The sequence below is a fragment of the Ptychodera flava genome, chromosome 7 (assembly GCF_041260155.1).
Source record: "Ptychodera flava strain L36383 chromosome 7, AS_Pfla_20210202, whole genome shotgun sequence".
Taxonomy (NCBI): domain Eukaryota; kingdom Metazoa; phylum Hemichordata; class Enteropneusta; family Ptychoderidae; genus Ptychodera; species Ptychodera flava.
In genome coordinates this window covers 9,255,695-9,399,873 of record NC_091934.1, presented here as the reverse complement: position 1 = coordinate 9,399,873, position 144,179 = coordinate 9,255,695, and the positions used below count along the sequence as shown (strand labels likewise).

Genomic DNA, 144,179 nt, shown 5'->3' with positions numbered 1-144,179 from the left:
TGTACGAGAAAACAACTCATTCTGCTGACCATGGTATGTGTCCCTTTAGAAATGCCATCACTATATCCTCGGCATATATGACGCTCTTTCCGAGAAATTTCATGAAAGAGGATACAATACGTCTCTTTCTCGGTAAGGGGTACATTAACCCTGTCAAGTCACCCAGAAAAAAGCGAGCGCTGGTTAAATCACAAATCCCATAAACTCTGTCAACAAATTAAACATGCAGGGAATAGCGGTGAGTTTCAAATCGGTATTTTACGGTTTGATACATCAAATTCTTAAAGCTAGAATCAGAGTTTCACGGGTGTTTTATCACGGATGCCAAAAGTTCTATAAACTGTGAATGTGAAAGAACGCAGAACAGACTCACAGCAGGGTATAATCCGGAGATTTGGTAATGCAAGTATGACAGACAAATTAAAAGTGACAGAGAGACGAGGGATATTAATCTACAGGTATACAAGATCGACTAAAGCCTTGCGATGGGTTTTATGGTGGTCGCAGAAATGCGGTTAAATTGTATTACAAAGTTAAATCGGGAGAAAGGGTGAAATATGTTAACATTTGTAGTCTCTACCCTATAGGGTAAATTTGTCACAGGTCATCTAGATATAATTACAGAAGGGTTCCCTGCCGAGAATTATATCAAAGTGTTCGAGGGTTTAATCAAGTGTAAAGTTCTCCCACCACACAAATTATTCTTACCGTAAATGCCATTTACATAGTTTAACAATAAACTTCACTTTGTGTCGAACTTGCGCTAACAATGTGCTTCTACACCCATTTGTACCCACTCGGTTGATGATCGGGCCGTAACTGAAGTTTGTACCTCTCCTGAGTGAAAGAAAGCAGTTTCTATTGGTTACCAGATACTTCAGCTTCACGAAGTATGGCTTAATTAACAAACAGCGACTTACAACAAAGAAAATGCTCATGGAAGTGGCTACCCTGACTGGTGTAAGACGGAGAGTGACAAGACGAAACGTACCGATGACTATTATGAACAGGAATTTAAGGTATTCTCCTCAACAGAGAGAGTATTTCAGCAAATACAGAGATGGCTGAGTCTCTCTGCAAACTTCTCCTGAACTCATTCTGGGGAAAATTTGGTCAGGGAGATAATTTACACAATTTGCCAACATGTCTGACCTGCAGAGTTTCTACGATGTATTAAATGATGATAAGGAGGTAGCAACGTTTACTTGGTCAACGAGGAATACCGAAAGAGGGGAGTTTGCGCTTTCAAAGCCAAGATTGAGTGTTGTACTGGCCTGTTACACCACATCTCAAGCTCGCCTAAAGCTGTATAAGACATTTGAGAATTTAAAAAGGATCAGATCTTCTACTAAATGATACAGACTTACAGTGTATGCGTCTAGGTCGACAGTAGACCTCGACAATACGATCCAAAACTTGGCTCTTGTTTAGGAGAATTTACTTGCGAGCTTGTATGTATCACCACTTTTGAAAGCGCTGGTTTTAAGGGATAATCCTACCAATTAGCACTTGATTGTCATGGCAGGGTGGCTATGAATGTAAAGTGAAGGGTGTAAAATATTTCCAATATGAAGGAAATACATTTTTATAAGGATGATACATTTAACTGAATCCCGGTATGCAATCCCTTGCCAAGTTGCTTTATTTTGGGGTGGGGGAAGTTGGACAGGGCAACTAGCTTTCACAGTCACATCTCCAATCTTCAGACTTACTATGACATACTGAATGATGACAAGACGATGGTTCAGGATGTTGTTCTGGAGAATGACGAACTCATTCATGTGACCTACAAGGAAGCCGACAAATTTGTGCGGTCGAACCCGATGTCAAACGCAGTGCTTGCTTGATACAACATAGATCAAGCAAGATCAAAATCGTACGAGATACTGGAAAAGTTCGACGATGACCGGCAGATATTGTATTTGATACGGACTCGTGCATCTACGTAAGTAGGCCTGGACAATACGAACCAAAGTTGGGTTGTATTTTAGTGACATCATCTGTGAACTTGGGGGATCGCATTACAACTATATTGTAAGTGCAGCACCCATGCGTTGTGCGTACCAACTAGCCCTGATGATGATGGAAGGGTAGTTGTCCAATGTAAAATTAAAGGCATAAACCTCCAACTTCAGAACAACCGAACCATACAAGATAAAACGCGATAAGAAGAATATGGATATGCTTACGGAGGTGCAGGAAAAGAAATTCTGTCTAGTCTACGATAAACAGGTAAATTGCGAGATCATTTTCATGCTACCACATGGATTTTATAATGCAATTTAGGATGGCCAGGATGACGACGATGTGGTGTTACTTGGCCTCTATACGATGATAAAGATTTGTACCCTGACTTAGTGTGCGTACCCTTAAGCTTCACTACTTAACTTAACATGCACTGCTCTGTGGAGCAGACTGTATGCTGCTTGGTGAGTACAATCTGTGGTTAAGGGTGTACACGCCAATTAAGTCACAGTAAAACAAAATTGTTGGAGAGGGTTATGTTGAACCTTTCGTGCCCACACGGTCCTGGTTGCACTCACTAACCCACTAATGCTGCACTATTAGCTAGATGGAAAAAGAATGTTGTTGTAAAAGAATCCTTAAGCACACATGCACTGCTCTGTGGACCAGACATTGCTTCTCGATGAGTACAAAGTTCTGTGGTTTAGGGTGTACACGCCAAGTCACAGTACAGTAAAATTGTTGGAGAGGGTTATGTTGAACCTTTCGTGCCCACATGGTCCTGGTTGCACTCACTAACCCACTGCACTATTAGCTAGATGAAAAAAGAATGTTGTTGTAAAAGAATCCTTAAGCACACATGCACTGCTCTGTGGACCAGACATTGCTGCTTGGTGAGTACAAAGTTCTGTGGTTAAGGGTGTACATGCCAAGTCACAGTAAAATAAAATTGTTGGAGAAGGTTATGTTGAACCTTTTGTGCCTGCACAATCCTGGTTGCACTCACTAACCCACTAATGCTGCACTATTAGCTAGATAAAAAAGGAAAAAAGAATGTTGTTTAACTCACTTTGAAAACAGTTACTCTTTTCACCAAATGAGATGTTTTCTTCAGCACCAAAAAATATCATATGGCACTGCAAAATGGGGGCTCTTCAACCGAAATTCGGGTAAAATATCATTTGCATATACTATGAGAAGCCAACTATGTCAGTTAGTCAACCAAATTATCCATCGAACCTTGCAAGGGTTGTAAAATAGACCATCCATCACAAAGGAATCTGAATTATGCTGCAAATTGCAGACTCAAAGATATTTCAATCAGGCTGTTGCGAGAATAGCCTTTGCAGACATTATTCTGATTTTGAAGCGTAGTACTGTTGGACACACTAAAGAATTATAAATGGATGTATCGTGCAACCAAGAAGGCATTAAGAATCAAGTCCAATTTCATAACGAATTTATTCACTTGATATGAATAATATACTAGGCAATTGACACTAGACACGACAATTGGATGCTTTTCATTTTTAGCTTCTCGTCTATTTATAGACAGAGGAACGTATTTTCGTACATCATGGGTTTTACGTGTTTTTGTTAAATTTAGTTTTATAAACTTGCACAGTCTTGATTACACTTGTTAGAGAAACATATTTGAAGGTGGAGCTGCATGTTGCCAATATAGTTTTTTTCAAAGCAATATTTCTCATCAAAGATGACAAGAAAACCCCCTCATTCTATGTATTTTCAGAAAGAAGAAACTCTCAAGTTTAATATGGTAACAGTAATTTACTTGAAGGATGAAGTTGGTGTATATTTGGGGTAAAAACCTCAATTTTGGTATAAATGATAAAAATTAATTTAAGTCAAAAACTTGACAATATTTTCTGAAATGTAATATTTCACTTGAAAGAAGAGTAATGTAGAAAAAAACGACTATTTTGTTTTGCATTATCTATGCTCATTCTAAAATGACAAGGGTTGAAAGACTGGCACTAAAAAAGTGATTAAAAAAGTGATTAAAAAAGTGATTAAAAACATGATAAGCAAACTTAAAATGCCTCTCATTTCAAAATGTAAGAATTTATTGCTGAACCAAATAGTAATTTTTTATATAGCATTTAAAGAACGTAATGTGAAAATTTCAGAAAATCTGACCCAGTGCACAGTTGCAAGTTGGTTCATATGTCGAGTGCCATCAGTGGTTTTATTTTAAGTGTCACTAATTGGTAGATCCCTTACCGAAAATTATTTCTACTGCAAATTTGCCGTAAGTTTGCTGCAAATATGCAGCAAGCATATAGCTTGCAGGAAGGAGTTGCAGAAGTTTGCAGGTAGATGTGACCCTCCTGCAAACCCTTAAGTCAGTTTGCAGCAAATTTGCGGTAAACGACTAAGTTGCTGCAAATTTGCGGCAAACCAGATTATTGCTGCAAATATGCAGCAACACATGATTGACATATTTCCCACTATTTCATTACCAGGGAGTACACACTACACACTGAGTACTGTTGCACTTCGTGACCAGTCGTGTGTAAGCAACATAAAATTGATCTTTCATTTATATTTTATGTTCATTTATTTCATAACAGACAATCCACTTTTTAAATTATAATAACTGGTAATGCTAGATAATGAACAGCTTCTGTTATGCTTGTGAAAGCATTGCATGGATATAGAGTGCATCTATAGTATATACTGTAGTGACATGATGTAATAAAAGTGCCCTTTGACAATCTGGTTGGGTAAATTATGGTTGGATCGAAAACTGAATTTTTAGGGAAACAAATTTTTGAAACAGGGACTTGTCTGTCTTGCAAGTTACACCCTGTATTTTCTGCGAATGATACCAAAATGCAAACAGTTTCGAACGAAATGTGCGTTTGATGATGGTCTGTAAGGACACGTCGTAGACTTTTGTTACTGCAAATCTGTACAGTAATATTTCCGCTACTACCTCCAAGCAGAGTAGTGGCTGTGCTCCAAGCTATTCATCCCATCAATATAGTACATGTATACGGTACGTACAATGCATGCTTACAGTCTGTCCCATCGATGCCGCTGACAAAATCTCGCCTTCTGATAACATGGGTCGAGGTAAAAGGCTTTTGTCCATGTTTTCAGCGTTAGAGTTATATTTCCGAGCACAAATTTGAGGTTTAGGATTACACTCCATCCCCAGTCGCTGTACGAAAATTCAAAGCGCCGCTTCACCAACGTCCAACACGTACTGTGTATCAGGTGTGAGCAGCCGACATGTTTACACTCTCCGGTCACGGTTCATCAGTCCGGGTCAGCTCCAAAATTGGAGCGCTATACCATAATATTTCCCCACTCTCATTAGCCAATCAGCGGCCAGCGCGCCATCAGTAAAAATTGTATTTCCTGGCAACCTCCACATGCGTCCTTCGTTACGTACCCATACTGTGTCCAACTCCCGCGCCGTATTCTGTCATAATGTCGAACAGTTGTGTGGCCACTCTGTCAAAACACAATTTCAAAAGCGCGTACCAGTTTTATTCTGGCTAAGACAACCAAACCCCATATATCGCTGTGATTCCTAGACTCTGGCTTGAAGTCCTGCGAAATATAAATCGTGTACCTACACAGATCGTTCTGAATACCCCATTTGTATCGGTGATGGCAGCGATACAAATTCTACCGTATGGGGAACAGTTGTGTGGCCACTCTGTCAACACATTTTCAAAATCGCGTACCATTTTTAGTCTGCGTTTGACAACTACAAAACAGGTATCGTTTTAAAGCTCTGACATTGCTCTTCTTCCTTGCAAAATGTTATACGCGTACCTACACAAATAACCTTATTTCTAATAGAGATGACGAACATCCACAAAATGATTCTCGGTACTTGAGCGAAATCGATAAACTGGGGGTAGAAATGAATCGTCAATATTTCGAATATTTGTTCACTAATCGGACTCCTTGTTGGACATGACCTTCTGCAGAACACGTGGATTATGTTGACTGTCGAAATTCGTCGAAATTCACAAGACAGGGGCTTAATAAGCGGCCCAAAACTGCCGATCACACTTGGTGGGTAATTTGTGACCCAGCGTGACCTGTACTTTATTAATGATGTAATCTGGTCGACGATTGGCTGAATGCCGGAATACATTATCATAATGAGTCTCCAATTTTGGAGCTGACCCGGACTGTTCATCAAGGTCAGTTCGCGCATTGATATTGATTCTTCGTGCTGAAAGAATTTTTACTCTCTTTTTAGTCTTTCTATGATAAAAATAACCATTTTCATTAAACTAATGAATTAAATGCTATATTAAGTATAAAATATAACGGATTGGTGCAGATGTAGAGTCAATTCCAGCATTTAAAAACGGGACTACATTATCAATCGCGTAATGATTTATAGATCGCACTTCCGTTATCGTCAAGAGGCTTGATCGGCGCGAAGTTAGATTTTAGTACCATCGGCCAGTGTCGGCTGCGTACTTGTGAGCAGGGAGTTTTCTAGTGGACAATTTCGTGATCTTTCTATGGAATCGCCAGCCAAATGATATCACATAGTTGCAAAAACGTGTATACAGTACCAGGGACAGGTGGAGTTCTAAATTTGTGAATGCGAGCGGCAGTAAAGATGCCGACTATATTTTCTGAGTACGGTATTTACACACAGCACGGTGAGACCTGCAACCGGACCGGGAATCGTCCAGCGTCTGCGAGCCGTTCAGAAATGTAAGTCAATGTACCATTCGTCTGTACATCGATCGCTATAATTATGTTCTGTAATCGTTGTATTGCAATCTTTACCTAAAGATAAATTTTCGTTGAGTGCTGATTCATACTGAATTCACTTTCGTTTCACAACAGTTACTTACAGTAAGTGCTTAGATTTTTGCAGATTGTCGCCGTCGTGTATGTAAACAACATACGGCGAGTTGTCCGCTGTCGGACATTTTAATCATTATTAATTTAATTTCGATCATGAATATAAGCATTTTCTGCTTCAATTTTTCAACTTGATTTTGTCTCATTTTCAAATAATTATCGATTTCTTTCATGAAATTTACAATGTTTGGTCAAACGGTAAAGACTTACACTCTTCCCTGAACGATTTATATTTTTCAGAATCCATTGCTGGTACACTAAAGGGGACAAGAAATTCAGAGAACAGAAAGCCTAATCACAGCCTTTGACAGTAATGTAAATGTTACATGAAACTTCTCAAGTCAAAAGAAAATCTTGACATGATCATGACACTTATGTGGCATGAAATGAACATGGCATATAAAATAAATTGTACCACAATTGAATTTAACCTTTTTTTCTCTGTCTTCTTTTTGTTTATAATAACTTTATTTGCGCTGACCGTTGTTTCTCGTGAAACTGGTATTTCAGAGTTTAGTTGGATAAAAAATATTTATATATTGGCGGACTGTGGACAGCAATAGATGTGTTTTATCCAACTAAACTCTGAAATACCAGTTTCACGAGAAACAATGGTCAGCACAAATAAAATAATTTGCTGTATGGAGTTTGCGGCAAATTTTCAGTAACATTCAAATTAATTTGCCGCAAGTTTGCTGCAAGGATTGTGCCGCAAATTTGCTGCAAAGAGTTTGCAGCAACGTTGCGGCAGGGAGTTTGCTGCATATTTGCAGCAAGTTCACAAGAAACCTAATTTGCATCTGAAAAATGAACCACCCGCATATTTGCGGCAAATAGTCTGCTGCAAATTTACTGCAAAGCTTGCGGCAAATTTGCAGTAACAGTTTGCGGGAGGCCTAAAATTTCGGTAAGGGATTTTATGTGAACACCCCTTTATTCACTGTCTTTAAACAGTTTGGCCACTTGACTTTTCCGATGTACACATGAGTTGGAAATGTCACCCAAGTACCTGTCTGCTATCAGCTGAGCATATCTAACTGAACACTGCTGCCATTGGGACTAGCTATAGTTATGCGTACCTTGTTGATAATTGAACAATGTGCCAATTGCTGTTCCTGGTGAGTCCAAGTTTTAAAGCTTGGGTTGTCAGAATGGTTACTGCCAGCACTGTTCGAGACATATGTTTGTTTTTGGGGGATATATGGTAATAATCGTTACGAAATAAGAATTGAGTAGACAATGTTTTTAGCACATCTAGAAGTATCCATGATAACAAAATGCATATACCGGGCATGCATTTAAAAAAAAACAATGACTGTCATTGTGTTAACAACACCCTGTAAATTGACCCATCTATGACAAGTGGGAGGGTTAAATAATATTAGCAAATGTTTCCATGTGTCAGTTGGCTTGTCAAGGTCAATCAGGGAACTCTGTCCTGGTCACTAAATAATCACACCACAATATTCACACAACTGGCTACAAATGCTTTACTTTTGAAAAAAAAAAACACACATTGAGATAAAAGAAAATTTGGTGTGGATGGTTATTTGACACTTTTTCCTTCTTCCTATTTTACATATAAATGTAAAGTTATGTATTTATCAATTTTATGTCATTTTTATTTTTTTACACAGAATCCAACACCAATTGGAAGGCTGGAAATGGCTGCACACCTTCAGGTGTACAGTCTGAATGGCTGTCTTTATTTATGTTCTTCAAGTGCTCTGACACCCTTTAAGCTGTATCCTGACAAAGTAAAAGTACACTGCAAGGCATGGGAACCAATTCGCATGCACTTGGCACACGGTTTCCCATATTAGACATCTTTCACGAGCATACAGCTAGAAAATTCTGTTCAAAATACATAACAATACCTGCATTTACCTTTTTAGTGCTGACAAGGTTAATGCATCAACAGTAGAGAAACTCACTGGCAGACAGAGAACTGTACAAGAAGATTGTTACAAATGCTGTTAAACACATCCAAACAACTGCTTGGTACAGCATATGCTGGAAATGTAATGTTACGACTAGTGCATTACTTTCACCACTGATTTGTAATGATACTGCATTACAACCAAAAACACAATGTCAACTCAGCTAACAACAGCCTTGCCAACTCAGCCAACAACAGCCGTGCCAACAACAGTCGCGCCAACTCAGCCAACTCCAGCCTTGCCAACTCAGCCAACAACAGCCGTGCCAACTCAGCTAAACACATTTCACACTTCCAAAAGAACCAGAATGCTGAGACTCCCGGGTTGTGCCTGTCGTCGTGCATTTGAATATCAATAAAGACACACATTTGTAAAGCTTTTGCTGTTTTCTATTGCGTTCGATCTCAGAATATATAAAACGAGATCTATCTGTGGCTGCAGCATACATACTTCTCTAAGTGTGAGTTGTAGCATCTCTACAAAGATGAACTTGTCTATTTCACCACCAGAGGGCCAGAAATCAGGATCACCAGAAACTTTTCACCATGCACTGCAATTGGCCGGGATCAAGGAAACTAGAGAGACTCACCCGGCGTTAGAAGATTTTATCACGGGGGACTGTTTTCCAATGACGTACTGGGAATGGGTGGTGCTTCTGGCCCAATCCGTGCCAAAATATAACCACATCATGTATGATTTTTTTAAAAACCGAGAACGACTGCGATGCCGAAACCTTGCCGGGCATTGGCATACAATGGTGGGAGGAGGATGACTCTGTCTTTTCAGAAGGATCTGGATCTGTATTTACAACATACCCAGAGGGAAATCTGGACACTAAATGTGGCAATTCAAGTTTTGCAGCAATGCAACTATCTCTTTTTGAAAAAAAGAGTCCTTTCTTATACATCATCTACTGGTATATGTAAAGAGTTTATCTTGAGTTGTCTGTGATGACATTGCGGGGTTTGTTTATATGTATTATGTTATCAAAATCAACAAAGACAATACAATTGATAGTGTTACGTGCAGAGAAAACGAACAAAAGGGTGAACTCAGCAGTAACGTTTAAACAAAATTTATTACAAAATAAAAACTAATTGCTAAGTCAGGGATAGAGTACAAGCTTTAAAAGTGTACAGACTACTTATCTCAGCTGGGACGGCAAAGCTCCAGTCTCAGAGTTGTAACAGTCAGTCGGATGAATGAACAGTCCTTGGCTTGCAGGCTTGAAGCTGCACAAAGTCCACAGTATAAATCCAGCGTTGACAGTGAAGGTCTTGAAAAGTCTTGAGAATGACTAACTGCTGGAGTTTAGTAACACACAAGAGACACGATCCCCAAAAGTCTGACTGGAAGCTGAGCGCGTCCCTTTTATAAAGGCTGTTACGTGCAGAGAAAACGAACAAAAGGGTGAACTCAGCAGTTTCCGTTTAAACAAAATTTATTACGAAAACAAAACTAATTGCTAAGTTAGGGACAGAGTACAAGCTTTAAAAGTGTACAGACTACTTATCTCAGCTGGGACGGCAAAGCTCCAGTCTCAGAGTTGTAACAGTCAGTTGGATGAATGAACAGTCCTTGCAGGCTTGAAGCTGCACAAAGTCCACAGTATAAATCCAGCGTTGGCAGTGAAGGTCTTGAAAAGTCTTGAGAATGACTACTGCTGGAGTTTAGTAACACACAAGAGACACGATCCCAAAAGTCTGACTGGAAGCTGTGCACGTCCCTTTTATAAAGGCATATAAGAACAATCTAGAACTTTTATTGACATGCTAATTACTGTTCTAAAATTATCTCTCTTACACAACTAATCAACTTTCCAGAACATTCCAAACATGACTAATTGAATTCAAGGTTGTGAGGTCATTAAGGGCAGTGACCTTGAGAATGTTCTAGACTAATTGAACTCTGGTCATGATGAGTGTGGGGTAAATGACCTACATAACACACCCCCTCTTCAAAAAGAAAATTTTTCAAAGAAAAATCTTTCTTTTACAAATGTAATCTTGAAAAGGATTTAAGTACTCAAATTTTGTTTTACTCTAAAGTAAAATTCCTTGAAAGTGAACAACAATAAAATTTCTTGAAGTGAACAACAATAAACTCTAAATACGAGAGAGACAGTCTGCAATTAAATTGTCTCTGCCTTTGATATGTGTAATGTCAAGATTAAACTCCTGTAACATTAAACTCCACCTTAGCAATCTCTGATTTTTGCCTTTAAATTTCTGCAGAAAAACAAGAGGGTTGTGATCAATATAAACCACTATTGGCTGATTTGAAGAAGTAACATAAACTTCAAAATGCTGTAAAGCTAATATCAAAGATAAACACTCTTTTTCAATTGTAGAGTAGTTTCTCTGGATTTGTTAAATTTGCGTGAAAAATAGCAAACAGGATGATCTATACCATGACTATCCTCTTGCAATAAAACAGCACCAGCAGCCGTATCACTAGCATCTACAGCTAATTTGAATGGCAAAGTGAAATCTGGTGCAGACAACACTGGGGCACTTTGCAGTATGGCTTTAAGTGTATCAAATGCCTGTTGGCATTGCTCTGACCAAACAAACTTTACTTTCTTTTTAAGTAAGTTAGTCAAAGGCTCAGTAATTGTGGAGAAATTTGGACAGAATTTTCTGTAGTAACCAGCCATACCGAGAAAGCGCATCAGTTGTCGTTTGCAGTTTGGTATGGGAAAACTTGAAATGGCACTGATTTTGGCATCAACAGGTTTTTACCTCACCCTGTCCTACAGTATGTCCGAGGTAAGTTACCCTAGCCCAACCAAACTCAGATTTGGCAAGGTTGACAGTCAACATTGCTTTGCTCAGTCTCTCAAAGAACTTCCGCATGAGCTTGATGTGTTCCTCCCAGGTGTCACTATACAGGACAACGTCGTCAACGTAGGCTGCACACCCGTCTAGCCCGGATATGACGTCGTTGATCATCCGTTGGAACGTTGCCGGAGAGTTCTTCATTCCGAATGGCATCACCTTGTACTGGAACAATCCGTCTGGTGTAACAAAGGCGGATATTTCACGAGCACGATCCGTCAGAGGGACTTGCCAAAATCCCTTCAGTAGGTCAATTTCGTCACATACTTGGCTTTTCCCACTCGGTCGATGCAGTCATCAATCCTCGGGATTGGGAAAGTGTCTGTCTTTGTTAAAGTGTTGACCTTCCTAAAGTCCGTGCACATACGATAACTGTGGTCTGATTTGGGAACAAGTATGCACGGCGAACTCCAGTTACTTTTACTGGGTTCAATAAAGTCATTGTCCAGCAGGTATTTGACTTCTTCCTGGAGATATTTCGCTTTTGTTGGATTCAGTCTGTATGGATGTTGTTTTACAGGCTTACTGTCCCCAACATCAACGTCGTGATAGATGACGTTTCGTCCTCGTTGGAACATCTTGAAACAGGTGTTTATATTCGTGGAGCAGTTCTTTCACCTGTTGTTGTTGTTCTGGCTGGAGGTGTGCCAACTTTGTAGACTCCAGCTTCTCCAGGATTTCTGAGTTCTGAAGCTTGACCGAGCCCAGCTTTGAGTTTAGAGTATTTTCACTCAAGTCAGTTTCAGTATCACTATCTTCATAATGGTTTGAACTGACTGCACTGACAGGCTGAGTTATAGTAGGATTATCCCTATCCAAATATGGCTTAAGCATATTTACGTGACATAGCTGTTTTTGTTTACGCCTGTCAGGTGTTATTATGATGTAATTTAAATCACTCAATTTCTTATCAATTAGATATGGCCCAAAGTAACGAGCATGGAGTGGTTTTCCAGGAATTGGAAGTAGAACAAGAACCTTTTGACCGGGTTCAAACTTCCGTTTTGAGGTGCTTTTATCATTTTTGGTTTTCATTGACTGCTGAGATGACTCAAGATTTTCTCTGGCTAATTCACATGCTTTAGAGAGTTTTGTACGAAAATCTGACACATATTGCAAAATATTCAGACAATCATCATCGTCTGATAGGAATTTCTCTTTAAACGAGCTTAAGTGGGCCACGGACTGTATGTCCAAATACAAGCTCAAATGGGCTAAAACCAAGAGACTCCTGAATTGACTCTCTAACAGCAAAGAGCAGAAAATGAATTCCTTCATCCCACTGCTTCTCTGTGTCAAAACAGTAGGTCCTAATCATGTTTTTCAAAGTTTGATGAAATCGCTCAAGAGCACCCTGACTTTCTGGATGATAGGCGGACTGACCTATACTGTTTAATGCCTAGCTGATCCATTACTTGTTGAAAAATACCAGACATAAAGTTGGAGCCTTGATCGGACTGGACACATTTAGGGAGGCCAAATAAAGTGAAAAATTTGACTAAAGCTTTCACTATAGTCTTTGTCTTTATATTTCTCAGTGGTATGGCTTCGGGAACCGAGTAGATGTACACATTATTGTCAACATGTACTCATTTCCTGATCTTGTTTTTGGTAGGGGCCCAACACAGTCTATGAGTATCCTACTAAATGGTTCTTGAAATGCAGGAATTGGCTGTAAAGGGGCCTTTGGAATGGTCTGATTTGGCTTTCCTACCATTTGACATGTGTGACAAGTTTTACAGAAATGTGCTACATCCTGCCTGAGATTAGGCCAATAAAAATGACTGAGAATTTTATGATAAGTCTTCCTGACTCCTAAATGACCAGCCCAGGGGGTTTCATGGGGCGCAATATTTCAGCACGGTAGGGCTTTGGAACCACAATTTGATGTTTTATAGCCCAATCGTCATCAACCAAAACATCTGGAGGTCTCCATTTACGCATGAGAATACCAGACTTTGTATAATAGGAAACAGAGCTATCTGAAGTTTTACCTTCATCATCTACCCTGTCAAACAAAGACAAAATATCTGGGTCTTTGTGTTGTTCTGCAATGAGATTTGATCTAGAAAATGTCTGACTTTGGTCAGCAGTTTTACTGGAAGTTTCAAATCCACGAGGGATAACGGAATGCTCCGTGTCAAACACCTGACTGAGAAAGGTGTCATTTAAGTCAACATCTGTGACATTATTTTTGAGAGTATTTTGATTCTCGGAAGTTTTCTTTGACATGGCTCGAGTAATGGCACATGAAGGAAATAAATCGGGTATCTCTTGTTCAATTGGCTCTGGATCCTGATCTAAACTAGGATTATCAGTCACAAGTGGATTAGTGATGACCTTGTCCCCAGCAAGGTCGTTTCCAAGAAGAAGGTGAATCCCTTCGAAAGGCAAAAAAGGCCTAATACCTAAAGCCACAGGTCCAGAAACAAAGTCCGAAGACAAATAGACATTATGGAGAGGAACAGGAATGTAGTCATTGCAATCTACCCCCTTAATAAGAACTTTAGAACCTGAAAATGACTTTTCAGAAACGGCAGGGTATCTGCCAACAAAAGAGACTGGGAAGCCCCGGTATCTCTTAGAATTTTGACAGGGGTAGCTGAAGAAAAATCACTAGAAAGTGATATAAAACCATCATGAATAAATGGTTCGAAAATACCCATAATGCTATCTTGAGAAGAATTGACCTTGACCTCATTAATTGGGGATAAGAGGGGTTTAACCTCAGACAATGTGTTACACACATTATTAGACTCTAATTGAGTTGATGAAGAAATAAAGCCGGTGGCTTAGATCCACTTTGACCACTTTGACCTTCACGTTTTCTTTTCAATTTGAAACACTCTGACATTAAATGGCCGTCTTTCTTACAATAATTACAAGAAAGTGTACCAAACTGTTTGTCAGAAGGAGATTGAGACTTGGGATCTGATGATGTGGGAGTGTTACTTGAATTTTGTGAACTGTTGTCATTTGATTTCCTACTCTCCTTTGAAAAATTCTTGGATGAAAAGGAGGAGTTAAATTTACCTGCATTGTTTTTGTATGAAAAGGACTGGGATGGTTTGCTGAGAAATGAAGATTTGTGGGTCAATGAATAATCATCGGCCAAACGTGCAGCAACCTCTAATGTATCTGCCTTTTGTTCATTGATAAACGTCTTGATGTCACTCCGGATGCACCTTTTAAATTCTCAATCAAAACAAGTTGTCGTAATTTGTCATAATTCTGACTGACCTTTTCAGAAGAACACCAACGATCAAACAGTTGTTCTTTTGTTTCGAGCAAATTCAACATAAGTTTGATCCTTCACCTTCTCAGAATCCCTAAATTTCTGACGGTAAGCTTCAGGCACCAACTCATAACCCTTGAGAATTAATTCCTTCACAGAATCATAATCTGAAGCCTGCTCTACTGACAACTGAATGTAAATTTCTCTGGCTTTACCCACCAAAGCACTCTGCAAAAGCATAGACCAGGACTCCTTAGGCCAATTCAGACTCTGAGCAATTTTCTCAAAATGAAGGAAATATTTATCAACATCCTTTTCTTGGAAAGGGGGAACTAACCTGAAATGCTTAGTGATGTCAAACTTGTCTGAAGGGAAGAATTTTCCTGACTGTCCAAGCTCTAAAACGTTTTTATTTCTACCTGTAATCGCTGTTCTTCTAATCGCAATTCTTTTTCTCTCTGTCTTTCTTCCATTTCTAATCTTCCTGCCTTTCTTTTTCTTTCTGTCTTTCTTCCATTTCTAACTGCATTCGTATTTTTTCTTTTTCTAATGCCTGTCTCTCTTTTTCCATTTGTAATTCTTTTTCTTTCTGTCTTTCTTCCATTTGTAATTCTAGTTTCTTAATCTCCAAATTTGTCTGCAATTCTAATTCTAATTTTCTGAGTTCAGAGGAAGACTCAGGCTCATAATCTTTTAAGGCAGACTCCTCAAAATGGCCAGAATTAACTAAATGTTTTGCAATCTTGAACTGTATTTCTCGCTTGCGCATAGATCTTTTGACATCTACTTTAAGGAAATTTGCCAGTGCTATGAGGTTGTCTTTTCTGAGGGAATTAAATGTGTCCTGATCAAGGTCATCCATAAATTCGTCTGGCTTGAATTCCGCCATGATTGAATTTCGCTGAGTTCACAGTATACAGTAGTTTTGAAAAGCTGTCAAAATGTTGTCAAACGGCTCAAAATATTCGTATCCCGGACAAGCCCCCAATTTGTTACGTGCAGAGAAAACGAACAAAAGGGTGAACTCAGCAGTTTCCGTTTAAACAAAATTTATTACGAAAACAAAACTAATTGCTAAGTTAGGGACAGAGTACAAGCTTTAAAAGTGTACAGACTACTTATCTCAGCTGGGACGGCAAAGCTCCAGTCTCAGAGTTGTAACAGTCAGTTGGATGAATGAACAGTCCTTGCAGGCTTGAAGCTGCACAAAGTCCACAGTATAAATCCAGCGTTGGCAGTGAAGGTCTTGAAAAGTCTTGAGAATGACTACTGCTGGAGTTTAGTAACACACAAGAGACACGATCCCAAAAGTCTGACTGGAAGCTGTGCACGTCCCTTTTATAAAGGCATATAAGAACAATCTAGAACTTTTATTGACATGCTAATTACTGTTCTAAAATTATCTCTCTTACACAACTAATCAACTTTCCAGAACATTCCAAACATGACTAATTGAATTCAGGTTGTGAGGTCATTAAGGGCAGTGACCTTGAGAATGTTCTAGACTAATTGAACTCTGGTCATGATGAGTGTGGGGTAAATGACCTACATAACAAGGCATATAAGAACAATCTAGAACTTTTATTGACATGCTAATTACTGTTCTAAAATTATCTCCCTTACACAACTAATCAACTTTCCAGAACATTCCAAACATGACTAATTGAATTCAAGGTTGTGAGGTCATTAAGGGCAGTGACCTTGAGAATGTTCTAGACTAATTGAACTCAGGTCATGATGAGTGTGGGGTAAATGACCTACATAACACACCCCCTCTTCAAAAAGAAAATTTTTCAAAGAAAAATCTTTCTTTACAAATGTAATCTTGAAAAGGATTTAAGTACTCAAAATTTTTTTTTTTTTTTTTTTTTTTTTTTTTTTTTTTTTTTTTTTTTTACTCTAAAGTAAAATTTCTTGAAAGTGAACAACAATAAACTCTAATACGAGAGAGACAGTCTGCAATTAATTGTCTCTGCCTTTGATATGTCTAATGTCAAGATTAACTCCTGTAACATTAAACTCCATCTTAGCAATCTCTGATTTTTGCCTTTAAATTTCTGCAGAAAAACAAGAGGGTTGTGATCAATATAAACCACTATTGGCTGATTTGAAGAAGTAACATAAACTTCAAAATGCTGTAAAGCTAATATCAAAGATAAACACTCTTTTCAATTGTAGAGTAGTTTCTCTGGGATTTGTTAAATTTGTGTGAAAAGTAGCAAACAGGATGTCCCATGACTATCTTCTTGCACTTTGTTGTTGGAAAACTTGAAATGGCACTGAATTTGGCATAAAGTATGCACGGCAAAGTCTGGTTATTTTTACTGAGTTCGATAAAGTCATTGTTCGGCAAATACTTGGCTTCCTCCTGGAGATATTCTGCTTTCGCAGGATTCAGTCTGTCTCGATGTTGTTCCATTGGATTACTGTCGCAGACATCTTCGTTGTGATAGATGATGTTTGTCCTCGTTGGAATGTCTGGGAACAAATGTTCATGGATTGGTTCTTTCAGCTGTTGTTGTTGTTCTGGCTGGAGGTGTGCCAACTTTGTAGACTCCAGCTTCTCCAGGATTTCTGAGTTCTGAAGCTTGACCGAGCCCAGCTTTGAGTTTATAGTATTTTCACTCAAGTCAGTTTCAGTATCACTATCTTCATAATGGCCAGAACTGACTGTACTGACAGGCTTTGTTTTAGTAGGATTATCCCTATCCAAATATGGCTTAAGCATATTTATGTGACATAGCTGTTTTTGTTTTCGCCTGTCAGGTGTTATTATGATGTAATTTAAATCACTCAATTTCTTATCAATTAGGTATGGCCCAAAGTAACGAGCATGGAGTGGTTTGCCAGGAATGGAAGTAGAACAAGAACTTTTTGACCTGGTTCAAACTTCCGTTTTGAGGTGCTTTTATCATATTTGGTTTTCATTGACTGCTGAGATGACTCAAGATTTTCTCTGGCTAATTCACATGCTTTAGAGAGTTTCGTACGAAAATCTGACACATATTGCAAAATATTCAGACAATCATCATCGTCTGATAGGAATTTCTCTTTAACGAGCTTAAGTGGGCCACGGACTGTATGTCCAAATACAAGCTCAAATGGGCTAAAACCAAGAGACTCTTGAATTGACTCTCTAACAGCAAAGAGCAGAAAATGAATTCCTTCATCCCACTGCTTCTCTGTGTCAAAACAGTAGGTCCTAATCATGTTTTTCAAAGTTTGATGAAATCGCTCAAGAGCACCCTGACTTTCTGGATGATAGGCGGATGACCTATACTGTTTAATGCCTAGCTGATCCATTACTTGTTGAAAAATACCAGACATAAAGTTGGAGCCTTGATCGGACTGGACACATTTAGGGAGGCCAAATAAAGTGAAAAATTTGACTAAAGCTTCACTATAGTCTTTGTCTTTATATTTCTCAGTGGTATGGCTTCGGGGAACCGAGTGATGTACACATTATTGTCAGCATGTACTCATTTCCTGATCTTGTTTTTGGTAGGGCCCAACACAGTCTATTAGTATCCTACTAAATGGTTCTTGAAATGCAGGAATTGGCTGTAAAGGGGCCTTTGGAATGGTCTGATTTGGCTTTCCTACCATTTGACATGTGTGACAAGTTTTACAGAAATGTGCTACATCCTGCCTGAGATTAGGCCAATAAAAGTGACTGAGAATTTTATGATAAGTTTTCCTGACTCCTAAGTGACCAGCCCAGGGGGTTTCATGGGCCAGGCGCAATATTTCAGCACGGTAGGGCTTTGGAACCACAATTTGATGTTTTATAGCCCAATCGTCATCAACAAAAATGTCTGGAGGTCTCCATTTACGCATGAGAATACCAGATTGTGTATAATAGGAAACAGAGCTATCTGAAGTTTTACCTTCATCATCTACCCTGTCAAACAAAGACAAAATATCTGGGTCTTTGTGTTGTTCTGCAATGAGATTTGATCTAGAAAATGTCTGACTTTGGTCAGCAGAAGTTTTACTGGAAGTTTCAAATCCACGAGGGATAACGGAATGATCCGTGTCAAACACCTGACTGAGAAAGGTGTCATTTAAGTCAACATCTGTGACATTATTTTTGAGAATATTTGATTCTCGAAGTTTTCTTTGACATGGCTCGAGTAATGGCACATGAAGGAAATAAATCGGGTATCTCTTGTTCAATTGGCTCTGGATCCTGATCTAAACTAGGATTATCAGTCACAAGTGGATTAGTAATGACCTTGTCCCCAGCAAGGTCGTTTCCAAGAAGAAGGTGAATCCTTCAAAAGGCAAAAAAGGCCTAATACCTAAAGTCACAGGTCCAGAAACAAAGTCCGAAGACAAATAGACATTATGGAGAGGAACAGGAATGTAGTCATTACAATCTACCCCCTTAATAAGAACTTTAGAACCTGAAAATGACTTTTCAGAAAACGGCAGGGTATCTGCCAACAAAAGAGACTGGGAAGCCCCGGTATCTCTTAAAATTTTGACAGGGGTAGCGGAAGAGAAATCACTAGAAAGTGATATAAAACCATTATGAATAAATGGCTCGAAAATACCCATAATGCTATCTTGAGAAGAATTGACCTTGACCTCATTAATTGGGGATAAGAGGGATTTAACCTCAGAAAATGTGTTGCACACATTATTAGACTCTAATTGAGTTGATGAAGAAATAAAGCCGGTGGGCTTAGATCCACTTTGACCACTTTGACCTTCACGTTTTCTTTTCAATTTGAAACACTCTGACATTAAATGGCCGTCTTTCTTACAATAATTACAAGAAAGTGTACCGAACTGTTTGTCAGAAGGAGATTGAGACTTGGGATCTGATGATATGGGAGTGTTACTTGAACTCTGTGAACTGTTGTCATTTGATTTCCTGCTCTCCTTTGAAAAATTCTTGGATGAAAAGGAGGAGTTAAATTTACCTGCATTGTTTCTGTAAGAAAAGGACTGGGATGGTTTGCTGAGAAATGAAGATTTGTGAGTCAATGAGTAATCATCGGCCAAACGTGCAGCAACCTCCAATGTATCTGCCTTTTGTTCATTGATAAACGTCTTGATGTCACTCCGAATGCACCTCTTAAATTCCTCAATCAAAACAAGTTGTCGTAATTTGTCATAATTCTGACTGACCTTTTCCGAAGAACACCAACGATCAAACAGTTGTTCTTTTGTTCGAGCAAATTCAACATAAGTTTGATCCTTCACCTTCTCACAATCCCTAAATTTCTGACGGTAAGCTTCAGGCACCAACTCATAGCCCTTGAGAATTAATTCCTTCACAGAATCATAATCTGAAGCCTGCTCTACTGACAATTGAATGTAAATTTCTCTGGCTTTACCCACCAAAGCACTCTGCAAAAGCATAGACCAGGACTCCTTAGGCCAATTCAGACTCTGAGCAATTTTCTCAAAATGAAGGAAATATTTATCAACATCCTTTTCTTGGAAAGGGGGGACTAACCTGAAATGCTTAGTGATGTCAAAACCGTGTGAAGGGAAGGATTTTCCTGACTGTCCAAGCTCTAAACGTTTCATTTCTAATCTTTCCTGCCTATCTTTCTCTCTCTGTCTTTCTTCCATTTCTAACTGCATTTGTATTTTTTCTTTTTCTATTTGTAATTCTAGTTTCTTGATCTCCAAATTTGTCTGCATTTCTAATTCTAATTTTCTGAGTTCAGAGGTAGACTCGGGCTCATAATCTTTCAGGGTGGATTCCTCAAATTGGCTAAATCAACTAGATGTTTGGCAATACGGTACTGTATTTCCCTCTTGCGCATAGATCTTTTGACTTCTACTTTAAGGAAATTGGCCAGTGTTATGAGGTCGTCTTTTCTGAGGGAATCAAATGTGTCCTGATCAAGGTCATCCATTTCCTCTGGTTTAAATTCCGCCATGATTAAATTTCGCTGAGTTCACAGTATACAGTAGTTTTAAAAAGGCTGGCAAAATGTTGTCAAACGGCTCAAAATGTTCGTCTCCCGGACGAGCCCCCAATTTGTTACGTGCAGAGAAAACGAACAAAAGGGTGAACTCAGCAGTTAACGTTTAAACAAAATTTATTACAAAATAAAACTAATTGCTAAGTCAGGGATAGAGTACAAGCTTTAAAAGTGTACAGACTACTTATCTCAGCTGGGACGGCAAAGCTCCAGTCTCAGAGTTGTAACAGTCAGTCGGATGAATGAACAGTCCTTTGGCTTGCAGGTTTGAAGCTGCACAAAGTCCACAGTATAAATCCAGCGTTGACAGTGAAGGTCTTGAAAAGTCTTGAGAATGACTACTGCTGGAGTTTAGTAACACACAAGAGACACGATCCCAAAAGTCTGACTGGAAGCTGAGCGCGTCCCTTTTATAAAGGCATATAAGAACAATCTAGAACTTTTATTGACATGCTAATTACTGTTCTAAAATTATCTCCCTTACACAACTAATCAACTTTCCAGAACATTCCAAACATGACTAATTGAATTCAAGGTTGTGAGGTCATTAAGGGCAGTGACCTTGAGAATGTTCTAGACTAATTGAACTCAGGTCATGATGAGTGGGGGTAAATGACCTACATAACAATAGTCTCTAGAAAGGCATTATAAAATGCTCTTCGATACTCAATATCCTATTGTCAATAACTTAATTATGTTAAAATTTTTGCCACCCAATACAAATGGGTATCTAAAAGACTATCATTAGTTCTAATGAAATGAGGTAAAAATCTATGTATTAACTGATTGTACTGTATTACTTGACAACCCACTTATGCACAATCCTGCGTATGTTGATCTTGCTTACTGTAAACTGTAGTATGGAAATGACTGCATCTCAAGACAGGAGATTTCCACTAATCGAGAACAGTAAATGTGTCAGCGTATATCTGTGGTGTGGGCAAGTGAAAATCAATATCAAGAACTTTCCGAACGGCTTTCCAACTCGTCAAGGAATAACACTTGATGTTGATGAGTGGGCTAAGTTAGGGTCTCATCTGTCGGAGATGGATGTAGTCATCGGAAAGATGAGCCCTGGTTTGCAAGGGGTATGATTGCTCGCCGGAACACCCTGAAAAACGTTGAAATTGTCCATCAAGTCAGGTGATACTTGAAAGAAATATGAAACCAAATGCAGAAATAGCGAAGAAAGGGTGAGAGAACAAAAACTAGAAAAACATCGTAACAAGCGTATCTAGACGAAAACTCTCGTCAGAGAAATTCAAACCATAGACATAAGGGGATCATGATGTACAAAATGAGAAGAGTCGCCTGAAGAAGAATAAGTGGCAATAATTCCCTGAAGTGCTTACGGTGGAGTGATGCTACCAAGAGCTTTGAGACCAGCAGACAGCAGCCTGCTTAAAAAACACCGGGACAGTGACGGACAAAGTGAAAAGTAGCGTCAATGACACTGTAGCTCCCATCCTGGACTATTTAGTGTTTGTTCTCTGGTCAGATATTTGAACATGTGTGAAAGGGATAAAGTGCATGAAGTGAAAATACTTAAATGTAATGTACTGGAGACAGTGAAATATGTTTAATGTATTTATTCAGAATATAAAATGGAAAAAATACAGAATTAGAAATGTCGATTACTGTGATACAACCATTAACTCAACAAGTCATTGACAATGACATAGTCCCCACTTGTAATAGGAGTATTAGTCTTGATGGGGCAGGGAAATGTGGTCATTAAGAAGTATCACTGAAGTGTATATGTTGAGATCTATGGGCACATAGGTCGTTGTTCCCAATTTGAAACACATGAGGCATGTCTAAGTTATGGTTCTCAATCGGGAAAAAAGATCAGACCTCTAGCAGTATTGGCCAGCCAAGAAATAAATATGCACATAATAAATGAGGTACAAGATGTGACATCTTAAGGTCTAATATCCTATCAAAATTGGAGGGTATAGAACTTGTGGTTAATGAGATATGCATATATATGTATAATCAAGGTCAAAGGCCATCGAGGTCACATGACATTTTGAAAAAAAAATTACATTGCCAAGTAATCCCTATATGCCAAAAAATCAGACCTCTAGCTCTATTCGCTTGCCCAGAATTAGATGTGTGCATAATTAATGAGGTAAAGCGTGTGTTGTCATAAGGTCTCCCATCCTACTAAATACAAAGGACATAGCACTTGTGGTTACTTATTTATTGACATAAACATATATTTTAGGTAAAAGATCATCGAGGTCACATGACATTTGGTCAAAAAATCTCTCTCCTATAGTTATCCCTATATACCAAAAATCAGACATCCAGCTCTATTGGCTAGCTCAGAATGAGATATGTGCATAATTAATGAGGTACAGTATGTGGTGTCATAAGGTGTCCAATCATACCAAATATGGAGGGTGTAGCACTTGTGGTTACTGAGTTATGGACAAATATGTATATTTGAGGTCAAAGGTCACCGACGTCACGTGACATTTGTCAAAAAAATTGTATTGCTAAGTTATCCCTATATACCACAAATCAGACCTCTAGCTCTACTGACTGGCTCAAAATTAGATATGCGCATAATTAATGAGGTACAGAATGTGGTGTCATAAGGTGTGTCCCATCATACCATACATGAAGGGTGCAGCACTTGTGGTTACTGAGTTATGGAAAAAAATGTATATTTGAGGTCAAAGGTCATCGAGGTCACACGACATTTTGTCAAAATACCTGAGATATCTGCGTGAACGGATGGACTCACGGATGGACGAACAGACGGACATTACCCAATCTATAAGCCCACTGGACTTCATCCGTGGGGACTAAAAATTGTGTCACTGCCTTTTTGCAATATGAATACGATGAGAAACTAAATTTTTATTTTTCGTGGCCTTATACATGGGAGTCTATGGAGATCTGCCTTATACATGGGAGTCTATGGACATGTAAACTAAAATTATGCAAATTTCACCACGATTTGCCCAAATTTGGGAAAGGTCACTCCTATATATGCACTTCCATACCAAGTTTCAAATCAATCGGACTTGTGGTTTCAGAGAAGAAGATTTTTTGACCAAAAATGGGAGAAAATTACAAAAAAATTCATGAAAAATAGCGAGTCCAAGATACTGACCCAAGATGTGCACAATATATTTCAGGTCAGCCCAAAGTACTTACATGCTAATTTTTCATGTAATCTGCTCAGTGGTTATTGAGTTTTTTCAATTTTGACGGTTTTTACATTTTTTTCACTTAATTTGCATATTTTTGGCAATGACAACTTCATTTGAATAAAATCTCATCTACAGCCCATTATCCATGTACACACAAAATATCAAGATGAAATGTGCAGCGGTTTTGGAGTTTTTGATGTTGACATACAGACATACAGACACACAGACATACAGACATACATACATACAGACAGTTCCCTAGCCTATAAGAATTAATGGCTTCCATTGCCATATATACATATGGCTATGGGAGCTAAAAAAACAGAAGGCAGGCAAATGAATGGTCGAGCAATATTGTGAAGTGGACACGTTAGTGATACCACCGAGAGTGTTAAGGTCAACAGATTGCGATCTGCTGACCAACCCAGAACATTTGTAGAAAATTTGCACAGGAAATTTGAGAAGGATTGTGTGGTTATGCAAAAATTACAAAATTCAAAGATGCAGACTTCAACAAACACTGGATGCAGCTGCTGCCAGGGGAGGAACTAAAGTACAGGAAATAAATTTGGCAAGAGGTAGTTTATCTTTGTGAGTAAAGATATACATGAACTTTGAATGAACAGTTGAAAAAATGTCCCAGTGAGATGAATAAATGTTTGAAATGGGAATTTGTCCGGGAATCATGATAATCTCTTGGTTTGCTGTTTTTAAGTGTAGTGAATTGTTTAACGCTAAACTATGGTATTAATTTCTTTTTGTCTTGACAACTTCGTGTGATCAGCATGATGCAGCCGCACCAATACGCAATAATCAGCAAGAGATTACTCCCACTACTTTTTCACCATCAAAAAGAATGAACGCACTGAGACAAGAGATAATGCTCCACAGATCAGCACTTTTGCAACTGCAATTAAGCCAACCAGAAGCTCAAAGCAGGACAAACCAACGTATGATCGATCCAAACTGCCAACTGCCAGCAGTTATCATGAATATGTGGTGATACATGTATCCCTGAAAGGTTGTGTCAAACTCTCTCCGGGATCTGTTAATGCACTCAAAATCAGCCAACAACACAATGGACTTTGGGGGAGCAAGAGTTGCTGGTTGCATGGTTAAAGGGCACCATTTCCAGAGGAGGTGAAAGTAACATACATCAAAATCACATAAAAACGTTGCGAGGCGTGCCATGTGGGTAACTTATCACAAATTAAGCATGACTGTATGATGAGGATTGCGTTTACAGATATAGCAGTTACTGCAATTATTTCCACTAATGACTCTACTTGCCACAAACTAGAACAGGCCACAATTTTTAAACTTATAATTTTTAAACTTTGCACTCTAGCACCAGCTGGAATGAATGTACAATTCAATGTGTTTGATCTGTCCCTCACTTCATTGGTTGTTTTTAGCTCTTGTGTTTCCACGTTTCTCCTAGTATGTTTTAGTGCTGAGGAAGGGTTGAACCCGAAACGTCCGTGTTTTTATTCTCTGCATTTTTGCAAATGTTTTCTCTCCCGCTGATCGCGTCAGTATTTTATTGTATCCAGCTTTACTTGTTTCTAAAACAAATTTTAGAAGTCTGCGCATATTATTCTATTGGAATTTTCACATTTTACATAAACTACACTGTAATGCAATACTTTGACTTTTCCAACTTAATGACGACTGTCTTGTTTATTTATGTAAATTTTTATATTTCTTTTCTCATTAAAATGACCCTTGACTTGAAGTATAATGGCAACGTTTGGTATTATCACTTGCTTGTGAAAAACAGTGCGTGTCTACCTTAACAGTTATGTTTGTATACCTTGACTGCTTCTCGACGACAGCAACAATGTTCAGATTCACTTGAACAAGTTATTACTAATGCCATCATCGGTAATGACAACAGTATCACTCAAAGAATTAGAAATACGGCATATTGCATCTTCAGTCAGCCTGATCCGATCCCAAAAACTCTTGGAATTTCAGAGAGCGATAAGATGCATTTATAGCGCAGTGACATTAAAATATTGTAACGCCCTCCCTTGTAGAGATTTTATCTTTTGCCAAGGCGTGTGAAGGTTGATTCAAGATCGAAGGAGATAGGAGATAGCGTCATACTTTTTATTAATTATTGGTTAAAATTTGACTGAAAACAATCTAGAATGGGATATTCCAGGGTATGATCTTGTTTAATCTTAGGAAACAATAAAAAACAGGCGGGAAAATTCCCATGTGATGACCATTGAATAATGATGATAATTTTGTAGTTATGTAAGTTTAGAAAAGGTATATAACTTTGTAGCAAATGTACATTGAGGATAAGAACTTTGGACGTTGGCTGTTAGTAACAGCCAACGTCCAAAGTTCTTATCCTCAATGTAGTTACGGTTACCATATTGACTAAACATATTGGTTACCTCAGTGTTACGGTTGCCATATTGACTAAAGATCTAAAGTTGCGCTACAATCAACATCATGGTGTGTCGGCTTCAGTTACTGAAAGCATTACGATCCAGACTGGAATTAACCTCAACTCGTTATTCCTCTAATACGAGCGCTACAAATTGATGTGAGAATCCGGAGTATACTGAAGCAGCACAAATATATGATTCTGAAATCTGGTAAAATCAACGGGCGACAAGAACCAGACATGGCAGAACCAGCAGAAATACCAGGTGTACCACTGAACCAGCAGCACGATTAACTATATGGTGATCGACCTTCAGCAGCACATCCAAGGGTTGGTTCAATAGGTGGGAGGGTTTGCACAACCAAGAGCGACGAGAACGGGTCGCCGACATTGACGCTATAGGTAGGCAAGTTAACAATATGAGTATTGGTGCGAATATCATGCCTCCTATATACTGGGCGAGAGAGCGATTGTCCTCAGAAATGGATACGGACGTTCAAGTTGTACATGAACTTAAAAACCAGAGTGGGGTATAAATATCTAGCTGTCCCCAGCTGCTCCATGCTAACTCCAATAATCTAAACTTCCCCACACATATCCAAAACGAAACTAACACTACTATTATAGTAACACAAACAATCTGACAAGCCGATTAAAACCGTGTGGGGACTGTTGTACTAACACAAATAAATGTTATTATCACTGTACAATCTGCCTAGCCAACAATTTCCAGACAAACAGGCTACAAAAAGTCAGAAGAAATCTCGTCGCCAGTCATTAGCAACACTGTGAGGATAGATGACACTACGGACTGAGATAGTTTTGAAATTTCTTTCCTGTGAGAACACATGGACAGATGCTCAGGACAGATGCTGGTGCTAACTTGTAACTTCATTGTCTAAGAGTAAAGACTGTAACATTTGAGGTCGTTGATACTTAATCTCGGGTCGTCTCAAATGTGAAAATCTAAAATATGAAATATGTTTTATTGCTTTTGTTGCCCAAAAGAACGTGGAAATCTCTGATACTTCGAATCAGCCATCCTGCATATTTCTAACATTCATCAAAACCACGTTTCTGTTCCACAACTAATAAAACAGTCCAAAATAAAGGATTACTGTACCTTCCAAAATTAAATGTATGAAAGACCCCTAAAAATCAATTAGTTAAAAAGGGGGGTTAGCAATTTCCTATTCCTAACTGCAACACCGTTTAACTCCATTTTTAGGAATCGGAACCTTGAACACAATCTGAATATCTGTACCAAATATCAACACAGTCTGTTCAGTGGTTTTTGACTTTTGTCGTTTACAGAAAATTTTCACTGTCCGACACAAACTTAACCCATCACAATAACATGATGACCTTCAGTCATTATGTTAATAAAATATTCAGACATATGGCAGCGGGAAATATATTTTAACAACACGTAATCCTTTAATATGGTTTTCATTTGGCGATTCCTTTGCTGCCACTATTTCATTCTTTTTTGTTTTATGTAAACTCTTGAAACCACCAAATAATAATAATAATAATAATTATTATTATTATTATATAGGAAATCACTAGTACTGTGGAAGAATTTATACTCTGCCTTTTGACTACAGCTTTTAAAGTATCACTTATGGGCAAATGCATTTTAAAAGTGTTACAATCAGTTCACCAACACTGGTTGAGGGAAAATATGTAATAACATATAACATAATATAGCAACAAAAGCTGTTTTGTTTATCCATTTGGCTCGGGAGGTCAAACCGGGTTTTTCCTCAGCTTATTAGAAGTTTGGTAGGGTAAAACAAGGTTCTTTTACAAGATTAAAAAATCTTTTAGATCGTATGGGTAATGTCTACTTTGCATGCGCAATGAACTATGTAAATTTTCTGACCTGCTCCACCGCAGGATGGAGCTAATAATGTCTGAGCTTGGAGGTGGGTTGACGTAAACTGATGGATTAGGCAGTTACATTAGACGCCCTGCCCAATATTTGGGAACAACATTGTTGTACATGAACAATATAGTACAATGGGCCTTTAATCATAGAGTTATCCTATGGTGTTCCCCAGAACAATCCACCAATACGCTGGAAACAAGAATACCAGTACTCCATTATCTGGTGATTGGTTTACCAAGTTTAAGCAGTGTAAGACTTAAACAGGATATTAAACCATTATCATGACAATTGAAATGCATATTTTGTAGGCAGAGAAATCAGGGTTTTGCCTTTTTTTTAAAGTACTGAAAAATCTGTAGCATAGACTTATCCAGGTTTTACCCATGCTGGTTAAATGTGACTGACACAGAGTCATTGAAAGTATTCTTGGGTAAGGCTGCCATCCAAATCTAGACTTGTCACAAGCAGAAGCAAATAAAAAATTTGCAGGCATCCTTTGCTGGTGTTCATCTATATTGCACGGTGTTGTAAATCCCCACCTCAATTTCTGAACGTCAAAAAGTTGATCAATTTGTATTCTAATTTTTTGAAACTGGGGGAGGGTCACAAATTTTTCAGCCTTACTTTGGGGGAGGTTCATAAATTTTTGGACTAAATTTTGAGGGAGGGCCATGATTTTTGGCCACACTCTTGTGAAATCCCCCTAGCTGCAATAATTGTAGCCCTTGGTTGGTGGGGATTGGGCTTCTGTCGTGCGGCTCGCGCCTTGCCCCAACCAGGGCTACAATTTCTCCCAATACCTGCTCGTGTAAAAGCTGCAGTGCGGATCTACACTGCATGGTCCAGGCACACACGGGGCCGCATTATCAGAGAATCTCCCCTTACCGTGTGCAAATTTCACCATAATCCTGCTCCCAGATAATGTTAGAGCCCTTGTAACTCCTATCGATGGTCAACTTTACTCCTTGCGGCTGAAAAATGACAGTTTAATGACTCAGGCGCGAAGTCAATTCGAACCTGACCGCCGTCGTTGAACTCTGTACCCAGCCGACTTGTACCATTACATTTTAGGGGTGGCCGACAGGTGTGAGGGACTAATGAAAACGGTGGCACTAGCAGTAGCGCGCTAGTGGCAGTAGTTGTTATTTTAACGTTATCTTTTCGAAGGATTGTAAAAAGGTCATAGGACCGTTTGCTCCTTTTCAATTACTGCAAGAATACAACTATCGCTGAAAGCAAAGAGAGACCAGTGGCCATTGAAGAACTTGCCATCTTTATTTCTGAAGAAGTGAAAGAGATATTCACGCCATGCAAAGTCTGTCGTCTGGTCTTTGTCATTTTATACAGATGCTCTGACAACAAGAGGACACCGCAATATAATTATAAGATATCCAATCGATATTTACGGCTACTATACAATACGATATAGATCTCTAAGGCTATAAAATCTTCGATATATATCGGATATTTACCCGCCTAATTAACAAACTCTAGTATCATCTAGTAGCGAAGTTCGAGCCAGACTAGCGATTGGCCAGAGCTGTAAAGTGGTGAAATGTCTGACAAATATTCGCGACTCTTTTTAATCTTGAAGCTTATAGTGGTACAATTTCCGACTGTTTCAAATGTGCTGAAATAGTTCCGATTCATAAGGGAGGCTCTAAGAGTGATGTCAACAACTATAGGCTTATCTCCCTCCTACCAGTTCTTCTACCTAAAATACTAGAAAAACATGTTTATATTAGTTTTTACAGTTTATGCATTTAATCTTTTTGTCACAACTCACAATCATCAGACAACGTTAACATCACTCTTGTCACATTGCTTTAGTCAAGTTAACTGACCAGGGTCTATACTTTTACAGAATATGGATGAAGATTTACGTGAAGATTTTTTCATCGTTGATCATAACATTTTGCTGAGCGAACTTTCTGTGTACAGGTTTTCTGATTTGTCACTGAAGTGGTTTCGATCATACCTTACAGGAAGAAGTCAATGTTAGTTTTAGGTGTACACGCTCATGTTTTGTCGATTGGTGTGGTGTATCTCAGGAGTCCATTTTTGGTCCACTTCTGTTTTTGATCATGTTATGTATGTCATTTGCCCCCCACCCTCATCATGACATGACTTTAATTAGTCTGGAACATTCTCAACTTTGTGTAAAAATGGGAAGCTTAGATACTACTACTACTGTGACTACTACTACTACTACTACTACTACTACTACTACTACTACTACTACTACTACTACTACTACTACTAATAATAATAATAATAATAATAATAATAATAATAATAAAGGGACAAGTCTTCGTTGCGGTGCTTCAAATCTTATTAGATTTATTCAAAAACTGTTGAGCTCAATATCAAAGCAGGTATGTAAAACATGCTGATTACAAGGAATTTGTTACAAAGAGAAAGATGTATCCACGAAAAAGTACAGACGTGAAAGTGATGTAAAGAAATCCTCATACAACCAGGCCTACTACGTCATAAAGATGTATGTTGACAGACAAGAAAATGCCGAAATTTTAAACTGATAAACACTGCATTATTGAAGTAGTCATGAACAAACGGATGGAGGAAGTCCATCTGATTAAAATCAAAGGTAGAGTACGGCGACGTCTTCTTATGCATACGCGGTATTCTCTCGCTGTCGCCTCTCACTACGCGACAGCGAGAGAATACCGCGTACGCATAAGAAGACGTCGCTGTACTCTACATCTGATTTTAATCAGATTGGAGGAAGTCGTTCCTATATTGACCCTATTTCCATACTGAATTCATCATGCACACTGTAAAGTTCACTATGGTTCGAAGCGAGACTACATAAATGTCCTGTGAGAAAATTAACCTGGAATGTAATCCGCGTTTGTGTAATGAGTTTATTAAGATAAAAAATGTTACGACCGTACAAAAACAGTAAAATACCTACGTGTAGTATACAAATAGCAAAGTATTTGGCAAAGTATGTATAGTTAAACTATAAATAAATATCGGCAATTTCACAGACCCGGCGTGCCGTGGCACAAGGCTAGTCATTGTAGTATCATCTAGAGTCCGGAAATCGCCGATAAATATTCGGTAAGTATAGGCGATTTCACAGACGCAGCGTGCTGAGGCACAAGGCAAGTCATTCTCGTCCAGTGTCGATCGGCGATTTCACAGTAATCCCGAAATCGTCGATACCCGTAAGCATACTCATTCAGCTCCCTCACACCTGTCGGCCACCCCTAAAATGTAATGGTACAAGTCGGCTGGGTACAGAGTTCAACGACGGCGGTCAGGTTCGAATTGACTTCGCGCCTGAGTCATTAAACTGTCATTTTTCAGCCGCAAGGAGTAAAGTTGACCATCGATAGGAGTTACAAGGGCTCTAACATTATCTGGGAGCAGGATTATGGTGAAATTTGCACACGGTAAGGGGAGATTCTCTGATAATGCGGCCCCGTGTGTGCCTGGACCATGCAGTGTAGATCCGCACTGCAGCTTTTACACGAGCAGGTATTGGGAGAAATTGTAGCCCTGGTTGGGGCAAGGCGCGAGCCGCACGACAGAAGCCCAATCCCCACCAACCAAGGGCTACAATTATTGCAGCTAAAATCCCCCAAGCCCTCCCCCCTGCTAATGTATGTCCAGTCCCTTAATTTTCAGAAATTTATCTGTACATATTATCGTCGACATAACCAAGGTGAGGGGCTCATGCCGATTCTGTATAATTTAAGAATGCCAACAGCAAGATAAACTTTGAATAGTTAACATACACATTTTGTTGGCAATGTTTTCGCAATCACAGTAGCCATCACTCAAGGAAAAATTGTCAAAACGGAAGGATTCTGCACTGATCCGAGTGACTCGGATCCCGTGAGGAGTACGGTGCCCAGAGTACAGATATCCTCCCTTATTCTTGTAGCAAAGTGAAAAAAGCCAAACCCATAATTCTCCGGCACGTATCAATATATATTGGAGTAAATGAATGGTCATACATGTATAATTTACTTCAACTTGAGGAAAACAAAACCTAGAGCGGATCTCCCCCCCCCCCCCCAACCTCCGGCAATAACAATATTTAAAAGCGACGAATTCTCGTTGCGGAGGTTTCAAAATTTTCACCGTGACAACTGAATTAAACATATTGTAGTATCCGTAAACTCGGACAGTAGTTACATCGACAGTTTTATTGACACCGCTTCGTCTGAGTTGAACTTGTCGAACCACAGTCCCCTGTGATCTATTCCGCTCTTGGACTATGCGCCCCATAAACGTGTGTACATATGCTTGAGAAAAACCTCGCTTATGTACACACGTCTATGGGGCGAATAGTCCTAGAGCTGAATAGCTCACGAGTGACTGTGGTCGAACCGACACAACCATTTCTTTGTCGTGGAAGAGCGGAACCACAGCACGTCCCTTTAAGGTCATGAGGCTTTGGAACTGTAGGAATATCCGTCGACGTACTACCGGCGCCAGTGTGACGAGCAGTAAACTGCGGAGCTGAGGTATAATCCTTCTGCAGACATCTGGTTACGGTACCGTGACCTGTGGATGGAAAACAACGAAGCATTAGTCTCGTTAGCTCCGCGTAGGTAGCAGGGCTGTGTGTTACCGGCGCGGCGTTATACGGCCTCCCACCGTGGTGGAAGGCCGTATAACGCCGGGGTTAAACACACAGCCCTATTACGCAGAGATATAGTCTCGTACTCGGCTGGTGCCGTCAAAACAAAACTTACAAACACATCCTCACATGCAGGCCTCCCGCACTAGTGGAAGGAATACGTCCACAGATGCACTTTGTGAGATATTGTAGGTCAATACAGGCTCTCCGGTTTTTGTAGTTCTGCCGACTCCGCTAATTCCACTCGTTTCCCCAGGCCGTCCTTTGCTGAAACACCGGAAATTTGACAAAATATTCGAACTTCCACGATGGAGGAAGCACTCGAACACGCATTTGTAATTCGAATCAAGGTCATTTGTTACTGTTACTTTTCTTGTACCAGCAAAATGCCTTTTTTCGACGAAATTTGAAAAAGGCGAGCCGGAGCCACTACAGCCGAACGACGCCTATTTACCTCACACAAGCTTGAGCGAGGAGAATGATAGCAGAAACGCGAACGGAGACGAGAATTCAGTCGACGCTCTCAAAATAAAAAACCGCCAAATTTGCATATCAATAAAATACCGTCACCTGAATTCCAACCGCCAGTCATATTGTATACCTAATCAACATTGTCCAATGGCAGTTGGTCCTGCTTGTTAACGTTACATCCAACATGGCACACTGACAGGTACTGTTGAAAGACGTATTACTACGGAAGTTCCATAACGAATGAGCGATTAATGAGACTCGTGAAGAGTTGCTTAGCGAAGTTCACAACTTCATATCATTCAACGATGCGATGGTTACTCACTCTAGTGCTTTATCGGTTTCGGGTGACAAAGTTTAGCTTAAATGCCGTCAAACGATCGTCTTCACAATCCTCTGAAATCCTCCCTATGAAAAAATGTTTCGGACTCTTACAACACAGAGGGTCAACGTCATGTCACGTGCGTGGAGGCCTGCGTGGAGGTCATCAGCTGTGTGTTTGTGAGTCACGTGAGCATATTAGTATGCTTTAAAAACCCATTATACGCTTTCGTAATATTCATCTGTCTGAGAGTGGAAAATACGTGTAATTGTGATGCTAACTGGAGGGGGTTGCACAATTTTAAAATGTCTGGGAAAATGTCTCGATAGGTGTTGAATTCTCAGACTTTCGCGACGTTAATAAGTTATGTGCTGATTGAGCGAACAATACAAATTTTGTGAAAGTAAGGGACCGAGCGCAATTAACGGCAGGGGACCGGAAGAGAAATGGGGGGGGGCACACAAAAAATGAGTGTTCTTGGGGTGGGCCATGAAAATTCCAGGGAAGGTAAGGGGTGGGCCGCCAAAATCTTTTACACCATGACAGACAGAGAATATTTTTCAGCATTTTTGTTCCTCGTTGGCAGGATCAATTGCTATTGGACAATGTTGATTAGGTATACAACAATAATATTACAACAAAGGATGACCATAATAAGTTGCCTAGCTTATACTGGATACCAAAGCTCCACAAAACACCTTACAAAGCTAGGTTTATCGCAGGATCTTCAAAATGTTCAACAACAGAGTTATCGAAGATACTGACTTCTGTTCTTTGTACTGTTAAACGGGGACTTCAAGCATACTGCGATGTTGTCTTTTCTCGGAGTGGTATAAATCAAATGTGGATATTAAAAAATTCGAAGGAACTCTTGGAAAATTTGAAATCAAGATCTGTTTTAAAAATAACATCTATTAAAACTTTCGATTTTCCACATTGTATACCACAATACCACGTGATAAATTGAAAGGGCGCTTGAAAAACATCATCAACCAAGCATTTTTCTATACAACAACGGTTCACGCCGTTACAAATATGTGGTATTAGGGTATAATTCTACATATTTCGTTTAAAATATTACTAACGCTAAAGTGTTTTATACCGAGAAAGACATTATCAGTATGCTTGATTACCTCATCGACAACATATTTGTTGAATTTGGAGGACACATTTTCCAACAGTGTATAGGAATTCCTATGGGCACTAACTGTGCTCCCTTACTTGCCGACTTATTTCTGTTCTCGTACGAGGCAGAATTTATCCAGAACCTTATCAAGCAGAAAAAAGGTCTCTGTAGCTCGACCTTTCAACCGTACATTTAGATACATAGACGATGTTATTTCATTGAATAACTCTGAATTCAGTAAATATCTCGCTATGATTTATCCTCCAGAATTGGGGATTAAAGAAACTACAGAAACGGCCTCTTCTGCTTCATATCTGGACATTTTACTTGAATTTGACTCTAATGGTCACCTTTCTACTAGGCTATATGACAAGAGAGATGATTTCAACTTTAGTATAATCAATTTTCCACACCTCATCAGTAACATTCCACTCTCACCTGCTTATGGGGTATACATTTCCCAGCTTATTCGATATGCAAGAGCATGCAGTTCATATGGTGATTTTGTAGAGAGACATGGCCATCTCTCTTACAAACTGTTAAATCAAGGTTACACCAGAGCAAGACTTGTCTCTACATTCAAACGCTTTTTGGCAGGTATGGCAAGCTGGTAGATAAATACAATATCTTTCTTCAACAAATGATCACTGATGGCATCGGTGACATGGGGCCTGAGTTAGTGACCACTACCTATCTGACTTACAGATTGATATATGGCGGGTGCCACATGTGGGGCAGGATGCGCTTACTATTTTCGAAACACCTGACATCACTTCTTGGTCTTTTGGCCAGAGGTCCATATATCTTTCTTTCATGAATTTGACTTTGTTTGTACCGTCTATTTACTGTCAGTTCTGTGCTGTTTTGTTTCTATGTTTACAACAACTGTCTTACAAATTTTGACCTAGTGTTATTGGATTATGGAATGGTATGATTGCGATTATTTTCTTTGTTAAACTTCTTGTAGCATGATGAAATACCAAGTCTCAAACCTCACAATGCAGTTGTTATGTGTAAAATGAGCAATATTATTATTGAAAATTGACTTCATTTGTCAACAATAATAATGGTTGGTAATGATACAGAGGCTAGGTTGAAACTGGTTATTTCATCATGCTATAGGAAGAACTAGAATACGTAGTGGACACACAGGAAAAAAATACTGAAAAAAGGACAAAAAATGGCATTAATGGGTCTTTTATAGTTAGCCCATGAAGGACTATTCCAATGGCAGACTGTCATTACGGTGGAGTAACATTGAATATCTTTGGTAGTCATAGAAAGGCAGACACTGAGTTGTGGAAAGTGCATTGAAATCACAATGGTCATGTTATACATATGTTCAAAGTGTGTTCTATTTTGATCTCCTGCCTTGGAGTATGCATCATTCGGAAAGGTATTGAGGGTCAGTAGCTGTACATTATTTGGCTATTTTTTAGTATTTTGTGCTCTGTGTGTTTCACTTGAAGTTTTTATTTTACTCAGAGTATGATGAAATGCACAATATTGAGCTTGTTAGACTAACTTGGAGATGTGCAGTGAACACTGTCATCATTAAAAATAATTCATGTCTAAATCAATGCTTCAACTATAACAACTATAACAGCACTGAATGAACTTGTAGATTGTTTATGAGGTATTTGGTAATTTCATCATTCTTTGAGATTAAAATAGCACAACACAATACTCAAATGTAGCTGTAGATGTTATAAGTAGTAAAGCTTGAACATATGTTATTTTGTTTGTTTATTATTTATATATTTATTTGTTCATTATTTATTTCAAGAATGCAAGAATGTTGTTTTCACTAAAGCATACATTAAAAGTTATACGGCTTAAATATGTGTGTGCAACTTTGTACCTATATAGTCTTTCTTTTTGGGGGAGGGGGCCACAAAAATTTTGTTGCTGTTGATGGGGGGAGCACTAAAAGTTTTGCTGGTGTTAGGGGGGCTGTAAAAAATATATGCACCACATATTTTCTCTTCCAGTCCCCCCCCCCTCCGTTAATTGTGCTCGTTCCCTAAATTACAGAGTCAGAAGGAGATATTCCACACAGAAGGCGTCTGTCTCCGTTTTCAGACACGGAATATCCCATTCCGTGGCATGGATTTGATCGTAAACACAAGCATCTGCAACCGAATATCTTGTATTTGTGTTGCCAAGCTAGCTGTTCACACAAGGAAAGTATTGAGTAATTGAGCTTGAGTACAGAGTGGAACGAATCCGGGGAACGAATATTGACGATCAGCCCTCTAAGTACCAAATACCAACCAGGTATACTTACAGCCATTGAAGCTGAATTATTATGGCGTTCCTTACGTGTATTTGAAACAATATGAATATGATTGAAGCAATAGCAACTACTAATTAGTATTCATTGATTTATGAGCACATAACACAAGATTATTAAATTCCCTATTTATACCGAACGCGATTTCTTCATGTTGAGCTTGCTAATAACTTTCTAATAGTTTGCTAAAGCGGAAAAAATATCTTAAAAGCAGTGAGAAAAAGCAGGAACAAATGACATTTCCTTTTTGCGTGTAAATAGCTTTATTATTCAATTCATAACATTTCATTTTTATAATTTTCATAATCATTCATAATTTTCATAACTTTCTTTCCATCTTCGAGTAGTGTCGTCTTTATCTTCAAAAGTCATTGGCTGAATCTTACACTACACTGCAAAGAAAAGAAAGAAAAAGAAAAAAGAGAATTACTTAATTTCATCACAGACAAACATAAACAGATTCGCAACGTGTATTGTTTAAGGCGTGAAGCGGCTACGTAACCGATCCATATTCGCCTCGCCTCAGGTTGCTCTCGCCTCTCTTTTCCGAAGAGTGCCGACCATGAATCCTTCGGTAATTTTCGGACTTTCACCAATTGTTAAGCGAAAGTATGTTCGGCAAAGTTTGTGCTGTTGTTGTCGTGTGGTGCTGAGCGGAATTGACGTGCTGGCGAAAACAGGAGTGTTTTGAGCTTCAGGAACGTGAGTTTTACCGTCTTAAAAATTCCTCTCATATTTTTATGAATTTATAATGAGTGTGTTTGAACCAAATTTGAAAGTCTTTTATCGATACTGTCTGGTTTTACTCAACGGTTTACGGCCAGTCATACCGTCTTTTACCGTCATACCGTCTTTTCACCTGATCTTCGCTGTCGTCTGAATAGACTGCAGAAGAATCTCCCAAAACGCTGACCAAAGCGCCTTACCCTGATGATTCGATAGGGACAGTGTATCAGCACAACACAAACAAGGAAGACGTGAATAAATACATTGAAAATCCTCATATTTTAAAACAGTATAGATGAAAGGTTCATGTACAGTAAATGCCATAAAAATTTGCGCTGGACCCTCGTAAATAAGTGGTTGTGAAATCTTTTAATTTTCGTCGATGATCGATTATAGTTATATCAATAGACACATTAATAATTGATATTTTTACCTTGAACCTGAGTGGTTTTCTGGTCTTGGCATTTCCTTCCGTTCACCACCTTCAGATTGTGATATCACTTCGCCATTTCTACTAAAGCTCTCTTTACTGATGTTCTCCTTAGTTTCTGTCATATTTGATGGCATTTTCTGATCCTGGGACATTAAGAAAAAATGTCACAACTGTTCACTGATAAAATTTAAAATGTGTGCTATCTGCTATATGTATGCTATAAAAACTCAGTACGTACCGAGAGTGCGCAACTGAAATGTGTACACGTGCAAACTCAGGCGTGAACTTGTTGAAAATACCGCTTAAAGGAATCAGGGTACGTTAGAAACGATACAGACTGACCTTTTCAGCCGTACACAGTCCGATATTCCAACACGACTGGAAATACGTATTGTTTTCACGGCACCCCTCCAATTTTTGTGCAGAAACTATATTCCAAGTTCAAATAAATCTTCTAATGGGCATGACTTTACCATTGTACACATTGTCCGTCTTGGAACGTTCACCAAAAACGCGATTGGAAATAATTTGGGAGAATTGGATATTCATATTTTTCAAATTTCTCAAAAGTGTTAGGTGTCGTATAGCTGAATGTTGCAATATTAATAATTACTCATTAAAACAAGTGTTTAATGTAAAAAGAGAAGCAGATAAGCTTATATTTGCAGATTAAATCGACATTACTTCACCATCCAATTATCCCAAATTGGTTCCAATCGTGTTACAATCAAAAGTTGTGTTTCAGATACAGGATCAGAACGTCCTGAGCAGCAAAGCATGATTGTTTTGACGTTTACATATTTTAAATACAATCGCGTTCACAGTGAATGAGTTCGGAATTAAATATAATAGAAGGAGATGCGTGGAGCCCCTTCAAGTCCTTAAAAACGGTGTTGCCAGGAAAAGCATTTGCTATAATACCGCATTGTAGTCGACAAGAAGGAAAAATAAAGAAGAGGAAAATGATATTATCACGCTACTCTTCCTAGTGTCAATGACAAGGTCAACGTAGATGGCGCTCTACCACAGGAATATGTTATTTGTATCGAAAGAAATAAATATCGGTCTTCAACCGATAGATATTGTCAACGAACAGAACTGGCCTTCGGTACGTGCGACAATGCCAAGCCTTGATGAAAGCAATACGTGAACTCACGGCTACCAATAATCAAAATGACTGATACACGCCGCAAGTATCGCACTTAACGATGTCATTCTGGTTGTAATTTTTGTTATAGGTAAAAGCGCTGGAGGTTTTACCGGACCTGAATTTATTATGCGTTGGCCATTAGATTGGACTTCACTGCTCAGGTATTGCGTACGTCACTGGACTTTCAACCAATCATATTCTAGCTGTCACTCATTGTGGTGTCACTTGTCACTATTCTTATGACAGTTCGGGGTTTCAATGTTTCGAGGTTTTTAACTAGGAATAATATACATGTAGTATATTTCTGGGCATGAATTGAGTCATTGGAATGACCATGAACAAATGTAATACCATGAAATAAATTTGTAAATACGTCATAAGCGAAGTGAGAGGCCCTCATGCGGTGTGTAGCCTACATACTTCATTGGATTTCAAGGCTTAGTGCTTATTTATGTCCTTGGACAGTCGTCCAATCGCATTGATGTATACCGCCAATTGTGACATCCCGAGATTTAGTACAGTTTGGGCGTCCATTTCTTTGGGTTATAAAATATACGTGCAATATTCGTCATATATTGCTTTGCATGGCATGTAGTTGTTAGAGAGGTCAAACTGTACCCCTTCCAGTAGCGAATATCGCCATTTGTCGTGTTGAACTACACAAAAATAAAATATCCTCTACGATAGCTTTGCTGATACAGGAATCTGAACTTCATTGAAAAAAAAAACTTTCCTTGTGATTTCAAACGAACGCGCGCAACAGCAACTACAAGAGTGGTCCTCGCCAAGCGTTGTAGTGTAGTGCAGCAAGACACAAACAAACAGCGTACAGTTGAACAACGCTCTTGATAAAGTGAAATCAGGCGAGAATAAATGTTAAAGAACAAAGGAAGTATATCAGAATCAATCATCAGGAGCTGTGGATGAAAACCCAACGCGTCTGGATTTAAAGGGTTTAGCTGTGCCTTATCATCGAGCGAAGATTTGAGTATGTGACGGTTACGCTATTGAAACCGTGTATGCTATATCACTGTTCATACTTGTAGTAATTAAGTGTTCATATTATATCTTTTAATATTCGTTATTCAAAAAACCAGTCGCCAGTTCAAACTTAATACCATTTCAGCACTTTATCGAGTTTGAGGAAAGTACAAATGAAAATTTCGTCCGGTGGGATTTTCGTACTCTAAAGCTTTCGCTGATGGGCCGGGGAAGGTTGGGGGGTTGGGGGTTGGGTGGGTCTGGGTCAAAATATGAATTTATGAATGACAAATTTCAGTGCCATGCGCGTGTCAGCCGTTTCAACATTTCCATATTAAGTTACAAAACTCCCTTGGATATGGCAGTATATTTCTCCTGAAATGAAAATATGTTCCAATATTCGTTTTTTGTGAGATTACGATGCCATTTCACGTGCCTTTCGTGGTTACTCTTTGTAGAATCTCCTTCATATGTTAAGCATCAACGTGAAACCCTCGAATTTCGTTGAATCTTGTTTAAATTGAAAGAAAGTGAGTGTAAACTTGGAAAGGCATGCGATGGCATAATAATTTTTAAAATAAGTAAAATATAAATTATATTTCCTATCGTGTGCAACGACAATTTTATTACATTTATCTCAAACTTCAGTTCATATTTTTTTACATTTTAATTTTTTATTTGTTTTTAACATTTTCTCTTTATTTTTGAGTGGGTCAGTCTCTCTTCAAAACTTCATTTCATGGGTTGAATCTGGCACTATACTGCAAACAAAAATAAAGAGAGCATAATGATTCATTGTACACGCGGCATTTATCAAATAGAGTTACCATTGGTCTCAGACCGCGTGGTTTGACCATATATATGTCTAGGATTTGGTTATAAAGTGTAACAGAACAATTGGCCAAGGGAAGCATCGGATTTTTTCTACTCTACGAGTAATTAAGATACAGAGCGTGTATTCTTCAGTTAACATAAACAAGGAACTCAAAGAAGATGGTTTTGTTGGAAAGTTTGAAGTGCTTCACAAATCGTCGACTTGCATCAATGAAATAATCACATCTCCATGCACAATATCGTCCTTCCAACAGAAAAATGACCATTTTATGAAGTACCGAATGAATCACCATGTTAATAACACAATCGTGTAAGCTGACTTTTTATTAACTGGTGCTATGTGTGGTTACATTTTTTTGATTAAGTATGGCAAGTTACTTATTTTGAAACCTCCTTCAACAAATTGTCCTTTTTCTCTTCTCGGCAACTTGCCAAAGACTACACATTCAAAATCAATGATGATGAAGTTCACTCTGTCACCTTTGGATGTGAAGATGTTCTATTGACAAACCTGTAGCTTTTTCATCAGTGACAGTACCACTGTGTCCATGGTCTTAGTATCAATAAGACCGTTAAGAAGTCTCAGGTCAGCAACAAGCCTGACGAGATCCCATGTCTGTGGATCAGCCAGCTTCTGGCTATCAATAGCATCCTGTGAAACAAAATTAAAACAACGACAACAACAACAATAACAACGATAATAACAGTAATAATTATTGTTATTATACATCTACTATCGAAAACAATAGAATTTTGCGTGCGCTAACAGAGCCGTACGGAACGCCCGTACGGTTTCCAGGCCTCCCATCCCCTGCGGATGTATCTGCTGTTGAACGGTTTCAAGGAACTCATTGGACGAGTGCCAGAACATGTCTCACGCGCGCTCTGTACGTTCGTTAGTGTGTTGTGCACTCACCGGACAGAAGTTGCAGAAGCGCGTCCGAGATAGCGTTCCGCACTTGTGCTATAAATCGGAAGAAAAATTGTTGACCGAAAATGGTCACTGATCTGACAATTTGATGCCTTAGTCAGGAATGTAAGATGTATAATAATAAGGTTATCGCGAAAATACCGCTAAGCACTTGGACATTGGCGCAGCGCATCGACCTCCGCTTCGCGTCGAGCGATACGCAGCGCCAATGTCCTTGTGCATCCTTTGCGGTATTTGCGTAATAAGGACAAAAAATGGTGCTTTTCCGATAACATGGTTTTCAAAAATAGGGTAGGTATGTCGGCAGGGTTTCTTTCCAAAATATTGTTATTTTTAAATATGCATTTTCAGGGGTTGAGGGCGCCAAACACTGGCCACAACATTTCCAGAAAAATGTATCATACATATAAAAGGAAAAAAACAAAAGAGACATTCCCGTTCAAGCAAAAATCAAATGCCATTGACGTAATAATGGACACTGATCCTTCACACTTATTACACTTACTTTACTTGATTCATCGTTCCCGTTTTCTCTGATCAAGATCTTGATAAGGTCTTCAGCCGCGACCTTCCTTTCCTGAGGAGGGAAAACAAGTATCTGAGGTCAATTCATTTGCGCCGATCTTAAAGATATGGTAAATAAACGAATTATTGATTTAGATTTAAACTGAAACTGAGAAAATAGTAATCAGATTATGTATCCATGTCAACTTTATGAAATGAAAGAACAGTACTAGTTTATTTAAGTTATTAAAGAAGCAGAGAAGCCCCAGTCCGCAACAGTTCCAGTATGGACGGCTTTTCCACGCCATCGTTCAAGGACATCACTTTTACCTGTTGATCGCTTTTCCTATGCCCTACATTCAAATTATTTTAAAGAGACAAAGTCGGCCATTCTTCATGAATTTGTTTGATAAGAGATACTACTTATATTGTTTAATGTTGAAAGATACTGAATAAATGGGTGACCACCGGTTTTAGACAAATTAAATGAAACCGTTGCGAAAATAAATTAATGGTCATGACCATTAAATTCATTTTCGCAATGGTTTCGTCTATAGTCTCTAAAACCCGGGTCGAATATATACATGGTCACCCATTCACTCAGTATCTGTTCACATGTTAAACATTATAAGTAGTATCTTGTATCAAACAAAATTCATGAAAAATGGCCGACTTTGTCCCTTTAATTCTTAATTCAATTGATCGTCGAATAAGCTAAAAAAAATTCTCGAACATATTCTGATTTTGAGCGAGATCACCGTACATATTGTATGCTCGAAAAAAATTCATTTAACATGCAATGTGTAACATGTAAATAGTGCGGTTGTGGCTCATGATTTTAGTTAATATGTGAAGAACGTTGTTTTTCCTCCTCGCACACCATGTCTCCCCTTCATCTCACACGAACTCAACATGACGCATGTATCGTCATGCATTAATACAGCACAGAATTGACCTATACATGTGAAATGGTGTTCGCCACAAACTCATGGCTTTCTCCGTCCTGTGTACAGACTCGGAGAAAAAGAGTGAATTGTTTCTAGGATATCACACTTACAGGGCACACTTCTCTGGTGGGTGTGCTAACGACGCCAGGGAGAGCAAGTCCTTCGACGCTGAGCCTCTGTGTCTCACTATCGTCGTCTCCTTTTTCTTGCGGACCCTGAAAAACATTCAAAATTTCCAATGTTCAACTCTCAGAGACACCCTCCCATAGTTTAATACCGTTCTTCTCTTTCCCCTGTTAGATTTTACATTCGGGCGAGGTGAAATGGTTTCCCTGATGGCTACTGTTCTTTTAAAGTATTTCCCAAACTTTATTTGTTTCGAAATTATGTCACAATCGATGCTTTCTCTGAGACACCAGTGTAAATGCCGATAACTCAATATATAGAAACTTTGTAAAAAGGAGTATAAATACCGACCCATCTACCCCATACATAGACAAGTAGAACGGATGTAGGAATATCGCGGATGTTTTGTGACAAATATTGTCGCATTTTCAGCATCATGGTGTAGGGAATGCTATGTCCCGATGTCCACAACCTATCCCGCTGTTCTGGACGTTCGTTCGCAAATAGTTTACCCAATAGTTTACATTTTATTTTACCGCCATGCATATCCTCCCATTGTTCACAACAACTGTGATAATAATGCCCCCGAGGTCATGTAGTCGATCCCCTAACAAATCAATAACCACGCTAGACAACACTTACTTTATTCACCTCACTGATATCTCTATCAACGACCTCTGTGTTGTCAGCGCCCTCTACGTCTGCTTTGCTTTCCTCAACATTTGTAGTGATTTCTGCATCTTCAGTAGCCTAGAGAGTATCAAAATCTTTAATTAATAATCTAAACACAAAACTCCTCTGGCGACAGTTTGATCCAACATTTTGTTGGGTTCTCCTAAGAAATGAACTCTATAAAGCAGAAAACAACGGCAGAGACAATTTGCGGAGAACTGTAAGTAAAGACTCAAGTTTGCTCCCTAAAAACTCATTTTTCAGCGTTAAATTGCTAGGAGATAAAAATTATCCCTTGTTGAGTCATCCACTGTCGTACTCCTTTGCCATCTCAAATGAGAGAGACTTCTTTTACAAATTATACACTTCGTGACATTTGAGAGTCTCCCGACCTAGAATTTTCCTTCAAAACCACAGGACTTACGGCGTAATATTTGCGGACAAGTTATACAACAATTCTATCCGCCTGCATCCAATCGAAACCATAGTTCTATTTCCCGAAATGATCCAAAATTTTCTTTAGCGCTGTTGGATGTACAATGTGTGTAGGGAATAAAGGTGACATCAGAACATGTACGCGTATACATAATACACAGAACTTCAAAATATTACTGTCAGTAGCATGTTTTTCCATAAGAATTTTTTAAATGTTTGTTATGCGCGATAACTCAAATAAGAAGTGTGAACAAATATTATAAAAGTAGCTTACCGTCACATCTTCAGCATTTCCATTATTTTCACCTGATCTTCGCCGTCTTCTGAACAGACGGCGGAAAAATCTTCCAACACGCCGACCAAAGCGCCTTACCCTGATGAATAGGTAGGTTGATTTATAAGCTCAACACACGCAAAGCAAAGTTGAATTTCGTTATGATGATGAAAATGATATTAAATGATTGAAAACTTTAAAGTGAATACGAAGGGTTTATCTACGCGCTAGGGCAGAACATTGGTGTCGAGCCTTCTGAGTTGTAACTATTCTCTATTTTTTGTCGATGATAAGTCTGTTTTGTGTGTAGAAACATTAAGTTTACCTTGAACCAGAGTGGTTATGTGTTCTGGGCATTTCGCGCTGATCACAATCTTCAGATTGTGGTATCATTTCACCATCTTCACTGATGCTCTCTCTCTTGATGTTCTCTTTCATTTCTGTCATATTGGATTGTATTTCCTGATCCTGCAACTATAAGAAAAAAACGAAATGTCTAAAGCGTTTACTGATAAAATCCAACACGTGTACTATATAATTTGATAACATTCCAAACATTCCGGGAATACAGATACCAAATGTATAGAGACATAACATTTACAAGGTTTGACTTTTAATGAAATATCGGGTATATGTCGGTACATTACAGGGTACGTTATGACTGATATGATAAAGATTAGTTTTGATATTCCAGCACCAATTGTTGTTCTGATGCCCTCCTATTTCTGTATGACGGCTGCATTGCTCATGCGTAGAGTAACATAATTCCAGTCGCAGAACACGAAAGTCTGTCGCGCAACTTTCGGCGAATCAAAGGTTCGTTTCCAAGTCACATGATCATGACTTCTCTAGTGGCCGAACACGGTTATTTGACCTCTACGCTCTAGTTTTCAATACCATAGATCATACACGAAATGAGTTGTGGCTAAAGAATTTAGATATATAATAGGTCGTACGGTGATTTGGAGTTGCTTTCGCTGGAAAACACCATTAAAATGCTGCTGTCAGTGGAGAATCATTTGCGATTACGCAGTAGTGTCGCACTGTACGTATACTGTAGTAGCCTCTCCAGACGGCCAGTTTAATTTACCATTTCCACCATTTTTGAACTCATCACGTGTACCCATGTCGACCAATACATCAACTGACAAACACTACATACATCACACTTACCGATGTCATTTTGCGATTCTGGTTATATATTTTTGTACACGATAAATCCGGCAGTTCTCTCAGACCTAAAATAACGCGCTTGCATTCCGTCGAACAAAAGCAGTGTGAACAGATGCGAGACTGATTATGACGTAAACTATTGTCATATCTGCCGTTCCATTGGACTAGGGGGCCCTGGGCTTGCGTGCGTCATCGAACTTTCAACCAATCGTATTAATGCCACTTCTCATTTTGATGTCACTTACCACTAATTTCAAGACAGTTCGAGATTTCAGTTTTTCGAAATCTATAATAATTAAAACATACTTTTGGTACTTCACCATTTTATCAGTATTTCTCGGCGTCAAGTGAATTAAAGGTGGCACGGAGGAAAAGTTACTCTTTAATCAGTGAATAGAGCGTTGTCTTCGCAGTATGAAAGGGGGAAATATATGGCCTCGGATGGTGTGTACAACATCATAATTAACACATCGCCTGTATCAGTGCAATCTATTGTAGTAAACATTATAGTCAGGTGGCTTAACAAAAATATCGTTACACGGATGACAAAAGTGCCAAATTTGCTACAGAGGTTCGCATACATGTGTAGATCAAAATTAGCTATTGCTCCAAAAATTTGGGTCAGCGGAAAGGCTCGATGACATCATAAATTCAAAATGGCCGCCGTTATATTGCTTAAAATGGTGAAACACTGCTAATTCAGGCAGTTTTCAATGTTATTTTGAATAAACTGACACAAACATCCCAAATTACAATTACAACATGAAATTGATGCAAATCAATTATTGTGATGACGTCATAAAGCCAAAATAGCCGACCAAATTCAAAATATCCCCATAATATCGTGTGATAATGTTCAATAACTGTTGATGAAGCCTGTGTTCAGCATTTTAGTGCCTGAACTGAAATTAACACCCCAATTACAGACAAAACATATAATTGATGCAAATTAATTATTGTGATGACGTCATAAAAACCAAATGGCAATCGAAAATTACAAAATGGCCTATTATGACGTTCACTATGCTTAGTACAATAGCCCATTTACGTGACAAAATAATAGTTTCAAGGTAAATGTACAATTTGTCTTGATGATCCGTGAACTCAAAATAAATGATAAATGTACCAAAACTTACCCAATAAGCTCAACACAAGTTGCAAACAATTATGAAATTATTGATTATTTAACAATGGCCTCTGTCTGAAAAAGTGAATCAATGTAAAGGAAATGAGGGCAACTTTAGGCATCGGTTCTACCTTTGAAAGTGTTACGTTATAGTGAGTAGATCAACAGTAGTGTGATTTCATGATAATGAAAAACATGGCGAGAAACCGGTGAATAAATCATGCCTTGACCCTGGTCATGTTACCTTGGCCCCCCGAAAAAAGGTTTTATGTTTGTGATTTGGTCTTTTGCTTCCTTTGTTTGAGAAGTCTTTTTTGTTTGTTGAATTTTATGTTTTTTATGTGTGATGACAGACACATAGTTTTGTGCAACAGTAGTTCTCTTTTTGGAGGATGTGCTGGCCTAAAAAAGACCGTTTGGTCTTGGTTTTATGAACAAAGAGAAGACTTTTTTGACTTTTGAAGCTAGCTTACCTTGCTATTTTGCAGCTTTCATGAATTTTATGAAAAGCGTTTTTGTCTTTCGTTTTTGGTATCGTTTTGCTGTTTGGAAAACAAAAACATAAAAAACGCCAGGAAGAACATAAACAGAAATTCGAAGATTAAACAAAAGCAAAAACTCAGAAAGATTCTCAGATTCATCAAAAATCTTGCAAATCAAACCTTACCAAATGTTGAAATCAAAACATTAAGCAAAGGCTTGAAATTTATTCCCACTCCGAAGTGCCTATACAGAAAAATTGTCCTGTCAGATATCAACAAATCTATTCGCATCATAAGATTGTGCAATATCATGAGAAACAAACGATCAATTCATCAATCAGACATCTGTTCTAAGATAAATCCAATGACGACACTACTAACAGCGGAAAACCCAAAATTGTAAAACTGTCTCGAAGCAAATTAGATCGATAGAGGAAATTCCATTCGCAACCTACATCAGAAAGAATAGTTTGTTGTCAAATATTCGTATGGCAACGTTTAAAAGGTATCATTTTCATGATTTACTCAGGAACAGAACATAAACGTATAACATTCAGAACATTTGTCGAGGAGTGCATAGCCCTGTACCCTACGTTCAACTTGGGAATTCATAATTTAACATTTTATCGACAAAATCTCATACCCTGACCTTGTGGTCTTCGAATACCAGAGACGCAATAGAGAGAGATGGCTCGATTGTAAAACCCACACAAACCATCTGACAATATTTATCAGCCCCCAACCTTCAAATGCTTCATTAAAGGTGAATTACTCAGATATGTTCGCACATGCAACAACAAGATGGACTTCATAAAAAGGTAAATTTCTCAACGCAAAAACTTCAACAACGAGATTACAAAAAGAAAGACATAACTTGTATCAAAAAGAAGTTAATGTAACAAAACGTCAGCCATCCTCCATCAACAAAAATAAGAGTAATGATGTAACAAAAACCTTGTCAGCACAACCTCATCATAACCAGCCTAATCAAACTATGCAATAAGAAATAATGGAGGACGATTATACGCTGGCCATGGTTTTCCAGAAAATCTATAATAACGTATAAAGAAAGAAAGAAAAAATACAAGATATCCTCCTTCAGGCAAAATTCAAACACAAGGAGAGTACAAATGAACGGTGTGAGCAACAATTCACGCAACAATCAGACTACAACATAATGATCTTGGCATCTCTCTTTGATGACTACCATCAAACTAAGCATGTTGGAATACAAGACCATTCAAGTGACTGAAGAAGGGACCTCACTTTGGCCCGAAATGCCGCTAGGAGGAATCACCATCATAAAACATTTTTCTGGGACCAAGGTCACATCACGAGGGTCAAAACACTATCGATTCACTGGTTTCTCACCATGTTTCCCTATCACGAAACCACATTGATCTACTCACTATACCGTATCATAAACAAGGTTGAACCCGTGTGTGAAGTTGCCTTCATTTCCTTTTATATCCATTCGATTTTTCAAACACAGATTATTGTTTAATAATAAATAAATTCATAAGAGTTTGTTATTTGTGTTGAACTTAACTGGCTAAGTTTTGGTACATTTATCTTTTATTTTGAGATTATGGAATATTAGTACAAATTGTACATTACCTTTAAACTATCAGTTTGTCACGTAAATGGGCTATTGTACCAAGCATAGTGAACTTCATAATAGGCCATTTTGTAATTTTCGGTTGCCATTTTGGTTTTATGACGTCATCACAATAATTAATTTGCATCAATTATATGTTTTGTTTGTAATTTGGGGTCCTAATTTCAGTTCAGGCGATAAAATGCTGAAACGGGCTTAATTAACAGTGCTTTAACATTTTAGACAATGTTACGGCAGACATTTTGAATTTGGTCGGCCATTTTGGCTTTATGACGTCATTGTAATAATTGATTTGCGTCACATTTAATGTTTTATTGATAATTGAGAGTGTTTGTGTCAGTGTTTTTAAAAAAAATATTGAAAACTAGCCGAATAAACCGTATTTTACCATTTTTAAGCAATACAATGGCGGCCATTTTGTATTTATGACGTCATGGAGCCTTTCCAGTGGCCCAAATTTTTGGAGCAATAGCTAATTTTGATCTACACATATATGTGAACCTCTGTAGCAAATTTGGCACTTTTGTCATCCGTGTAACGATGTTGCTGTTTTTCGTTGCTAAGCCACCTGACTAATAGCAGTATTTCCAGACTTGAGAAAACACGTTCTCCTCTACAGCGATTAACAGCAGAGTGAAGGCATGAGAGATCCTGACTGTGACGTGGACAATAGTCCCGTATCTGCCACTTCATTGGATTTCAAGGCTTCGTGCTTGTTTGCGTCATCGAACTTTCTACCAATCACCGATAGCACATTTTCCTAAGATGATCGTAGAGGGCCTTTGGAAAATAAAAGTGATATTAAATAACCTTCTGTCCAGGGTTACGTGAGTAAAACATACATGTGACTCTCTACAGATATCTGTACATTTGTCATGTGTCTGAGATCACAGGTAGATGTGGGCTTTGTTTTGCTACACAATTCGAACAGAGCTTCGATTATGACTATGGGATTCTGTGCAAGTAGTGTCACCGTTTGATATGTAGTTTCTTCTCTGTCCCGAGCTACTGCCACTTTGATTCACATTAGGCTTGGAGTAAGTATTTACTTTCTGGCTTTATGTTCTTTCTGTCTGTATGATGCCATCTCCTTGTAATAAGTTGATTTTTATCTTATATTCTAACTCCGATCATCAGTTTCTTGGAGAAGGTTGGGAGCAAGTGTTCAGTTTGTAAAATAAATCGTCACATGCAATGCAGAAGGGAGTATGGTGGCATACAAAATATTCCCGCATTGCACAGATTCTCATTTATCATCCATACATTTGTCATCATGGCACAAATTTAATATTTACAGCTTCATAACAAATGCCAAAGCCGCATTGTTTTGTCTATTTGGTGTAGGCTCTGACAGATTGCTTTAATCTTATTTTGTTAGCAAGTGCTGAAACTTTCATATCAATCTGGAAATAAAGTGTTGACGACAAGACAGAACACCTACAGTACTCAATCTCACCGTCACATGAATACGTACCATCAAGAGGTTTGTTGTGCAGAAATAAAGCTATGGCTCTCGAGAATGCAGTCTTGGTTGGCAGATAAGAAGTGCATGTTAGGATAAAATATACTAAAGGGTGATCCAGCCACTTGATTTTCATCAAGCACTATCATCAAAAGATTAATAATAATAATAATAGTTTATTTCTCATTGGTCATAAAAATGACAATACAACACTATTTAAACCTGGCAAAATTCAATGAGAAAAGGACTGAAAAATAGTTGCATTCCGCAACTAATCGGGTTCAGCCTCACCAACTCACTGTACACCAGTTTTCAAAATACTGGTATAATTTAGGTTACACTGTTCCTTTTAGAAAATGGATATGGATGAACAATTTCAGACTCTGTAAATCAGTACAGTATAAGAAAATAAATATAAATCAAAACAGTACAATAATTTCTAAGAAATCCTATACACGCATGACAAGTAAAAGATAAAATTACAAGCCTAATAAGAGATACTTTTTCAATTCACACTTGAAGAGGTGTCTTGAATGAATAGTTTTAATGTTTTCTGGAATACTGTTCCACACCACTGGACCAACAAATTTGATTGAAGTCTGGCCTAATCTACTGTTAAATTTAAGGGGATGAAGAATACTTTTATTTTTAAACTTGGTGCCATAACCATGCTCTAGAGGGGAAAATTATGAGTTAAAATTCCGGGGAGTCTGTCATGGAGTGCATCATGAACAAAAATAGCGACTTGAAACTTGAACTGCTTAATATGTATATCAAGAATTTGAAGTTTTTTTAATAATGGAGCACTGTAAGAATAATAATTACTGGCCGATATAATACGTACAATTTGTTTTTGAATTAAAAGAATATCATTAAGATTACCCATACTTCCAATCCAAAGGAAATATGAGGTAAAGTAAAATTGTTATAGAGCATAACCAATGTCGACTGTGTACTATCGATCTTTCCTATAAAAATTCCACATAACCTACAAATCTTTTTTTCACTCCGCAATATGATGTCTCCAGTTTAACGTATTGTCCATAAGAACACAACGAAAGATGTGTACTCAACTTCTTTCAAAGCAACGCCTTTCAAAGAAATAGATCCCCCAGCTCTATTAAAAGTTTGCTTTTCCCCAATAGTCATGTAAACAGTTTTCGCAGAAATAAAAATATTAGAATTGCTCAACATTCATTGTCAATTTTTGGGAAGGCAATATTTATCAAGGAGAAAGTCACGCAGCCGCAGACGGGACGACTCCCTTCATTTAATTTGCTTTTACCCGATCATACTCTCCATTCCAAATGACACACTGGTAAAATTCAGGGTATGCACTGTAGTCACAGCAACTCTACATCACCAGCTGATTACTTCACTGACAAATCTCAATTTTTTGCCAACGGCAGATAAATGTCTCATCAACACAACCAAACATGAATATCTTTAAAACTCGTCTTTATTTTTCTTTTCTGACATACTAATTTGATCACATTCCCTATTGACAACATTAAGATTTATTAAAATCAAAAATATCACTTTTTGTCTTAAAATGTAATTAAACGAACTGATGACGGATCCAGTGAAAGAGAGTTACACCAGATTTGGCATTTTTCGGGAAGATACAGTCAATAGCTTGAAAACCCTGTAGCTGTTGGTTTACACTGTGAAATATTTCGCACCAATGTGGCATTATGATCTCCTATGAATAGTGGGTATTCAACATTTCCACAGAGAAGTCATTTTAAGGTCACTGAATAAAAATATACTGTAGTGCATGACTTACGTCCTACTTACACTGATCAGCTGTTGAACGGACTAGCAATGATCAGCTTTTGAATTTATTACTTGAATCTAATTCCAGCTTGGCCTTTTAGATTGCTTAATGTATCCAAATAATTTGCACTGGTCAGCCGTTTCAACATTTCCATGTTACAAAACTCACTTGGATATGGCAGTACATTTCTCCTGAAATGACAATATATTCCAATTTTCGCGGAGACCAATAAAAACTACTATATATTAGAGAATCTACTCAATGTTTTTAACGCAAAAAATGTTTAGGGTCGGCGGAGTTTTCTTGGTTAGGCCAAGTTAATTGATCACTTATGTGTCTTCTGTTTGTCTGAGAGGCAACGCCTGACGGGTCAATTTCAACGGTTCGAAAATATTGAATACACATAAGGTGACTATTTTTTGCATTCCGATTGTAAAACACCGGGTTGAGGTCCCAGAATCAATGAAGCATACGATGAAATAAAGTTGATCATGCACGTACGACCTTCCTTGAGGTGCTCCCCCTCCCGTTTGCAGTTTGCGAGGGAAGCAGTAAATCCATTTGCATAATTTTGGCAGATACTGGTACTATTGTATCATACTTTTCTTTCACATATTCTTTCTGTAAACTGAAAAGGAGACTGAAAAGGTATTTGACTGACATCTCTGTTTGACATTTGTCACGCTTCTCATAATTGTAAATTGTCGAAAAAAAAGAATGTATAAAAAATCAACTAATCTCAAGAAAAACAACCTTCTTACTCAAAAGTGAGATATTAAAAATTACTTTGCGTATCCTTTCGGGGCTATATGGACTATTTTATGCTCAGCACAATTTTTCGCCTTCAATAACTCTACATGTATTTTTGGGTATCGCAGAGAATTATGTCTTACAGAACAAATATCAGGCACTGCTCGCGATCTATGGGATCGCCTTTGTTCTAGTCTTTAAGAGGATTATGGAGGTGATAGCCTTTTGTTTTCCATTGAAATTGTAATCTGATAAGTAAATTCTCTGATGAAACAAACTGGTCCCAACACAGGCCTTTAACATCACTGAAAACTGTACTTTAAACCGTACCAAGTCCCGATTTGAACCCAATGAAAATTTTGACCCCATTCTATCGATCCCATGAAGCCTTGCTTCCCGGAACTACTGAACACTGAAGCGGTTTGAGTAACAACAAGCTGCGTCAAATATTTGATATATCGTGAACAAAATGGCATCAGTGAGTCTCAACTACCCGAACAAATCGACGAGAATTTCCTTACTCTGCGTGATCTGTTGTGAACGATACAAGAATCCCAAAATTCTGCCGTGTCTGCACAGCTTCTGTGAGCCTTGTCTGGGTAAGTTGGCAGGTGAGATGGGCGCCATTACGTGTCCAGTGTGCCGCAGAGTTCATGAACTCACCGACAATGGCGTGGCAGGAATCCAGGTCAACATCTTCCTGAATGATTTAATCGCACTATTTGAAGAACAGAAGAGCGTAAACACTTCAAAGAAATGCGACGGATGTGAACAAGGCGATGTGACAAAGCACTGTACCGTCTGTTCGTTTGATTTTTGCAGTAACTGCGCCACAACACACGGTAAGCTCCCTACAACGAAATCTCATCGCCTTCTCCGCTTTGATGAATATATGGCGGCAAAGTCAGCCGACCCATCCTCGGTTCAACCTCCTGTCTATTGTAACACACATCTAGACTACCCGGTCGAATTCTATTGTGATACCTGCAACATGGCAATCTGTCTGAAGTGTACTGCATTAGATCATCCTCTGACAAAACACCAGTACAGATGTGTCAAAGACGCGGCAAAGGAATTCACCAGAAACTTACACGTAGTCATTGACAAAGTGAAAGTGAAAGAAACTGAAGCTAACAATAGCAAACTCAAAGTGCAGCAAATATTGGAGTCTCTGGAAAAGTGCTTCCAAAGAGAAGAGGAAAGCTTGAGAAAACACATCCGTCAAATCATTGATGAAACAACGCGTCTGATACAAGAAAACGGCAACAAACTACTGACAGAGTTGAAAGGTGAATACGAAAAACGAAAAGTTAACTTGACTGCACAATTGAAAGAACTTGACATTGGTGAAAATGACCTGACAAGTACTCGTGAATATGTTGAGAAACTGGTGCATTATGGGAACGCCTCACAGCTAATGTCAGCAAAGAGGAGAGTTGATCATCAAACAGAAAAATTGTTGAAAGTACAGACACAGGCAGAACCAGTGGAAGACGACTACATGGAGTTTCAACAATGTGATGACTTCTGTAGGGGGAAGTGTCTTGGCACAATTAAATTCATTCCGACGGTGTACAAAGTGGAGTCAGTCACTCAAACACTTCGAGTTGGCGAAGACATCACATGCACCATTCGAAGCGCGAATGAATCAAACCTAAACAAGGAAGAGGTATCGCATGTTGTCCAAGTTGAAGCTGAGATGAAGACACCTGACGGTAACACACAGAAAGTTGAGGTCAAGGACAATGAGAATGGAACAATGACTTTGAAAACACGTGTAGAGGTAGAGGGGGAACATGAATTGTCAGTCACAGTATGTAAGAAACCAGTAAATGGAACACCGGTTAACATTAATGTTATCGCTAAGAAAGGGTTGATGTGTAACTTTGGCGAGAAAGGTTCAGGGATCGGTCAGTTTGATAGCATATGGGGTGTGACAATGATGAGAAACGGTGACGTGTTGGTTGCTGAGAATAGCAATGATAGATTACAAAGTTTTACTGTAAATGGAAGACATCGGAAGATGTTAAAGTTTGCAAATGTCAGTAATTTCTATCCCTGCGATGCAGCTGTATCAGTGAATGGTAATGTCTTCACTACAGATAGTGGAAATAAGCAGGTATTTGTCTATGATGAGAATGGTGAACTAATCAGGTGTTTTGGAAAGGGTAAGATGCAGTGGCCGATTGGTATCGCTATCAATCCTGTCAATGGAAGGGTTTATATTGTAAACAACAGAGCTCACTGTATTCACATTTACGATCAAGACGGCAATCATATCAAATCATTCGGTAGTAATGGAAGTCAGAAGGGTCAGTTTAGCTATCCCTACTTTGTGTGTATTGACAACACCGGCAATGTCTATGTATCCGATAGTGGTAACCATAGAATCCAAGTGTTCAGTGGTGATGGTCACTTCCTCTATACATTTGGCTCCCCTGGAAGTGGTGATGGTCAGATGAAGTGTCCCCATGGAATAACTGTGGACAAACACGGCTATGTGTATGTCGCAGAATACAACAATAACAGAATTGTGAAATATGAATCGAATGGTAAATTTGTTTGCCGTATCGATGATGTAAGTGACGGTCTTAACCATCCTATCGGTGTCTGTGTCACTGATGATGACAGAGTTATAGTAGCTGATAACGGTAACAGTTGCATTAAAGTTTTCACGCAATAATTCTGCTAGTAAGAAGTTACAATTTTTATTATTTCATGTTCTCTTGATGAGTGTAAACGGCTCTCATATTTCATAAAATATTTCAAAGTTTTATAGAGAATACAACAAAGAGAATAAAATTGGAGAATATCCATCAAACGGCAAGCGAAGTAATAAAATACAAAGTGATTTGTAGAACAGTTAACACAATACCACAGGTAAATTACTTTTAGGTTACAAAATACAATGCAAGATATGAGGTACATGGATATTTCACATTGATATCGAATTATTTGCATAGATTTTCAATTCCAAAACAGCGCTTATTAGATACAATTTGCATAAATGAATATTAATATAGCTTGCACTGATATAGTTTAAAGTTTGTTGAGTGACACATGATTTTGTCAGTACAATGAAATGTATGTTTCATGGCAATATTTTTCTAAAATTTACATGTATATCAACTTAAAGAGCCAGTATCTGTAAGTTTTGATGCTATTATTTCAATACTGCCGTTATCAATGTAAACTACATTTTTTGTTCTACTAACAAAAGCATGTTAAGATACACAGTGCTGAACTCGTCAATGCGGCCGGCACATGTGTTCGCTGCCTTGTTATTGTTGACAACTTCTGATCGGGTCCAGACCCAGAATTAAATGTAAACAATAACAGACTATTAAGTGCGTTTTACACGTATTAACACTGTGTTGACTCGCTAAAATAATTCGGAACAAGAGCGTGTAGTTGTCATACAAACTTGAAAATAAAAGCAGCGAAAAATCTTCCTAAGTTACAGCTAGGGCCTCTCCCTTTTAATTATAAATTTAATCAGGTGTTACTGGATAAGAACCACTTTCATAAACCCTATTACTGTGTGTAAAAAGTCGCTCAGAGTTTCCTCGGCTTGTATTTCAGAGGATTTTTCAAACTGCATCACATTATTTACAATTTGACAAAGTGCCTTTTTAGTACCGTTGTAGCTAAGATTTTACATGTTTCTTGCCATGGTATATTACACTGTGATTGTGTTGGCTGCTCGTTTGTCTCGATGCATTGAACTGTAAATTCGCCTTTATGTGTGTTTGATATCATAAAAATGTCGTATCTCAATTTTATGGCGACTAAAGGTTCCAATTTAAGGCTTGCAGTTCATTCCGTTTAAAGAAAGCAAGATATTTTGAATTGAACAGGGGAAACAGGAGAGGAATGCACGGTTGAACTTGAACTTGGTAATAGTGATTTATTATCGGCGGGCATACTTCTGTTGTAGATCGAGTTACGATGCAAATTACAAGCCTGCACTTTAATATCAAGCGTAACGTACACGTACTAATAGATACTTATAGGTTTCCGTAATTGTAGTTGTTAAATAACTAGATTAATGATGAACGTACCCTTGTAGTGACTTGCACGTGATTTGTAATGAAAGTAACACCCCCCCCCTCCCGCTTTGGTGAGGCAATCTACTGTGGGCTTCACCATTCGTATGGCTTGTCCACTGCTTTAACTACCTCAAAGCGGTGGCTGTAAACTGCCAAAGAGCTTAATAATGATTTTACTAACTTTTTATTTTCAAATCTTAAAATCCAAGAAGATTCTGTAACGTTTAACCTTTTATACTAGTGAATTTGACTTTCTTTCTTAGAATATTGAAATGTTAAGTTTCTCTCAATAAAGATATATGACATTTGAACTAGTTTAACACCTTTGATTTAAGAATTTTGACCTTGTACCGACATTTTTGATTCAAAACATTTTGACCTTTTACCGACATTTCATAACAGTTTAAAGTACACGAGGAACGTTACCTGGGATGAACGTATCTCACGTGGAATGAATGTACCTGACGTGAAACGGACACATCTCAAGTAGCTAGACTATATGTGTACAGTAAATATAAAATTTTATGAGCGTGGTATAATTTTAGCACAGAAGTGCATAAAAGAAATCAAAGATTCTCTTATTCCATTATTCCATCCATCAATCCATTATTAATATATACTGGACCTGAACGAAACTTTCTCCACGATATCCTGTACTATCTGTTATCAACACGATTGGAACTAATTTCGGATAATTGGATTTTCATATTTTTCAAATTTCTAAAAAAGTGTTAGGAGTTCTATAGCTGAATGTTGCAATATTGAAATTACTTATAAAAACAAGTGTGTAACGTAAAAAGAAAAGCAGATGAGATTACATTTGTAGATTAAATCGACATAACTTCACCAACAAATTATCCCAAGTTAGTTCCAATCGCGTTTATCGTAACCCGAGTACGGATTTTGGACTGCTCTTCATCTTCTCATGCACCAGTCAAAATGAGCGATTCGCCCGTCCATTGACCACCCCCCCTAAAAGAAGACCCCTCTTTCGGATGACAAAAAATTCATGACCCCCTATTGCTTGACTAACAATTGAACCAATTTTGAATGGTAAAACTGGCCATTGACGGTGTATAGATAGGATATATCACTATGTAAGGATTCCAATTAGCATATATGACAGGAGAGTATTTGAATATACAAGGGAGAGACTCGCCTGGTGGGTGTCCCCTGCATGGAAAAAATTGAGAAATTTATGTGTGATATGATGCATGCAGTGTGGCGCAAACTGAGGGACTTTAAATTTGGTTTTCACTGACTAAAACTGTTAAAACTGACATAGGACATCCCCAAGGGGGAGAACACGAGAGGGGGTGTCCCCCTCTCGCATTGAAATTTTGTTTAAATTGAGCGTAAACTCGGAAAGGCATGCAATGTCAAAATTAATTTTAAAATAAGTATAAGAATACAAATTATATTTCTTATCGTGTGCAACGACAATTTTATTACATTTACCTCAAACTTCAGTTCATATTTTTTACATTTTTATTTTTTAATTTTTTTAAACATTTTCTCTTTATTTTTTTATGATCAGTCTTTCTTCAAAACTTCATTTCATTAGTTGAATTCGGTACTATGCTGCAAAATAAAAATAAAAAAGAACATTATGATTCATTGTACACCGGGCATTTATCAAATAGGATTACCATTGGCTTGGTTTGACCATATTTATGTTATAAAGTCTAAAAGTACAAGGGGCGAAGGGACTCGAGGCACCGCATTATTTCGACTGTACAATGCAAGGCGTGTTTTCTTGCAGTTATCAGTAACAGGGAACTCAAACAAAGTTTTTTTTTGTTGGAAAGTTTGAAAGTTGTCCATAATAGTCGACCTGCATTACTGAAATAACTCACATCTCCATGCACAATGTTGTTGTTCCTTAAAATGAACAACAAGGAGTACCGATGAAATCAACACGTAAATAACACAATGTTGTCAGTTGACTTTTTATTTACTGGTGTGTGGCGATATATTTTTCCCTGGCAGGTTAGTTGTTTTGAAAACTTTAACTAAAAAACCGCCCTTTCTACTCTTCTTGCCATAAACAATCAACTTCCCCAAGACTACAAATCCAAAGTCATTAATTCTGAAGTTCAGTCTGTCACCTTTGGATGTGAAGATATGGTATTGACAAACCTGTAGCTTTTTCATCAATGACAGCACCACTGTGTCCATGGTCTTAGTATCAATAAGACCGTTAAGAAGTCTCAGGTCAGCAACAAGCCTGACGAGATCCCATGTCTGTGGATCAGCCAGCTTCTGGCTATCAACAGCATCCTGTCATATAAAATAAAACAACAACAACAACAATAACACCAGCAACAATAATGATCATCACCATCATCATCATCATCATCATAATCACGAAAAAGTGAGAAAGTACTGATTGAAATAACAATTGGCATAAATTTGAAAGACCTGTCTAGAACACAATATTGTAACATCGGATTTAAGCTATTCAGACAGCGTCCCCTGAAAAATCTAGCCAATGAATCTTATTGCTGTTATCGAATGTAAACTGTTTTCTCATGTGTTCATGTATTTTGTCCTTAAAAACAGACAGTCTCAGAACAGTTGGCCCTTGGATACTTTTACCGATCCCATGCTTGTCCTCACAACCCTAGCACCCACATATTGTTGTTGTTTAGTTTGAGATATAATGAAAGAGCTGTGGTTCCATTGTACACTGGACCACACCATGGACGTGAAAAATAAACATTGATCATTCTCTTTTTACGTCCATGATCACACTTACACTTACTTTACTTGAGTCATTGTTCCCATTTTCTCTGATCAAGATCTTGATAAGGTCTTCAGCCGCGATCGTCCTTTCCTGAGGAGGAAAAAACAAGTATTTGAAGTCAATTCATTTGCGCCAATCTTAAAGACATGTCAAATAAATGAACTGGTGATTTAGATTTAAACTGATACTGAGAAAAGAGTAATCAGAAAATTATGTATCAGTGTTAAGTTTATGAAATGAAAGAACTTTGTCATCACTTTTTATTTTATCTGTACAAACGCTGTAAATTATTCAAGAAGCAGAAAGTCCCAGTCCGCAACATGTTTATGTAATAAGTTTACAACAAGGTAATATACAACATTTCTCCATCTACAAAATATGTAACGATAACAATATTATCAACAACAAGTAAAACGTCAGTCTAGGTTTAGGTCATGCGCAGATGGAAAACCAGGATCGCTCCCTTTTTTGATATGAAGGGAACAACTTGTTATGTACTGAATGTTAGGGAAATGTTTATTATGACAGTAAGGTCATCATTTCGCGTTGACAGTGCCCGGTTGCCTGCTTCAGTTGCAGAATGTACAGCTTTTCCACGTCCTGGTCTGAATGTTAACGGACATCAGTTTTACCCGGTGATCGCTTTTCCTTTGCACTAAATTAAAATTATTTTAATTCTTAATTTCAGTGAACGTCAAAGAACTCAAACAATTTCTTCTCAATCATTCCGATTTTGAGCGAGATCACCGTACATAATGTATGCTCTAAAAGTTTTCATTTAATATGTAATGTGTAATATGTAAATAGTGCAGTTGTGGCCCGTGGTTTCAGTTAATACGTGAAGAACATTACTTTTCCTCCTCTTGCAACAGATATAAGTATGATACGAAAAGGGATTAAACTCTTCCCTTCATCTCACACGAACTCAACATGACATGTATCGTCATGCATTAATACAGCTCAGAATAGACCTAAACATGTGCAATGGTGTCCGCCACAACTCATAGCTTTCTCCGTCCTGTGTACAGACTCGGCGAAAAAGAGTGAATTCTTTCTAGGGTATTACACTTACTGGGCACACATCTCTAGTGGGTGTGCTAACGACTCCAGGGAGAACAAGTCCTTCGACGCTGAGTCTCTGTGTCTCAATATTGTCGTCCCCTTTTTCTTGTGAAACCTGAAAAACATTCAAAATTTCCAGTGATACACTCTCAGAGACAACCTCCCATAGTTTAATACCGTTGTTCTGTCTCCTGTGCTAGATTTTACTTTCGGACATGGGAATGGGAAGGGAAATGGTTTCCCTAGATGGCTAGTCTTCTTGTGAGATTATGTCCAAATTTTCTTTTTTTCGAGAGTCACTATTGATGTTTTTCCTGAGATTTACTGTTAATATGGTTAAATCAATATATAACAACTTTAATTTGTAAAAAGGGGTATAGATGCCGAACCATCCACACCGTAGACAAGTAGAATGGATGCAGGAATATCACGGATGTTTTGTGACAACTTAAAATATTGTCGCAGTTTCAGCATTATGGTGTCGGGAATGCTATGTCCCGATGCCAACAACCTTTCCCGCTGTTCTGGTCGTTCGTTTGCAGTAGTTAATACCCAATAGTTTACATTTTATTTTGCCGACATGCATGTCTCCTTATTGTTCACAACAACTGAGATAATAATGTCGAATACATGCAATCCCCTAACAAATCCATAACCACGCTTAACAACACTTACTTCGTTCACCTCATTGATGTCTTTGTCAACGACCTCTGTGTTGACAGCACCAGCTACGTTCGCTTTGCTTTCCTCGGCAACTTTGGTGATTTCTGCGTCTTCAGTAGCCTAGAGAGTATCATAATATTTAATAATTTCAACGCAAAACTCCTCTGATGACCTTAATTTTTGATCCAATATTTTATTGGGTTCTCAAAAACTCAACTCATGTTTGAAGTTTGAAGAACAGACAAATACTAGCAAGAACTAGTAAGAGAACCCTTAAGAACAAGAGAACCTTCTGTATTTCAGCGTAAAATTTCTGAGAGATAAAAGTGTTGCCTTTGTTGTGTTGAATACTATCCTTGTTCAATTATATTTATAAGATTTTCGATAAAGTTCAATGTTAAAGTTAATTCCTCCACTGGCAGGGACAAAATGTTTTGGGCGTTGATGCTATTCCAAATATTGCCTTGTCGTATGGATGTCTTTCGATGTTGAGTACCAGCCACTAAACACTGCCAATAGTCGTTTGTAAGTATATCATACCCCTTTGAGACTTTGGCATCAAAGTGGAGAGAACTTCTTCTACACACATACACTTCACGATATTTGAAAGTCTCCCGATCTTCAATTTTCTTTAAAGACTAACAGATGCACAGCTTTCTTTTGAGCGTGAACTTTGCGAAGAAGTTATAAAACGATATTATCCGCCTGTATCCAATTGATACAACATTTTATTTCATTTATAAGGTCTTTCTACTGTTTGATGTACGCGATAACTTCAATAATTAGTACGAGCAAATATTATAAAAGTAGCTTACCGTCACATCTTCAGCATTTCCATTATTTCCACCAGATCTTCGCCGTCTTCTGAACAGACGGCGGAAGAACCTTCCAACACGCCGACCAAAGCGCCTTACCCTGGTGAACCGATAAGTTAGATTTATCAGCACCATACAAATACAGGAAAAATAAATAACTAAGTAAAATTAAATCTCAATATGAAATGATAAGTGATTTGAAACCTTCAAAGTGAATTCGAAGGGCACATTTACACTCCATGCCAGAAAATTGGTGTCGCACCTTCTAACATAAAAAAGTATGAACCATACGATGAATTTTCGTCGATGATAGTCTGATTTGTGTGTAGAAACATTAAGAATTGACAATTTTACCTTGAATCGGAGTGGTTTTCTGTTCTTGGCACTTCGCTCTGATCACCATCTTCAGATTGTGGTTTTACTTCGCCATCTTCAGTGAAGCTCTCTGTATTGATGTTCTCTTTCATTCCTCTCGCATTTGATTGTATTTCCTGATCCTACAACGTTAAGATAAAACGGAACGTCAAAAGCGTTTAGTGATAAAACCTGGCGCGTATGCTATATATTGACGAGGGGAAGGTAACGGAAGAGGCATACAGTTTCCAAGGTTTGACCAGTCGTGGAATACTGGGTATATCGGTATTTGACGCCATTGCAGATATGACAGGGATTAACTTTTTCGCCTGTCGTCAGTTGTGATATTCCGCTACTAATATAAAGTAGCTACGTACACTTCTATTTTTTTATGACGAAACTATTATCCATATTGCGCGTGCGTAGATTAACATGATTGTCTGTCGTGCAACTTTCGACGAATCAAAGGTTCGGTTTTCGGTCACGTGATCATAACTCGAGTCGCCGAACTCTGCTACATATTTGACCTCTGCACTTCCCGCAGATCATACACGAAATTAGTTATGGCCAAAGATTTCAGACATATAATAGGCCGTACGGTGCTGTATGGAATTGCTTTCTCCCAGAAATGCTCAAATGCTGTCGTCAGTGAAAAAACATTTGTCGTTACGAAGTAGTGTCGCACTATAGTAGTCTATCCGAGACGGCCAGTTACCATTTCCAACCTTTATCAACTCATCACGTGTACCCATGTCGACCATACATCAACTGACAAACACAACATACATCACACTTACCGATGTCATTCTGCAATTCCGGTTATATATTTTTAGTAAACAATAAAACCGGTTGAAGTTCCCTGAAACCTAAAATAACGCGCTTGTAATTCGTCGAACAAAAGCAGTGTGAACAGATGCGAGACTGATTATGACGTGGACTATTGTCCTATCTGCCGTTCCATTGGACTGTGGGGCTCAAGGCTTGCATGCGTCATCGAACTTTCAACCAATCGTATTAATGTCACTTCTCATTGTGATGTCACTTACAACTAATTTCAGAACAGTTCGAGATTTCTGTTTTTCGAAATTTTATTAAATAATTATAATGAAGGCCCTAATTGCGCTACTTTACCATTTTATTAGTATTTCTTGGCGTGAACTGAATTAAAGTTGGCAAGGAGGAGGAAAAAATCAGCTCTTACCAGTGAAATTGCCTTCCCAGTGAATGTAAGGGGAAATCAATGGCTTTCGGCGGTGCGTAAACGTCATGATTAACGCATCGCCTGTATCAGTGCAATCTATTGTAGTAAATATTACACTTACGGAAGTCATTCTAGCATTTTTTGCTTGGAAGAGTACGAATCCGTTGGCAGTATTTCCAGACTTGAGAAAAGGCGTTCTTCTACAGCGATTAACAACAGAGTGAAGGCATGAGATTCTGTCTGTGACGTGGACAATAGTCCCGTATCTGCCACTTCATTGAATTTCAAGGCTTCGTGCTTGTTTGCGTCACCGAACATTCCGCCAATCACCAACCATCACATTTTCCGAAGATGATCGTAGAGGGCCCTTCGCAAATAAAAGTGATATGAAATAGCCTTCTGTAAAGGGTTACGTGAGTATAACGTACATGTGAAATATCTACAGACATGTACTTTGGCCACGTTTGAGATCAATGGTAAGCATGTAGTTGTTTACTACACTTTGCGAACAGAACTGCAATGCTCTCATATTCGATTCTCTGCGAGTGGTGTCACCGTTTGAAATGTAGCTTCTTCTCTTTACCAAGCTACTGCCACTTTGACGGTCGGCTTGGAGTAGACTCCAGAGACTCCCCCTAATAAGTCGAGTTAAGGTCTTGAATGCTAACCGATCTTCAGCTTGACCGTCAGTTTCTTGGAGAAAGTCGGGTGCAAGTGTTCAGTTTGTAAATTAAAATGTCACATGGAATGCAGAAGGGAATATGGTGGCATAGAAAATTTTCTGCATCGCATACATTTCTCAGATATGATTCATACATTTTTTATAATGACGCAAAATTGATGTTTTGCAGCTTCATAAGAAATACCAAAGCCACAGTGTTTTACATATTTGGTGTAGATGCTCGCAGAGTGTCTTAATCTTATTTTGTTTGGCAAGTGCTAAAAACTTTCACTTCAATCTGGAAACAAGGTGTTGAAAACAAGGCAGGTATGGACTTGAATACAGCACACCTACAGTACCCAGTCTCGTTGTCACACACCACGGGCCTCATTATGGCTATAGATACATCAATAATTACCATCATGAGGTTTGTGAAGCTCTGGTTCACAAGAATGCAGTCTTGGGCGGCAAGGATGCATGGTACTCAGGTGTGATCTTACTACTCGATTTTTAGTTTTTTTGTCTGTCATCGAAAGATTAATTAGTGCCAAGATATATGAGCATAAAAAGACAAAGGTCACCGGACTACCCTTCTGATTATAAGTTGTTAAAACAGAATAAGTTTGTTCATTTTTCCTTTGAAAGTAGAGAAAATTACCCATAATGCATTACAACACACCATGCACTCCTATGAGTGGTGCTGCCAACAGTAAAGTTAGTAAGTTTTAGGGCACATGGACAATGATGGATGCTTTTCATTGTCGCCTGATGTTTACTAATATGTCATGTGTGCGTATACTTCTAATCATCTCTATTGGTGGAATTTTTCTTCTGATGACATATCAGGTGTCTCAATCATCATCCTAAAAGGGAGGGTGTCGTCCCGTCTGTTGCTATGCACAACATATCCCAAGATCCTTTGTGCATATCCAAACTTTTAAAATGGCCACTGTAGGGAAACCTGATGACTGCAGCCAAAGCAGCGTCATATACATGAAGGAACCAACTTCCATTTATTTGCTGTAGTCTTGCAGTAACTGGAAAGCTATAAAACTGGTGAACTGTGAACATGCATCAAATGCTTAATTTGCTTCACATTTGCATGACATTCATCGCCAATTTCTGGGAAGATGCAATGTTTATCACAAGAAAGTCACACAGCTGCAGATAGGATGACACCCCCCTTCCCTTTAAGTTGCTTGTATCTCATCATACTACAATGTCTATTGATGCCAAGTGACACACAGGTAAGGTTCAAGGTGTTCACTGTAGTCACAGCAACCCTAGATCACCAAGTGATTATTTCATTCAATAATCTCTCATTTTTGTCAACAGCAAATCAATGCTGTATTTAATGTTTCATTATCACAACAGAACATCAATATATTTAAAAATTTTCTTTATTTCTCTTTTATTGACATACTCATTTATCCGATTCTCTATTTACAAGATTAAGATTTCTTAAAATTTTAAATATCATGTCTTAAGTTTTAAAATGTAACTGAACAAAATGATGGCACATCAAAAGCAAGAAAGATATATCAGATTTTCCAGGGCAGTAGGCTTGAAAATCCTGTTGCTATAGTATAGGTTTACACTGCAGAATGTTTCAAACCAATCACTGTGGCATTACGGTCTCCTATGCACGGTGGGTATTAAATTTTTTCTCAAAGAAGGCATTTCAAGTCAGTGTGACACAAAATTGACCAAAGACCTGGTTTACATGCCAATTGCATTGAGCAATTGAACTTATCTTTAAGAACAGCTTCATGGTATATTTCTATAAATGATACTCATCTACTACACAAGATTTTCATCAGGAATGCCCTGCCATTCAAATGTAACGATCCGTTTTGTTTTTGCTGTTTTGTGTTCAGATTGCAAATGCGCTGGTATCAATGATTTGTAAATTCTATTGCATATCATTGACATGGTTTGAGCATTTGAAGGTGAACATGTACTAAACAATTATTATCCGACAAAAATACCTGAACACAAGATATTTTCCACAGCTTACATTGTACTTGTGAGGTTTCTAGTATAGGATAAAGACCGAGTACGAGGGCTCTTCTGGTACATAAAGTCCAACCCAACAATAAAATGTCGAGGCCGCAGGCCGAGACATTTATCTGTAGGTTGGACTTTATATACCAGAAGAGCCCGAGTACGAGGGTTTATCCGACTCTAAAAACTATCGCCCCTAACTGATATATTTTTCATTTTCAATGTGTTTACGTCAACCGTCCCCTTTGTCAATGTAACATGTTTAGGATATGAATTAAAACTTTTATTTGTGAAATAGCCTTCCAATGTAATGGAACATCCTATAAATGCCCTAGGGCACATTATATAAATGCCCTAGGGCACAGCAGATTTTGTGTTGCAGCTGGTTTCCGCTGTGTTACCAATTTTGAATATTAAAACGTACCAGATGTCTACAGAATATGACATGTTCACTTTTGATTGGACAGTACTTTACTACGGCGCTGTCATTCGTTTCAGGAATTTGGTGACCAAGGCTTTACGAGTAAATAAAACACCCTGAATTCAGCGCTCTGATTGGTCAATCAACAGTAGATAGTTTTTATGAAAAGAAAACGTCACATCAACTGTGCTATTGAACACTGGGGATTGAACTAATTAAACTCTTTTTAATGTACAAATGTAATGTATGTCAACATCAAGGGTCAAGGTCAGTTGTGTAAAATTATATAACAAGGTTGCTTCTTCTCCTGAGTAAGTAGTGTTTTGGATTTACATCACCATACGCAAAGCAGGCTTCTTGAAAAGCATTCACTAACATAAACATCTTATGTAAACTATGAGAAATAAGTCCCCAGAATAACAAATTTAAGAGCGTTTCAAACTTCACACTGGAAAGCAAACACTATGTCCCTGTTCTTATTTGTCATATCCGATTAGATGTATCTCGATAAAATCAATATTTAAAAATTAACAAAAATCTAAAATCCTTGAGAAAGAAATCATTTCAGATTAAGAAAATAAATCTGCTCCTGCAAACATTTGTTGTGAATACATCGAAAAGATTGTGAAGTTGTCCAAAAATCCATCACAATCATGCATTTTCCTGACAATCTAAATCACATAATTACATGTATTTCAGTAGTAATGTACCCCCTCCCTGCCCATAATGAACAAGAGCAAACTTTGCATAACATGATGCATGAGGCAAAAGCCATTTACATTATGGAGTGCAAAGCTTGCTTGACTCCACTATGGGCAGAGACGGGAGTATATTTTTGTTATTATTTTATAGTTTTGGCAATACCAGTGAATTTGTACATGTAGAAAACATCTTGGGGGCCACAATACTGGATAATCCGATACATTATCTGTAATAATCTGAGGGGATGATGTCACAAAAATTCTCTGGTATTGAAAAGCTGTAATATAATTATCAATAATATAAACATCTTTCTTCAATCTTCCTGAGTATTGTGTACTCTTTATGACTACTTAAGTAGAGCTCTGGATAGACAAAGAGAAAAGCTGGCTGAACTATCTTCTTGGCTGTTTGACAGCCCTGGTAAGCATTTTGTTACTACAAACGCATGAAACTACAGTCTACACATCAAAACATAGCATGTTCTAAGTTTGCATACTCTCTGTGTTGTCCTTTGATTTCCTGGCACGGTGATAGAGTTTCAAGAGTTCCACGGCTTCCGTTGCTGATTGTCTGTCGTCAAGATATCGCTGGCAGGCATTCTGTAGTGTTGAGGCAAATTCCTCGGCATTGTCAACGAGTGTGGCCAGCGTATTGGTGTCACACTCTGCTATCATCTGAAGGGGAAAGAAATACCATCATGACATTTGAAAACAACTGACTTTTGATCTTTGTAAAAGCAGATCAGGAAACTTACTTGTGCAAGGAAATGACAATGCTTCATATTTGGGTTTTAAGGTTTTGTTGTGATCTCTGTTTCAATGGAGAAAGAAACACAAGGATGGCGGCCATTTAGAATTTCAAATATCAGTAAAATTTGAATAGTTTTCTATCTATAGTAACAAACTTTGCATAATTTTTATTCTTGATTTTGAAAGGTAATGGTTTAAAGTCTGTTTGATGAAAATGTTAACATCATTTAATTAAAGTTTACATTTTTGAGGTGCGAACTACCTTACACAGTCCGGGTCAGCTCCAAAATTGGAGACTCATTATGATAATGTATTCCGGCATTCAGCCAATCATCAACCAGATTACATCATTAATAAAGTACAGGTCACGCTGGGTCACAAATTACCCACCAAGTGTGATCGGCAGTTTTGGGCCGCTTATTAAGCCCCTGTCTTGTGATTTTCGACAAATTTCGACAGTCAACATAATCAACGTGTTCTGCAGAAGGTCATGTCCAACAAGGAGTCCGATTAGTGAACAAATATTCGAAATATTGACAATTCATTTCTACCCCAGTTTATCGATTTCGCTCAAGTACCGAGAATCATTTTGTGGATATACGTCATCTCTATTAGAAATACTGTTATAAAGGTTATTTGTGTAGGTACGCGTATAACATTTTGCATGAAAGAAGAGCAATGTCAGAGCTTTAAAACGATACCTGTTTTGTAGTTGTCAAACGCAGACTAAAAATGGTACGCGATTTTGAAAATGTGTTGACAGAGTGACCACACAACTGTTCCCCATACGGTAGAATTTGTATCGCTGCCATCTCCGATACAAATGGGGTATTCTGAACGATCTGTGTGGGTACACGATTTATATTTCGCAGGACTTCAAGCCAGAGTCTAGGAATCACAGCGATATATGGGGTTTGGTTGTCTTAGCCAGAATAAAACTGGTACGCGATTTTGAAATTGTGTTATGACAGAGTGGACACACAACTGTTCGACATTATGACAGAATACGGCGCGGGAGTTCGACACAGTATGGCGTACGTAACGAAGGACGCATGTGGAGGTTGCCAGGAAATACAATTTTTACTGATGGCGCGCTGGCCGCTGATTGGCTAATGAGAGGGGGGAAATATTATGGTATAGCGTCTCCAATTTTGGAGCTGACCCGGACTGTTACACAAATACTCTTCATGTCACCCAGGACCCAAGTGTCTACTACACACCTGCAAACAGTTCAATATACCATTACTTTTCAGTACCTCTTGTTGACTCCTATACTGATCAAACAGTCTGTAATCTGAGAAACTTCTCATTCTTTCAGCCAGAAGTAAGTCAACAACATTGAGTCCAAAATTGTCACAAAAAACTGTGGCTAATGTCCCTATAATATCACTATGAATCAAGGAATAGTTGGTCTTGTTGATGTATTTCTCAGCGTGAACTGCATAGTTGGCTTGACAGAGGAAAAAGTTACTCTTCAATCTTTGTTTTCAAAATCTGTGCACTTCAATTACTAACAAACTTTGTAAAGTTGTCTGTACAGAATGGCATTGAGCAGATGAGCTAAATTTTACGAAGTTTCAGAAACTGCTATATCATAATGTCACTATTTCATTTTCATTAGTGTCTTTGCTAAGGTTGGGGAATATTGTAAATGATTTGGGAACCCTGGAAATATCTCTGCTTTCCCCTCAGTCTGATTGCATTGATATACCAAGGGAACCCCAGTAAAATTACTGTAGTCCAGTTGGGAACCAAAGCAACATCTCTGCTGTCCCCTAGTCTGATTGCATTGATATACAAAGATACACTGATAGACCAAGGGAACTCCAGTAAAATGACTGGGGAACTGAAGTAACATTTCTGTTTTCCCCAAGTCTGATTGCATTGATATACAAGGGGGAAACAAAGGCAAAATAACCGGAGAACCCACATAAAATTTACTTGCCACCCATCCTTATCATTAAAAAACACTGATTTTACACATACCTGTAGCTCTACATTTGATAATGTTATGATTGTTCCAATGTCTCTCTGTAATCTTCTAGCAATTTCTCTCAATTTGGGATTGGCTGCCGGCTCACCGGAGTCCACTTCCGTCAGTCTGCCTGACTCACCATCTCTGCTATTATCTAATTCATCAAAGGCTGGGCCTGAGGAAGCTGAAAGAGAAATATGGAGGAAAATCATCAGCCAAATGTTTTTCTCAGATAAAGGTGTTACATTTAACAATTCAATTTGAAAATTGGTTGAGGGTACACCCAACTTTTGATGAACTTCCAAAGAAAACCTTTCTTAAATGACTTCATTTTGCTTTGATATGTCATATCTTTGATGTGCAATTTATCAATAAAGTGAATAATGATGTTTATTACATTCCTCGATTTAAATCAGTGCATTGATTTGAATAGGAACATCTGGGTAATTAGCAGGTGTGTGAACAATTTACGAACCAGATTTCATAATTACTTTGGCTGGTGAAGCCCTTCAACATCAAGGTAGACACTCAATGCTAAATTTAAAATATCCATGTGCATGCTGCTATTTTGACTTTCATTAAAATCTGCTTGATGCTTGTCGATAATGGTAAATCCCTGCGGTCGTTAATTAGGCCAAAGTAATTAAATTCTTTGTTTTGCGTCCCCACCCGCTTTGGTTTTTAAGGTTTTCATGAAAAACACACAGTGTATTTGAAAAGGAAATTTTAGGACGTAACCGCTTAGCTTTTCTGAACTAAAAATTGTTACAATTTTTTATTTCCTGCAATCAAATAACATTGTATTAATTTTCTTGTGTGTTTTTCAGCCGCTGAGACACCTGCCTTTTCCCATTTTGAGTGGACGCAAAACAAAGAATTTAATTACTTTAGCCTTATCATCTTATTCATCTGCCATTGAGACTCTCATTCTTTCCATGAGCACGCAAGCGAAAGCAGACTCACGCCATTTATCGCTTTGTGGTTTGACCCTGATCGAAGTCCAATGAAAATATTCCACTCTGTATTTTAAACTCAGCAAACCATCTGCTGTGGTCACGGACAATTATTTTATTGTTACGTTTTATTGAAATAAATGTTTTTGGTTGTGGAAATTTCGTCATTTTACTATTTCGTTAGGTATTCATTTCGTTTATTATCAAAAGCTCTGTTTTATCAGTTGTCTATGCTACTACTCATTGTAACTCCATTTTTTCTCATGACATTTGGAAGTGTCACAGGCAGAACAACAACTTTACAAAAAACTCTGCTTTATGACATACACTATTCAAATTACCGATGCGTTTCAGTTTAGTAATAAGAAAAAATGACATCAGCATCCTTTGGCCACTGTGGCTTTTTTCTACTCACCAGAAACCTCTTTCCATCGTTGACCCCTTTGTAAAACGATGAATACCGTGTTGCTAGGTAACAACTTGAAGTACTCTTCTTCATCAACTTCGGTGCCATCTTCTTCAAGAACAATGGTCACATCTTCAGAGGTTGATAGTCCAAGTTTGGATTTTCCTTTTTCCTTGAGTTCATCAAAATCTTTGGCTACAAGTGATTTTCTGATATCTCGTGTTGAATTCCAGACTTTGAATGGTTTGTGCTGGGGCGTTGATGCCATCAGTTTGTATTCACAAATATTTAAAAACCTGAAAAAAAACACATCATCGCTCAGTGTGTATTAAAATTGAGAGTACATCTATTGAACGTTCAGTTTTAACACTGGGAGTACATCTATTGAATATTCAGTTTTGACGCTGGGAATTGCTCCAGTTTTAACTGGTTGTATGCACATCTCGAAAAACCTGGCGGTTTGTTTAAATAACTAAAGACCAAGAAGCAGCCAGACGGCAAGCTCTGCGTGACAGGGGGCGAGTCCCAAAACCCGGACCGAGACGAGTCGAGACGAGACCAAAAGACCTCCTATCTTACTGATAGAAAAGTTACGTTTTTTTTGCACATAGGCAGCATCTGTATCAATGCCACGGGAAAAAAGGACGTTGTTCCACTTCTGTCTTAGTTAGTCAAAGAAGTGATATCCCACTCCTACAATCGACTTATGCTTGTTCATTTTCGTACATTCTAGTCAGTGGTTACATAGCCCTCCGAATCTGAATCTTAATCTGAGGCTGCCTCAAATTCCACACACATAACATACATGAATGTACTATCGGTAATGTAGAAAAATGGTGCAGAGCCACTGTAATAAAATTAAACATATGAGCTCTCAGTTTACTTTCCTATAATGTGTTTATAAATGGTGAATTTAATTTCTAAAAAATGATTACTTAAATCTCCTGTATGTATGTTTCTAATACAAGGTTACCTATTTTGAATTCACAGTAGATATCATAGTAGAATCTGAATCTGGCGCTTATCGCTTAGGCCAAAATGCCGACGCAGTTCGCATGTTTCGAGCTCGCCTTGAACTCAAGTTGAAAAACCTCAACAAATCTTTTTTCAGTTGTTCCAATCGTTGATTGTGCTATATCTTGCTTTGTGCATCAATCTTTGACACTCTCAATAAACTGCAAGCTTTCTGTAGTGTTGTATATATGATGTATTTACAACGCCTGGCCTGAGGGGTCATTATGGTCTCGTCTCGACTCGTCTCGGTCCGGGTTTTGGGACTCGCCGGTGACAGGGCTGTGTATTACCAGCAATAGGCCTCCCACTATAGCCATAAACACACTGCCCTGCCCACAGGTGCCTGGGTTGCCGGTGTACATGCATAGAGAGAGAGGGGCCAAAAGAGAAACTAAATAACGATTAACACGTCTCAGGGTTGGACAATGCAAATTTGTGGAGGTACAGCAGAAACAATTATTCGTTGGAATGACAGGTTAACTGACTGAAGAGTAGCTCTGCATGGCAGGGCTGCGTGTTCCGGCGTTATGGCCTCTCACCACACGCCGGGAACACACGCAGCCCTGCCATGCAGAGCTAACTGAAGGGGTATGCATATGTGATTACGTTGGATACATTCAGCTTTCACTGTTTTGTCAGACCATGGGACGTAAAAAAGGTTAAGTCAAGGGTCATACTAATGACGTACATTAGCCGAAATGATGATGCCGACGCACTTTCTTGGGGGAGGGGAGGGACGACTTCCCTCCACAAATACGCAGGGGAAAGCCGACCGGACTACCCGCAGGCCATAACTTCACATTTTTCATCACCACAAATATTGCAGTATATTGCAGTGATGAAACAGTCAGGGTCAAAACATAGCTCATTGCATAGCGCGTCTGATATGATAATCTTATCTGCTAAGAGATATACCTTAATCTATCGTTTCGACCGTGAAACCTGGAGGTGAAGCAAAGTTGCCACTGTAGATTGAAGTCCAAATTCCGCGCGTGGCCCTCTCGACCCACAGTTACGAGTGGAGTGATACGTACCGGCCGCCGCGTACTATGCATATAATAATTGGAAGTTGGGAAACGGAATGGCCGTTTTACGCACCCCTCGCCGAGTTTGGAGGCCGATTTCCCTCACAATAAGCCTCAACTATATACTAAACCAGCATCGATGGCCTCCAATACATCTTAGAATTCATACCTACAAGCCTCTTTGCGTCAAAAACGACCTTCTCGTCCGTTTGTGGGTGCGATTTCCGTGTTTTTTGACGTGATGGAACGCTTTCATTCTACAGCTGTGGGCGGGGTCAGACCAGCCGCGCTGTGATTGGCTAATTTTTTTCCGATCGACCCCATGATGACCTCTCTTGTTTAGATCGCTCACGGCCCGGTGGTTTCAATCGGGTTCGAACTCACAACGTATGGTATCTTGTCACCTAGCGGAGACATTAAAATTAGGCTATAGAAAGGGATTGCTGATAGGCATATTCGAGAAGACTGTTACACCGTTACTCAAAAGCTACAACCACTGCGGGGCGAAACTATGCCCAAGTGTCTCATATTCTGCGAAGCATATTTTTACCTCAGAGCACTTTTTGGCGGTTGCTAGTGACGACAGCGAACACATTGTATCAATTTATTTTCGATAGGATATCGATCGAAATCTGCTGGCGTATCGGCTCATGTGTTCAGGTCACGTCATGAATATGTCCACAATAGCCCGTATATATTGACTTACATACCATAGTACCAACGTATCCGTTGGTTTCTTGAACTTAAATTGAATCGTCGACACTCTTTACAGTTTTTGTGATGTGTTTATGTTTCAGCACATTTTGGCGCACATTGGCCAAGTTTTGCGCCATTTTTGGCTGGGAAGGTCATGCGAAGGTCATGCGAGTGAGCAACACAACATAGTATCAATTTCCAATAAACAATATCGATCGATAACGTTCACCGCTCGATGACAGTGGACACTTTGCGCCCGTTCGTCTCCGTTCTGTTTTATTTTTTCAAATTTACTGGAATTTTTGTCGTTGATGTTCGCCCAAATTTGGTCTATATTATGCACCAGTCAATGTAAACCCCCACCCCCCACCTCGGGGTTTAGTGGGGGATTTGGAAATTAGTCCTGTGAAATCTGCCAAATGCCCCACCCCCTGGGGCAAGACAATCCGGAAAATCCCCACCTAAACCAAGTAAATCCCCCACATACGGGGGTGGGGAATTTGTAAATTCCTACACACAACCACTCTTTGGAATTTTCATTTCATGTCGTAAACAACCTGCATCAATATAAAAAGTTCATGTTCAACTTTAGAACAATTTTTATCATTTAAAACAGGGTTTTGTGACATTTATGCTGTTCACAAATGTCTATCACAATCAACACAAATAGATCCAGGAAAATAACATACTTTTCGCATTTGTTTTTCAGCCACTTATACTGTGAACAGATAAAAGTGTTGAGTGTCACAGTCACGTCACCTATTTTGGAGCAAAAATTTACAATATTTTTCAGTCTAGTTTGCTTGTATGTTGTCAGGCATAAACATATTTCAGGCTAGAACAAATGATTTAATTAGATCAAAACACCAGATGTATCACACAAGACATGTCGCCTCAATAAACTAATTAAAGCTGATAAACAAGATACATGATGTCCAATCTCACAAGTGCAGCTTTTTTGTCTTCTCGCTCTCATGCTACAAGCACAATGACACATTCTACATCAGTCATGCACTGATTTAAAACAAGCAGAGGAATGAAAATTCATAATGATCCGTGTTTTATTCATCATAAAACACGGCAGAAAGATACTGTGTAAAACTCAACAGAACAGATGATCAGAATGATCACACTGATGAAACAGAACTGTTTCCCTAGCTATATGGGTCATCATGAATAAATTTGATAATACATTTAGCGGACATAAAAAGGAATCCCGTCGTGACCGAACATGTTTTCCAAATACACAAGCAATTTAAAGGGACAAAGTCGGCCATTTTTCATGGATTTTGTTTGATGTGAGATACTACTTACATTGTTTGACATGTCGAAAGATACCGAAAGAATGGCTGACCATGCTATATTCGACCCGGTTTTAGACACGATACATGCAAACCATCGCGAAAATGAATAATGGTCATGACCATTAATTCGTTTTCGCGATGGTTTTACTTAATTTGTATAAAACTGGGGTCGAATATATGTATGGTCACTCATTCATTCAGTATCTTTCAACATGTCAAACAAAATAAGTAGTATCAAACAAAATTCATGAAAAATGGCTGACTTTGTCCCTTTAAGCTTTATCAAAAATAGAGTTGACCCGGAGGTCTTTTTAGTGCTGGACCATGTCGATGACGCATCGTGAACATCCGAAATGTCACGCTCACGTGGGAAAATGCGGGAAATTTTGCGTATGGTATGTTCAGTTTTCCAAAAAATAAGAATACACGGCGGATGAAAATCATTTATTTAGTTATCGATATTTAAGCCATCAATCACAAATATACTGTCATACACACCTCTGAATATTGCTGCATCGCGTTCATCAATAGCCAGTTGAAAAGCTGCTTACCGGCCCACATGGCCTTGACAGCCACCTTTCGCCATGCTACCGCTCTGAACAACAACATCCATTACCAGGGCCTGAAAATTTCTGTTTTTTCCCACTGGTCCCAGGACCAGTGACCTGGGTTTTTTTTCACTGGTCCAAAGGTAAAATCCACTGGTCCTCAAAAATTTGCATAACAATACAAGAATGATTCATTTCTCATACTCATGTTATATATGCATTTCTATCAGATTTGCTTGGGATTTACATACAGCATAAACTGCCAATCTTTTTAATACAGACACACTGCATAAACATTTACTTGGTAGTTTTCTCAAGTTCTTGTACACACACTTGACATGTTTTTTACTATTGCTATAAAGTTCACTTCATTTTTATAATTGCCCAGCGGTTGATTCTTTTCCATTTAAATTGTAAAAAATAGGTTGAAAACACCAAATATCTGAGAGGGACTTCTTTTTCCTTTGATAGCAATAGCAAATTGCCATAACGCTGTTTTGACAAGCTAGGCGGTTCTTGTTCAGGTCAACTACAATCGAGCTAGGGGGTCTTGACTATATAAAGAATTCAGCATGGTGACCTTCTAAATTCAGAAGCTTGCTTGCCACGGACGATCGGAAAGTTGTAATGAGACTCCTTCCAGAGAATTTTACTGCAAAATACTACTTTAATAGACAGAGATATAATATTTTCACACAATTTTGGGGTTGCTGATATTTTTAGCTGAGGCTATGGTCTGGTTTTTACCACATTAAATTTTACATGTAAAATGAGTACGTGGCCCGTCATTTGATTTTTGCAGTGCAGTGGCTAGTGGACGCACATCGCCTGGCTCATATCATGAATCGCAAACTGTAATAGAGTAACTGATTTTCCTTTAGAGTTTATGTTGTGATGAAAGAAATAGACTAAATTTTAAATGTTTGATCGTCGCGATAATTATTGTAATTTTGTACCTATAAGACGTAGTCTCTCAATGGAATGGGCTCTTGGTTTTAGTGTAACTGGCTTTAGTGCGTTTCTGCTACCTCCATGGTTTCAGTAACTTCGGTATTTTGGGGGGACGTAGTTTCTAATTTTTCGTCAAAAGACACTAGAACACAATCTGGGAAAAGCACTGGACATTCCCTTGCAAAATAAATTGGCTCCTTTTTTGTATTGGTCTGCGGACTTTTTAGGGGTAATTAGTACTGGTTCGGGATAAAAACACTGGTCCGGGACCTCGGGTAATTTTCAGGCCCTGCATACGTGCGCATGCGTAGTTATTTACGAACATATTCTGGGCCTGTCCGTCAAAGGAATAGGGGGATCAAAACGAGGCAATTGCCCCACCCCCTCGGGCACAGTTTCATGGCACACACGGTCTAATCCCCCACATTTTTCCCGTATCGCCCGAGGTGGGGGGGGGTGGGGGTTTACATTGACTGGCGCATTACAACAAAATGACAAATATTTGGGCTGTACAACTTATGAGACGCATACTGGTTAAAATGCGTCAATTTAAGACCCTTGTTCTGCATATGTACACGCCGTAAGATCGCCAAATTATGGACGGCAACAGTCCGTATATTTCAGTGATCGGAATAAAAAAATGCAAATAAAACATTTTCATGGAGAAATTCATCATTATTCATTCAATTTCATCATTATTCGTTCAAAATTGAGGAATTTGCACCGGCGAGAAGTGTGCAGTCTGTTCGGTGTATTATACGTCATTGTTTTCTATGGGAAATCAAGCCTATTTGCCGCGTTGTAAAATGAAAAATATATCTGAAAAAAAAACCCAAAAACATTAATCTAATTTTTTCATTTCGCTTTAATTCTTAAAGTGTTTGAGATAACACAGCTGATGAAACTTTCGTTTTATTTTTTGAGTTTCCCTCTTATTTTTATGAAATGACAAGTAACGATCGTTTGGCTGTTGACTGTGTTTTCACCTATTGTGTATATGAATAATTAATTATCGCATAGCTATTTTCAGATGCCAAAATGTCATAATTGAAAGGTCAACATATAAGGAAATTGAATCTGCAACGCTTTCATCAATATTAAACTGTGCAGGGAGAAAATTTGGCGAAATTTTAAACATAGAGTTGAAGGCGGATTTGACTCTCTGTGATGTGCCCGTTATGATGTGTGGTGAAGACACTGAATCATGTACGGTGCTCACTGCGAATGTACTGTGATGTCGAGTTCTGAGACGTGAAGGTACATTTCACCAACTGTTTTTTACTTGAGACTTCCAACTGTGTGGTTAAGTTGCCGCTCATCTGTGTTGATGTATCAACTTCGTTCGGTGTCTCTCGGCTGTCTGTTTTGTACAAGCATTCTAGTGAGTCTGCAGTGTTTTGTTGGTGTTTTTTTTTCTACACAGGATGTGTGTGTTTCGCAGTGGGACAAGCGTTGTGACAGGGAGGACGGCGCCCTTGGAATTAAAATCCTGAAATCGGCTCTATATACAAGACAGTGAAACAAAAATTACACATACATATACGTTAAACGCAAACCACCAATCTATGGACGCGGACGATGTGTACGTGTGGAATTGCTTTCCCTTTACTATATTTATACAGGGTCATAGCACTATCGATTCGCCAGTGTCTCGCCATTTATTCCAAACAAAATAACTACAATGATCCTGTTATTCACCATATCGTAATATAAAACAACTTTGGTAGAGCAGATGTGAAGTAGCCTTCATTTCCTATATGAGTTCGAACCCGATGAAACCACCGGGCCGTATTTATGCCTCAAACGAGCGATCAAAACAAGAGAGGTCATCATGGGGTCGATCGGAAAAAAATTAGCCAATCACAGCGCGGCTGGTCTGACCCCGCCCACAGCTGTAGAATGAAAGTGTTCCATCACGTCAAAAAAACACGGAAATCGCACCCAAAACGGACGAGAAGGTCGTTTTGACGCAAAGAGGCTTGTAGGTATGAATTCTAAGATGTATTGGAGGCCATCGATGCTGGTTTAGTATATAGTTGAGGCTTATTGTGAGGGAAATCGGCCTCCAAACTCGGCGAGGGGTGCGTAAAACGGCCATTCCGTTTCCCAACTTCCAATTATTATATGCATAGTACGCGGCGGCCGGTACGTATCACTCCACTCGTAACTGTGTCTCGACCCGTGAACTGCAACACCCGGAAGTACAATTGTTGCGCGACAGGTAAAAGAACACTAATGATTGGACGGATTTCATAGTTTATCGAACTATTATCCAATTACAGATGTTGTAGTAAAAACTACCTTTAACAGTCGGGGATCCCCAGAAAAACATGGCGACAAAAGCTGACCTCGAAACGACGCAGGTAAGAAATTTTGCAAATTCGACAGTAAATAATGCAAATAGCTCTGTCCCAGGAAATCGACGATCAAGTTAGAAAACTATAAGGAGCGACTGTCTTCATAAGAGGCGTACTATAGTGAGTGAAAGTGGTCTCTAACGCCAGAGAGCACGCTGAACGCCAAAGCCGTTCCGTTTGTGTGGTTTACCATTTGGTGTAAAGTTTGTTGACATGAAGTGGTGAATCGGGGCAAAGTACGAAACAAGGTGTAATGTCGTCCCCACAAGTGGATTTTCTCTTCCACGTAAGCTGTTTCCGCAAAGTGTGGAATTGCAACGGAAGTAAAACACTACTTTATTAGTTGCCATTTTGTTGTAGGCAATTTGTGCATTGCGTGGAACTCCAACTGTATAAAAGCACTTTGAATTTTGCTGCATTATGAGCGTTTTCGGATTTTCATGCTATCAACAGGTTTTTATCTCAGCTAAAACATACATCATGACCAAATTCAATGTAGGGAAAAGTTTTAACTACGGTAGCGTCTTATTATAAGATAGTGAATTGGCAGACTGGGCTAAATTTGCAAAAAGGGTGCTATTGCTAGCTGAAAAGACTTGTTTATAGATTAATGTACATAAAATAAGATGTAACTACATAATTCTATGTCGGTGATGTCCGCATTGTACCAAACGACAAGCGACTGTGGCATCATTTTACAAGTGGTAATACTGGTATAGCCATAAACTGATGACGTCAAATCGCCGTACACAAAACACAGACGCCTTGCAATTATATTGTGTACGACGATTTAACGTCATCAGTTTGTGGCTATACCACTTGTAAAATGGTGCCAATATTTAAATTACTCCAGCCCAGACCAATTTTTATTCGACACTCACGAAAGGACTTTACTTAAGCGGTTCTAATTGTGGTGACAATCTTGGGAATCATACCATGATTGAATGTGAATCGTAACCAACACATCAGTGGTACGTATATGTCGCAGTAGCTGCAAATTGTAGCGCTACGGTGAGGCGGTCGGTGATTTTTGGTTTTTGCGACTTCGCTCACCAGTAGCGCTACAATGCCGATGGCCCTGTAGAGGTGAAAATAAGCGCACCCCATTGGACAAGGCATGTTGATGTGATTACCAACTTCCGGTAATGGCGGCTCCCAGAAACACCGATGCCCAATGCACGCCCAATGTTTATGGAACGCGATCGACGTGTTTGAACAAATTCCAAACCCCATAAACGACAAGGTTAATGTAGTATAGTGTTGAGTCTTCAGTAGTGATAAATCGGTACGACCAAATGCAGTAAACATGTAGCATTTCACATCAACATGCAGTGGGATGTGCTTATTTTCACCTCAACAGGGCCATCGATGGCATTGTAGCGCTACTGGTGAGCGAAGTCGCAAAAACCGAAAATCACCGACCGCCTCACCGTAGCGCTACAATTTTGCAGCTAATGTCGCAGGTGCTTGGTGTCGCTTTGTGAATCACGTATATGGTACACTGTACAAGAAAAGACAAGGGATTCACAAAGCGACAAGCCAAGCACCTTTGGTGTACCTTGTACAAACATGCACAAATATATTAATGTTTTATCATCTTCACAGGATACCATGAATGTACTACTGTTCTCCATATATGACGATAATTACGTATTTCAATGGTGGTCCATCTATAGGAAAAAAGAAAATAACTCACAAGTTGGTTGGAATCACAAATGATTTTTAAGAGATACATCTGTCTAGGGATAGAGAGGGCAAGTTGACATTGGGTCCAGTTGAACGGAGGGAGGAGGGGGGGTGACAAGTCAGTCTGGGGGCGTGTCATCCAGAAACCCTTCTCAAGCTCTTTTACCCTAAGTGCTATTTTGCTCTAACTTGGCCGACACCTCTTTGTCCTAAACCCATCATTTTGCCAGCACCAGTTCCAGATTCACACAAAATTAATTTTGAAATTTAGCTTGTTCAATGAAACCAAAATGCCACAGCTTGGTTTAGGATAGGGTTTTGTCAGGATTCTCTCACAAAAATATGTTTTATCTGATGTCTGACCTCAGGTTTCCAAATATTCCATCTCAAAGACATACTGGATGCGTAGACACTCTTGGAATTGATTTTAGTATTTGTTTTCAGAATAAATGTTGCATGAAATCTTTGTGATTTATAGTGTATGTACATTGATATTTTTGACAAGTTGGTGTTCGGATGAAATTGATTGGGACAAACTAGGAAGTTCTTTTGAACAAAATTGCACTGACTTGGACGAAGCTGTCTTTAGACAAACTGGTTTTGGAAGGAAGTTAGGATAAATGAGTCACAACATATAGTGGCCTTGTACTTCAAATACCTGGCTCTTCTACCAGCTGTTGATCTGTAGCCATAAAACTCCCCTGATGTTTCATGTGCAATCTCAAACACCATTCAATCATGTTTTCCGGGACAACAATGCTACAATGGATGTAGTGGTAGAGCTAAAGTATCACAGCAAGCTGTGTTCTAGCTACAGGACAAGTAGCTGTTTGACCCTGTGTTTGGCTATGGCTTGCACCAAGTGACAACCTAGCCCATTTTAAAGACTTAAATCGGTGTTATTAAAGAGTGTAGCAATAGCCACAAGATCAGGAAGGTGGAGGTACTGTGATATTGGTCCCTGACTGAAAAAGCACATACCGGTGTAAAAGTAGATCACCAACTCAGTATTTGCAAATGTCCCAAACTTAGAAATTACCATCTATACTTAGACTTGTAGAATGAAAATAACTTAAGCATAGTATTACAACATGTACCGTATACCTGTATGTGCTGTGGCACAGTCATACATGTATTCTACCAGTTCTCTGCTGGTGCATGTATATACATGTATTACCAACTCTAATTTGTGCATGAAATATAAAATTTGCTTTATACATAGAGTTTGCTTTGAGTTTGAAATATCAAATGCCCAAAATTTAAGGTGGAAGCTTAAAGTAATTTCCAGTATGGTTTTGTTTTGGACCTGTCTCCAATACGTACAGCCTTGTAAGTTATATTTGTTGGGTTTCTTTACAGCCAACACCGGCAACACCACCACAAGATGGCAATATTGCTGCCACTCAATTGCGTGAAGATATGGTGAGAAACCATGCTTACATTCTCTAATTTTTACATTTTTTTTCCTATCTTCAAAATCTAAAACCTAATAGCAATTTAAGAGTTATGACAGACACTTTGTAGGACCTTACAGTCTGAAACAGTGTCTTGATATTGATTTTTTTTTTCCATGTATACTTGCATTTCAACAAGCTTTATCAAGTTGTACAGAAGAAAAGCCCCATTATAATTAGCTGTATCTTTTTATATTAACTTATCAAAATAATACCATCCAATCTTGAGAAAGATGTTTTGGATTCCTGTTATTACACCATATTTTCTTTGAAGTGACTTGTTCCAATCTTTAGTCCTGGATTTCATTTGGTCGATTAAATTCACACGCTTACATTTGCAGCAGCCATATTTGAGCTGCAACTCAAAAATTATTTAGTTATTAAAATCTAAGTCATGAATTGTTGCCAGTGTTTGTACAATGTTCTGTGGTTATGCTGTGGCTTGCATTGTTACATAAGTTGCATTTGGTTTTAACCCTTTCACCCCCAGTTCCCTGTATACAGGTCCAACTTTACCATAGAAAACAATGGATTTGGGACAAACTATGGTGGTGAAGGGTTAAAACATCTTATTGAAAAAAAGGCTAAAAGATACAGCCAATAGGGCTTCAATCGGTAACCATGTAAATGGTTGACGTCATTGTCTTCACAGATTGAAACAGCAGTGAAGTTTCTGCAGAATCCCAAAGTACGACAGAGTGCCTTTGCTCAAAGAAAATTATTCCTCCAAAAGAAAGGTAAGTGTCATTCTCACTTCACCATGTTGAGTGTCAAATTTCTGTGAAAATTTCTCAGAAACTCACATCACCAAAGAAGATCAGTTTTAGATGGTGAAAATTATACGAATTGCTTTATGCCATATGTATGCAAATGCAAAAGTTTGTTGGTCATTTGACAAGTTCTATTCCAGTGAGTTTGGTTGTGCTTCACTTACCAGTCATCCATGAGCATCCTACATGTATTTTACCAGGGTGAACAAGTGCCTGTATTGACAAGAACAAATAATAAATTTTCATGCCTAAATGGTCATGCCTCAATGTTGACACATATTTGATAAGAGTAATCACAGTACAAGAGTAGCAGAATACCCATTGAGTGCCAAATCAATTTTTGTCACATTTTTAAAATATAACCAGACAATTTTTTCAAAGATATTCCAAAACTTGATCAAATACCAGAAATTGTGTCCATTTCATCCAAAATTATCAAAATAATTGCAGAAATATTCTCAAAAGTTACTAAAATATTGCACTAAACTTTTGGCGGGACAAACTATAGCACTCAAAGGGTTAAAAAACTTGTTTTCCATTTACTCATAACAGGTTTAACACAAGAGGAGATAGACGCAGCAATAAAACGTTCAGGCACTGCCTCTGATGAAACCAATCCACTGCCAAAACCTCAACCACCGTCTGTACCGCCACCACAGCCAGGGATGGTGGTACAGCCGGGTGCTTTGGTGCCGGCTGTTCCACCAGTAGTACTACCTCCCCCACAATCACCATGGGCAAAATGGAGAGATTTCATTGCCGTAGCTGTCATCGTCAGTGGAGCTACCTATGGTATTATCAAGTTTTTCAAGGTAATCATGTTATTCTATTTCTAAACAGTTTCAGCAGCAACAAGTATTTCAGCTTAGTAAAGAGAAGTTTTAAATACTTTGTTTTCATGATCAATTACTACATACCAAGCAAAACCTGACGTCATTGTGAAAGTGGGTGCCTGCGAAAGGAATAATGCACTGCAAGCATTCTCCTTATCATTAGAATTTTTCAGTGTGGAAAAAGAAACTGCTTTTCTTTCCACTCTTTCCTATTTGCCTGTGAGATTTCCCATTTGATACTATTTGATTTGATCCCTAGGCTTACATCGGTCCCCTGTTGCAGTCAAGGAAAGAAGAAAGAGAAAAGCTGCAGAGAATAGAAGCATCTGTGGATGAATTAAACAGCAATATCAGTGAAACAAGTAAGAAACAATTATGTGTACCTTGTGTGAATACATCACTACTGATTATGCAGGTTACTCCTGTGATCAAGATGGCTGATTTACAAATGACTGACTGCTCACTTCAAAGTTTGTTTTTAGTGCAAGACAGTTTTTGCATTGCATTGCATTGCATTGATACTCATTTGAATAGGTATCATACTGCCACTAATCAGTTTTCAAATAACATAAATTAACCCAAAGAACTGAGAAATATGACATACAGAGTGTCAGCTACTTTGTCTATTGTCAATTATGGCAATGCTTGTGCGATTTTGAAACATTTTAAATACACCTATCTACATCAATTACTGTTGTTGCTACCAAAGTCTGTCTTAGATAGCAAATGAGTAAGACTTCAACAGTTTTCTTGATCAGAGTCAGACCCTCAAACCGTACTAGTATATAAAACCATGCTTGCCAGTGAAATGTGACACTCTGTAATAACAGGGCAAGGAAGGACGTGGAACATTTGAAGAAATTCAAATAATTTAGCAATAATGTAACCCCTCCCAGCCCACAATAGACAAAAACAAGCTTTGCACGACATAATGTATGAGGCAAAGCCTTGTACATAATGCAGTGCAAAGTTCCTTTCGTCCATTATTGACCCAACACACCTCTGCCGTATTACTTTATAGTTTTGGCAACATCAGTGAAAACATCTGAGGCTGCAATGCATAATAATGGCTACATTATCAGTAGTAATCTTATGGTATGACGTCAAAAATTCACTGGTATTGACAAAGCTGTAGAGAACCGGTAGTATTGGATATATGGTATTCTGATATTGAGCCCTATTGGCATATTACACATGTATGTATTGTGTGTTGGGCCTACCGAATCTTCATTCCAATTTTTAGCCTTCTGTAGCCTTTTTTGGGAATTGATCATAGTGAAAGTGCAATACATTGCCTGTCATCATGCCTGTTAAAGAGACTGTAATGTAAAAAAAAAAAAATTCTCTGACAAAATTACAAATGTGAAACTATGAAGTGATGTGGAAGAGCTCAATTGTTGTGATTTTTCTTTTTCAGTGGGTGAACTGAAAACAACGTTGGCCAGCTTGAAGGAAGTGATGTCAGAACATTCACAGCAGATCCAAGAAATGAACAGCAACAGTAAATATTCAACAATCACCAGTAAAAGTGCTGAATCACAAGCCATCAATGAACTCAAGTCAGAGGTGGTCTCTCTCAAGGGACTGATTCTTAACAGGTAAGCACGGACGACGGTCAGTTTTCATTCTGTTTGGTGTAATGTGAGAAGGATTCTCCATATCAGTTTTACTTGTGTGTGAACTTTTCAAAGTTCTCTCTCTTATTAGCTCATATTTGGTTTTATATATAAATACCAAAAAGAGCTTATATGATGAATCTGAGTGGCGTCTATGTCTGTATATTTGTGGGTATGTGCGGATGTATGTCCGTCACACACAAAGGCTCCCATACCGCCAAAGCTACCGTCTCAGTATTTGGTGTACAGGTAGATGTAGGGGTTGAGATGTGAATTTGTTCAAATGAACACATCAGTGTCAAAAATGTGCAAATGAGGTAAGAAAAAGGGAAATACTGCAAGTGTGCAGGAGTGGTGGCAGTGAACTGAATCAGCCCACACATCTGAATAAGAGGATTTTGACCTTTAACCTATTTGTATGCAGGGTACCTATTATGTTTGGGAGTGGTAGCAGTAACTGAAACAGCTAATTGTTCATTTCCTGTCATTGTTTATGAACTGTGACATATTAACAGATCTGCTGAAACCATATGGATGTCTATTTTTGTACATCCATGGTAGAAAGATTCTCTGCTATGCATGTTGCTAAAGTTGACCTTAAGTATCTAAAGTTTCAGACCTTATTTACTTTTGTCATTCTTAATTTTCTGGTTTAAATATTTCTTGTTGTTTTTCTGGTTGTACTGTGCAGAAATTGTCATAACATCGACGTATAAATTTCCTGCACTGAACAGATAGAAATAACACTTATTGTTGATCTTTGGTATGTACCAATTCTGATCAAATTTGAGCGACACCGTATAATTGCGGTATTTTTTAAAGGTGGTAGTCTGAATTACAAATATTGTGGGAGGGGTTGTTCGAAGCAAAAAATGTAGCGTTCATTGTGAAGGCATTATTAAACTACCGGAAACGACATCTTCATCAGTTCAATAATTCAATTCTTCGCCCTGTGAAAAGTCATTATAAACAGGTATCTGTTACAAGAATACATTGGCTCAATCACATTGTCCTGTAGATCACCAATAATCAGCTTTATTTAACTCAGATTGTTAATTCAAGGTTAACTCACTTCATGGTTAACCTAAAAAGTGTATTTAAAATAAATCTATGTCGGAAAACTCTCTACAACTTAAGTCAAGAAAATCACAAATTCTACAAAAACTAACTCCAGAAAACTCAACTACAAAATTGAGAAATATTCAAAGCAATAATGATATGATCTCTACATGTCTCTATTCCTAGCCAAGGTTTCTTATAAAGTATAATTTGCCATCAAAGTACCATTACAGTGTTACTGCTGGCAGTCCATTTTATTGTCTCTAGAAATCTTATAATCTTCCTATGTTTGCACACCTGGATGTTCAAGGTTAATATAGAGGGCGCTCTAATGTAAACTACTTCAATTGTAGGAAATTGAGTTCAAGTCAATGCAGTGTCGATTGTCATTTGTAACAGTATCCATTGCCAAACAAAATGTTTCTTCCTCAATAACACAAGACATTAAACAGTATGGTTCCTTATTTCTGTTGTTGTCAGGCATCAGTTCCCAGCAGCACCAAATCCAAGTCCAATACCAGCCTGGCAGAGAGTAAACACAACTGAAAATACGCAAACTTCAAACACAACAACGACTACGACAGCATCATCATCAGGGCAGAGTGAGATGATCTCAAAGCCACCAGAAAAGAACACGGCTGATTTATCCGCTGAAGAAAGTGAGCTTAATTCTGACATTGTTGAAAATGGTGATGTGGAAAGAGTGGGCAAAGGCAATCCCCAGGCTGATTTTGAAGGTCACAGTTCACCCAGTTTGGATGTCAAAGGTCAAAACCAGTCCAAAGTTGGTGTAAATGGCCATGATGAAAATGAGGTGCAATTCAATGATGCTGATGAAAGGGCACTACAGAATGAACAACCCAATGACCTTCATGCTTTCAAAGGTCAGGAGGTTAAAGGTCACAGGGACAGTGATGATACTGAGCAACAGGATTCCAGAGAAGATGAAATTGACTGAACGGATTTTTTTTAAAAATGGGAAGACTTGTGATACAGATAAATTTTCAACAAAGGACAATAGACTGATTGTTTTTAATTCTGAACACAGGTTCAAAGAATTATTCATCTTACAAAGAGGACAAAAGAACAACTATTTTTAATTTTGGAAACAGATGCAAAGAATTATTGAGCTTAGTACAGCTAAGTTAAGCTGTTTTACATGTGTGTTTTGACTGGAATAGTTTGAGCAATGTGAAATCTGTATGAATTTGAAAAAGAATGATTGTTTATAAACTAAACACTTTTCCATTGCATTTTGCAGGTGTATTTAAGAGGACAGTAGCTCAAAACTTTTGATACTTTTTGCTATATTGTAATAGTGACATTGGGTATGCCTATACTGTAGGTAAATTTGCAGAAACAGGGTTGTGTGCACAGTTTTGGAATGTTACATTAAGTTGGTTGACGTTCAGTATGTATCGGCGTGTTGTCAAATGAATTCAAGTCCAGACTCATTAACAGCAAGAATACTCAAGGACAGTAGCTTCAGCTTTCTCTAGTTGATTGTGGAAGAGGTCATGTCATCCTGAATAAGAGAATAATGTACATTACATCAAATGGAAATATTTAACATACAGTCTATTTCATAGCGACATTTATATTCATTTTTTTTTATGAGTGATGAACTTTGAATTTTGTACTCTGATTAATTAAGTACAATATCACAGTATATGGTACTGAGCTTCATAGATGTTGTTGATCAATATGAGACTGATATAAGTTCACCGATTGAATTTGATCAGTTGATGTACAGACAGCTAACATGATACACATGTCTACAGCATGTTTGTGAACTTCTTTGTTACTGATCTATGACTATCACAGGTTTAAACACTGAAAGGTTTCAATGATTTGATAATGATACTCAAAAGTCGTACCTTGATTTTGGGCTGCAAATTGATTCAGATTGCAAATTGCAATTTCAGTTTAGGAACATAGAGTCCCTGGACATTGTCACACCCCTTCCCCTCCCTTTTCACCCATATTTTCTGTCATGAAATGAAGAATAATGTCATAATCCTATTTCTTAAAATCAACAGTAGCACTGTCAAGTGTTTTATCTTCAAGTTGTCCAATACTGATCAGTGAGACAATGGGTTTGAGCCATACATCAAACACTATGGGGATGCAAGGAAGCTGGGAACAAAAGAAAATCTCCAGTACATTCTCACATTCCTGGCCGCTGGGAGTGCGGGATCGACAGTGTGGGAAAAATCGATCCCACACCTTCAGAAACAGTCCCACACTCTGCAGTAATATAACACGAGCTCTGATTGGATGATAAACAGTCTGTTTTGTTCCACGCGCAAAATGTTATCCAATGGCACGACGAGTAACACACAGACCAGAACTACAGAGTAAGCAGGTCAAAGTACAGTGGCAGACGACATACTTGACACGATTTTGGATAATGTTGTACATGCCCAATGTGAATTTAACGCATTTTGTGGTCATGTGAGAAAAAGAATCTCACACACCAAGGACCTGGGATCAGATTTCTCACTCGTTGGGATATTTTGTCTCACACTCGCCTGCGGCTCGTGTGAGACAAAATATCCCCAACTTGTGTGAGAAATCTGATCCCAGGTCCTTGGGGGTGTGAGATTCTATTAGTCCCTCCACCACACCCTTGAGAAATGCTCAGGCCCATGGTGGATCTAGAGATCCTGTATGCATTACACTTGTCAAGCTGTTAATCAATTTATGATGACATACTTCATTATTTCGTGTACAGTTGTGTAAGTAGTTGTTAAACCATAGATAGAAAATGTAGTTGACAGAACTACTGATTCATATGCCCAGTAGAATGTTTTGCATTCAGAAGATGCTTTGTCTGGAAAGAGCGCCCTCAAGCAACGGATCTGCCAGTTTTATAATATCACGAATTATGTTCACACAGATTTGCACAACTTTGAAATCGACATCCCTACTAGATTTCTGCACACAGCGAATGATGATATATAGAAATTGAAATCAGTGTCAGGCAACATCTGAAAATTAATCTGCTCTCTGAGCAATACCAACCGTGAGATACCGGTATATTTCACTCCACAGAATGGGTAGGCCTCCAAATGTACGGAATGGATAAATATTTGCTTTGTAAAAATCTACAAATACATTTTATTTACATGAAGCTTACAACAATTACTTTTTCAAATAACAAAACTTGAACTGATATATAATTGTTTCCAATAAAGAACTACCAGAAACAATGTTTTAGTCTTTTTTTTTTCTTCACAGAAAGTGCATAAGATATATGGTAGATATTGTGCTTGCTCAGTTCAGTGACAGTCTGAAGAGCTCTCTGAAATGTTTCTTTCCCAAAATACACAGAGAGCATCAGTCAAAAATCTTCCAAAATTTTTGGACCACCTTAAACATGTCTTCTCCCACCCTCCCCTTCACTGAAAACAGGTTTGAAATCTCGATTGATAAACTAGACCATCACAGCCCTTACAGATGAAATATTTACACTATCAGAATATGTACTTTGGTAATATTAACAAGCCATTTCAATTTTGAAAGAAAACTTCGAGAAACACCAAAGGTCTGGCAGATGGTAGTGGCCAAATCTTATGTAAATTTCAATAGATGTATATTATAAATAACGTTATGGTAAGTATCAGGTTCCAGTAAAATGTAGTCCATGTACTACGAGTAGAGATTTTAAGAGTAGTGGTTTTGGATGACATGTATTCAAGTCTATATTTTGATAGCAGTGGTGCTATTGACTGATATTCAGAATTTGTTATCTGGACAGTGTGCTGTCTCTGATAGCTGCACACAAGAATACAAAGTTGTTTGCAGACAGTGAAGTCAATGACAGCATCCTGTGTTCTGTCCATCTTCTGAAAGGACTAAGAATGACTGGAAATATCCCCAAATCCAGTCCTATTTCCCATGTCCATATATACAGCGACTCATCAGTTCTATGAATGTTTAATGGCTCTCATTTCCTCTGCATCAGGACCATAGAATGGCGTCCAGTAGTAATGACGACGAATTCCATGTGACAACTCAGACAAGTACACTACACCATCGACAACGTACGGTTTGACGTCGGTGTCGTGCAGTTCCAATCTGCAAGTCTCAATCAGTTCATTGAAAGCCTGCCAATGCAAATGAAAGAGATGTTAGCTGTAATTAGTACTGATTATCAATCATGTGACCACTGCAATTAACTATACGATGACAAACAAGTCTCAAAGTCTTGTTTCATGTCCTATTCCATGTCTTTCCAGTTCAGAACTACCGGTAATTATTGTCAGAGGATAAAAAACAGCACTTGACATATGTACGTAGTGATTTCATACAGTGGTAGATTTCTCTTTACATTTCAGCATAAATTTTGTGTCAAAAAATGTATCAAGTCAACAGTCAATGTGTTGATCTTTAATTTCATTTCTCAAATCAAATGAGTCCTCTTATACAAGCATAAATGATGACATTTGTCACCTTGTGTGCATGAATTATACAAATGGTGATGATCATACATGTATACAAAACAAAGATCAAAAAAAATTGTCTGATCATCAAGTTGCAAAATATAAGAAGGGAATAACAAGCTTATAGTGGTAACTGATAAGAAACTGCAAATCAGTGGGATGTGTAAAACTTGACTTACAACACATGCTGGAGTTTCAAGATCATTTCCCCAGATGTAGACATTGGTCATTGAGATATTTGTCTTCATGGCCTTGGCAATGGCACACAGACCGGGGCCTCTGATTTGATTACTTGTGATGACCAAGCTGTGGATAGAGGAAAACACATCAAAGTTGAGTCAAATCTGAACATTATTGCTGCAAATTCCTGTGAAAAATCTTCAAAGATCTGCAAAAATCTTCTTTTGTACATATGGCAAGTACTGGTACATCAACGAAATAGGTGAATTTTATCATTTTGTCATTCATGGCTTGGCAAGTACTGTACCTACCAATAGTATTTTGTGAATTTCTTTAATTTGTGGTGCTCGGGGACATGGTACAAAGGTAAGTTTATTCACAAGTGTAAAGAATTGTCAAAAGCAAATAAAGAGAATTGGAAAGGAACAATCGCATACATGTACTTCCTTGAAGAACCATGTGTCACACTTGTAGCCTGTTTTATATTGCCAAGTGTTTACGTCTACCCCAGCACAGCCATGCCTGATGTAAAACCTACAACATACTAGATTCTGCATGAGTGAATGGTATTATCATAAAATTCTTGTCTTTAGATGATGGCAACAAAACTGTGCAGTTTCCATGAAAAATTGTCATGAAATATTCTCTACTTACTGTGTGAGTGTGTTATTGAATTCAGCGAGTGCTCCAGCAAGATAGGTGGCTCCATCGTCTTCAATTCTGTTAAAACCTAAGTCGAGGATCTTGAGTGGAGTGTTGTGTCTCAACAGTGTGGCTATGTGCTTAGCGCCATCTCTGGTGATACGGTTACTGTGGAAAATATCATCAAATGGTAAGAATTAATTTTAATATGATGAAAGTGTAAATTTACACTGTATGTACAACTAGTCTATATGAAGAATTATTCTCATGGTCTGCCACACTACACTATATGTCAGCTGATACTTTAATGTGCTTGCATGACTAACTTCCAAAATTTGAATAGTACTTATAAGACTGTCAACATCTTGCAAGACAGTAATGGCAATCGGCATTGTCATACACTAATTATAGCAAATGTATCAAAGATGATAGTGAGATCACATTTTCTTTGCTTAGTCCTTTCAGTTCCGTTTTCATCCCAGATCTAACAACAGACTTGTGAGAAGCCAGCACTAGGTAACTCTGTTGTTGAAAAATTTGTCTTTGGAGAAGCAAACAAAATCAGTATAGCTACATGTATCTTTCCTTAGGTGACAATTATAATTGCAATAGTTATCATTACAAAGTTATCACTTTATTTATATATGTTATTCCTATTGACTGAACAGTCAGTATACAAATTTCCATGAAAAAATCCATAAAATACATAAGATGTCAGATGACAAAAAATACTCACCACTGACAATTTTGAGTGTGAAACTGCTATCACAATTGTTGTATATCTATACAATTTGATCATCTATCATTTAGCGCACTAGACAAACTAAATGAATTTTCATTGGTAAAATACAAGTGTAACACATACTCACCAACTAAGATCTAAATATGTCAATGAAATGTTCTCAATGAGTGTTTCCACAAGTCTCTCTGCTCCAAAATCTCTCATATCATATTTCTGTAGATGGAGTTCCCTCAGTGTCTTGTTGACCTTCAACATCCTGGCCATGTGAACCGTCGTCTCCTCTTGGTGACTGAACAGCAATGGTCTGTTGCAGTTGAATGCTCTCATTGACTTGTTCTGGTTCAACACTGTGGCCAATGCAATCACACTCTCGGTACCCTGCAGTTCAGAGTTCAACATTTCATTTATTAGCGTTTTGCAAATTTTGGTTGTGCACTGCAGAAAGAATTTGAGGAGGGATGGTTTCTGCCAGAAATGCGTATAATGTCTGTTGTATGTTAAATGGAAGGATTTTGTTTTGGATTAATATAGACTGAAAACTTCAGCACTTGTACGCACCTGGGACCCTGCTACCGGTACTCAAAACCTAATTGGGATATGAGAAGTCCACAATGCTCCTCGACTGGATCTTTCAGTCTGTAATAATCACATCAAAACACATTTAATTTTTCTTTGACAAAACAAAAACGAAAAAATTATATGATAGATGACTCCCTGGCTGATACTTTGCTGTCTTGACTGACCTTTGACCTGTCTTATACAACAATGGTGTCAACAATCCTGAAAGACTGTTCACTATATCATTGTAGGTACTGACCTGGTCTGTATCTCCAAGATCTAACTCTTCTAATGTGTTGTTGACTTGCAAAATACCAGCAAATGCCATGCCACCTTTGTTGCCAATCTTGTTACCATTCATTTTCAGGGATACTAAGCTTTCATTTGTCTGTAGAAAAAAAGAAAATTAAATAGAATATGTCATCTGCTATGATATCAGACATATTGCAAGGTAAATGCAATGTTCAATATGTGTCAGGTGTTGACCTGCAACTCTTGTGACAGCTGAGTGCTCAACTCCTGATGAACAGATAATACAAAGTACATTTTATTAATACGTGAAATACTGGTATGTGAAACTTAGTTTCCTAAAAATGGCAAAACAATTGAATGCTATTATCTTTTCTCATATTTAAGATTTTGGCAAAGTATTGATGAGGAAATCAGTGCTGGTGATTATTTATGTACTTTGAATATAAAAGTCTGTATGTGGTCACACTTTGAGCAATCTCAGGGTAGTGTATCAGCGTATCACCATGGTGATAATTAAATGTGTAAATTACCAAATACATTTGGTAATTTACACATTATAGACTTTATGACAAAGTTAACTTAATGTTATATACAGAAAGCAACTCTACACATCATTCATATCTTGGTTGTTTGCGTTTTGTGTATGATAGTTTGTATATTGTAAGTGCATATTATGTTTGGTTGTTTTATGTACAAAAGTGATAGACCATAACGGAAAAAAGTTGGCCAACACTGATCGCTACTGTATTCTGGTTAGTGCTTTCATGACATTTGGATAAAAGGGGTCGCAATCATATTTATTAGACTTATTCGATAGTCTGCTGAAATTACCGAAATAGGGTGGAAAATGACATTTGATCGGTGACAATAAAAGTATAGTTGGCTGTTCAGATCTCAGTACACTGAAGTTGCACACTCTTAACAGGGGATTGGTTTTCAAAGCATTTCAAAAATTCAAGAATACCTGCAGTGCACCGGCAATGGCTCTAGCACCTTCAAGACCAATCTCATTACACATCACATTCAGAGATCTTAACATCACTGTTACCTGTAAATAAATTGAAACGAAGAGTGAAATTAAAACTGGTAAAGAACGGAAATGAGGCTTCAGATGCACAAATATATCTTTTAGACCATGAAAAGAGTTTCTGGTCATGGCTTCTTCCAAAAATTGTGGTGACTACTGGTAAGTCTATCATTTATATTTATGTTTTGAGTACTGGTAAGTCAGTCTGCTTTCTAAACATATAGCTAACAGTTATTTTTCACTGAGTTGTATTGATTTCTGATTATTTGAATGGTTGGGGAAGGTATAGTTTGATTAAAACATGCCAACTGCAGATTTAATACTTCATTTTCTCCATCATTTATGTATGTTCCCCAGAAATAGGAAAAAGGCTTGACCTAAATGCTTTCAAGTGATGAGTGCATTGACCAAAACACTTGTTTTTTTTTTTATTTGTCAATGGATGTATGTGTATTTAATAACTTCTTGTTTCATTATAATTGCTCAAAAGGACAGCACACACCCGATCGGGAGGAAAATAGAAATAGTTGAGACCAAAGCTAATTTATATTATTCTTGTATCATGAATTACTTGACAAAGTTAAAAACTTATACTTTTGGCAAGCTACCTGGTACCAGTAAGTACCAGTAGTTGTGATGATATTCACCACAAACACAAGGCTCATATTTTATTCTTTTACCAGTAATATTTTATGATTAGCAATATACTGTACACACTGCTGCCTGCTACAGTATAATCCAAAAGTCTGCGTTGGTAGATTGTATTGATCAAATTCATCGAGACATAACTTCATGCCCCTCTCCAAATTTTCATCAAACAGAAATTACTTTTTGACACTGATCAATTTATAATCATAATTAATCTCACCTCCAACAGCTTTGCAAGATGTATTGCCCCAGCATCTCCGATTTCGTTATATCTGAGATCTAGTGACTGTACATAGGTGCTGTTTTCAAGTGTCTTGTACAATGGCAGCATGTCATCATCTGTAAGTCTGGTATCTGTTATCAAGTAATTATTGCCAGGTAAGACCAGATCCATGTATTCTGTGGGCTCCCTAGGAATGCAAAGAATTACAACAAATAATACCAAACTGAATCCTGGGATAGATATTTCCAGGTCAATTCAAGATTAAACTTTTTCATTTTACAGTTACAAGCACGTAGATCAAAAATCGAAAGAAAATCCTCTTTGAATTGAGAAACTTGTCAAAGAAATTTACACTTTTCATAAATTATTTCTTGAATTATTTTATGAATGAATCTGCTATTTCTGCCATAGAGACTTAGAGTCAAGTACGTACAGAATGTGATGAATTAAAGATTTGGCCAAATGGGCAAAAGCAAAAAATTTTATATGGATTATGAGTATATGAGTTATGGTAAAAACAGTTTATTTTGATTGTGAAGGTCAAGATTTGCACCCATTGTAATCCAAATCTTTACTGCCAGCTGACCTTCAAAGGTAAGGTATTTGAAACACTTAGTGTAAATTTTTAAGTCTGACTTCAGCATCGTCATGAAACAAATAATTCTGTTTTCCATATTGATTTATTTAAGATGAGAATTTTGAAGCTAATAAAAATTCAGTTTCAGAAACCAATTAGAATAGTGAGTATTGGTTTCCTGACAAATGCAAGGAACTAGTATGTTGTACAGTATATTGTACTGAATCACAAAAAATTGAAATGACTGAAAATTGTAATTATAACATTTAAGAAAAAACAACAAAACAACATTCAACAAATACTAAACATGCAGCTTTATCAAAGCTATGCATAATTTTACAAGGTAATGTCTCATATTTGTCTGCAGCATCAAAATATGCATAAATATTACTTCTCACTATGCATGCAGGCTGAACATCTAGCATAATATTTATATCTAGTCTAGTTAAAAGTACAAGTGACTTTATTGTCTGATGCATTTAGTGTCACTAATGTCTAACTTTACTTTTAAATTTGACTTGCTTTGATTGTATCTTTATTTTCTTTTCTAATGATATAAAAATTGCTGCTGAGAAATTTAATGCAAGGACTACTGGTATGCCATTACATTTTTGCACTAGCTGAAATACTTCCAGGGCAGTGATATAACTAAACTTGGATGCGAGCCACTAAAGTAGATTGTTGGGCACTGAGGAACTGAGGATATTAAAACATGCTCATGTTAAAAACTCAGTGCATTTGAATTTAGAAATTCCTCCCCTCCCCTTCCCTACATATAAAGTTTGGAAGTGTGAAATTCTAATTACAAAATTATGAAATGAGGTTCTTCAAAACACAATAATTTAAAATAGGTTGTTTGAAGTTGAAAATGCTGATAGGCTTTTTGAACAACCAACATATTGAATGTCCTGAGTACACAGTGCCATGCAGTTTGTGCAATTTGAAATATGAAATAGAATTAGGTCTGCAACCCTCTACCCTCCCTCCCCTCCCAATGCAGTGAGTTTATTATTGTGCATATTTTAATTATCCACAGAACAGAGGGAATTAACAGATGTAGCTAAAGCATACATGTACAGATCTATATAAAAACCAAAAATTACACATTATTGATTCAGAAAGCTCAGTGATTGCTCAATAAATACACCTTGACAAACATACTTGAACTTGTAATGTACAGAACAAACGATACAACTGATATGTATCTTGCTGAATTTTTTTCACAAATTTGTCCCTATTATTCGCTGATAATCAGATTGGTCCAATTGTTGAAAATGATGATAAAATTGTACTATGAAAATGTTAAAAAGAGATTGACTTTCCTGTGGAAAATACTGTTACAATAAAAACTAAAAAATACGGAACAAGTGCAAAAACAGCTCTGAACAAACGTAAAACAGTCACAGTTCATCACATGCCATGCAGTGTATTTGCTTCAAGACAACAGCAGTGAACAGTTAGGTGCAGTCGTACTTACTTTCCTTGTTTTTCCCTTCTATGGTGAGCAAGAAAAAGTGAAAAAGACAAACAGAGTGCAGAAAAGTATAAATTGTGAAGTGATTATTAAGATATACATTATCAGTGATGTTGATACATTATTTAAGGTAGTTTGCGCCTCGGAAATGAAAGACTTTAACTTTTGCCCAAACTTTTCTACAGCAAACTTTCAACCATTCTCTTTCAAAATCAACAATAAAAATTTGGGGTCGCCATGCAAATTTTGTTACTATAGAGAAACAAGTACAAATACATGTATTTACTGATATTTGAAATTCAAAATGGCTGCCACCCCTGTGTTACCTCTACTGGGGAAATAAAATTCTCGATTTTCACAAAACTGAGCTGTGAAAACATTATTTACTCCATAAGCTTCAAAATAAGCCCAAACAAGTGATATGCCAAAAGAATATTGTAAAAGTTTGAAAGTCTGAATATCTGTCCCCGAGGCGCATTTTACCTTAACCCATGTCTACAGTGGTAGAGCTTTCCAAAGCTAAGAGAGTGATATAAAGGAAGCAATTGCTTTCAGAAAGAAACCAATTCTAGTGGAGTTCACCTTCAAGGCAAGGGGAGGACTAGATCTGGGTGAATGTCCAAATTTGGAGTAGTTAGGTAAAACATGCATTAATACTACTGAACAAAGTGAATTTCTGACAATGTTACTCCCTACAGCCAATATGGTGCTAACAATGTACTGTTAAAAATAAATGGGGTTAAACCACCAAAGGAGGATGAAAGTGTCACATGACATTTACTGAAACTGGAAGGGTAAAGGTTTAGGTAGGTAGATTCCTTGTATTGGGTCGTGAAGAGCTACCTGGTATATCGAAACTGGTTCCACCTTTGCAGTCAAGACAACCAGGTATTTCTTCCGAATTGATGAGTGTACAGTGAATGCTAAGCATATTCACTGTGAAATGTCATAAAAATACACTTTCTTACATCACAGAGAATTTTTCAGGTGCATATGTCGGCAATGAGAATGCATGCAGTGTTCAAGATCATGACAGTTTATAGAAATGACTGTTCTGATTTTGTTATGAAGCATTCGAAAGCAGAAATACCAAACAATGAAAATTAATATATTTTTCCAAGTCTGAATCTTGGTAGAGAGTTTAATCTTGTAAGCAGGAACACTGATTAAACATAAGAATTCTGTACATTTTTTGGAGCACACTTCTATAGAGCTCTAGCTCAAATGACAATTACAGTAAAGTGAAAAAACTTCGGAGGTCTGTGAGGATATATTTCAATGCTAAACATTGAAAGTTGAAAGTTCATTATGCACTATGGTATCACTATCACTATGGTATCATTATCACTATGGTAACACTATCACTATGGTATCATTATCACTATGGTATCACTATCACTATGGTATCATTATCACTATGGTAACACTATCACTATGGTATCATTATCACTATGGTATCACTATCACTATGGTATCATTATCACTATGGTAACACTATCACTATGGTATCACTATCACTATGATATCACTAAGGTATACATGTTCATCTAATAGATGCATGAAAACTTGAGTATATATTGATCGTATCACAATTATGTGACTGTGAGTGTTAGATTGAAGATTATTGCTTAGTAGTTCTACTGTACTGCTACCAGTAAATTGCTAATGTTATAAATCTTTAACTACCAGTAAATGCACGGGGAAAATGAAAGGGTGTTTAAGGATTAGAATTTTTCACTACTCTATCAAATGAAATATTGAGCTCAGTATTCTGTGCCAACAGAGCAACTCTTGGTGTTAAACATGCAGAGTGCCAAATAGGTACATAGGTTGATAGGAAAAGTGTAATTTGCTTCAAGTTCTCTGTTATGTAGGTCATTTACCCCACACTCATCATGACCTGAGTTCAATTAGTCTAGAACATTCTCAAGGTCACTGCCCTTGATGACCTAACAACCTTGAATTCAATTAGTCATGTTTGGAATGTTCTGGAAAGTTGATTAGTTGTGTAAGGGAGATAATTTTAGAACAGTAATTAGCATGTCAATAAAAGTTCTAGATTGTTCTTATATGCCTTTATAAAAGGGACGTGCTCAGCTTCCAGTCAGACTTTTGGGATCGTGTCTCTTGTGTGTTACTAAACTCCAGCAGTAGTCATTCTCAAGACTTTTCAAGACCTTCACTGTCAACGCTGGATTTATACTGTGGACTTTGTGCAACTACAAGCCTGCAAGCCGAAGGACTGTTCATTCATCCGACTGACTGTTACAACTCTGAGACTGGAGCTTTGCCGTCCCAGCTGAGATAAGTAGTCTGTACACTTTTAAAGCCTGTACTCTATCCCTGACTTAGCAATTAGTTTTATTTTCGTAATAAATTTTGTTTAAACGTAAACTGCTGAGTTCACCCTTTTGTTCGTATCCTCTGCACGTAACATTCTCTTTCAGATATTCTTTGACAAATATAAAACTCAAAACGTCACTTGTGAAAAAATAAAGTTGTATTCCTGTATTCCTTATGATTTGCAGACTATGCCATTCAAGATCTACAGTCTGGTTGTTCATAAAATAGTTTCTTGTTGTCAATATTTCATTTTAAGAGACTGTTCATAGTTCCTCATTGGCACAGTAATATAATAAGAAGGCCATTTCATTTGAACACCTAACTTACATGATTTGTTCTTCTCTCTCGATATCAATAACTTTCGTGATGAACTTGGATGGTTCTTGGCCGAGCTCTTCACACACATCAGTGTATCGGTGCATCAAACCTGATGGATCAGCCATGATGAAAAGCCGGAGAAATCTGAAGTATAGCAAAGCTTAATATATCAAAATTTCTGACAAAATAAACGTTTTCGAATAAAAACTATTTTTATCAAGAAAATGAAAGCCACAATAGTACATGATGATTGTTATATTCCACGTAAAAACGTCAGAATTATTCTGAAAAGATGGCTGCACCAATCAGTTACATATTTTAATAATAATATTTAATAATTTTATTCATTTCACCAGAAATTATAATACAAATGCAAATGTAATAAGCAAACAAAAAACCTTACAATAAGTAATAAATCAGGAGATTGATAACAACACCAAAAAATGTTGTTTTTTTTTTTGTAGAAAACAAAGTCACACACACAAAATCTGGTGAGGACCAAGGAATTAGTTCTTTAAGAACTAATCCAGTCCTTGGCCTAGTCATCAAAGTTCAATAACAATAGACTAAAAACAGTAAAAACACCTTACTGAAGGTGAATACGTGAACAAATTTAAAATACAATATAAGAAATGATAATTTGATGCCAAATAATTTAAATATAAAGGTAATAAAAGTACAGTCACCGTTTGTGGATGAATGACAGGGGGATAAACAGTATGTTGTTATTTTAAACTGTATTTCTGTAATTTTCGGATATCCTGCTGAAGGTTGTTCCAAATATTTTCAGAACAGTCTGTCACCTGTTAAACTACCGACTGACAACTTACTGAGATAATATAATCGAATGCTTTCCTGAACTTGCTGCCCAACTAATACTGTACCCTATGCAATTTTCAAACTACTTTCTGTACAACTACGGTAGTATTATGATGGAGGTCGGCGGGACCCCATAGGCAAGATCATAGATGTACAAAAATGCTATACCCATGGCTAGCTGCAGTACAGTAGCTCGAGGTTTTGCCTGGGTATTGCCGTCCGACCCAAATACCCAGGCAAAACCTCGAGCTACTGTACTGCAGCTAGACCCCATGGGCAAGATGGAGTCCCCTTCGAAGTTGGCAGCAGATCATTTCGAAATCCAAATTGCCGTTTGTATTTGTAAGTTCATGGCAAGAAAATGTACTTGCAAAAAAAGAATACTATTTATTCAAACTTGACTACCTTTTATACAATTTATTGAAACTGTTCTTGAATGAATGCGGCTTCTGGTGGGGAATGCACGGAAATATTCAGTCCAGTCCAGTGCTGTGGTCCTGTACTAGGCTGTAGACCCGTGCTGCACTACGTGGGCTTGGGGAAGAACCCGTATCATAACGGCAAAAAGAAAGAAAGGGGCTTCTGTAAATATTAGGACAGTAAAATGTTGATTTTGAAGTCGTACACGGGTTCATATTCCCAAAAATATCACCTTACCTTTTAAAATAGTCTTAATTTAGCGCTTCTCCCTTTTTGTTGTTAGTTGCTAAGTTTCGCCTCTAATCACGTCTATACCGAGATCTCGCGATACTTATTTGACCCTTGACACGTAACCTTTGACCCGTCGGAACTTCACAACGCAACACTGCCAACAACACGTGCAGCATGCACTGAAGAGCTATTTCAATTTGTTTGTTTTTCGGCCTGTACATTCGATCTTTGGTTGATTCATCAGTTGCATCGACAACTTAAGGAGATATGCCCAAAAGGAGAAGGTAAGGTTCATTTGTTTCGTCGTGTAGACAAGAAGATCATGCTGTGCAGTTCGACCTGTTAGTGAAGGCCGAAGGTATAAGTTGTTCGGGATGTGGGTTTGGGGGGGGGGGGGGGGGGGGGGGTTGGGTAGAGTAACCGTGTTCAGGGGGTATGGGTCAAGTTGACTTAGGGTCGAGTTGACTGGGGTCCAGTTGTCAAGAAATCCCATGGTACAACTGACGGAACATGGAGGTCATAGGAAAGACGGACGTGCTAGCATGTACATTGGTGAACTATGCAAGTTGTACAATTTGACAATACTTATAGTTGATGTTGCCAAAATGATCAATTCTAATTCTAGGATAGAAATGATCTGTTCAAGGTCATATTCTTGCCTTACAGCACTCCCAGGAGTCCCAGATTGTGTCGTTGTGCCATAAAGTGATTGATTGTGTTCACTATTATTATCAATTTATCTCACTTTGGCATTGCAGGACTAAGGGTAAATTTGGTAAACCCAAACAAGGTACATATGACAGTGATGATGAGAGGGCATACCAGGATATGAAACAGCCAGACCCTGAATCCAGGGAATACATGTATGATGAAGTCGATGAATTCCATGCCAACAAAGAGAAAATCTTATTAGATGATCCTGGAGGTCTGGCACCAGCAGATTCCAGTTCAGATGAAGAGGTATGGTAATGCAGCACTCAATGTCAACCCCACCCCACCTTGGGGCATAGTGGGGGATTTGGAAATTAGTCTTATGAAATTTGTCAAATGCCCCACCACCTGGGGCAAGACAATCTTGAAAATCCCCACCTAAAACAAGTAAATCCCCCACATTTTTCCTCACCCCAATGGATGGAGCATTCATAAATTCTGCGCTTGTCCATGAAAGTAATTAGGGGGATCAATGTGAGGCAATCGCCCCACCCCCTTGGGCATAGTTTCATGGCAAATACAGTCTAATCCCCCACATTTGTATGGGAATCGCCAAAGGTGGGGTTCCTCGGAGATTATGTTGTCTACTGCGTAATCCCATAATTAAGCTGATTTCCTTTCAACATGGTTCCTCCACCAATGTGTCCAAAAAGCCTTTCATAGCAATTTAGATTTGCTGCCAGACGGTGGTTGGGAACTGCGTTTTGGAAAACAGGCTCTTCACAATGAGAATAATTGTGTCTCAATTTCCTTAATAAATACCCAGTTTTCAGCATCAACAACTGCTAAAGGTGCAACATTTAGTAAAATGCGCAACAGCAATACAGATAGAACCTATAGACATATCTTATAAACATTTAATCTGTGAATACAAAAGTGGCATTGTGTAATAATTGGCCAATTCAACAACAGCATGATACTGGGTTACGTTGACTTGAGGTACCTCAATTTTACTAATTTAACTAAAAGGTTGAATAAATGTACACTTTCTCACTTTGTATACTTTATTTCTGGTATACATGTACATGTAAATGTAATGATTTGATAGCAACTGTTAGAGGCCAAAAATCCCATAAAAAAAACAAAAGGTCTCTTGAAAACAGACTTTTGACCAGTGGCCACAAAGATTCTATCATTTCCATAGATGTGGTTGCCGGTCAATGAGACTGGTTTGCTCAAGTCATTTGAATAACAGTTTTACCATATATATTGACATAGACAGGTACAAGATTACATTTATACAAGCACAGTCTGATCAAATTAAAGACACAGTATAATGCCACTGCTCATAGTTTTGTCTGTATGTATTTGCCTAGGAGGTCTTTGGGTTGCAACAAGATGATGACGATGATGAAGAGGTGGCTGATATGTCAAGTGATGAATTGGAAGGACAAGATGATGAGAAGATACCAGATGCAAAGGCTTGGGGCAAGAAGAAATCTGTCTTCTACAATACAGACTATGTTGATGATGATCTACCAGGTGTGTGTTATAGTTTTCATCATTTACTATGAAGAAATAACACAGATGATCATTTTAAATGCCGACTTAATCTATGCGTATATTGTGATAACTTGCTTTTTCACATGGCACAAAATTAAATACAGTGAAGAATTTTGATACTGCCCTTTTTAACATCGATTCTTTTGGCTATACCCAATAAATGCTCCAGGAATAATTTATGCTTTTCAACTGTTGAGAAATTTCTGGTTACCTGTACTGCTGTGAATGCATGTTTTTGAAATACTCAAAACCCTTTAAAATGTTTTCATGTTGAATTCAAGTACAGCTATCACAGAATTTACTGTGAGAGTTGAAAAGGAGACTTTATGTTGACAGAAGTACTGTTGATGCTGCAAATAAAACATGCAGAAAAGTAGACTTTAAAAAAGCTAAATGTGTGAAATTCATGGGTAAATATAATTTTTCTGACTTCATATTACTCTCTCTTTTATGATTGTTACAGCAATTTTCATAGGCTGTTTATTTGTCATAATTGTAACATTGTTTCTGATTGGCGGCATTAAATTTACAGGAGTGAGTGGATCTGAGGAAGAAGATGCACAGAATGAGGAAGAGAGGGAAGCCCTTGCATTGCAGCAAAGAATGGCTGAGACACTGGAAGATGAAGATTTTGGAATGGAGTTATTCAAAGTGAGTTACAGGAATTCTTATATGATGCCAAATTTAAAAAAAAATGTGAAAGATGTTTGTGTTTGTTGAGTTTTGTTTTATGTCTCAAGTTAGCCTTGTGTTAGGCCTGGCCGAAATTTCAAGGAAAGGCAAAGCGAAACAAAAATAAACAAAGCTTGAGTATTGGGAAACAAGTGAGAAAACTTGTCTGAGACCTACAGAATGAACTTACATGTACATGTAGTTATGACAATTAATGTTAGAAGTAATACAAATAAAACATCACACAGATATACACAGATATGAGATACTGCGTGATATTAGGTTACTCATAGTAATTTGCCTGCCACAGTCTGTCCAGCACTTTGACAGGTCCCATGTCTTTCACAAAATGTGCACATCAACTTGACTGCATACAGACTCAGACATTGGGCGACGTTCCCTGACTCCATTTGGTAGCTGCAGTTTAGCTTAGTCATCAGACTTGAGAAGTGGCTGGCAAACTCAGCTCTGGATCACTTCAAACAGATCACACTTAACTTGGTTCACTAGTGATGGCTTAGCACCATTGAAATTAGTGTCAAAGAGGTTTTGTATGTCAAATTTCAAAGTTGAAATTAACATTGTTTAGCATACATGTATCTGTTGTAAAATTACTTTATAAATGCAATTTTATGTTTTCCTCTGCAGAGCCAAGCCAAACCAGTTACAGAAACTCCAAGTACAAAAGACCAAGAGAAAGTCATCAAGGATTTGACAAAGTTATCAAAACGTGAAAAACTAGAGGTAAGCATAACAGCCTTCCTGTAAAAATAGATGCTACCGGTAGTTAAGTTTTCTGAATGTGCCTTATAGGTTGTATCTGTATGTTTTGTTTCAAGAGATGCCAATGGACATTGCAATAAACAAACAGTACATACCAGTACAGTGTAGCAGAATTTTGGCTGCTTAGACTTCAGCAAGTATTGATAAACAGTGACATTACATCTGTGTACATTAAGAGCCTGCATTAATCAAAAAGATCTTTTTTTCTTTTTTACAGTTATTGAAAAAAGAATCCCCAGAGTTGCTTGAACTGATTGAAGATTTCAAAATGAAGGTAATGTCCAAGCTGTAACATACTTTTCATGATCAATGTTTCTAGGTTTGTAAATGACTTCATGTCTTTCTAATATTTGATCTTTCCTCCCTGTTCCACATTAAATCATTGAATACTGACTGGTATTTTGGTATTGACCTGTATTTTACCTTTCCATCCGCAGCTGAGAGAAGTTATTGACAAGCTGCAACCTCTGATGAACTTTGTCAAGGAAGGTAGAATTGGAGGAAAGGGAGCAACTTACATACAAACAAAATTTCAACTTTATCTAAAGTGAGTGAAAAGTTCTACTAAATACTAAAATGTTGTGAAGTTCATCTCAAATTGTAGTGTCAATAAAAAAGTTATGTGATCAGATTAAAGGGCAAGCAAGTCTCTTCAATAAATTCAACTTTCAATGGAAAAACTTAAGGCTTGAAAAGTGTTAATTGAACAGGTACAGAAGCAGAACAGTTGGAGTACCACATCAAGGAATGTATCCCTGAAAATATATCTGGTATAGCGTCAGATGGATCCTGAGATCCTGTATGGCGTAGGATGGATCCTCTATGGTATACTGTAGGATGAATCCTGTATGGCATAAGATGGATCCTCTATGGTATACTGTAGGATGAATCCTGTATGGCATAAGATGGATCCTCTATGGTATACTGTAGGATGAATCCTGTATGGCATAAGATGGATCCTCTATGGTATACTGTAGGATGAATCCTGTATGGCATAGGATGGATCCTCTATGGTATACTGTAGGATGAATCCTGTATGGCATAAGATGGATAGTGTAGTTTAAACTGAAGAAAGACAACTGGTTCAATTCGTGTTAACAGCATGAACAGATTGTTGACTGTACTTGAACAGAACATGTATTATGATCATCATCCTCTTGAATTCACAAAATTAAATCATCATTTATTCTCTGATACATCTTTCTTAATTCATCATGTCAGCATTCACTTGACATGGTAAAGCGCCCTCAAACATCATTTTAGTATCATCATGCCAACATCACCAAGTCAGCATACTTTGATGCTTGTTTCTGCTTTCATCATGTCAGTGTGTGCTTGCTTGGTAGAGCGCCCTCAAACGCAGTGAGAACCTTTTGCATTGTGACTTTCTGTGTCATCTTACAGGGTATTATGACAGATAATTCTGTAAGATGTGTGTTTGTTGTTCTCTTGTTTCAGTTACTGTATCAATATCAGTTTTTACATGATTTTGAAATCTCGACACACTCCAGTACACAACCACCCAGTGATAAAAAGACTTGTGGCATTCCGAAATGTAAGTCCAACCATAAATAAACTACTTATGACATTTCCATCCAAACCAAGATATAGTGTCAACATCTGCAAAGTCTTGTTGATCAAACATCAAGCTGAGGACAAAAAGAAATTGTAATATACAAGTTTTGGTTCTCCGTTTCTTCCAGTATCAACATAAATTCCTGAAAGTATCAACATAAATTTCCTGAAATAGTTTTGGAGTCTAGGCATAGGTGACTGTTCTTGTATCCATTTACTGCCCTGGCCTTTATAAAGTGATATTCTAAAAAGTGTGTCAGCATGAAGTACATGTATAAATGTCAATATCATCTACTTTTAGTTTTACTGATACACATGACATATGTATGCCAAAAGGTACAAGATACAGAATATTGGACTGTTGCTTGTTCACAGCTTATTAAACAACTAGAACCTTTAGATAAACAACTTGAAGGAGAGATTGACAGCTTACTGAATGGAGACAAAAATGTTGCAGAGACTGAAAACATTAATGCGCCATCGGTGAAGAAAAGTGTTAAAATTGCTGTGAAGAAAAGAGTGAAAAAAGAGAAAAAGAAATTGTCAGAATTATCGGATAAAGATGCCGTGGAGAAAACTGAAAATGTAAAGAAGGTAATTTTATGAGAGTTTAATCAGTAGGGCAGTTTTACTCTAGAGGATCATGGGATACATACTTGTTAATGACTATGAACACTTGTATGTAGAAACCAAACTGTAAATACTTCTGTGTGAACTTTCTATATAAAATGTGGACATAGTGATACACAGTCAAAATATTTCATGATTATCATGTGTCTACTAACCAGTATGGGTGAAATATTGTAAAATACCTAGTTCTGTCAATTTTCAGAGTAAACATGACTTACAGCTACGTTTTGCGATAATGTCTGCGATTTCTGTGTAAGGATATTTTGCTATGAAGCTTTTAGTTGTCAGTGAAACACAATACGTGTGACTATGATAGAGGGCAGTATTTACCTTACAAGCAATTACAGTAGTTGTCATTTTGTCAAACCTTGTACTTTTACTTCAAGTTTGTGATACACTCATCCCCTTACTTTTTTCCCCCTTTCTAAGAATAAAAAGAAGAGGAAAGCCACTGAAGGTACATTTACAGCTGATGAACTTGAAGCATTGAACTACTACACTGAGATGAAAAAATTGGCAAAGGAAAGGAAACTGAATAAAGATGTTGAAGACAGGTTTGTATTGATTGGTTCATGACTGAAATGAAATGATTGCTTGCTTATATCTAATGTATGATTGACATGTTTTGGAAAATGGATGGACATCCAGGCATTGTGCAACATTTCCAGCCTTTATTTCCTTCAGTATATGCAAGATGATTATCTTTTAGGTGGAAGTGTACATACATTATGTTATACAGAGAATAAGATTATTTTAATGTTCAATATTACAAAATGTAAATTTGTATTTTCAAAGACTACACACTGGCAGATACCAAATTTGATTTCACTTGTGTTAATGTCTCTTTCAGAGAATCACATGAAATTCCTGCAGAGGAAGCAATTGAAGAAACTGAAGAATCAAAAGAGCAATTACATATGAGGTAAATTAAGTAATTAATGTATTTTTTATTTATTATTTATTTATTTATTTAATGCCACAACTATTTATGTATCATACCATTTACTTTGTGTAATATGCCTGTTTCTAAGAGTGATATGGGATTGCCATCTTAAATGCAAAAAAGGAAATAAATGAAAACAGGACTTCAAATATTTAACAGCACTTGAAATAAAACAAATGTTTAAATGTTGTCAAAAATGAGGTAAATTGGTATATGCAAATGAGACTTTTAATGCTTTTCATGATGAAATTTTTGAGCTGTGGGCAGCCGTCTTGTGAGGTTACTTTTGATTGGTCGATTTTGTTGTACAGTTTTACATTGTGAGAACAATCAATGGATTTATTCAGCTGGTATGTAAATCTGGTAACCAGGGACTACTACTGAAATTCAGGCCAGCCGTCAAAATTCAGCGTAGCTTCCCTGTTCTTTGTCACACAGTTTGACCTTTACACAGGAAAAAGAGGATGTTAACATTTAAATAATGAAAATGGGAAATATTAGCATTCTTCCGTAACTTTTGACAGTGTTGTGTCTGTCAGCCTGCCAGGATGCAGCGACAGAACGCACGGTTTTTCTTGAGGAATTGTTGTATATAGCAATGCAGGATGTGAAAGTGAATATCCTTGGTGATGAACTGTAAATCACCTTATCCGTATTGTCAAGTGTTACACATGATATTGAGTCTTTGACCCCTGTGACCAGAACACAGTGGTTCATCCTCATGGTTTTCCATGGTGTGATTGGACTGTTCAAACACGTTTAAGGGGTCAAAGCATTTAATCCCATTATTTTGTAATATGTTTATTCCTCATCAAATGCACATTTTCTTTTGTATTTCTATGACTGTTAGGGATAGCTTGTTGAAGGTTCAATGTCTTTAGTCGGCCAACCCCTCTTGAGTGTAGGAAAATATAAACGAGGTCTATGACAACATCATATAAACCAATGGCAGTGATATCCTACAAAAATTAAAGTGATTGTCCCTCAAAAATAAATTTTACTCAGTATTTGATAGGGTAGCCATTCTAAAAATTTACTGTATTCCCACCTTTTTGTAGAAAGCATACGTGTACATACATGGTATGTGTTTTATGATGAATAGAGTTTGTCTTCTCAACTCATTGTGGCCAAATCGTTTTCCAGATATCCAAGAATAAGGGTCTGACACCAAAACGGAAGAAACTGTACCGCAATCCAAGAGTCAAGCACCGTGAGAAATTCAGAAAAGCTAAAATCAGAAGGAAGGGTCAGGTAAGCTATCAGCATTCAGCCATCATCAGTACATGCCACCATTCACTTGCCATCACCAGTACATGCCACCATTCACTTGTAATTTCAAAGCTGATGTGGAAGGCACAATGTTCTATCAGGAAGTGTGTACACTGTTGTTTTCTCAGTTTTGTGTGAGAGGTCTATAATGAATTATTTTTGTCAAAAGCACAAATTACAGCTACATGTATTTCATTCGACAAGCATTATCTGAAGTAATGTCATTATCACAAAAACTATGTGCAAAGTCCTGTGCAAAGTTTTGCATTTTTACTAAGCTGGCAACTGCGCATAATTTTGTTAATCAAAATGACATTGAGTGTCTATTTTAAATTTTAATAATGCATATGTTTGATAGTACCTGAAACCTACATCAACCAGGAAATTGTACTGTACAATTATTGTCTGACCTGCACAGCACACAGACTCTTTTACAATTTAGCTCTCATGACACTTCATTACACACCATTGACACCTCCCAAGCAGTAAATCATAATGTACATCAATAGTTTTTACCACTGTAATTAAGTGAGTTCCTTTCTCATGTTCAGCATTGTATCGCAGTGACACAGGTATGTAAAGGTTGGGAAAGAAAAATCTAGACAGGAGTAATGCATTTATTTGATTGTCAGTGAAATGAGAGCACGCATAACATTCTGTAGAAAACAACAATTACCATAGTTTGACCTGGTCCACAAAGATTGATAATTTTTGCCAATTTTCTGCAGTCATCAAGGCCTAACATAATACTTCACACTTGACAAACCAACCATTATACAAAGCAAATCCTGAAATATACAGAGATATAACATTTTACAACCATGTTCAGTAATAGAGCGCGAAGCCACTGCAGTGAATTGCAATAAAACTGCTCACACTAATTAGTTTCAGCTGTAGCCAGCTGGCAAAGTCGACAACATTGTATGTCCCATGCAGACAGTTTGTCTGGGGAAGTTGAAATAAAAAAGATTTGTACATGGACCAGTGCATGGTAATGTTACATTGTATCTTAATCTTGAACACAGGGTGCCAATCGTAAACTCTCATTTACAACCTGAGCCTCAGACAGAGCTAGTTTTGCCTTTGTACAAGCAGACGTTTTGTCTGTATCAAGTAGCCTTGTTCAACACCAAAGTGGCCACGGCTGCAGCTGAAACTAATTAGTGTAAGCAGTTTTATTGCAGTTCACTGCAGTGGTTTAGCGCTCTATTACTGAAAATGGTTGTATTTGCTTTTTTGTCAGGTGCGTGAGGTACGAAGAGAGACGGAACGCTATGGTGGTGAGGTGTCTGGTATACGTGCTGGGGTCATCAAAAGTATTAAACTCAAAACATAGTGTGAGGAATAATTGAACTGCACCATTGATCTGGGACTATGTCATTAAATGGAAACGTCAATCGGAGACTAGGTCATTGAATGAAATCATAGATCAGGGACTAGGTCATTGAATGGAATCATTGATTGGAATCTTCACTCAGGTCATTGAATCATTGCATGAGAGGTTGTATTTTACCTTCAACCAAATCACTTTCATTTGTGAACAGCAATTGTTCCTGCCACTGTTATGGCACCTCTGTACAGTCAAATGGACATTGTGGATATTTGTATGGAAGGCACATCTCCAAGATGAATTCAATGACGGTTTCTTCCCAGGAAAAACTGTCTCTTGCAAACAATGAACTTAAGTACCTTCAATAAAATAATTGTAGACGTTGAAGTCACACAGAACAGTTGTCAAAGGGTTTTAGAATTTCTTTTTTAAAGTTTCCCGCATGTATCTGAATGAGCACACCTTACTTCAAGACTTTCAAAGTTACAAAATTGTGCAATGGTGAGTCACCGTAGTGTCTCTATCTATCTGCACGTAAAATATGCCTGTGTACCACCAGATATGTGGCTGTAGATACCAAGCTGGCTGGTCTTTTGCCAAGTTAACATGCTTATGGTGTATGACCCAGATAAATAGATGGTGATGAGAGAGAGAGACAGACATACACATGTACACAGAGACAGAGGGATCTCTGACTTCAATTCAAATTACTTTATTGTCCATTAATGAAACACAAATGGAAATTACCACCTTGGTAATTTTTTACCATGAAAATTATCATCAAAGGATCATTCCCTGTAGGGGAAAATGTTCATGTCTGTTTTAACACCTTACTGCTGTAAGCTATTGATTCTGAATTTCTAAGATGGAAGTTGAAACAATTCTGATCATCATTAGTGATTATCTTTAATTATTTACAAGTTGTCCTGTATACCAACCAATCACTCAACTGACAGTGATATTAGCAATAAAAAGCAAACACTAATGCACACACTTGATAACTTGTGTCCAAAAGTTAATATTTCGGTAGTTTCCAGGGACATTACAAAAATCTCAGCGTACATGTATGTAGATACACAAATCTGTCCACCTGTTTGCACTTGTGAATTAATGCATGCATACTGGTATGTGTTATTGTGTGTCGGTATGTCTGTATGTATGTCTCTTCCAGGCATGTTATCAATAATATCGTAACTTTCACTGTCACACACCCATTAACAAGGGGTGTAGCCAGTTTCACTCGACTACATCGCTATGTGACCCCATGACCCAAGGTATCAAAATAGCTGTATCTTGAATGCACTCTGTGCAATAACAAAGCAGTATTTCACTTCCTATGTGCGTGGACTACCTCCATGCTATGTGACTGTGGTAAACAACAGTGTAAACTGTTGTACTATGTAAATAGTGATGAACTGTTGCACTGTGTACACAGTGGTGCTAGGAGGAAGCACGAAGCAAAGCAAAGCTGCTGTCTGCAAGTTAACACTCACTGCGGCATTGGATATACGTACCGTGGATTAAGTATCTTCATGAAAGATTCTCAATTTTTATTTGAACCTTCTCATTCACAGTTCCCTGTAAACATGTCCACACCCACCATTGATAACGATGGGTACCATGATGATAGTACACTGGTCTACACTCTCCATTGAGAACTGTCAATTTGGACCAAACCATTGCTGTGGAAGGGTTAACCAGCAGAGCTTCAGTCTCTCTGTCTCTGTCTCTCTCTCATCTCTTCATTTGTTCATCTCTATGTATATATATATATATATATATATATATATATATATATATATATATATATATATATATATATATATATATGTATATATATATATATGTATATATATATATATATGTATATATATATATATATATATGTATATATAGATAGATATATAAACATAATTTGACACACAATCATATATATATATATATATATATATATGTGTGTGTGTGTGTGTGTGTGTGTGTGTGTGTGTGTATGTATAAAAGCTTATATAGCTTATATGTGTCTTTGTGTGATGTCTGTTGATTTATCTGCCTGTCCGTTTGTCTCCTATCGATCTTGTCATCTATACAGCTGCCTGCCTCAGATCTATGTATGTATCCATCTTTACATGTGTGTAAGAGTAATATAGTACATCATATATCTAATATTCCCCTGTGGCAATAAGGAATTATTGCAAGTATATGGAAGTGAGACCTCGCGTATTCACAATAACACTACATACCAATAGTTTTAACGGGCGACCAGTCTTGAAGTCGATTGGCTGGTTACAAACTGGGTGATCGAACAGAACATTAAAACGGGAACTTAGGAGGTATAAAAACGTCACAATAAATTTCCCTCAATTGGGTCGATCGCAAGACCAAGCAAGTGCACTGACGCTGTTTAATACCCGGTAGTGCATAGTTGGGACCCATAATCTCGGCATCCAGACAAGTCGGTTGTTTTCAAGTGCGATTTTCTCATCCAGGGACAAGTAAATTCCGAGAGTGCATTACAGGTAGGCCTCGCTACGTTTACCATTATTTACCACTGTCGTGAAGTTTCCGGGCACACGCACCTTTAGGCGTTAGAAGATTGTTTCCATCAACATGTCCTATAAAATATGGCAGGTCTGTAGGGAACCTTTTTAAAATTTTCATTTTGATGTGAGCCATCACAACGATGCATAATTGTGCGAAAAAACAGTTTAGGGTTGAAGGGTTTTAAGTTAGTCAGGTGGCTTAACAAAAATATCGTTACACAAATGACAAAAGTGCAAAATTTTGCTACTGAGGTTCGCATATATGTGTAGATCAAAATTAGCTATTGCTCCAAAAATTTGGGCCACCGGAAAAGCTCGATGACGTCATAAATTCAAAATGGCCGCCATTATATTGCTTAAAAATGGTAAAATACGGTTTATTCGGCTAGTTTTCAATATTTTTTTGAATAAAGTGACACAAACATTCTCAATTACAAATACAACATAAAATTGATGCAAATCAATTATTATGATGACGTCATAAAGCCAAAATGGCCGACCAAATTCAAAATGTCAGTCGTAACATTGTCTAAAATGTTAAAGCACTGTTATTAAGCCTGTTTCAGCATTTTATCGCCTGAACTGAAATCAAGACCCCAAATTACAGACAAAACATATAATTGATACAAATTAATTATTATGATGACGTCATAAATTCAAAATGGCCGCCGTTATATTGCTTAAAATGGTAAAATACTGCTAATTCAGGCAGTTTTTCAATATTATTTTGAATAAACTGACACAACCATCCTAAATTACAAATACAACATAAAATTGATGCAAATCTATCATTGTGATAACGTCATAAAGCCAAAATGGTCGACCAAATTCAAAATATCTCCCATAATATCGTGTGATAATATTGAATTACTGTTGATTAAGCCTGTGTCCAGCATATAATAGTTTCAAGGCAATGTACAATTGTCTTGATGATCCGTAAACTCAAAACAAATGATAAATGTACCAAAACTTAGCCAATAAGCTCAATACAAGTTGCAAACTATAATGAAATTATTGATTATTCACAAATGACCTCTGTCTGAACACTGAAACAATATCATAGGAAATAAGGGCAACTTTACATATCGGTTCTACCTTTGAAAGTGTTACGTTATAGTGAGTAGATCAATAGTAGTGTGATTTCATGATAACGAAAAACATGGCGAGAAACCAGTGAACTAATCATGCCTTGACCCTGGTCATGTGACCTTGGCCCCCGAAAAAAGGTTTTATGTTTGTGATTTGGTCTTTTGCTTCATTTGTTTGAGAAGCCTTTTTCGTTTGTTGAATTTTCAGGGTTTTTTTATGTTTCGATGTGTGGTGACAGACACATAGTTTTGTGTTACATTAGTACTCTTTTTTGAGGATGTGCTGGCCTCAAAAAGACCGTTTGGTCAGGGTTTTTTGAACAAAGAGAAGACCTTTTTGACTTTTAAAGCTAGCTTACCTTGCTTTTTTGCAGTTTTCACGAATTCTATGAAAAGCGTCTTTGCCTTTCGTTTTTGGTATCGTTTTGCTGTTTGGAAACCAAAAACATAAAAAACGCCAGGAAGAACATAAACAGAAATTCGAAGATTAAAAAAGCAAGAACTTAGGAAGATTCTCAGATTCATTAAAAATCTTGCAAATCAAACCTTACCAAATGTTGAAATCAAAGCATCAAGCAAAAGCTTGAAATTTATTCCCATTCCGAAGTGCCTATACAGAAAAATTGTCCTATCAGATATCAACAAATCTATTCGCATCATAAGATTGTGCAATATCATGAGAAACAAACGATCAATTCATCAATCAGACATCTGTTCTAAGATAAATCCAATGTCGACACTACTAACAGCGGAAAACCCAAAATTGTAAAACTGTCTCGAAGCAACTTAGATCGATAGAGGAAATTCCATTCGCAACCCACATCAGAAAGAACATGACTCTACCAGAAAAGACTGCTCTGAACAATCTATCTAAAAACAAATAAATCACAATAAAACCCATCAATAAAGTAAGAGGCATAGCAATTGTGAATACGACAAATGACATTAAAGAAAGTTATAGACAGCTGCGAAATGTACACTATTAATGTACATGAAGGCAACACTTGGCGACATTAGCTATACGATCGAAATTGTATATGATATCGTTTATCTGCGACAAGAAGATCATTGACGAGGTGATTTACAGTTTCCCCATTCCCATAAGTAGAATACTTTGTAAAGCACGATGGTATCTCCTGCCAAAAATACACAAAACCCAAGCAGAAGGAACAATCATCATCCAACGTCTCAATAGAAATGGCTGCTCGAGTCCAATAAACCAAATCTCGGAATTTCTAGATTTTGCCATAAAACCAATCATGCAAAGACGACTTACATATGTAAAGGACACAAAAACTTCATTAACTAGCTGGAATCAATAAATATACAAGCAAACTCTATTCTGGTAACATTAGAAGTGGTATCAATGTAGACAAATATGCGAAAAATGAAGCCATAAATACAGCGATCGTGGCGTTGGACTCTGAAACATTACCAGCCAACTGATACGATACAAAAAACCCACCAACAACGTACATGAAAGCCTTACTGTCGATTATTCTGAAACGCAACATATTTTAATTCAACTGAGAAAAATACAAACAACTCTATGGATGAAGAATGGGCTCACCAGAAATAGCTGATATCACATACCATTAAACGGAGATTACTATATAAAATCCCAAATCGGGTCAAATATTCGTATGGAAACGTTTAAAAGGTAACATTTTCATGATTTACTCGGAACAGAACATAATTTTATAACATTCAGAACATTTGTCGACGAGTGCAACACCCTGTACCCTACGTTAAACTTGGGAATTCATAATTGAATATTTTATCGACAAAATCTCATACTTTGACCTTGTGATCTTCAAATGCCAGAGACGCAATCGAGAGAGATGGCTCGATTGTAAAACCCACACAAAACCATCTGACGATATTTATCTGCCACCAACCTTCAAATGCTTCATTAAAGGTGAATTACGCAGATATGTTCGCACATGCAACAACAATATTGACTTCATAAAAAAGGTCAATTTCTCAACGCAAAAACTTCAACAACGAGATTACAAAAAGAAAGACATAACTTGTATTAAAAAGAAATTAATGTAACAAAACGTCAGCCATCCTTCATCAACAAAAATAAGAGTCATGATATAACAAAAACCTTGTCAGCACAACCTCATCATAACCAGCCTAATCAAACTATGTGATAAGAAACTGGAAAATAATGAAGGACGCTTATACGCTAGCCATGGTTTTCCAGAAAACCTATAATAACGTATAAAAGAAAGAAAAAACATACAAGATATCCTCCTTCAAGCAAAATTCAAACACAAGGAGAGGACAAATGAACGGTCTTAGCAACAATTCACGCAACAATCAGACCACAACATAATGATCTTAGCATCCGAGGCTCTTTTTGATGGCTACCATCAAACTAAGCATGTTGGAATACAAGACCATTCAAGTGACTGACGAAGGGACCTCACTTTGGCCCGAAATGCCGCTAGGAGGAATCACCAACCTTTTTTCTGGGACCAAGGTCACATTACGAGGGTCAAAACACCGGTTTCGCACCATGTTTCCCTATCATAAAACCACATTGATCCACTCACTATACCGTATCATAAACAAGGTTGAACCAGTGTGTGAACTTGCCTTCATTTCCTTTTAATCGATTCGATCTTTCAAACACAGATTATTGTTTAATAATAAATAATCTCATAAGAGTTTGTTATTTGTGTTGAACTTATTTGCTATGTTTTTGTACAGTTATCTTTTATTTTGACTATAAGTTTGTCACGTAATTGGGCTATTGTACCGAGCATAGTGAACTTCATAATAGGCCATAATTAATGTAACTTTCGGTTGCCATTTTGGTTTTATGACGTCATCATAATAATTAATTTGTATCAATTATATGTTTTGTCTGTAATTTGGGGTCTTAATTTCAGTTCAGGCGATAAAATGCTGAAACAGGCTTAATAACAGTGCTTTAACATTTTAGACAATGTTACGACTAACATTTTGAATTTGGTCGGTCATTTTGGCTTTATGACGTCATCATAATAATTGATTTGCATCAATTTTATGTTGTATTTGTAATTGAGAATGTTTGTGTCAGTTTACTCAAAAAATATTGAAAACTAGCCGAATAAACCGTATTTTACCATTTTTAAGCAATATAATGGCGGCCATTTTGAATTTATGACGTCATCGAGCCTTTCCGGTGGCCCAAATATTTGGAGCAATAGCTAATTTTGATCTACACATATATGTGAACCTCTGTAGCAAATTTGGCACTTTTGTCATCCGTGTAACGATCTTGCTGTTTTTTGTTGCTAAGCCACCTGACTAAGTAGTGTAAGTCGTGCCTTAAACACCGCTAAGAGCATTATATCGTTACGTTATACTGTGGACATACACAAGGAAGTAGTTCAGATAATCTAAGTGGCAAAAGTATTGCCAAGAAACGGTAAATCAGCGGATTTTCTAGAATATGTCAAAAATACCTGTCTCAGCTCTGTTTCCTTGTCATCGGAACAGTGTAAGTCGCTTCACGCGTGTAGGATGTTTTTACTACTAGTTTAACATAACAGGTAAGCAACTTGTAATTGTGACGTATACAAAAAGCTACGTTGGTTTGATCTAGCTCTTCAGTAAATTATATGAGCTCATATAGTATTGTCGTGAGTGTCTGAGTTTGTCCACTTGTTTGGTCAGCCCTGTATGTTGACTTGTCCTGCGCGGGTGTCCATGCAGCAGGAGGAAGCTGACTCACAATATTCACTGAAAGGTAAGACACATGACTGCTATCTCTCTCCTCGACTTATGGAAATAACCACATGGTGAAGTGGCACGTGTTTGTTCCAAGCCAATCCAAGTTTACAGAGAAATTCTTTCAAATAGACCAGGTAAGTTGCAGTACAAAGCTGAGTGCGACGCGAAAATCGGTCGTTGTAAATACATGATGATCTCTTTAAGGTAGAACGCGCCTCGGGGACAGATATTCAGACTCTCAATTTTTTCTGTTCTGTCACTTGTTGGGGCTCATTTTAAACCTCTGGAAGTAATAAAAATCACCGTCTTTGTTTTCTAAAAATCAAAAATATTATTTTGCTTATCGAGTTGACAGAGGGATGGTGGCCATTTTGAATTTCAAATATCATTAAATATTAGGTTGTTTCGCTGGTGCCAAACTTTGCACGGTGAGGAAAGATTGGGAAAAAGTTAAAAGTCTTTCAATTCCGAGGCGTGTACTACCTTAATATTAAAGTTTTAACTGTTGTAGAGCGATGACACCAATAAGTGTGAATAGACTAGACATCCATATATAATTTATTCCACAGAGTAATTAACAACTACCAACTGGGCGTGATGAATTGTTTTATTTTGTATTTGTCTTACTTCAGAACAGCAACCTGAAAGAGGCAATACTGTTTGCTTTGCAGTAGCTCCTACGAAAACGGTATTCATGAGAGAGAGAGAGAGAGAGAGAGAGAGAGAGAGAGAGAGGAGAGAGAGAGAGAGAGAGAGAGAGAGAGAGAGAGAGAGAGAGAGTGTGTGTGTGTGTCTGCGTATTCGTTTTAATACAAGGTTACACCACTGATCACTGATAACTGTTTTTATTTTCCGTCAGAAAAGAGCTGAAGATCAAAATGTTGTTGTTCTTAAATGCCATATTACTGGCACAATTCACAATGTCAGGTATGTTAACGGCAAGTCTTCTGGTACTTGATAGTGCTTAAGAGTATTCTATCATGTATGAAATACACGATGGAACTGTTTATTTAGGTTAGAATTTCTATGACTAGCGATGCCTTTGAACAATTGACTGAAACAAGATCCGCTTATGATTGTGAATCACGTTACACCACAGCGTGCTTCCCCGTCCAGGTGGAATTCAGGAACTGCTGTGACACAATTAAACAAAGGAATTGCAAGGCCTTGAATTAAGCGTTTCGCTCAGGCAGTTTTGATGACTTGGCCTCAATTGTTGGTAAAATAGCCGTGCACATCAACCTAGTCTGTGCCTCTTTTTCACTTACATATTTCATATGCAGTGCGCACAGTCGGGTTATATAAAACCTTAAACTAATAAATCCTCAATGTCGTTAACATGAAGCAAATCAAAGTACCCCTGTTCAAACCCGATGAGCTGTATTTTTTGCATTATACCAAAAAATGAAATCCGATCTTAGGAGAGATGTTTTAGCCATATTGTCTTCAAATTGTCGCTCTTTCAATCATTGGTGATGGATTTGGTTGATTAAATTCAGACGCTTATACGTGTATTTGAGGCGACCACATTTGAGTTGCAACTCAAAAATTATTTTATCAGTTGTTAAAATGTTAGGTTTTACCATCCAAGTTGTGCGTTCGTCGCCAATATCCGTAAAAAATCTGTGGTTACCTTTCGATTAGAATTGTCACGTACACTTGATAAGTTGCATTTGATTTCAAACCAGCTGATGTAAAAAAAGCCCAAAATTACAGTAATTGATTTTACTTTTATGCAGGTTCTGCCAAATAAAGCTATATCTACAGAGGTTTTAACATCTTTTCAATGTGTTAAGCCATGTCAATATGCTGCGATTTGAATACCTGAACGCATCTCATTGTAATTATTACAATTCAGGATCGATACATTTTACCGAGTGGCCCCAAAATACCATTGGAATTATCGGTGATGACATGGAACTGACTTGCTCCTTCGGTGACTGGATCTCTGAAGATCTCCGTTGGGTCAAACTAAGTCCCATTCCATATAACATTTCACTGAATTACACTGTCTACAACGAAAGTCACTACGTAGTCGGTGATTCTGGAACGGGAGTATACAACCTGCAAATTATGAATACAAACGAAGAAGACGCGGGAGACTACTCATGTGAAGCGATTGGGAATGAAGTGCTGCAATCGTCTGCCAAGCTTTTCCTCGTAGGTGAGTCACACACATTCTAAGCGTGGCCGGCAGAATTTTACCGGCCGATACAAATAAAACACGATTGAAACTAATTTGGGATAATTGGATTTTCATATTTTTTAAATTTCTCAAAAATGTTAGGTGCCGTATAGCTGGATGTTGCGATATTACAAATTACTCATAAAAACAAGTGTGTAACTTAAAAAGATAAGCAGATGAACTTACATTTGCAGATCAAACAGACATTACTTCACCATCCAATTATCGTAAATTAGTTCCAATCGTGTTATAAATACTTTCAGTGAACGATTCATGAGTCAGTATGCAAATATTTCAGACCAATTCAAACCTTAAATAGGTTATTTTCAAACCAGCTGTCTTGCCCCCTGAGATAGTCCCTCACAGCAAGTACCAAGTTTTGTAATGCATTATTTTCTTACTTCCGCTTAGACTCAGGACAAACTTTACTAGCAGGGCATGTTTTCAAGTGGATATCTTACAGTACAACACGCAATCTTACTTTAAAGTGTTCTATATACACTTATCATATTGTCAGAAAACTGTAATCAAAGGTCACGTTATTAATTTTATTTTGTTTTGCATTTGTGTTTTGTAATTCTTCGAAATATCTCGTACATATAGGCGCGGCCTAATACTAATTTCGAGCGCATTGATCGTAAGCGGTTATATCAATTATTAGCAAAATTCGGGGCAAGAGGGCACGTTTTACGAAGGATAACCAATACTTAAATAGATACTCATACAGGAGTTAATTTTGTTTGTTGATTCATTGAAGGATTTTTACTTAAATTTTGAATCATTATTTGTAGTGTATTTAATTAACGATAGATAAACGCCCGACATGTGCGGTGGATCCTGCAGGAGAGTCTGTAAAGGCGGGCGAAAGCACAAAGTTTAGCTGTTCCATCAACGAGGCAGCTACTCCATTGGAACTGGTATGGCGTGAGAACGGCGATACTGTCGCCAGTCAGGGAAATTCTCTATTACGTGAATATACCAAAACGTTTGATCGGTCGGAAAACGGCGCTGAACTGGCCTGTGGGTTAGAACATTCCACGGTGTCTGAGCCTCTGCTTTGTGAGGAAACCTTTACAATGGATGTTCAATGTAAGTAATTTCAGTTGTTGTTATTGATAACTCTGTGATAAGTATCACACGCCTAGCACAGTACGACGCTCATAAAGCAAGTTTCCCGGACTGTGTTGACAAGGAAATGAAAACTCCTATACGTAGCTCAACCTAGTGAAAGTTGTGTGACTCCACACCACATGACATGAATGTTGTAATGCTATCATGTTTTCATTAAATTCTCTTGACTTGTGGAAGAATAATTCTTTCGCGGTTTTTTCCATCTTTATTTCAATATCAACATTAGACTTACCCAGTGTTACTGTGACAGTCAGAAACGGCAGCACCACGGGTCACGTGATCGAGGGAGGATATTTCTCCGTAGAATGTGTAGTAGTCTTGGAATCCAACCCAGAATGTGACAGTTTCACGTGGCTTGTCAACGGGAAGACGATTTCATCGGATCAACGGTTGGAATTCAACGGAATTCACAGAAGTCAGGGAGGGTACTACAAGTGTCGGGGAATAGTAAGGTTTTATGATGGGAGCGATGACCACGGAGAAAGTTTACCAGGCTTGACCATATCAGTTGAATGTGAGTTGCCGTGCATCATGTTGTTGTTGTTGTTGTTGCTGCTGCCTCTGTTGTTGTCATTGCTATTGTTATCATGATGATAATGATGATGATGATGATGATGATGATGATTGTTATTATTATTGGTGGTGGTGGTGTTGGCAGTGGTGATGTTGTTGTTACTGTAAATTTGTTGTTATTGCTGTTGCTGATCGTCTAATAAGACTTCTTTATACTTTCTGTTGCCGTGCTCAAATTAAACAATACTGGATTTTAATAGCATTGTGACGTCAGTTATTATGCCACCAAAATTCAATTCACCTTGCTTATTTGTAGATTTACTCGAAGTGTCAATAAAAGTCACGGCCATTAAATCTACATTTCACCCATATTATGGCAATAGCGTTAATATTTCTGTTGGATTTTGACAAAATGCTCGGGACGGTTTTAATGTTTGAATGACAAGTAAAGTAGGGCAGAATAATCGAAGCGATACAATGAAGGTATCTCGTGAAAAGCTGTAACACTTCGTGTTGATAAATGATAAGTAACAAGTAGATAGGGTCTCAGGCTAAAATGAACGGAATATTCAGGATAAATACGCAGAGCGATAAGCAGTACGCAAGAAGTTGACCGTGACTTTATATCATACTGCGGGGAAAAGTTCTTGAACAGGGGTACAGTGTGTTTACTATTACCTGGTAACGTTTGACGGGGTCAAATGGATATTGAAGTCGGCAGGTAAAATGTGTTTGCGATACCAAGAATTGCAGATGGCAATATGTTAGAAAACCAAGCTTTCATTACTGTGTATTTTGCCAGTGAACAACGCTAATTGCCGATGTCGTCATGGATACTGACAAGAATAATCTCACAGACACGTAAATGCTTCACAATTAAGGCCATGGCATGGTGACATCAAAAAAAAGAGGGACAACAGAAGACGCGCTTCAAGGGGAAAACGCAGAAACGCCCAAACAAGAAGATGGGAAGAACAAGAAGATTGGAAGTGATAGGCACACAATACAATAAATGTAACCTTTTTGTAAAAAAGTATTGAAAACATTTCCCCTTTGCGGATTTAGGATAAAATAACAACGCGGATCTCAGGTTAAAATTATCTAACCCAGTGGATCGAGAAAAACATAGCCTCGGGGCCATAAATACCAGACGTTTCTGGAACAACCGTCCATCGTCTTCCTCGGTTTGTGAGTTGGGATGAAAAAGAACTGAATAAATTAAATATTAAAAGAAAAAGATAATCAGCGGAGTGTGATCTAATCGTTTCTTCTTCATTTTGTCTCTCGTTTAATTGTTTGTGTTTTCTGTTTATTTTTAAATTCTACTGTAAACAGTAGTTTTAGGGGAACATCTATACCGTTATTCATCATTGTTTTAAGGTAGAACGCACCCTGGGCACAAATATACGGATTCTCAAAAGTTTACAATATTCTCTCGAACTACCACTTTGTTGTTCATTTTGAGGTTTGTCGGGTTAGTTTTATTAAAATCGGAATTTTATTTCCCCCTATACAGATAACACAGGGATTGCGACCATGTTGAATTTCAAATATCGGTAAATATCGCGTAATTTGTTTCTCTAGACAGTACCAAAATTTGCACGGTGACCCGAGATTCGAAAGAGAATGGTTGAAAATATGCTTGAAAAACAATTTGAGCACATGTTGAAGTCTTTCATTTTCGAGGCGCGAACAACCTTAATGGTAACATCCAGCAAGAGACAATGTGCCGATCTTTGTTATTGAATATTACAAGGTTATTCCCAAAATACCGGGATTTACGTCCGAGTTCATCGTGCAGCGGAGGAATTTATCTCGACGCTACTCGTCTCGGACAAAACCGAGGCGTACGATGTACGAGGACATAAATCCCGGTATTTTGGAAATAACCTTATTATTGTACACCTTTTTAGTCCAACTTTACCAGAAAAAAGTCGAAATTGAGGTGTTTATCGGATGCCCGTCACGCGCTGTACTGAGCGATGACATGATCTCGAGCAGGCTGGGGACGCGTTGAGCGCCGTCCGTTGAGAACACAGGACGAAATTTCAACCCGCGCTGCGCCGTGCACATGGTAGACATTGCACGTCTGCAGCATAATTTCACTCGAATTCACAGGTTTTGGACTGACCAAGATTTAATTTGTATTGAAATCTAAGAAGTATACATTCTTGTAAAAAATGTAAAATATTCTCTTCTTTTTCCCCATGTTGACGTAAAGGTGTGTTAAGGTCAAAGGTCAAATAGCGTCTCCTGATACCAAAATTTACTGTATTATAGGTTACAGACGCAGGTGTATAATAATACAAATTAAAAGACGCCGATAGACACCGCTAGTATCTCAGTTTATGAAAACAGAAGGAATTCGCATAAAAAATGTCAGTAAATGACCTAGTTTCTGATTTTTTCCTTGTAAACTGAATATATTTGTCAATTGTCTTCTCAGATTGCACCAAGGGATGTCAAAACTGGCTATTACAGAGGGATGGGGTTGACTCCGGACGCCCCTTCTTGTAGTCTCCCCACTTGGCTTCTCTGCCGCACCATTTTCCCGCCTGAAATACACATTTCTCCAATGTCCTGTCGGAAATTAATTCTGTCATGTTATCATGCCACAGTTCCGTAGATATATTGTAAATCACTGTTATCAGTGAAATATAATGAGCTCCATGTTAAATTGCTGTCATATTTTATACCTATTTTTTATTATGATCAACAATCGTTAGGTGCACGTGTTTGTTTTCATTTATAACAACAGTTCCTGCATGCTGAACTAAGTGTATTGTACGGATCTCAGTTTATGTGAAGTTGGTTGATTTGACGATCTTATAATTTGATAGTAAATCATTTTATATTTGATGAAAACAATGATAAGACAAAACATTACTATTAAATGTGCCAACATGCAATGTCTGTAAAATTCGTACTGTCTGATTGTGTATATTTGTCCATCTGAATTTCACTCCTTCAGTCTTTCTTCTTCTGTCCCCTTTCCATGTCTGTCAATAAAATTTGTTGTCATGGTATTGATACTCCATATATTCTTGCTTTAGTTGTTGAAAGTGCACTAGTTTCATAGGGATAATAGGGAATTATGCATCTTGCATATTTTGTTTGTAAATTGGGTTTTATGTTGTGATATTGAGTAAAATATTGTCGACATTTCGTCTCAGATCCACCAGATGTGCAGACGGAACAGCGCGTGGAACGTAGAGAGGGCCAGAGTGCGGCGCTGTCCTGTACCCCTACGGCCAATCCAAATGTGGACACCGTCGGTTGGATTTTGCTCAACGGTGACAAGAAGTCTGGCAGAACTCTTTCCTTTACAGACTTGACCAGGGATATGTCAGGTTATTACACTTGTGAGGCTAGCAACACTTTCTATGATGGTAGCATTGGTACTGGCAGCAGCAGAACATATCTAGACGTACATTGTGAGTAAACGTTTAGTCAACGAATACCCCACCCAAACCCCCAACCCCTCGGTGTAAAGAAATAGTGTTTGTCACAGTACAGACTTCGATCAAGATCGAAGTTCTGAATTCTCCCTCACTAATGCCGTGCTTAAATCGTAAAACTTTTTATCATAAAGAATAAAACGGTGTCAAAGTAAAAGAAAGCTCACGAACCTAATTATTTTACAGAGATTAGATTGGATTGGATTACACTTACATGACATGACAAACATTATATTATATTATATTATATCATATTATATTATGTTATGTTATGTTATGTTATGTTATGTTATGTTATGTTATGTTATGTTATGTTATGTTCTTATGCTATCTTTTTGACATTGTTATATTGTAATTAATTGCTGTTGTTGTTGTTGTTCCGAATTATTGCTATTATTATTAGAGGTGCGATCGATTTACATTTTAGTTATTTAAACCCGGTGTCGTTCGGAGACGTACCTTTCTTTCATTTCTCAAGAGGAGAACGTCTTATAGTAAAATATGTCTTTAACGATGCTCCAGTTGAGTGCACAAAAGTTAGACATGCGCTATTAGTGAAAGAGGTGAGGATTATTTCGTCTGGAAGTATACGAGCAAAAAACAACTTCGTTATTAGCCTGGAATGGTAAGAAAGTCAAGTCAAGACAGAAAATTTGCGGCAGCGACATCAGTAACGATTCTGTACATCATGATCAGATGTGCACGTGTCTCATGGTTATAAATTCAGAGCTTTGTACCATCATGATTTACACGTGGCCATCGATGTTTATAGCCTCACAACATGTAGCTTTCTTTCTTTATGAGATTTTGTTCAAACTTTGATATATTTATGATATTGTACAAAGTAACTTTTCAAAAAGTAACAGAACTCAAGTAATGTTTGCTTTCTATTACCGTGATATCATTTCATTTGTTTAAGTTGGACCATCAGTTCAACGATACAAATCCGATGACACGGTGAAGGCAGACATCGGTTCCACTGCAATTCTCGCCTGTGCCATGACAGCAAATCCAACGCCATCTTTTACATGGCAGAAAAGTGGCAGAGACATCGACAGTACATTTGAAGAAATCACAGAAGGAACCACAACGACTAGTGTGTTTACAATTAGTAGCGTTACAAAATCAGATTATGGGGATTATACTTGTACAGCGTCCAACGTCGTGTCCAGCGATATTTGCAAAATTAAATTAGTGCAGAAAGGACTGTCAGCGTCGACTAAAGGTAAATGATACACGTTGTTTTTTTATTTACCTGTAATGTTTTTTCCTCTATATTGTTTTTTAAGTCCATTCAAAACTTTTACAAAATACCCATGACGTATTTAAATTTAAGTTGAAATTGGCAAATATTGGAGAGAGAGAGAGAGAGAGAGAGAGAGAGAGAGAGAGAGAGAGGAGAGAGAGAGAGAGAGAGAGAGAGAGAAAGAGAGTGAGAGAGAGAGACAGAGACAGACAGAGACAGACCGACAGACAGACAGACAGACAGACAGGCAGGCAGACAGACAGACAGAGACAGACTGAAATGTTCGATTGCACTGGTATGTTTGCCACACTGCACCGAATATTTCCATAATATTTAAATCTGTCGGATGTACCGTAACTTCAAACTTTTAAACTGAAATGTCACTTTACAAGAAATAGGCGTACACAACAAATTTCCATTCTTATTTTCCACTTGTTACTATGTATTTTTTCTCGCTCTGATATGTCTGGTCTTAATTTGTCGCTGTTCAGCCATTATTGGGGTAGTTTGTGTCCTAATCATCATTATTGGAATCGGTGCCGCCATTGGATATTATATATACAGAAGGAGGAAATACACACAGGTATGTTTTGACAAAGATGTATTTAGACTATGTCTTCTTGTGTTTAACAGTCAGTATGTATGTAATATGTATGTATGTATGTATGTATGTATGTATGTATGTATGTATGTATGTATGTATGTATTAGCTGTGGAAACGCAGCTATCTGTTGGCGGGGTAGCGTGCGTCGCTATGCGGGTCAAAGGTCAACCCCGCCACGGATATCCGTGGCGGGGTTGACCTTTGACCCGCGTAGTAACGCACGCTACCCCACCAACAGATAGCTGCTTTTCCACGGCTATGTATGTATGTATCATCTATGTATGTATCTATGTATCTTGTATGTATGTATCTATGCATGTATCTATGCATATGTATGTATGTATGTATGTATGTATGTATGTATGTATGTATCTATCTATCTATCTATCTATCTATCTATCTATCTATCTATCTATCTATCTATGTTGATCTATGTATATAGCTATGGGTGGATGGATGGATGGATGGATCTATCTATTTATCTATCTTTTTTGTTTAAACTTATGAAGTAATTGAACAAGGGCACCGTAAAAGGCTATGTCGTTTGATGTCTTTCAGAACCAACAATCAAATGGAGGACAAGAAGAAGAATTGAGATATGAAAATATTGAAGAGGTACATAGGGGAGGGGGAGAGAGAAAGAAAGAAAGAGAGAGAAAGACAGACAGACAGACAGACAGACAGACAGACAGAGACAGACAGACAGACAGACAGGACAAACAGAGACAGACAGACAGACAGGCAGACAGACAGACAGACAGACAGACAGACAGACAGACAGACAGAGTCAGGGAGAGAGAGAGAGCTACAATTGCCACGTATGGATAGGGAATCTATCTGCACAATGGCTTAATAAAATAAATTTGAATGTGTAAAATAGAAATACAGTATGCGGGACAGGCTGAGGTTTTATTGTAGTGGCTCACACTAGAAACCTGATCATGATGATTGATGAATTAGTACAACATCGGAAGCCTAGCGACAATTTGTAGAGGACGTTCCTTTCAGATACTATAAACGTGTGTATGCTCTATTCCATCACTTGCGTAAGCGAGTCATCAATTGTTTTAACTAATGATACCAACTTTCTTCCAGAACGATCGAGGCAACAGCGAAGAGAAAGGTGGCTATGAAGAATTTGAATTTAAACAGGTCAGACAAATCTATATAGTGACAGTGGACGAACATGCTTCATGAACCATCATTCCATGCTGCACGAGACTTCACGGGATTTTTTTGTTGCAGGGATGTTTATCGATTGGTCTCATGAGATAAACTATCCATGATGTTTGTATAATTCTATAATGCAGAGAACAGTTTACACAGACAAAATTCCTCCATAAAATGGACAATATAAAATAATAAAATCACACATTTTTTGGGAGGCAAGCAGGGAAGCATTTATGATGCACCGTTTTCTCGGCATTTCGAAACTGAACTTAGGTTTCTTTTACTTGTCCAAATTCCATTTCTGTTCTGTTGGTGTGAAGTATGCGACACTGTTCTTCATAGAACACAATGTCAGCTATGAAAGAGGGATCTTTGATACGTTGAATTCCAGAGTTTGTTTTGAAAGAAGAATGTTAGAAATTCCAATAGTCATTGGTTTTATTAGTGATATCATAGTTGACGCTCCTGTGCCTCAACAGAGTCGAGTGCTTCATCTGTAGCGGTGATAGCTTTGTCACATGATGTATCACATTGACACCGCAGTGTCCAGAGGGGCTCTTGAGTAAGTCAAGAGTCACTAGAAAAGCCTTTTACATGACAAAACGTGCACTATTTTTCGACTAAAATCTCTACAGTCTTCAATATAAGTTCATTGTCGGATGACAATTGGCTGAATGGAAAAGTCTTAAGAATTCTAAGATTTGACTTGTTGGACCGGAACAAGCCGCCAATTATTGGTTGGCCCAAGACTTTGGTGACTGCAGGCGGATCTTTATGGATTTTCGGCAGAAAATACCGTTGCGATGTTTGTCATGTTCTCGGTAATCGGAGATGTCAACAAACGACTGGTTACGTTGAATTCCAACACTTTGCATGCACTGAACGGTTTATGTTTTTGTGAAATTCAAAAACCAATTTTGCAAAATTCGTGTTAATGTTGGTAATATTTTCTTTCAGGAGGGTCAAGTTAAAGGTGATGATCAGGGTCAATATCAGCCTTTAGATTTTACACGTTCTGAACAGGTAAGATCCATAGAATGATAGTCAGGGAATATTTACTAAATAGACCGTTACCTTTCTACACGAGACTTTGTGAGATCGTGTGGCTGCAGTTTTCATATAGGAGATGCTCTCTCGCAACACAAGGTAAAGGACGGACCATCGACAGATTTCTGGACGAGGCAACACTTTCTGAAAGACTTAATTTTATTCCCATACCCGGCAACAGACTAGTACAGGGATCATCATCGCCTCACAATATCTCGTAATTTCGTAATGTAATGAGCGGAAAATCATATACTCTAACACCGATATAATAGCCGCGATGTTAGTAATTCTAAGATACTGCGTAGTTTCATCGTTTTGTTAAATTAAACGAAAAAATCTGTAGGTACAAATAAACCTCACGATGACATGTACAAAGTCCCAAAATGAGGCAAATAACACGTGACGAATTTAATGAAGGTATATGCAGGAATGTTCTATTTGTATTGTGCTGTAGATCAATGGATAGACGATATGGTATGTTCTTGCATTTCTATCGAATGAATAGCCCTCTATTTTAAAATGGTTTTGGCCAAAGGTTTGGTGGCAAACTAAAACAAAATATTATATATCCCAATGTCAATTAAAAAAGTATGATACACTCAAATGTAAGGCTGTAAGTTTAATATCGTTTTGCTGTGAGTGATCCATTACTATTGTTCCTACAGGATAGCACATACATGTCTTTGGAAGCAAAGTTCAAGTCACTTAAGAAACCTGTGTCAGGTACCACGAACAAGTACATGACAGCTGATGAACTGTCTCGTACATTCCCGCGTGAACACATTTCCATGTTAAACGTCATCGGTGAGGGCTCGTTCGGCCGAGTCACTAAGGCAACAGCGACTGATATCGCCGATAAGGAAGGGAAGACGGTAGTGGCTGTGAAGACTGTTAAGAGTACGTATGTCTGTGTTGATCTCCTTCAGAGAAAAACAAACAATCATAACATCGTACACGAGGGAGTATAGATACAACGCCACCATGGCACGAAACTTGTATTTTATCTGTGATGTTTAGGGTATTTATTGAAAGTGGAGAGTGAATGGCAGAGAGTTGATACTTCGATCACTTATTCTATATGTGACGTAATGATATAATGTAATATTACATATATATATATATATATATATATATATATATATATATATATATATATATATAAACACTGTGTGTATATGTCTCTTGTCATATGTATTTTCTCTCTTATTGTTTTCTCAGACAAATCATCAGATGACTATAAAAAGAAACTGGATTTAGAATTGGACATCTTGAAGTGCATTGGAACTCATAAAAATGTAGTGTGTCTCCTAGGATGCTGTACTCAAGCTGGTGAGTTTTTGGTTAACTTTGACCCAATTTCTGTCATTACTATAGGAAGGGGTTCATAGAAAAACCAGATGAATTACAACCATCATATCATGCATACGTACACTATTGTATCACTCATTATAACAACTCAACAAATACAAAATAGGTAAATGTAAATAGGAGCCCCTCTCCTGCAAACGCAGACAAAATTGACAGATACTAAATTTCAAATCATGTGTACGTCTGATCATTTCTTATCCTCGTTCCAGAGCCTGTTTACATCATAATGGAGTTTATGACCCAAGGAAATCTGCAGAAATATCTGAGGGACTACAGGAGCGAGAAGACTGGTGTTTACGCCAACGCAGATAGCAAGTCGTGGGTCATCCAGGGCAAAGATCTCATCTCATTTGCAAGTCAAATTGCCAGCGGAATGGAATATCTTGCTTCGAAGTCGGTAGGTGCGTTACATGTACTTTGGTAGGATATCAGGTGCACAATGTCAATTAAAATAGTTTAGTGACAACATCATATTTTCTCCATATGCGATAAAATGAACAGACCATTATGAGAAAATTGCCATGTCGTAAGGGAAATGTATAAGAATAAATATAGCTTTTCCAAGACACTATCTCCTACTTTCAAAGCTTATTTGCATCTGTCGTATGTGCTGACACATTCATTTTCATCGTTTATTGCACACAGTTTGTACATGGGGAACTTACAGCCAGAAGCATACTCGTCACAGATGACCATCGTATGTGTAAAATATCCAACATTGGTCTCAGAGGGGATACGAACATTGAAAAGAAACGCTTGAAGGAGGTAAAATTACTGTCCAGTCCTATTTCATTGTACCACAGTTGAAAGGAGATTATTTATGTGCCATGTGTGCAAGGAGAAGCCTCCTCCATTCTATTCCATTTTGTAAAATCAGAGAAATTTTAAATAATCGTAAAAGTTGAAAACTTATCACACCATGAGCACATAACGCTTTCCAAATATTGTTGTTCAAATTTCACTCAAAAGTTGAAACGAAACAAAAGTTATTCTAGTGCTGCCCGTAGGAAGTTTACCGTGGCTGCTGTTCTGAGTAACCACTACATCTTTTTAATTGCGAAGAACTCGCTTTTATGTCGTACACTGCGGCTTACATATAACTGTTTACCTGTGGTATTCATTAGACACGTCTTCCGATACGATGGTTTGCGCCAGAAACGCTGAAGTCTGGAGAATATTCCTCAGTGAGTGACGTATGGTCGTTCGGCATTGTCCTGTGGGAGATTTCTACTTTAGGTCAGTATCAATCCAACGAGTATCTTTCCTGTGTCAGGGACTAGTTATCTTAACAATCATACATCCTGCCTCGCCGTTGCGGGCAGTCACACATGGGCTGCCACACATGGCGTGTCTTGTAAAAGCCACAGCCCTTGGCTCCCTGTACTTATTATTTATATTCATACACGTATGATAAGACATTACTATGAAAAGCCATTACTAATTTATGATTATGGAAAGGATCAGGGCGTCATAGAGTTCTCTTGCAACAAACAGAAAAATATCTTTGTAACATATCATGATATCTTTCATTCCCACATACAACATATCCTATGTCGTATAAACATTTTTATTGCAATTCCATGAAGTGTACAACCTTCCACGATTATTTATAAAAGTGGGTGTTCATGACCGTGAGGATACAGCGACGTTCCTGAAGAAATAGCAAAATATGACGTCATTCCATCCAAGGCTAAGTGTTACAAAATAATTTGCTTGATACTCTACTTTTTCTCTTTTAGGTTTTACACCATACCCAAACGGTGAAAGTGTTGGTAAAGTAAAGGAGTTCATAAAAAAGGGATTTCGAATGAAACGACCCACCTACTGTGATGTCAAACTGTGAGTATGTTTATCATGTCCAGAGACCAACAGCTTAGTGCATTGATATATAGAGAACAAAATATAAGTAAGCAAGTTAATAGATAAATAAATAAATATGTAAATAAAAAATAGATAAATGTGAGTCATATGAAGCTATATGAACTTGTAATTGAAAACCAGACCACGTGCTGTTATCCCTAGTTCTTTCAGCTAATCACTCGGTCAACTTATGCAGTGGTGATGCACTCAAACAGCCGTGAACACTAGAAAAACATTTCCTTATACAACTGATTTAATTGTGATTAAGATGGATCATGCAGTATCGTTGAATAAAACATGCTTGACATTCACTTACTTACTTATAGGTACTCTGTCATGAAGAAATGTTGGGCTGAAAACAAAACTGAAAGACCGTCGTTTCCAAAACTTGTTATTGAACTTGATAGCATGGCAAAGAGCAGCGAGGTATAACACTTCATCCAAAATCTCTTTCGTGATTGACCAGTGATTAATGATCGTGTGGTTTTGTCTTTTAAATATACATAGTTACATGCATAAAGCCTGTCAGAGGTTTAGGAATTGTTACATGACAGGGTAACAGTTAGGACAACTGCTACCTGGATAAATTTAACAGTAGCATTTATGCATGCGCACATTCTAGAAAATATAGATGGTGGAGTCGTCTGCGACTTATACAAGTGAAAAAAGAGAGGTGTGTCAGAAAAATATATATGGCCACCAAAGACAGGCTTTCTCCCGGCCTTCTGCCTCATGAAACAGACTATTTTGGGGCGCATCAAAGGTCAGCAGGAAAACAAATGTTTGCTATTTGGGGGCGCATCAAAGACCAGCATGAAAACAAACGTTTGCTGTTTTCCACGTGGTCGGTCGAATACACGCACAGGTAATTTGTTTTAGAACAAAGTTGGTCCTTACAGACACAACATGGGAGAAATTTACTACCGTTATTCCAACTTTTTACAGATCTACATCGACGTGCAAAAGGCATGTGCTGACTCTCCGAAATACATAAAAGCATCGACCGCAAATGAGAAATGTTAGAAAACGGGACGTTAGAAGTACCAAAGCCAGTCGTCTTGACGACAAATGCAGCAAATAGTAAATGACAGCGAGAGGGAGGAGGAAAAAAACTGTCTGTGGATATCTGAAAATATGTTATACAGAAAACAAACGATACTGTCTATCTTTGTCTCTCTGGCCCATGCACTTCCGCTCTCTCTCTCTCTCTCTCTCTCTCTCTCTCTCTCTCTCTCTCTCTCTCTCTCCATGTTTATAGCGAAATCAACATCATAGTTGACAACACCTGTCTCATTTTTCTCCTTTGAAAACCCCTCACGATTTTGTACAGACATCCTTGCATACACAGTAGTAAAACAATTATCAATATCCTGATATCTGTAAATCTTATAATTTGCATAACGGCAATATTTACATTTCATAAGTTTTTGCACGTGGACCCAGAAAAAATGAAGAGGTGTTTTTGTATTGCTTCTATGTGAAGTTTTCTTTTATTGAATACCTGTTTATATTTAATAAATATACTTTGACGACACTTTTCCTTCTAATAAAAGTATATGCATTATTCCGACATTACCATAAATATACTATTACGAGTACTCCCAATATTTTGGAAACTAAAACAGGCGTTTGTTATGCCTTCCATTTCCTATTTATCTCCACAGTATGCATTGTAACAGCGTAACATGTGCCATGGGAACAGATTAACTGTATATACAGCGTTCAATAGTTTGTTGCTACGGCAGACCAATCCGACTAATATTTGTCGGGTTTTGGAAAATATCAAGAGAATGTTTTAATATAGTATTACTTCAATCTAAAAATGCCAATGAACTTTATTTTTATCAAGGGTGATGATTTTCTGGAATCGCCATAAAAACGAGGGTGGGCAAATGTTATATTAATTTTGCATCATTATTTTCTAATTCAGACGGGTGTATCATTTTCTTCGTTGTACACAGTAGTATATTATTCTGACACGAAAAAGAGATGAATCAATAATAATTAAGGATTGTTCGTGTTCTCTACAACAAGGGCACACTCCCCCCCCCAGGAAATTTTCTATTAATATACTCCACTAACATTTGCCGTGCCCAACCTAGCAGGGAAGTCTTCAGTTGTAGTGTTACTGAATATGTTTAGCGAACGTGTTTCTAGTCAGTACTAGGAATAGAGAACACATGTAAGCGCAATTTCATTATATTAGTTTGTTTTTTCTAATTATCTTTAATCGATATTTTTCTTCACAATTGTTTTCAAACTATGAGTTATACCACGGCATTGAAACGATTTGTTAACAGTCACATTAACATTTTTCACTTTTTTTTCTAAATAACACCTATGTAATAAAGTCTAATTTTCGTACAATAAAATTGTTTTGGATCTTTAAAGCGTCGTTAGACAAGACAGGTGATGTGAAAATATTCTATTGTCGAATGGAAAATAAATATGATGAAGATTAAATAACTTTTAGTGTAAAGTATGTCCTGTAGTAAAGTCTATATTATTCGATCAAATCGGCTCTTAGAAAGTGTAATACCACAGTATTTCTTCCACATTGCTAACACGTTCTGCTACATGAAATAATAGTACACAGTAGCAAATTCGCGAAATCACGGAGTCGGATCTAGCGTATTTACAGTAAACACGGTTCGAACTAATTTGGGATAATTGGATGGTGAAGGAGGGTCGTTTTAACCTGTAAATGTAAGCCCATCCGCTTTTCTTTTTAAGTTACACACTTGTTTTTATGAGTAATTTGTAGTATTGCAACATTCAGCTATGTGGCACCCAACACTTTGAAAATATGAATATCCAATTACCCCAAATTAGTTCCAATCGTGTTAGTAAAACATGTACTTATGACACAGCTGGTTACATACTAGACATAGCATTAGAAATCGACATCGTTTGCAACGTATTATATTGGAAATATAACGTAATCCATTTATCTTCCTTACAAAAAAGGTCACTGTTGTACATAGAATTGAACCATCACTACTCGTATCGGAATTATGATCATTTTATGCAAGTCCAAACAAAACTGAAGTATCCTAAAGTTCCATGGAGCGTTTATGAATCTATTTGCCGTATCAATTTTGTGCAGTAAAGGCATACTATCGATTTGTTCCCAATTTTGTTCTGATACTTAGGACTAGGTAGATGTATTTGACACGCGCGAGGAGAAGAAACCAATTTTCTTTGCTGTTTTCTGCCTAAGTAATGTTGCTTCGTTGATAAAAACTTTCAAAGATACTTCTGATTTTAAAAAGGGAAACAAAATGAAAGAATAATCTAGAGACACTTTCCCTGATGAAGTTCATTTTTGGGATGTAAACAATAAACGTTACAGACCTTGCTGTATTTACATCAACTTGACTTCACGCTCTCGCCCTCTACCGAACATTCTTCCCATACTACCAAGCGCGCGCCGTGACGTAACGTGCGCGTCGACAATAATGTGACGTAACACACAATCTGTGTGGTGATGAATCCGTCAATCGTCATTACTTTTCCTACACCCAATGCGACAACTCCACAAACATCGAGTGACCTTAAATCAATATCGATTTTTGCGAAAGAAAATACAATTCATCATCAATCGCCACAGTCGTTAGTACATCATGGCAAACGTGAGTTACTGTACCATATTCTTATATTTATCAGTAATTTGTAACTAATTTTTAATCTTTATAGAAGAATGTAAAATAAGGTAGGTATGGAACTGAACGATATAAAACGGACGCTGAAAAATATAATACGATTGCTAGTGTACAATATTATTTCTTCTTCAGTAGTCTTTAAGTAATCTAAATTAATTCCATCGTTTCAATAACAATGAATATACTTAAGGTGAGTTCTGTATATCCTGGGGTAGTGATATGTGAATGTTGATTAATCTAATGACAACAACGTCGATTTCGTTCTTCATGTAATAATAGCAAGCATGTCATTGGCTGCATAATTATCGAAATACTTTATAAAGACGTGACTCTTCTGGATGTCAACTTATACCATTTCTTTGGTCTCTCACATAAACTCGTGTGCATTAACTCGTACACCATCGTTTTGCATTGCCCATTTTCTTCTTGTTTGACGGATGGTATTACACATATTTCTAATTTTTACTTCAAAAGTTTTTAATATTCCATTTTTTCCCCATTTTTATTAACTGTTATCCAGATTAGGCTCCCTTTGATGTTATTTTATAGCTTTTTGTATCACGATCGTGGAATTCAACATCAGAAATCAGCAACGTATATTTATCCACAGTTAATCCTATAGCGTTAGATTATTTAATGCTCCTGTAGTATCGCGATCGATTGTTTTTATTGCTTCACATCAGTGTCCTGCAATCAAATTACATTAATCGCGGTCACGTGATCGAGTAGTATTTGTGTTGACTTACATATCTTCTTGTTTAACTACTTTCAGGAAGACGAAATCGTTTTGCTGAAAAGTGGAAAGGTGTGTAAGAAGGGGAAAAACTCCTGGTCCCCTCGACAGGCTTACATTGTCCAACCATCGACCTTGTTGATTTCTAAGGTTAGTTACAGCAAAAAGTGTAAATTTCTGCTCTTATCAAATAAGATCAATGCAGAGAAGGGAAAGGAACACATGTAATGCAAAGATACACATCATGAAATGAATCTTCTCATGATGACGACGGCGACGTTATCCAACCACGCTGCTTTTGCTACATCCGCGGATAACGAAAATAATACTGCCTTTTTACAAGTAACCGGTTTTATTTTCTAATTCGTGTGCATAAATATTTACAGACGACCCACTCATGACAAATCCTTTGCTGTCATATTTGTTAATTATTGATTTTTAATAATTTTATGATGCAATGGGTATAATGCGATAATGTTATAAAAAATTATTCTATTTTAGTGTAAACTTAGGGATCCTTTGAACGTGTCGCAGCGTGAAGCCAAGAAGGTAACGTCTTACAACATCCAGTTGTACTTCATTTCCGACAGCCCCGTTGAATCACCAAACCGGGGCTTTGCCCTGATACCGAAAGGTGGCGAGGTAAGACATAAGATAGATGCAAAATGTATGTCAAGATCAAGGTTCAAATTTATGAGCGATTATAATCGCTCAGAAGAGAAATATACAGGAAACAAAACATAACAGTGAAACAAAACATAACACAAAAAATGATGATATGTCAGGCATTGTGTGAAACAAATCTAGTGTGAGTAAGTACATTTATCTTCGTAAAATCATTTACATCATTATCATGTACATACGTCCCATTATGATATTAACAAAATTTACCAAATTTATAAATTTGAGATATTAGGATAATATCAATGAACTCACAAGTTGCATGACTTTATAATGCAGGGCAAACGTGTAGTCTTTCGAAGTACAAACCGAGACGACTGGGTTGCCGCCATTCGTCAAACTAGTGACACCTTGAATGATAACACTGCTGCCAGTGAAAGCCACTTGGCTCCTCCAGGTAAGTCAAGTTTTCTTCATAGACAAAACACGCCATTAAATACTTATTAGAATATGCATTTGTTTTTAATGTATTAATTATTATCAATAAGAAATAATGTCCCCCATCCCAGTCCACAATATTTGAAAGCAAACTTTCCACGACGGGGCACAACCGAGACAAAGTTTGCTTGAGTCCATGATGGGCCGGTAGGGGTACATTTTTACTATTATTTTATAGTTTTAGCAATGCAAGTGAATTTGTAGATGTACTAAACATATGGTACTTACAAAACTGCACAATCGAATACATGATCACTAATATTTTTGGGATGACGTCACAAAATTCACATTTATTGACGAAGCTGTAATATAATACACAATAAAGGAAAAATACTTTCCCTCTGCTGTCTATATATATTTTGGCAAAAGTTCGTTATCGAACAAAATTCAGTTTGTATCGTTATTTTGCTAACAAACTGAGATTGATTATCTCATTTGTGACTATTCTACTTCTGCAAGACGTCAACTGTAACAAAGACAGTCCAAGAGGCTCTATCAACACCGGAGGCAGCAGTGACTCAAACCTACAGCGTGTCGATGTCGGTGAGTATGGAAGTTACTTCGAATAATTACACACTGTACAAGATTACACACTGTACAAGAAACAGTGTACGTGCTGGTTTATTATAAATGTTATATAATAAATGTTAATGTGAAGTATATGTATGGCGAATATATGATATGGTTGTCCAACATATTTCTTGTACTTCTTCTTCTCTATCAAAAAATAATATCAGTGTTTGCTTCCATTAGTTACATTTCCACTAATCGATGGTCACTTAAAGGTACAACTCGGGAAGAGAAATTCGGACTCTCAAACTTTTACAATACTAATTTTGGTTTTCCCGTAGAGTTCGCAAGGGGGGGGTGGGGTGGTCTGGCACTTTTAATTAGCTACATTTGGTTATTATAAGGTATTTTGTATCTTTTGCAAAACAGTTTGTACGGTGATTTTCACTCTTGATTTCAAAAGGCAATGATTTTACGTTTACCTACTGAAAATTTGAGCAAAAGTTTAAATCTTTCAATATCTATAGGCGTGAACTACCTTAAGTGTTATTGTGAACCCGTCAGCCTTTCAACCTATCAGGTTTTCAGGCATGTTTTCTACTTCAAAAATGAACTAAGGGCGACAGTGGACCGCTGTACAATGTAAAAAATTAATGATACTTTTTTGTAAACTGTTCATTAAATATTCACTCCTTTGACTACCCCGACATATGAGATTGATGTGGAAATTTCAATAATGATCCTTTTATCCTCAGCCCTCGTCGATAATAACAGCCAAGAGACAGAAGAAGACTCTGTGTTGAATGTTGTAGGTCTGTGAAATGTTACTTAATTTATCTTAGAACTTAAAAACTATGAAATGAATGTCGACGTTACGGACTCATTAAATTTATCTCTGTTGGTAATTCACTTTCGTTTCTATCTTCTCTCTCTTATGGATCAGGATATTGCATTGAGAGATACAGCATGATTAATATTTGACCGAAAGTAATAATAAAATCACATACATATCCGTCAATTGATTAGAATTTATTTACTGTTAATTACATCAAAAAAAACAAACATCGATCCGTTTTTGACAAACGTTTGAAGGCGTGAATGACGACAGAACAGTTGTCTTGCTTTTGCTTCAGTATTCAACTATAAAGACTAGTGTTTAATAAATGCCAAATTTAGTATAACAACGATCGCAGTATCGTTTACCAGTGTGATTTAATATCTGTGTTGATTTGGATTTCATGGCAATCGTAAATTTTTGCGATATAATTAATCATTATTCCTTTCACTATTAACCACAGATTCTGAAGGAGATGCCAGCACGGCAGTGAATCAGAAGGTGTCTGAAGAACCTTTGATATCTGGTGAGCTATACAGTGACTCAGCCATACCGTTTGAGTGTTTATTATGTTTATTGAACCAAAGTTCTTATAACCACACGTTCTTTGTGGGACAGTAATTGAATCTTTTTCGACCTTTTCTTATATACTATACTCAAACTTTTGATGTAGTCTACCCGTCTTCCGAATTTCCGCCATTTAAAAAGCACACTTAAATACGTATTGATAAGCTTGATGATTTAATCAAGCTGCCAATATTTTCTTTTTTAGCACACTCTCAGAGTGAAGACAGCTTAAACAGTGAAGATGGCAGCCAAGGCCCTCAGGTGACCATCCTGTCCTCGGTGGCAGTTAGATTTACATCTGGTGGGCAGACAGGTCAGTTGCAATAAAAGAATAAAAGATTTCTAGATGCAAACTTCGCTAAAAGAATTGCCCCGGACACAATAGATGCATATGCTGTACACTTATCAGAGACAACAAACAAGGCAATTTTGCGAAGATTTCTAAAGGCCAAATCATGTGATCAAAAGTTTCAGAGGGAAGATTTTTGGGCATAGGGCCAACAGATGGTTTCTATGGTGGGATGAAATCTGGCGTAGGCATGAGAAACAAAGAAATGCACTGCGCTATTTCTCTAAAAACGCTAGTTTGCTGCCCCACTTCAACTTAAAAGCGAGGCAGCGATAGTTCCAAATCTCGTCATATCATACGCTTATGTTGGCTAACGCCAGTTTGTAATTAAATTAAATTAAATCGCACCAATTTAAGTTACATTTTGTCATTTCCATAGTCAAATAACCGCTATAATTTTGACTAGACCAGGCTTCTTTTCGTTTCCATTCAGAGCAAATCCCATATGTCAAACTGAATACGTCATCTGAAGACAACACAAGAGACCAGTCTGAGATCAGCTGTTTTACACGGTTAAGATTGGCATTGAGATTGGGCAGGCGAGGAGGTGAGGAAAAAATCATACTTTCTTACGTTATAATTTAATGACAAATCTTCAAATGATTAACTCTACATGCATAAACGTTTGTTGGTTTACAACGCTGTAAATCTCCGTGGCGTTTTCACAGCATCTCGCACATGCCATTTTTATTGACATTTAAATGAACGAATACACGATATACGAACAATAGACAGAGGAATCCAAGTCTGCAGGTTAACGCTACACTGAGAGACTGCGCAGTACAATCAACTCAATAAAGTCAGTTCTATTACAATGCATCAGTATTTGTCCCAGCCTTGATCATACATAGTTTCTGGTACTACGAACATAAAGTAGATCGTCAATATTCTTTTACAGTTCAGATGAACAATCTCTTCTTATTTTAAAATAAAATTCGCACAATCCCATGACTCCAATCTCGCTGTCAATATAGTCCTTAGAAGAGCACCATTAGTATATTTTACTTTGCTACATTTAATGGTAATTTTTAATATTATTTCTGCAACAGAAATATGACAACTTATTATAAATTATATCTCTTTTATTAAGAGAGTAGACAGAAAATGAGCTGGCTATTTTATATCTTTCAGTGCAACAAATAAGAACAAGATTGGCTAGTGCTATTAACAACGTCACAGGCAGGCCAAGCAGAAATCAAGAACCAGTATCCGATTCTTAGGGTTTTAGGGTCGTATCAAAACAGGTTACTGTGCAAAAATATCAAATTCAAAACAAAATCACAGAAAAAAAGCCAAATAAAGAATGGGAAAACACAAAAATAAAGAGAAAAATAATAAAACACCAAAAAATTATGTATATCTGCAAAAATCAACTAAAAATCCAACAATTAAAATTCACACTAAAATATTTATTTGTACACGCAAAAATTTGATAAAAAGTAAATATTCAGTTCAAAATTTCACATATTCCAATAATTAAGAAATACACATAAAAATATGTATATATGCAAAAACCAAATAAAAAGTAAAAATCAATTCACATTTAAAAAAAAATATCTAAAGAGGAAATAAACATAGAAAATCAGAAAAAGCAAATAATTGAAAACAGCCCCCCCCCCCCCCATCCTTTTTTTCCCTTTATTTTTGCACAGTACCTGTTTTGGATACACCTCAGCCAAGCATTGCTTGTCCTTCATTGTTATAAATAAAGAGTTCACAATCTGTTAACTCAAGTTGTTGTCAGTCCTCTTTTATTGTATAATACAGAAGACAATTTTAAAAAGCCAGGAGTGGATAAAGAAGCAGTATTTCTCTTGTATAAAAGTTGCTGAAAAGTGCTTTGATACAATCTTAAAGGAGTTGGCAGACTGTTGAGGCGCTATCTGTAAAAGCTGACATCGTAAACGTGATAACCGACTGGAGACTGACTTCTAGATTTGGGCAAAAAATACACTGTAGGACGCCCTCAATATGCATCAAGATGAAGTTAGTCATCATTTGTTAGCATTTTTTCGCTGCTTTCTCTATATATCAATGACCAGTAAACCATCAATAAAATGGGAAAGAATGCAAATCCTGAAATCACAGCTCATGACAAAGTTTTAAAATTCATCACGTCTTTCCTGAATTTAAAAGCTATGTTGATGAATTTTCCAAAACATATTTATAACTTCTGTATCATTAGATCGTGAGACAAGTAAAGAGGTTGACTTGGTTTCCTTTACGTTCATATCATAGGATTGAAACGAGGGACCTTCACCACATCACTAATCGTATCGAAACAACGACTTTTTGTGCAAATCTAAACCAAAGTTAATTAAGCATTCTTAAGTTCCGTCGACCGACCAAATCTTGCCGATAAGCGTTTATAAGTCTATTGGTTAATGCAACGTTTTGCTGTAAAGGTACGCTATCATTTTTTTTCTCATTGATATATTTTTGATATATTTAGAACTGCGTGAACATATTTGAAAAGCGCGAGGATAAGAAATTATTTTAGTTTGTCTGTTTTCAGCCTCAATAATGTCACTTCATGATGAAAACATTCTGGATCACTTTCCCTGATGAAGTTGATTTTAGGGATGTAACCGATAAACGTTACAGATCTCG

At 37.7% G+C, this 144,179-nt stretch overlaps 7 protein-coding genes and 2 long non-coding RNA genes across 14 annotated transcripts; 5 read left to right on the top strand and 4 right to left on the bottom strand.

The window, feature by feature from the left end:
- Window positions 1–5,803: 5,803 nt before the first annotated feature.
- On the top strand, window positions 5,804–7,261 carry LOC139136725 (uncharacterized). The gene is made up of 2 exons (XR_011553230.1): window positions 5,804–6,678; window positions 7,072–7,261. It is a non-coding gene; the product is annotated as an uncharacterized lncRNA (long non-coding RNA).
- Window positions 7,262–30,558: 23,297 nt separating this feature from the next.
- LOC139136724 (uncharacterized) lies at window positions 30,559–33,811 on the bottom strand. Its single transcript, XR_011553229.1, has 2 exons — window positions 33,653–33,811; window positions 30,559–32,783 (listed from the first exon to the last, which is right to left on the bottom strand). It is a non-coding gene; the product is annotated as an uncharacterized lncRNA (long non-coding RNA).
- Window positions 33,812–40,974: 7,163 nt separating this feature from the next.
- Window positions 40,975–44,242, bottom strand: LOC139137799 (uncharacterized). The gene is made up of 5 exons (XM_070706069.1): window positions 44,237–44,242; window positions 43,685–43,789; window positions 42,629–42,700; window positions 41,704–41,844; window positions 40,975–41,119 (listed from the first exon to the last, which is right to left on the bottom strand). Exons 1-5 carry the CDS (start codon window positions 44,240–44,242, stop codon window positions 41,096–41,098), a joined length of 348 nt encoding a protein of 115 aa, XP_070562170.1. The 3' UTR covers window positions 40,975–41,095.
- Window positions 44,243–53,860: 9,618 nt separating this feature from the next.
- On the top strand, window positions 53,861–57,838 carry LOC139136723 (tripartite motif-containing protein 2-like). Its single transcript, XM_070704541.1, has 2 exons — window positions 53,861–56,239; window positions 56,433–57,838. The coding sequence occupies exon 1, from the start codon at window positions 53,939–53,941 to the stop codon at window positions 56,150–56,152; it is 2,214 nt and encodes a 737-aa protein (XP_070560642.1). The 5' UTR covers window positions 53,861–53,938; the 3' UTR covers window positions 56,153–56,239; window positions 56,433–57,838.
- A 10,432-nt stretch (window positions 57,839–68,270) lies between these two features.
- LOC139136721 (DNA fragmentation factor subunit alpha-like) lies at window positions 68,271–74,560 on the bottom strand. 4 transcript variants are annotated; one of them, XM_070704537.1, is made up of 4 exons: window positions 74,160–74,419; window positions 72,240–72,526; window positions 70,883–71,055; window positions 68,271–68,821 (listed from the first exon to the last, which is right to left on the bottom strand). In XM_070704537.1, exons 1-4 carry the CDS (start codon window positions 74,297–74,299, stop codon window positions 68,630–68,632), a joined length of 792 nt encoding a protein of 263 aa, XP_070560638.1. In that variant the 5' UTR covers window positions 74,300–74,419; the 3' UTR covers window positions 68,271–68,629. The 4 variants fall into 4 exon arrangements, with proteins under 4 accessions (XP_070560638.1, XP_070560640.1, XP_070560639.1 ...); XM_070704539.1 differs by lacking the exon at window positions 74,160–74,419 and adding an exon at window positions 74,439–74,560 and having other exon boundaries at window positions 68,272–68,821; XM_070704538.1 differs by having other exon boundaries at window positions 68,272–68,821; window positions 74,211–74,417.
- A 5,429-nt stretch (window positions 74,561–79,989) lies between these two features.
- Window positions 79,990–89,702, top strand: LOC139136719 (peroxisomal membrane protein PEX14-like). Its single transcript, XM_070704535.1, has 7 exons — window positions 79,990–80,131; window positions 83,171–83,233; window positions 83,918–84,002; window positions 84,588–84,847; window positions 85,128–85,230; window positions 86,286–86,466; window positions 88,024–89,702. The coding sequence occupies exons 1-7, from the start codon at window positions 80,099–80,101 to the stop codon at window positions 88,499–88,501; spliced, it is 1,203 nt and encodes a 400-aa protein (XP_070560636.1). The 5' UTR covers window positions 79,990–80,098; the 3' UTR covers window positions 88,502–89,702.
- A 940-nt stretch (window positions 89,703–90,642) lies between these two features.
- On the bottom strand, window positions 90,643–102,525 carry LOC139136718 (leucine-rich repeat-containing protein 34-like). 2 transcript variants are annotated; one of them, XM_070704533.1, is made up of 10 exons: window positions 102,449–102,525; window positions 100,982–101,116; window positions 98,315–98,332; window positions 96,258–96,447; window positions 95,327–95,410; window positions 94,370–94,498; window positions 93,680–93,930; window positions 92,823–92,978; window positions 92,168–92,294; window positions 90,643–91,652 (listed from the first exon to the last, which is right to left on the bottom strand). In XM_070704533.1, exons 2-10 carry the CDS (start codon window positions 101,095–101,097, stop codon window positions 91,473–91,475), a joined length of 1,251 nt encoding a protein of 416 aa, XP_070560634.1. In that variant the 5' UTR covers window positions 101,098–101,116; window positions 102,449–102,525; the 3' UTR covers window positions 90,643–91,472. The 2 variants fall into 2 exon arrangements, with proteins under 2 accessions (XP_070560634.1, XP_070560635.1); XM_070704534.1 differs by lacking the exon at window positions 98,315–98,332 and having other exon boundaries at window positions 102,449–102,524.
- Window positions 102,526–102,569: 44 nt separating this feature from the next.
- On the top strand, window positions 102,570–112,047 carry LOC139136720 (something about silencing protein 10-like). The gene is given in 14 exon segments (XM_070704536.1): window positions 102,570–102,726; window positions 103,201–103,402; window positions 104,470–104,635; window positions 105,189–105,307; window positions 105,977–106,072; window positions 106,329–106,385; window positions 106,549–106,658; window positions 107,570–107,666; window positions 108,062–108,280; window positions 108,746–108,870; window positions 109,167–109,216; window positions 109,219–109,238; window positions 110,403–110,510; window positions 111,772–112,047. Coding segments are annotated over 14 exon segments (1,479 nt in total). The 5' UTR covers window positions 102,570–102,709; the 3' UTR covers window positions 111,865–112,047.
- Window positions 112,048–114,192: 2,145 nt separating this feature from the next.
- On the top strand, window positions 114,193–136,196 carry LOC139136717 (fibroblast growth factor receptor homolog 1-like). 2 transcript variants are annotated; one of them, XM_070704532.1, is made up of 20 exons: window positions 114,199–114,374; window positions 119,156–119,346; window positions 120,072–120,139; window positions 121,071–121,376; window positions 122,208–122,486; window positions 122,755–123,042; window positions 126,215–126,475; window positions 127,419–127,724; window positions 128,237–128,328; window positions 128,908–128,964; window positions 129,445–129,501; window positions 130,477–130,542; window positions 131,232–131,463; window positions 131,785–131,895; window positions 132,144–132,331; window positions 132,580–132,699; window positions 133,059–133,170; window positions 133,674–133,773; window positions 134,121–134,220; window positions 134,740–136,196. In XM_070704532.1, exons 3-20 carry the CDS (start codon window positions 120,091–120,093, stop codon window positions 134,815–134,817), a joined length of 2,802 nt encoding a protein of 933 aa, XP_070560633.1. In that variant the 5' UTR covers window positions 114,199–114,374; window positions 119,156–119,346; window positions 120,072–120,090; the 3' UTR covers window positions 134,818–136,196. The 2 variants fall into 2 exon arrangements, with proteins under 2 accessions (XP_070560632.1, XP_070560633.1); XM_070704531.1 differs by lacking the exon at window positions 119,156–119,346 and having other exon boundaries at window positions 114,193–114,374; window positions 134,740–136,179.
- Window positions 136,197–144,179: the final 7,983 nt, after the last annotated feature.

Bases quoted from the DNA above. Each gene is read 5' to 3' on its own strand.
- LOC139137799 (XM_070706069.1), bottom strand. The intron at 42,701-43,684 runs GTAAGTGTGATA...TTCCCTCCTCAG, and splicing joins CCACCAGAGAAGTGTGCCCT to GAAAGGAAGGTCGCGGCTGA. The intron at 41,120-41,703 runs GTTTGTCAATAG...TTTTGTTTGCAG, and splicing joins CACTGATGAAAAAGCTACAG to TATAGTGCCAGATTCAACCC.
- LOC139136723 (XM_070704541.1), top strand. From the start codon at position 53,939: ATGGCATCAGTGAGTCTCAACTACCCGAACAAATCGACGAGAATTTCC.
- LOC139136721 (XM_070704537.1), bottom strand. From the start codon at position 74,299: ATGCATAGTACGCGGCGGCCGGTACGTATCACTCCACTCGTAACTGTG. The intron at 71,056-72,239 runs GTGAGTAGAAAA...TTTCTCTTTCAG, and splicing joins ACGATGGAAAGAGGTTTCTG to CTTCCTCAGGCCCAGCCTTT. The intron at 68,822-70,882 runs GTATGTGTAAAA...TTTCCCCTTCAG, and splicing joins TATCAAATGTAGAGCTACAG to ATGATAGCAGAGTGTGACAC.
- LOC139136719 (XM_070704535.1), top strand. From the start codon at position 80,099: ATGGCGACAAAAGCTGACCTCGAAACGACGCAG. The intron at 83,234-83,917 runs GTGAGAAACCAT...TTGTCTTCACAG, and splicing joins CTCAATTGCGTGAAGATATG to ATTGAAACAGCAGTGAAGTT. The intron at 86,467-88,023 runs GTAAGCACGGAC...TGTTGTTGTCAG, and splicing joins AAGGGACTGATTCTTAACAG to GCATCAGTTCCCAGCAGCAC.
- LOC139136718 (XM_070704533.1), bottom strand. From the start codon at position 101,097: ATGGCTGATCCATCAGGTTTGATGCACCGATACACTGATGTGTGTGAA. The intron at 95,411-96,257 runs GTGAGATTAATT...ATTTATTTACAG, and splicing joins ATCTTGCAAAGCTGTTGGAG to GTAACAGTGATGTTAAGATC. The intron at 92,979-93,679 runs GTGAGTATGTGT...TATTTTCCACAG, and splicing joins ACATATTTAGATCTTAGTTG to TAACCGTATCACCAGAGATG.
- LOC139136717 (XM_070704532.1), top strand. From the start codon at position 120,091: ATGTTGTTGTTCTTAAATGCCATATTACTGGCACAATTCACAATGTCA. The intron at 127,725-128,236 runs GTAAATGATACA...GTCGCTGTTCAG, and splicing joins ACTGTCAGCGTCGACTAAAG to CCATTATTGGGGTAGTTTGT. The intron at 134,221-134,739 runs GTATAACACTTC...AACTTTTTACAG, and splicing joins GCATGGCAAAGAGCAGCGAG to ATCTACATCGACGTGCAAAA.